Here is a 144179-nt window from a genome sequence, read left to right on the forward strand (position 1 = left end):
GGCACGATACGCAATATTATACCAGATCTTTTTTGAAGGCGAATAACAATCGATGAGGCTGTTGCCCAAATTTATCAATAGCTAAGTTAGTAAAATCAGAGTTTCAGTCACTTTCCTTCCGTGTGCCCTTAGGATGGTACAGTTCACATTACCTGTTTGAACTTATCATAGTTTACAATCACAGTTATACTCTTCCTGGAGTTCTGAAGGATCTTTGCATTGTGCGTGTAGCAGCAGGCACAGTACCAGCAATTAATACAACCTTTTCGATAGTATACAGAAACTTTGTATGTTCATCAAAAATATCATACCACAGCGTTGCTTCAGGTAAGAAGTTATCAATATTATAGTATTTTTTAATCGCTTTGGCTCATAAACACTATACTTATTTATTTATTTCTAAATGGCACGTATGACAAGAGACATCGCCATGCTATTAGATCGAAGAGGGTGCTGTCAGTTGCAAACAAAATGCAGTAAACATCGATCATAACTTCGGAACGAAGGTCAACTTATCTTGGTTGTACTGTAGATCTCTGAGGTTGCCGCCAGACGTAAACAAAAGACAGTCGACAGGAAGGTTATTCAGGGAGATTCTACAATTAGACAAAACTAGGCGGCCTGCTACGGTTGCAAAATTTTACGGGCTGTAAAGGATGGAAAAAGTTAATTACAAATCGAACAGCTAAAAAATTGAGCAAATGAGGAGAAAACATGGAAAAAGAAAAAATTAAAATTCCGAATTGTTTTCGAAAGCATACGGAACAGTTACAGAATACGTCTTTACTTACTTTGACGAAAGTAAGCAAACCCATTATCTCCACCTACCTCAAAACTAAAGGAGTCGATACTCTTAATTTAATATGAAAACAAAGCATAATTTATTTATTCAATTGCAAGAACGTGAATACTGAAATATGTGAGAGTTATTCCTCATCCTAAAAATATTTCAATTAAAACAGATATAGCACCACCATTATCCAGACGTCCTTGTCTGATGCTTAGGCATGTCTCTCATCAGTAGAGCACAATTTCTAAATTCAAGGAAAAATTCATTCTCCCCAGAAAATAGTTTGACACCGTCATTAGGCCATTTTCTTGAAATTGAGTAAAATAAGTAATTGATGCCAAATTTGGTTGCATTGGTATATTCAATTAAGTTCTACTTTAAAATGTCCAGCACATTCTTCTTATTTCAATTATTTTGGGTAATTTTAAAAACTGAGTGCAAAAAGGAAGAAACTGACAATATTCGTTGTCCTCAGTTTTAAAAGAATTCCTCAGTTCGTGTAAACTGAGGACTGTCCCCAGAAAATGAGGACGCCTGGTCATCTTACTTAAATGATTAAAATTATAATATGAGGCCGATGATAGTAAAAAGGAGGAGGGCCTTGTTTTTCAGTTCTCCCCTAGATAGGTTGCCATACCTAGATAGGACCTATTCCGGACACACTTGAGATGGGGATGTAGAAATGAAGTTAAAAAAAACTGTTTAATATAATTACTTTTTGTTTGGAACACAATTACATGGAACTTTTTGCGTAAGAAGTAGTTGGTACACCATATTTTTCGGAAGATTTCGTCTTTTTCAGCAGGTCTTTTTTCCCTTTGACGTATTAATAAAACTCAATGCAACGCGATCTGCGAGACGACCTTGTCAAAACAAACTGGTTGGCATCAATAAAAATAAATGAGACTGTATGTATTTGTTGAGCTAACAGATGGCATTACTTCAGTAGTTTAGCCAAGCTGGTAAAAGTATTTTGCAAAATCGGGACAAAATTGGGTCTTGTTGGAATGTCGGGCAAGAAGTCTATAACTGTGACGGCCCTAATATATCGGGACGGATGGTAAACCTACGCCTGGGGCGGCTAAAGACCTAGCAACGGCCCTGAGGTTATCGATAGGTAACGATTACAACTTCTGGCGGCAAATTATTGTTACGTTGCACTTTAATACACTTGTACTAGTTTAAACCTCCGGTGCCGACTTGTTCAAGTGATTTCAAATAAAATCCCCTGGTAGATGCCGGAACGGCGTTCCGGTCGAAATTAAGGCCTGGTAATGAAACATAGAGTGACCTGAAGTTGGATACAGCGTTACGCAAGAAGCTAGAGCTAATAGCTTACTGCTGGAGGGGAAGGTGCGTGTGCCTGATAGTGAGAGAGGGAGAGTGGTGGCGAGCGAGTTGAGGAGGGGAAGAAGGCGCGTCCGTTATAAATAAGATGTTAAGTTGCTCAGATTGTTTACAGTCTGTCATCTTATGTAGGTAGCCAGCAGTGGAGTGAAGAGGAGCAATTTGTGAACATCATGTCGAAAAAAGTAGACGTCAAGTACACGCAGGTTAGTGCTCGCTAAACAGTGTAAGATCATAAGCTGCCCGCAACAGCCCTTTCTTTTAAAGAAGAAAATACCATATGAATGAACTACGTAGGAACTGATAGATATCTGTACGGAATTGTATTAGTAATCTCTAATTGTGTATGCATGTACTCTGAGGTGACAAAAGTCATCGGATACGTCCTAATACAGTGGCGGACCTCCGTTTGCCGGCGTAGTTTAGCAATTCGACGTGGTGTGGACTAAACAAGGCGTTGGAAGTCCCCTGCAGAAATATGGAGCCATGCTGCCTCTATAGCCGTCGATAAATGCGAAAGTATTGCCGGTCCAGGATTTTGTGCACGAACCGATCTCTCGATTACTTGCCACAAATATTCGATGGGATTCAAGTCGGGCGACCTGGATGGCAAAATCATTTGCTCGAATTGTCCAGAATGTTCTTCAGCCCAATCGCGAACAACTGCAGTCAGGTGACATAGCGCATTGTCATCAATAAAAATTCCATCGTTGTTTCGGCACATGAAGTCCATGAATTGCTGTAGATTCCAAGTAGCCGAACATAACTAGTTCCAGTCAATGATCGGTTAAGTTGGACCAGAGAACCCAGTCCACACCTTGTAAACACAGCCCACACCATTATGGAGCCACCACTAGCTTGCACAGTGGCTCGTCGATAACTTTTGGCCCTACTGCTTTGTGAGGTCTGCGGCTCACTCGAACCCTATCATCAGCTCTTACCGACTGAAATTGGGACTTATCTTACCAGGCCACAGTCTTCCAGTCGTCTAGGGTCCAGCTGACATGCTTGCGAGCCCAGGAGAGGCGCTAAACAGAATCAACAAAAATTCCTAGAAAAATCCCTGTACATATATTAAAATTTGGGTCCACGTAGGAAGCATAACTGAATTTTGAAATACGTTAAAATATGTTAAAATTGCGCATCCCTGATACATGGCATGCAACAAGATATTCTCTTCAATCCTAGGCCTGCCAGAAAGTCTCTCGCAGTGCACGAGCTACATAAAACGAGAAAGGTCGCCAATTAAATGAGCCGAAAGCACCATTGAATCAAATACAAAGTATTAAGGACCAACATCCCAAATCCTCATTACATAACTTACAACGGTCTTGACTTAAAGGCGTACCGCACGTGGATCCGCATGAAGATATATAGGCGATCTTTCGAACACTGAAACGTCCAAAACTGGGGGTTATCTAAACTGTGCACCTGCAGTAATGTACGGAAACACAATTTTACCCCCCCCCCCCCCCTCGAGTAAAATTTGCGACACTCCAGTGCTCCATATACACCCATCAGCTTTTTTAATTGGGGCTCTTTGTCTTTTTCTGTTGGCACTATTTTAAAATACACACATCAAAAAAAGTTTTGCATCACCCCGTTTCGCAGAACTCCTGAAGATAGATGTTGACCGCGGATATTGTATCACAGAAACAGTCCCTTTGACTGTTCATATATGTCACTAAACCCGCCCAAAGATGTAAACAAAGATGCAAGAGCAGCGCCTATTAGTCGGAGGGGGTCCGACAGACGATCAGTTCCAGTCATTCCACCAGGAAGGAGGTACAAGGAATGTGTCCAGGCATCTCGGAGTGAACCAAAGCGATGTTGTTCGGAAATGGAGGAGATACAGAGAGACAAGAACTGTCGATGACATGCCTCGCTCAGGCCGCCCAAGAGCTACTACTGCAGTGGATGACCGCTACCTACGGATTATGGCTCGGAGGAACCCTTACAGCAACGCCACAATGTTAAATAATGCTTTTCGTGGAGCCACAGGACGTCGTGTTACGACTCAAACTGTGCGCAATAGACTGCCTGGTGCGCTACTTCACTCCTGACGTCCATGGCGAGGTCCATCTTTGCAACTACGACACCATGCAGCGCGGTATAGATGGGCCCAACAACATGCCGACTGGACCGCTGAAGATTGGCATCACGTTCTGTTTACCGATGAGTGTCGCATATGCCTTCAACCGCACAATCCGCGGGGACGTCTTTGGAGGCAACCCGTTCAGGCTGAACGCCTTAGACACGCTGTACAGCGAATGCAGCAAGATAGAGGTAAGGGATCTACGCTCAATCGCCGTTGAGGAGTGGAATAATCTGGACCAACAGCGCCTTGATGAACTTGTAGATAATATGCCATGACGAATACATTCATGCATCAATGCAAGAGGATGTGCTACTGGGTATTAGAGGCACCGGTGTGTACAGCCGTCAGGACCAACACCTCTGAAGGTCTCGCTTTATCGTGGTACAACATGCAATGTGCGGTTTTCATGAGCAATAAAAAGGGCGGAAATGATGTTTATGTTGATCTCTATTCCACTTTTCTGTACAAGTTCCGGAACTCTCGGAGCCGAGGTGATGCAAAACTTTTTTTGATGTGTGTATTTTAAACTCAGTTATGCATCCTACATGGACTCACATTTTAATTTACACACGTGGTTTTTTATAAGACTTTCTGTTTTCTTTTCTTGTGTTAACAACGTGGATAAATATTATTATTGATTTATAACTTATAAGATACACCTGAAGATGGGACACAGCCTCTGCTTTCCTTTTTAAAAATAAATAATTTTTACAACTGTAGGGCATTGTGTCATTTATGACGAATATCAAGAGTTCTGGCAACGCCTGTCTCTGAATTCCTCTGATGTCTGTTTTATAGCTTCAAGAGAGTAGTAGGCCCTTTGGAAAGAGGCATTTCAAGAAGATGTGGAAAAACTAAGGCTAGGGGGTAGAGAGAGTGCTGCTTATGATGAAATTCACATCATCTGCAAAAATATCGAGTGAAACTGAGACAGTGTAGTATACCACTACACATAGGGAAAGACAGATTTTGAACCATTCCCGTAGTCCAACTAATAAGTCATGGTGTATATTCCTGCAATTGGACGGATGAAGTAAACGTAACCACAACTTTTCACCAATCTGGATGTTTCCCATATTCATGCATCTTGAAGGTGTTGCAATGTGTGGTAGGTGTGAAGTATGATACTTGTCATGCCAGTTTTAGTCTGCCACATTTTTAATAGATGAGAAGTATTACTACTACCTAAATGACAATGCACTTTCATGTATTTCTGAGTTGTATATCATTCAGTTCAGACTATTCTAAGCACATGTAGAAAATATCAGCTCACCAGCAAAATGGATTTGGTATGTGTACTTGTTCGGTGGAAAACTGTTTTCTTGGATTAAGTTATAATATTTTTAGTAGAGTTACCAAACCTAGACTGATGAATACGCAAATAACAAAACACTAACATGCTTTTTACAATGCAAAAGTAAATATATAAACAACTTCACAAATTGTTATTACTTTTAATTTTATTAGTTTGTGATTTTTTCTATATTTTTATCTTAATGAAATGTAATACAGTTGGCATAATGATTTTGTTTCAGATTTTCATCAACAATGAATTTGTTGATTCCGTTTCCGGGAAGAAATTTCCTGTTTACAACCCTACAAATGGAGAAAAAATTGCTGATGTGTCAGAGGCTGACAAGGTAACAAATTCCATTTTTCTCATTTCTATGGAAATGTGTTTATTGTGAATGAAAACATGCACAATACTGCAGTAATGTTGTATAATATTGTAGAATATTACAGCAGTAGTGTGTGTATTTTCATTTGTATTTTCATCACAAATATACCGCATAAAATATGCTACCAAGAACCAGAGGAACAGTCAATCAGTGAAATGTGTTTACTCAACTCACATATGCAATTTTCTTTGATTGTTGATGAAACTGAATGTTACAGGCTGATGTAGACAAAGCAGTTGCTGCAGCTAAAACAGCATTCAAGAGGGGCTCAGAATGGAGGACAATGGATGCTTCAAAGAGAGCAACACTGATGTACAAGGTAAATATTACAATTCAGAAATGTCGACTTTTTCTACCACTTGTCTCCAAATATTCGGGTTTGACCGTATAGCTGACTTCTCGAGGAATTAAGAAGCTATATTATACTGCATAGTCCATAGACACGTTAGACTGACTCACAACACAATAAAAACAACTGTTCTATAAACAATGCAATTGAGTACATTTATTTCCGTCAGTTTTGCACTGACGTGTCATTATTGTATTGAAAAATAAAAGAAATCTAGCATGGCCACCCTTGCATCAACCAGATGCCGAAGAAAAGTCACTCATGGGACATTAGTGACATGAAGAATACTAGAAACATAAATTTATAGTATCTACTAGCATATGTGAGCATAATCAGTTATGAAGTGCAGGTAGAGAAAAAATACGTAATACCTAATGTGAGTAGTAACATATGCATCTAAAAACAGCGAAAGACAAGCAGTGAATGGATGGAATAAAATAACAGAAATTCTGATCCATCAATTCTTCCCCCTTCTTCTCCCCAGTGCAACACTCAGTTTATGTGATAGGGCAATTTCATTTTAGTTGGTTCCTCACTATAGGGGAAGATAATTTTGGTGACTGGTAATGACTAAGATGTAGCCACTGTATTACTGATACTAATATTACTACTAATAATAACAACAGTTAGAGGTATAGACTATGTCACATACAGTACACAGTAGAATACAACTGATAACTCAAAACAGTTCACTAGTTGTTAATATAAGAGCACTGTATTACAATGGATAAATTCCTCCTCAGAGTGGCAAGGGTGGGCAACTGATTAGTCATGCAGTCTTTGGTTGAATGGTTGTTCTTGATCAATTCTAGTCTTAATGATAAGTAACTTTTTGGTGATGTTTAAAGATGAACACTTTCATATAACTTATTCACATACAACAAGCTTGGACAAGAAACAACTGGCTGACTTAGTAAAGAGTAATTGCTACAGCATTACTACAAAGATTACATGGAACACACACACACACACACACACACACACACACACACACACACACATATATATATATATATATATATATATATATATATATATATATATATATATATATATATACTCCTGGAAATTGAAATAAGAACACCGTGAATTCATTGTCCCAGGAAGGGGAAACTTTATTGACACATTCCTGGGGTCAGATACATCACATGATCACACTGACAGAACCACAGGCACATAGACACAGGCAACAGAGCATGCACAATGTCGGCACTCGTACAGTGTATATCCACCTTTCCCAGCAATGCAGGCTGCTATTCTCCCATGGAGACGATCGTAGAGATGCTGGATGTAGTCCTGTGGAACGGCTTGCCATGCCATTTGCACCTGGCGCCTCAGTTGGACCAGCGTTCGTGCTGGACGTGCAGACCGCGTGGTTGGTTGGGTGTGGGATTGAAGGGACCAGACTGCTAAGGTCATCGATCCCTTGTTCCACGATAAAATCACACGAAATAAAAACTGTCAGTCGTTAAAAACGGAGAACTGAGAGAAGGGACGACACAATACAAGAAAGGCAGACAAAGACCAGACAAACGGAACTAAAATCGCACCGAGTGTGAAGGTGGTTGGCCGACCATGAAAATAAGGAAAAGCCAACCACCAAATGACATTAAAACCCACAGTTTAAAACCACAGGCCAAAGGCCCAAGTCAATACAGGAAATAAAAGGACAAACACTCAAATCATACGATAAAAACCCCCTGCCCGAATAAAACTCAACACGAGGTCCGCCATAGCATCGTCATCACATAAAAGGGCAGGGAGGGTATCAGGCAGCGCAAACGTCTGCCTGAGTCCTGTTAAAAGCGGGCAGTCCACCAAAATGTGGACCACCGTCAGAGCTGCCCCGCAGCGACATAGCGGTGGGTCCTCCCGGCGCAACAAATGGCCGTGCGTCAGCCACGTGTGGCCAACGCGCAGCCGGCAGAGGACGACAGAGTCCTTCCGAGAGGCCCGCATGGAGGAGCGCCACACACGGGTCGTCTCCTTCACCGCCCGAAGTTTTTTGGGCGTGGGCAGGGTGCGCCACTCGTCACCCCAGGCACCAAGCACTTTCTGGCGCAAAAGCGACAGGAGATCACACTCCATAAGGCCGAGTTCCAGAGCCGGTGAACTCACTGCCTGTTTAGCCAGCGTGTCAACCCGCTCATTGCCCGGGATGCCGACATGACCTGGGGTCCAAACAAAGACCACGGAGCGGCCGCAACGGGCAAGAGCATGGAGCGACTCGTGGATGGCCATCACCAGACGGGAACGAGGAAAGCACTGGTCAAGAGCTCGTAAACCACTCAGGGAGTCACTACAGATGACAAAGGACTCACCTGAGCGGGAGCGGATATACTCTAGGGCGCGATAGATGGCAACCAACTCGGCAGTGTATACACTGTTCCCGGGTGCCAGCGACCGTTGCTCACAATGATCCTCTAGAGTAAGAGCGTAACCAGTGCGACCAGAGACCATCGAACCGTCGGTATAGGTCACGGCAGATCCGGGAAACTCGGCAAGGAGAGCAACAAAGCGGCGGCGGAGGGCCGGAGGAGGGACCGAGTCTTTCGGACCCTGTGCCAAATCCAGCCGAATGCATGGTCGGCGCACACACCAAGGGGGCAGACGGAGATTGGCCCGGAAAACAGGCGGGAGAGGAAAAAACTCAATCCCACACAGTAGAGCCCGGATGCGAACCGCGATCGTACACCCTGACCGGGGCCGCCTGTCTGGAAGATGGACGATCGAGTGCGGGAACAGGAGACGGTAGTTGGGATGCCCTGGCAAGCTACAAACGTGGGCAGCATAAGCGGCCAGAAGTCGGTCGCGCCGGATCCGCAACGGAGGAACACCAGCCTCCACAAGTAAGCTGTCAACAGGGCTTGTCCGAAATGCTCCTGTGGCGAGTCGGATCCCGCAGTGATGGATGGGATCCAGCAATTGCAACGCTGATGGCGACGCCGAACCATAAGCCACACACCCATAATCAAGGCGGGACTGGATCAGCGCTTGATACAGCCGGAGAAGGGTGGACCGATCGGCACCCCATCCGGTGTGGCTAAGGCAACAGAGAGCGTTTAAATGCCGCCAGCATGTTTGTTTAAGCTGCCTAATATGAGGCAGCCAAGTCAGCCGGGCATCAAATACCAGTCCCAAGAACCGATGCGTCTCTACCAAGGCAAGAGGTGCACCGTCAAGGTAAAGGCGTGGCTCAGGGTGAACCGTGCGACGCCGGCAGAAATGCACAACGCTGGTCTTAGCGGCCGAAAACTGGAAGCCGTGCGCTACAGCCCACGACTGTGCCTTGCGGATAGCGCCCTGCAGCTGGCGCTCAGCAACTGCAATGCCAGCGGAGCTGTAGTAGAGGCAGAAATCGTCTGCATACAACGAAGCTGCGACGGACGATCCCACCGCCTCAGCGAGCCCATTGATCGCAATTAAAAACAGGGAGACACTGAGGACAGACCCCTGTGGGACCCCGTTCTCCTGGACCCGGGAGGAACTATGGGACGCAGCAACTTGCACGCGGAAGGAACGAGACGACAGAAAATTCTGAATAAAAATCGGGAGCGGGCCCCTAAGACCCGACCCATGAAGTGTGGCCAGGATGTGATATCGCCAAGTCGTATCGTACGCCTTCCGCATGTCGAAGAAGACGGCAACCAGATGTTGGCGGCGTGCAAAGGCTGTACGGACGGCAGACTCTAGGGAGACCAGATTATCGACGGCAGAGCGGCCTTTGCGGAACCCACCCTGAGACGGAGCCAGAAGGCCTCGAGACTCGAGGAGCCAACTCAACCTCCGGCTCACCATACGTTCTAGCAACTTGCAAAGAACGTTGGTGAGGCTTATGGGGCGGTAGCTGTCCACCTCCAGCGGGTTGTTGCCAGGTTTCAACACGGGGAGGACGATGCTTTCTCGCCATTGAGACGGGAACACACCCTCAACCCAGATGCGGTTGAAAACATCTAGGAGGCGTCGCTTGCAATTCACAGAGAGGTGTTTCAGCATCTGGCTGTGGATGCGGTCTGGCCCAGGAGCCGTATCAGGGCGAGCAGATAGGGCACTCTGGAATTCCCAGTCGCTGAAAGGAGCATTGTACGACTCCGCGTGGCGCGTGTGAAAGGAAAGCCTCCAACTTTCCAACCGCTCTTTCCGGGAGCGGAAGGCCAGTGGGTAATTCGTAGATGCGGAACACTGAGCAAAATGCGCTGCTAACCGGTCCGCAATCGTGTCGGAGTCAGTACACACCACTCCATTCAGCGAAAGCCCAGGGACAGAGACAGGCGGCCGATAGCCATGGAGTCGCCTAATCTTAGCCCAAACCTGCGATGCAGAGGTACGGACGCCAATGGTGGAAACATACCGTTCCCAGCACTCCTGCTTCCGTTGGCGAATAAGGCGTCGGGCACGGGCACGGAGCAGTTTAAAAACGATGAGGTTCTCCAAGGACGGGTGCCGCTTATGGCGTTGAAGAGCCCGCCGGCGATCTCTAATCGCCTCTGCGATCTCGGGCGCCCACCAAGGCACAGTCCTCCTCCGAGGGGACCCGGATGAACAGGGAATCGCAGATGCCGCCGCAGAAACGATGCCGGTGGTGACCGACTGAACCACCGCATCAATGGTGTCAGGGGAAGGAGGTGCGATAGTGGCGAGAGAGGAGAACAAGCCCCAATCAGCCTTATTCAGAGCCCATCTGGAGGGGCGTTCAGAAGAGTGACGCTGTGGTAGTGACAGAAAGATGGGGAAATGGTCACTACCACATAAGTCGTCATGGACACTCCAGTGGATGGATGGTGAAAGTCCGGGGCTGCAGATAGAAAGGTCGATGGCCGAAAATGTGCCCTGGACGACGCTGAAATGTGTCGGCTCTCCCGTGTTTAAGAGGCAGAGGTCAAGCTGCGAGAGAAGAGTCTCGACATCTCTACCCCGGCCAGTAATCGCGGCGCTACCCCACAGGGGGTTATGGGCGTTAAAGTCGCCCAGTAACACAAAAGGAGGAGGCAGTTGTGCTATCAATGCAGCCAACACATGACGCGAGACATCACCATCTGGCGGAAGATACAAACTGCAGACAGTAATAGGCTGAGGCGTCCACATCCTTACAGCGACAGCCTCTAAAGGTGTGTGAAGAGGTACACATTCGCTGTAGACAGAGTTAAGGATGTAGACGCAGACTCCACCAGATACCCTCTCATAAGCTGCCCGGTTCTTGTAATAACCCCGATACCCACGTAGGGCAGGGGTCCGCATTGCCGGAAACCAAGTTTCCTGTAGGGCAATGCAGAGGAAAGGGTGACTGCTGATGAGTTGGCGAAGCTCAGCAAGGTGGTGGAAAAAAGCGCTGCAGTTCCACTGGAGTATTGCTTTGTCCATGTCCGAAAAAGGCGTGAAGGGGCCGAGGAGGCAGATCACGCCACTGGGTCACCTGCTGCCACCGATGGAGGACCAGTACAATCTGCTTCCATGGCGTCTGAGGGTCCGGCGAGATTCAGGCCCTCAGCGGACGCCCGGATCTCCACCTTATCCCCGGACGCAGAGCCTGTAGGGAGCAGTGGGGTGGATACCACCGCGTGGTCCTTGGCCTTAGAGGTCTTCTTCTTCGTCTTGTCTCTCTGGTCCTTGGGTTTCATTGGCTGGGAGGGCTCCAGCGAGTCAGTCTCCGGGACGGAGGAGGAGCGGGAAGCCCTGCGATCAGCCGCTGGTCTGCTTTTCTTCCATTGGCTGACGTCACCCTTCCCAGAGGCGGAAACCTGGGAAGGAAGGGACCCAAGGGACCCTTTCCGTGCTATTCGAGCAGGGGAAGTTTGAGGCTTCCCCAGCTTAGAAGTGGGGACTGATGTCCCCGATGGTTGGGGGGTTGCTGCTCCTGAGGCAGGTAGTGCAGGAGCAGCAGGGAGTGAAGTGCCCCCCACCATCAAGGGGGCAGGTGTAGCATTCCGGCTCTGAGAGGTGGCAGTCTGAGGGAGAGCTAATGGGGCCATAACAGTAGTAGCCACGGCGTAAGAGGCAGGCATTCGAACAGGATGGAGGCGTTCGAACTTCTGCCTGGCCTCAGTGTATGTCAGGCGGTCCAGGGTCTTATACTCCATGATTTTGCGCTCTTTCTGGTAGATCCTGCAGTCCGGCGAGCAAGGTGAGTGGTGCTCTCCGCAGTTTACACAGATGGGAGGCGGAGCACATGGAGTATCGGGATGTGATGGGCGTCCACAATCTCGACATGTGAGGCCGGAAGTACAGCGGGAAGACATATGCCCGAACTTCCAGCACTTAAAGCACCGCATCGGGGGAGGGATATATGGCTTGACGTCACAACGATAGACCATCACCTTGACCTTCTCAGGTAAAGTATCACCCTCGAAGGCCAAGATGAAGGCACCGGTGGCAACCTGCTTATCCCTTGGACCACGATGTACGCGCCGGACGAAGTGGACACCTCGCCGCTCTAAATTGGCGCGAAGCTCGTCATCGGACTGCAATAGAAGGTCCCGATGGAATATTATGCCCTGGACCATATTAAGACTCTTATGGGGCGTGATTGTAACCGGAACATCCCCCAGCTTGTAACAATCGAGTAACCGGCGGGACTGGGCGGAGGACGCCGATTTGATCAAAACCGAGCCCGAGCGCATTTTGGACAAGCCCTCCACCTCCCCGAACTTGTCCTCTAAGTGCTCGACGAAGAACTGAGGCTTCATGGATGTAAAGGATTCACCATCAGCTCTCGTACACACCAGGTAGCGGGGCGAGTATGGTTCGCTGGCATCCTTAGTCTTTCGTTCCTCCCATGGTGTAGCCAGGGAGGGGAACGATTTGGGGTCATATGTAGTTGCGTTGTATTGAGCCCTGGAACGCTTAGAGACTGCTGGCGGCTGGCCACCAGCAAGAGATGATGTACCACGCTTCATTGCGGGTCATTCGCCCTGATGCCACCTACTCCGACCAAGGGCCCTCCCCACGGGCGCCACCCAGCCTCAGCAACGACCACCTGGCAGGATGGCCATTGCCGGGAGTCCCAATGCCCCAAGGAGATAGGCATCTACTCCTTGGCATACGTGGGGAGTTAACGGCGCTGGCATCAGCAGAGCGATCCCTGTGTAGTCAGGGGGCTACAACCAACAAGGTACATGGCGGCCCCACCACAACGGACTGGCTACCGTGCTGGATTTCAGGTGATGTAGTCCAATATCGTCATTGGCGCATAAAGCGGCACAGCATAGCAGACTGCAAGAAACCGCACCCAAGAACAAATCCACGCCCAAGAGATGGTAGGTGAGCGGGACTGCTAAGCGATGACGACAAACCTGGCTAGAGATGGTAATGCTTGATGGATACATCGCTCCTTGTAAGGCGCCCTTCCCCAATCGGCTCGCTCTTCGGAAAATTTAGAAGGATGGAGGTCAAACCCGTTAGGGGACCATCTCACAAGGCCAAAACGTTTGAGACTCCTTTTAGTCGCCTCTTACGACAGGCAGGAATACCGTGGGCCTATTCTTACCCCCGAACCCACAGGGGGGGCAGACCGCGTGAGACGACGCTTCATCCAGTCCCAAACATGCTCAATGGGGGACAGATCCGGAGATCTTGCTGGCCAGGGTAGTTGACTTACACCTTATAAAGCACGTTGGGTGGCACGGGATACATGCGGACGTGCATTGTCCTGTTGGAACAGCAAGTTCCCTTGCCGGTCTAGGAATGGTAGAACGATGGGTTCGATGACGGTTTGGATGTACCGTGCACTATTCAGTGTCCCCTCGACGATCACCAGAGGTGTACGGCCAGTGTAGGAGATTGCTCCCCACACCATGATGCCGGGTGTTGGCCCTGTGTGCCTCGGTCGTATGCAGACCTGTTTGTGGCGCTCACCTGCACGGCGCCAAACACGCATACAACCATCATTGGCACCAAGGCAGAAGCGACTCTCATCGCTGAAGACGACACGTCTCCATTCGACCCTCCATTCACGCCTGTCGCGACACCACTGGAGGCGGGCTGCACGATGTTGGGGCGTGAGCGGAAGACGGCCTAACGGTGTGCGGGACCGTAGCCCAGCTTCATGGAGACGGTTGCGAATGGTCCTCGCCGATACCCCAGGAGCAACAGTGTCCCTAATTTGCTGGGAAGTGGCGGTGCGGTCCCCTACGGCACTGCGTAGGATCCTACGGTCTTGGCGTGCATCCGTGCGTCGCTGCGGTCCGGTCCCAGGTCGACGGGCACGTGCACCTTCCGCCGACCACTGGCGACAACATCGATGTACTGTGGAGACCTCACGCCCCACGTGTTGAGCAATTCGGCGGTACGTCCACCCGGCCTCCCGCATGCCCACTATACGCCCTCGCTCCAAGTCCGTCAACTGCACATACGGTTCACGTCCACGCTATCGCGGCATGCTACCAGTGTTAAAGACTGCAATGGAGCTCCGTATGCTACGGCAAACTGGCTGACACTGACGGCGGCGGTGCACAAATGCTGCCCAGCTAGCGCCATTCGACGGCCAACACCGCGGTTCCTGGTGTGTCCGCTGTGCCGTGCGTGTGATCATTGCTTGTACAGCCCTCTCGCAGTGTCCGGAGCAAGTATGGTGGGTCTGACACACCGGTGTCAATGTGTTCTTTTTTCCATTTCCAAGAGTATATATATATATATATATATATATATATATATATATATATATATATATATATATATATATATACACCTTGCGTTACGTATAACAACAAGACATAGAAAAATAATTGTATCTCAACACTTCTCCATAGTTATTTTTCTTCTTAATTCTACAAACACTTCACAAGTCTGTGGTTTAGTCAATATTTCAGCAAGTTGACTTGAACATTCCGCATGTTTCAGTTCGATAGTCGTTTCAATTTGATAGTGGTTCCAATATGTTGTTAACTGAACTTTCGTGGGATCTCAATATATTTCTTTCCCCTTGCTGTTTTTTCGTCATAGGTATTCTTCAACATATACAAGTATGTATGTCATCTTCATTCTCAACACATAGTTCTGTCTGTTGACTGAAACCTGAAATTCCAAGTTCTTTTCCAAGGCGTCTTACCCAACACATGCCATTGGCCGAAGGGCTGTTGAAGTTGCCGCAAGACGTTCTTTCGATTGTTTCAAACAATGGGTCCTCATTGCATTATAAGAATTCCACTGGTGCCACATCTAACTGATATCTCATCTCCATAATCAGACGCAGCATAGACAAACAGTGTTGAGCCTCTATCAAAGAATATACCTCACTTCACAGTCGTTTTATGTACCAGTACAGTGACTAACCATTGGTTTATTACTAAATCAGCTCGAGTAATGTTTATTACTAAATCAGCTTGAGTAATTAATGGCAAAACTAATGTCTGGACGAGATATTGTTGCAAAGTACAGTAGACTCCCTATAATCTATTGATAGGCTTCAGTCCTTTCCAATCGCTCGTCATTGACATTCTTCATTTGCCGGCATTCCAAGCTCCGTGATATTGCTACTGGATACAAATTATCGAAATTAAACTGTCTTAAGATTTTATTTGTATTCAAAAACTGATTAACAAAAATTTCATGTGAACTTATTTTAATTTCCATTCTGGGATATGACGTTTTATTTCGAAATACTGGGTGAAATGTTATTTGAAACTTCTGTTCCAGCTCGTTCAGTTTAATTTCCTGTCCAGGTGCTACTGAACATGATCCTCTGACGAAAGTCCAACTTTATTGTTGTTTAATAGACTCAATCGATAACAGATAAAAATCTTCTGTCTGCGGAGTTGAAGAATGAAACTGACTCCCTTGCCTGTACCGACAGTAATTTGCTAGTTGACGCTGTTTCGGATTATCTACTGATATGCAATGGGTCACTGACCTGTTTTAGTGTTTCTTAGTCGTGTAGCGTGGATTTCTGCTGCCCGGTGCGAACCATAAATTTGCGGTCCCTGCCTCCCACCCACACATATTTTCGCAATCAAGCAACAGGTAATACAGACCTTGGACAATGGAGAGTAATATTTAGTTAACGGTTATTGAAAGAAGATACCATGCAGCGACTTTCAATTATAAACGTACTCTCCTGTACGGCAATTACGTAATGTGTAACGAATACAGGTTGTGACATAGGAACGAAATACGGAAGTTTCGACCTGACCGTCAGTCGTGTGAGGATAGTCACATCGATTAAGGGGACCAGAACGTCCTATACACCCAATGTTAAATGTAAGGAACATTTTCTTATGAACTATTAACACCAGGATGATGAAACTTTTACAGTATAATATTACATACATTTAATACCATGTACCATGTGGATTTTAATTTATTGGTGTTTTTTGGGAAGATATTAATTATTTTGTTACTGAAATAATTGACACTTTTTTGGCATAGTATCTTTGAAATAAAATCTGTTATCAATTATGTATCACAAAAAGGCTATGATACAAGGTGTATATTGGCACTGTTTACATTTGTTGAAAATTTTAAGCCTTTATCTCTATTAGTTTAGCAGAAAATGTTCCTTATATGGCGAAAAAGTGAATTTGTGGAAAACGAGTTTCAAAGTTTCACTAACATTTTAGTGGAGTCCAGCACCATAAGAGGGGTTTTCACTGTCGCTAGACATCTCCCCATCTAGCCTTCTTTTCACACCTTTCATTCTTTGTCTGGCTTGCCTCTCACACTCCTTTTCTTTCCTTTCAGCATCCCGTTTCCTCTCATTGTCTATCGACATCATTGCACTCACCATGTACTTTCCGGGCATCACATCCAACTTCTACAGCACATTGCACTTTATAATGTTACCTTTGTTGTACGTAGCAATGGCATCATATACTCCAAAAAGTATGAATTTCCACAAACACGTCTTTTGGGATTCTGGTCCAAATTACATTATTCACACTCTCATTTTGATTTTGTGTACGTCCATGCAGACATTTCTTCAAAAGTTCAGCTGCACAAAGATATCTGAAAACTGGTTTTATAGCCTTCATGACAGTTTCTGGTAGATTGCGATGATGCTTGTATACACGTTCAGATCGCTGATATTTGTTGTTCTTGCACCAGGAATTGGGTCTCTGTGGGCATAGTCCATGAGTGGTTCCTCGTCAGTCGATAAGGTGTGGTAGTAAAGTGCCATTACAGCCTTTTCCACTGCATCAACACTGTGAGTATTTTGTCTTATTGCCAGGCCATAGTCTCTCTGCAATCTGTTGGTTACCTCGTCTGTCAATCTTTTAGCTCCACCCAAAGGTTTTCCATCACTGAGCACGTGTCCTTTCATTTTGGTCTTCAGTCGACGCAACCTTGTTCCCATACGTTTCTGAACGTGACCAATGCACTACTGTTTAGAAATTGTAACATAATTTCCATAAGGTTTCAGCTCAGATACAGCAGCAAAAGACTTCGAATCAGCATCACCCAGGAACTGTAGGTATCTGACCTTGTACCACGGAAGAGAACGACTGAAAATGTCTTTCACACCGGAAACTTCCGTGGCCCCACTAGACCCACTGTAATTCTTTCGACAGTTTTCTGCATGCTCATCCTTGACTCTTTTAGGACACCTACAGTGCTTGGATGTAATTACAACATCTATAACTTTTGTAGTATCAGCACTTGTTGCCGTTATTGCCCCATTGTGTGAAGTGTTCCCGCGCTTCTGCCACGTACCATCTAGTGCGACAGTCAGGTCTCGAGGATTCTGAACATCTGGAATTTCTTCATTCACCGCCAGAGCCTTCTCCACAGCTTCTTTCATGGATTCTTGGGCAATATCTTCAATACAGGATCTAACAACCGAGTTACATTTTGAGAATTTCGTTGATGGTGGTGGTGGTAGATTCATTACACCACAAAACATTTGAGCAGCAGGGTATCCCTTACCGATTGACCTTAGAACATAAACACATCTAATATTTACACCATAGTACTTGCTTTTCTCACTATCAGATTCACCTTGGCCTATTTCGAAATATTCTGGGTTCCAAAATGAAACACAGTAATGACAACTACTACAATGTATACAGGTTTCTGCTGCAAGTCCTAAGTGTCGCTTGACATTTACTGGCATACTCAATTTGCAACATTACGTACACAGTACTGAACTCTCTATCACCTTTTAGAGCAGTGAAATGTTAATTATTTCGTTCACATTATCCTCACTACACTTCTCCAATAAAGTGCAGTATTTTTCAGTTGATCAATGCAACTTCTTGCTTGTGCTAGAGACAGGAGTAGATTTCACTTTATGAATAACCTCACTATTTTCAGAATCATTTCCCAAGGTCGGAGAAATTATCACAGTTCCACTAGCGTACCTCGGAGGAGGCTTCTTCCTCTTGTAAACTCTGTTACTAAATCGAGGCATATTTGATAAGTTCCAGTTACGCAATGCCTGCATGTTCCAAGGAACATCGTCCTTCTCAAAAACGCAACCACTGCACTATCGTAGTTAAGTTTGGGCAGTATTTTTACGTATAATAACAAACAATAAATAGACCCATCCTCAAGGATACGAGCGTAGGGGAGCAGATGGAGGAACCTTGCAGTGCCGCTAATGGCGAGATCCTAGTGGTGGGCGGTCTGCCGTTACCTTCCTCCGACTTTTTATTAAGTGTTATGTGTGTAGCTGTGTCGTGTGGACTACTGTGATAATTTTTTTACAATGTAATGTTGAGTTTGTGATGTTATAAATGAAAGGAATGGGGAGGGTGAAACTCGGTGCGGGTACATAGCCTAGTCCCCGCGAATAGCACCAATGGGGCCGCAGAGCTTAACGTCCCCAGTCGACGAACGGATCGCCAACATTTGCGTCGCATGCCCTCACTTCATGACACGCTGCTTAGGAGTTTGGAATTTAATCGAGGACATTGGTGCAAAAACTGGTGATCAGGAACTTTACAGTACCATTTCTCCACCTGTTATCGACGAAACAGTCGCACTGAAAATTTCATCCACCAAGTCGAGCGCCACCACAGAAGAGTGCGCTAGTGACCTTGGCTATGGAGGCTGGTACTCTAAGTATATTGTTGTTGTTGTGGTCTTCAGTCCTGATACTGATTTGATGCAGCTCTCCATGCTACTCCATCCTGTGCAAGCTTCTTCACCTCCCAGTACCTACTGCAACCTACATCCTTCTGAATCTGCTTAGTGCATTCATTTCTTGGTGTCCCTCTACGATTTTTACCCTCCACGCTGCCCTCCAATACTAAATTCGTGACCCCTTTGTGCCTCAGAACATTCCCTACCAACCGATCCCTTCTTCTAGTCAAGTTGTGCCACAAGCTCCTCTTCTCACCAATTCTTTTCAATACCTCCTTATTCCCCCCCACCCATGAACCATGGACCTTGCCGTTGGTGGGGAGGCTTGCGTGCATCAGCGATACAGATAGCCGTACCGTAGGTACAACCACAACGGAGGGGTATCTGTTGAGAGGCCAGACAAACTTGTGGTTCCTGAAGAGGGGCAGCAGCATTTTCAGTGATTGCAAGGGCAACAGTCTGGATGATTGACTGATCTGGCCTTGTAACAATAACCAAAACGGCCTTGCTGTGCTGGTACTGCGAACGGCTGAAATCAAGGGGAAACTACAGCCGTAATTTTTCCCGAGGGCATGCAGCTTTACTGTATGATTAAATGATGATGGCGTCCTCTTGGGTAAAATATTCCGGAGGTAAAATAGTCCCCCAATCGGATCTCCGGGCGGGGACTACTCAAGAGGATGTCGTTATCAGGAGAAAGAAAACTGGCGTTCTACGGATCGGAGCGTGGAATGTCAGATCCCTTAATCGGGCAGGTAGGTTAGAAAATTTAAAAAGGGAAATGGATAGGTTAAAGTTAGATATAGTGGGAATTAGTGAAGTTCGGTGGCAGGAGGAACAAGACTTCTGGTCAGGTGACTACAGGGTTATAAACACAAAATCAAATAGGGGTAATGCAGGAGTAGGTTTAATAATGAATAGGAAAATAGGAATGCGGGTAAGCTACTACAAACAGCATAGTGAACGCATTATTGTGGCCAAGATAGATACGAAGCCCACACCTACTACAGTAGTACAAGTTTATATGCCAACTAGCTCTGCAGATGACGAAGAAATTGAAGAAATGTATTATGAAATAAAAGAAATTATTCAGATCGTGAAGGGAGACGAAAATTTAATAGTCATGTGTGACTGGAATTCGAGTGTAGGAAAAGGGAGAGGAGGAGACATAGTAGATGAATATGGATTGGGGCTAAGAAATGAAAGAGGAAGCCGCCTGGTAGAATTTTGCACAGAGCACAACTTAATCATAGCTAACACTTGGTTCAAGAATCATGAAAGAAGGTTGTATACATGGAAGAACCCTGGAAATACTAATCTGACCACAATCTATTGGTTATGATCTGTAGATTAAAACTGAAGAAACTGCAAAAAGGTGGGAAATTAAGGAGATGGGACCTGGATAAACTGAAAGAACCAGAGGTTGTACAGAGTTTCAGGGAGAGCATAAGGGAACAATTGACAGGAATAGGGGAAAGAAATATAGTAGAAGAAGAATGGATAGCTTTGAGGGATGAAGTGGTGAAGGCAGCAGAGGATCAAGTAGGTAAAAAGACGAGGGCTGGTAGAAATCCTTGGGTAACAGAAGAAATATTGAATTTAATTGATGAAAGGAGAAAATATAAAAATGCAGTAAATGAAGCAGGCAAAAAGGAATACAAACGGCTCAAAAATGAGATCGACAGGAAGTGCAAAATGGCTAAGCAGGGATGGATAGAGGACAAATCTAAGGATGTAAGGGCTTATCTCACTAGGGGTGAGATAGATACTGCCAACAGGAAATTTAAGAGACCTTTGGAGATAAGAGAACCACTTGTACGAACATCATGAGCTCAGATGGAAACCCAGTTCTAAGCAAAGAAGGGAAAGCAGAAAAAAATGGCTCTGAGCACTATGGGACTTAACATCTGTGGTCATCAGTCCCCTAGAACTTAGAACTACTTAAACCTAACTAACCTAAGGACATCACACACATCCATGCCCGAGGCAGGATTCGAACCTGCGACCGTAGCAGTCCCACGGTTCCGGAGTGAGCGCCTAGAACAGCGAGACCACCGCGGCCGGCGGAAAGCAGAAAGGTGGAAGGAGTATATAGAGGGTCTATACAAGGGCGATGTACTTGAGGACAATATTATGGAAATGGAAGAGGATGTAGATGAAGATGAAATGGGAGATTCGACACTGCGTGAAGAGTTTGACAGAGCACTGAGAGGCCTGAGTCGAAACAAGGCGCGTGGAGTAGACAACACTCCATTGGAACTACTGACGGCCTTGGGAGAGACAGTCATGACAAAACTCTACCATCTGGTGAGCAAGATGTATGAGACAGGCGAAATACCCTCAGACCTCAAGAAGAATATGATAATTCCAATCCCAAAGAAAGCAGGTGTTGACAGATGTGAAAATTACCGAACAATCAGTTTAATAAGCCACAGCTGCAAAATACTAACACGAATTCTTTACAGACGAATGGAAAAACTAGTAGAAGCCGACCTCGGGGAAGATCAGTTTGGATTCCGTAGAAACACTGGAACATTTGAGGCAATACTGACCTTACGACTTATCTTAGAAGAAAGATTAAGGAAAGGCAAACCTACGTTTCTAGCATTTGTAGACTTAGAGAAAGCTTTTGACAATGTTGACTGGAATATTCTCTTTCAAATTCTAAAGATGGCAGGGGTATAATACAGAGAGCGAAAGGCTATTTACAATTTGTACAGACACCAGATGGCAGTTATAAGAGTCGACGGACATGAAAGGGAACAGCTACACTCCATACAAATACTTTCAGAAATGACTTCCTGACACTTAAATCTATACTCGATGTTAACAAATTTTTCTTCTTGAGAATCGCTTTCCTTGCCATTGCCAGTCTACATTTTATATCCTCTCTTCTTCGACCATCTTCAGTTATTTTGCTCCCCGAATAGCAAAACTCCTTTACTACTCTAAGTGTCTCATTTCCTAACCTAATTCCCTCAGCAGAACCCGACTTAATTCGACTACATTCCATTATCCTTGTTTTGCTTTTGTTGATGTTCATCTTATACCCTCCTTTCAAGACACTGTCGATTCCGCTCAACTGCTCTTCCAAGTCCTTTGCTGTCTCTGACAGAATTACAATGTCATCGGCGAACCTCAAAGTTTTTATTTCTTCTCCGTGGATTTTAATACTTACTCCGAACTTTTCTTTTGTTTCCTTTACTGTTTGCTAAATATACAGATTGAATAACATCGGGGAGAGGCTACAACCCTGTCTCACTCCCTTCCCAACCACTGCTTCCCTTCCATGTCTCTCGACATATATTGAGTCTATAATAATTCTTTTTCAATAGGAGGTAAGTAGGCATTTATACTGCTTTTTAGTCGAGGTGCATCAAGTCTGCTGTGGACGGGTACGCTCTACTTCGTCGGCTTACCGTTAGCTGATGGGCTGGATTCGGTTGAACCTGGCTTTGCTATTTTCAGGAGATTCCACCTCTCACAAGGGCTTTAGGACATAAGAATGAATATAATAGTCACGAGAAGTCATACCAGAAAACAACAAAGGGGAAGTTCTAGTAGCAGGAAGGGAAGTACTATAGTCTGTTTAAAATTACTTGGCAGGTGACGTCTGTCACTTGCCGTTACAATGTTGTTCCATCGGCTGCCGGCTCCCTCTTGGTTATAGGCGACACACGCAGAGTAATGTCGGAAGTGGCCGCTACGACGTATGTCGGAAATGCGAGTTGCTCTGTTGGCAGCTGATTTTAAATGATCAACGACGAACTGCGGCAGACGACGCGTTTTGTAGCCCTGAGTGTAAAATCATGTCCTAAGCTAACAACAGCCTCAATATATTATGCTATGTATCCGGGAATACGGCGGTCAAGAATCCGCGGCAGGACTGAAAACAATGTCACTTCGTTCACGGCGATTAAAGCTAACCACTGCGAGCGAACTCAAAACAGAAAAAATTTCGCGCTTCAGCGCTAAATGTAAACCGCAATTTCTCGCTCATTGCTTACCTCTAATTATTACTACACTGGCTACACGAGCTGCCGCCTTACCAACAGCTGAGCAGTGCTCGTAGGAATTTCGTTACAGATTACAGGCGACACAGGCAGATTGCACAAGAAAAAAGAGTGATAGGAAGAAAAATAAGAGCAAATAAAAGAGTCACTACGATGACGAAAATGAAGTGGCAAAGAAAGGGAAATAAAAAATTGCATTTAAATGAATTAATGGAATAAAAATGATAATCAAAGTCTTTTGGTAATATTTAGAAAGAAAAAAATCACTGCCTTTAACAAAATTCGAACCGACCACCTTCAACACTGCAGGCTACTACACTACCCATTGCACTCTGCTACAACAGTGAAGTGAGATCTTACATGTCTGACTGTAAGTCGCCTAGCCTCAACGATTAACTGCAACCTTCAGAAATTCGGCTTCACGCAGTTTCCTGCGAAGCTTATCTAATGTAAGCCGATGTTGGTAATAATGCTAATAGTAAAGTGACGCTGAAGCGCGTATTGTGTGGAACTATCGACTAGTGTTTAGTTAGTTCTGTGTATGAAAAGTGTGTATTTCATTCGCATCGTTGTATATGTGTGTGTGTGTGTGTTTTGTCATTTGATACGAAACAAAAGTGCCAGACCAGTAATTCGGGATCCAAATACGCCAAGAAAGAATGCCGGACAAGGAATTCGAAGTGAACTGACAAATTGTTGTCGCTGTTTGGCAACGGCGAACGGCTGACGTGACGTTGATTGCTCTGGCTGGAGGGAATCAGCTCCAACGCGTAAAGTGTCAACTATCAAGCAATTTTAATCAGACTGTAGCAGCAGAAGATGAAATCGAGCCAATGGGAGTGCTTATTCTGGGACGGAAGCCAGTCAGTCTGTAACCACACCACTTAGGGCTGAAACACAGCCGTGACTTATATCTAATAGCAATACCATGGAGCTTGGAACGGTGACGGATGAAGAAATGGACCGTTAGAAAGGACTGAACCCTATCGAAATGTTCTCCAAACTAGAGATTTGGAGAGTCTCATAAGAAATCCTTGCAGAGTCTAGAGCACAGATAGATATCCTGCGGGGTACGGGAAATAGGTGGTTTTCTTTTTTTGCCTCTGATTTTCGAGGGCGAGTAATTACTTAGGCATGGCATTATTTTTCGGTGGCAGCCCTGTGTTAGACGGCTCAGGTAAAGTTAGTTGCAGAAGGCTTTTGACAGAAAGAGGACTTTCCTCTAGCTAGGGCTAAAATCACTGGCATAGTAGTTGTGAAGGAATATTTTGTCCACTTATTTAAAGCGAATATTTAAGTATTTCTAGAACCGTCGATAAAAATGTACTTAAGATTTACTTTACTGATCCTGATATAGTTAAGATTACTTTGCATAATGAAACAGATTGCGTCCCACGTCAGCTGGAGAACAGGGACGAAGACATCGGACGTTCTCACGGATGTCGCAAAGGCATGAAAAGGAACGTCACAACTTCATTACATTTCGCATTCATGTGCCCTATTACGTCCTAGATGTCATTTTAAACAAAGAACTATGAAATCAAATACAGTTGTGTTGTACTATTGTTTTATAAGACCTAATGGTGTTTCATTATTTGTAACATCCTTCTGCTTTACAGAAACAATCTATTTCTAGTTGAGTTGTCTTCCTGCCTTCCATGCTAGTAGAAACGTCCTTTGAAACCTTCTCAGGGATTATCTTGTGGCGTAACAGTTTAATTTATGGCCGACGGAACACGTGCACGCCGCCGTAATTCAATGGGAATTTGAGGGACAGCAGATCTGTACTGAATTGGAGGTTTCATCATTTCCTAGGACAACCTCTGCAGAAAATCCTTTCTTTTCAATGATTTAGGTGTTGTAGAATTTGCTCGGTACATGCACAGTGCGTTCATGGCAGAAACATTAAGTAAATTATAGAAAATAACCATAGGCCACCTACGAGTGTTTCGTGATAGACCATTTTTTTTTAATTAGCTGATCAAGTAAATCAACTCCAATCTCTGTCATTATGTGACAATTTCTGGTTTCAGTGAATCTCTTGTATCTTTATCAATGGTATCATCATGATGTAATGTAGATACCAAGAGAACAGCTTGATTAACTTCAGGTCAATGTGAAACTAGCGTACAATTCTCTTGGGAGCCAAACAAAGAAGAATAGTGAGGTCTTTGCTTATGAGGTAAAAACTCTTTGGGGATTTCATTCTTGTTTTCCCGGAGCGTTAAAACGTATGTCAGTCTCTTGTCTTCTAGTTGCTTCTTAGACAGTGCTATACTACTGAACCAGTTATTACACGTAATGTTATGGTGAGTCCCGCTGACAGGTTCCACTAATCTCATTACTACATCTGTAGGAGAATTACTATGTAAGAAAGGACCCTCTGGCTGAATGACAGCATAAGTTTCTAAGTTCAAAGTATAGGCACTTTTAGCATCTACCAAAGCAAATATCTTAATGCCGTATTTGGCGGGATTTTTTTAGGAAGATACTGTCTCAATTGGCATTGTCCTCGAAAAGAAAGTAACTGCTCGTCGACAGTCTAATACTCACTTGGAACAAAGTTTTTGAAAAATTATGAACAACAGTCTCAAAAATGTCTCTAATTGGGGCAAATTTATCAATTTCTTTTCGAAGGTTACTGTCCCTTACGTCATCAGAACGTAAACATCTCGGAAGACATTTAAATCTTTTTTCACTCTTAGTTACGTAACAGGATACTAAATCGTTGTTTCTAGAGTTTTCACAGAGCAAGCTCAGAACTTCTTAGGGTTTCTATTAGGTAGAGTATGCCGAAAAGTGCTCTTATTTCAGTCCCATCAGTGTGTCTAGCAGCTCTATGTCTCTGAAATTTGCTTTTCAAATTTCTTACATAAGTATTTGTGCAATTAACTATAATTTTGTAAACACTGATGTCTAAGAAAAGATCTAATAACTTATCTTCAAAAAGTATTCCTGATCCTTATATCTTGGGGCCATGTAGATGAATTATTATATTCTCTGAACTTCTTCTCACGTTTCTTTTAGGAAGACTTAGACCATTTTGTTTTACTGTCCTTCCCAAGATAATAGGAAATACTAGACTCGCTGTTCTTACTATCGTATTCATCTGCAGATTGCTCAGTTTCAGTATCATGACCGCTTTCCATTAGTTGATCATCATTATTTGAATCAGATTCTTCATTCACTGCATCTTCGTTGAACCACTTCATCCACACTTCAGGGTCGGAAGACACATCCACTCTTCTTTTTTTCGGATCTGACATCACTAAAATAAAAACATGTTCCTCAGTCTCAGATTATGTAAATTATAGTACATGTTAAAGACTGCATGAGGAGTCACTTTAGTTAACATAGTTATTTTATTCAGATTAATAAAAAATTTTAATATTGTACTTATAACGAATTAAGTATGAAAAATGTTAAAACAAGAAAACGCCTACCTCAAGAAGCTGTTAAGCACACAGGCGCGTGGTGGACAGTTGTACCATAACTCACTTCAACGTCCTGCTGCTCTCTGTTTAGCTGCCCAACTGACGTTAGCTGTAAACGGATCTTCAACAATGTACCCGTTTGAAAGGTACTGAGCGTGGGAATGCTGCAAATTTTGTACACAGTGGAAATAATCACAATGTAAAATAGCTGGATGACAGCTGTACCCAAAGCGACCACTCCAGGGTTAAATACGCTGGAGTCAGTGTTTCCCAGCGCCCTAATGGTCAGATTTTACGCTGCTTCCGCACGTGCGTTTTTCTTTCTTGCTAGCATTTAAGGAATGAATTATCGAACCATAAATATACTTGGGCTTGAAAGGCAAACATGAAAAAAATGAAGCAAAATCTTAAAAATTATGTCGTCCTTGAAAAATTAAATACCGTGCACTACATGTATGACCGATAAAACGCAAAATAAAATTCCAATTTCTATAACCAGAATGTTCTGGATCTTGGTAATTGTGAACAAGGAGTCACTCATGAGAACAGAAAGAGTACATGTGAATAAATTATGGGCGTTACTGATAATCTATAAAAAAAATGAAACGAAGCTGCCGATTGACTGACAATGAGTGATGAAGCTACTACACTTGTGGTTCCATTAAGATGGATATCCATAGCGAGACTTCTGTCTCGGAAATGCAGCCTTCCTAGGGAAACCTCTAACGGCTAAGGGCGTAATAAAACAGTTGCGCAACAAAACACACTAGACACAAACTTACTCTTTCAAAATTCAAATAAGGATTAACAATTGTCAGTCTGTAATGCAAAGTTGCACATTGTGCTATATTTCTTTTCATTTAGACTGATGGGGTGTTCATTTTTACTGTGTCGCTGCTGATTGGTACCAGTCGTTAGAAGTAGAAAGTCATCGTCACTGCCACCACTGACAACCTATGTAGTCTAACAGCGAGTAGCGCTCAGTGAAGCGCTGAGATACGACAGCATTCATTTAACTGATTTCATAATCACTACCGCAAATAAACGCCATATTTGAGCATGAACTTCTCTATAATGTGCTCTAACAAAATAAAAAAAAGGAAGGAAGATTAGGGTTTAACGTCCCATCGACATTACAGACGGAGCGCAAGGTCAGATTGTTTCATGGATGCGGAACAAAATCTGTGGAGCCCTTGCCAAAGACCATTGTGGCATTTTACTGGATCGTTGGAGAGAAATCACGGTAAACCTAGATCTGGATGGCCGGAAAGGGGATTTGAACCGTCGTCCTCCCGAATACGATCCTAGTGTGCTAACCTCTGCGCCACCTCGGTCGGGTCGCGAAATCCATTTGATTGATACGGAGTGGAAGTATTGTCGGCAGTGAATGAAGTTACCCCTCAATTGTTCCATAATCAACAATGAGCTGTAAGCGAGCAATGATGCATTATAAGGTGTACAAATGTAGTGGATGGAGCGAAAAACGTTCGATATTCGTCAACTACCTCATAAACGAATGAAAACCGAAAATTAAGGTGAGATAATCGAAAAATATACTACCTGCGATAAAACATAAAAGGAAGGTAAATCACTTTCAGATGTCTCCATTAAATATCTCAGCAAATGTACTGGTGGAGGAAATAGAACTAGCGTGTACCTCTGCTGGCTTCAACTGGTTTGACGAAAGGGACAGTAGTTTCCTAACTGGTATTCCAAAGTTAGAAAAATGGAGAGTGACGATTAACTAAAGTATAAGTTTTTACTGTCTCCGTGGCAACCGTATAAAAATCATAATTTCAAGAATGACGTAAGTAGCATTTAGAGAACATTTCTATTAGACTGACTGTCATGATATCCAAGTGTGGTTTCTTTAAAAACAGTTAAAAGTGTTCTTTGTAAGTTATCATGCACATTCAAGTTATCATGTTTCACTAATCTGCAAAAATGCATATGAATTCCCGATGGCATTAAGATGTGGTCGAAGAGTCAAATGATTCAGTTAATGTTACGACAAACAAAACTAAGAGTGTGTAAGAATTTGTCAATGACAGTCTTGCGAAATTAGTACAAACTAATTGCGCTAAGTTGAAATCAGTTATTTCTTGCGTAAGGTTTTGTGCGTCAAGTGACTTCTTTTTAAGACGAAAAAGAAATTCAGATTGTGTTTTCGATGATTTATTGCTTTACGATGCAGTCAGGTAATGAAATATTGAGGAAACATTTTGAAGGTGCCCCTAAAAGTGCCACCTATATTTCTCATAGACCCCAAAATAATTTATTTGAAGGATGCTCCAAAGTACTCAGCCTCCCACTTAGAAAGTGGCCCTTGTTCCTCCACTCCGTCTAATTTTTACGTTACTGCCCAATGAACAAGTGCCGTTGTCTTTCCTCGATCCTCAGAACTCGTGTCAACAAATTCTGAGTCTCGTTGCCTTAAAATCGTCGGTTAAATTCCAGTGCGGTCCCATCTTTTCGTATGTTTGTGCTCCCACGCAACTCCGAAGATCTTGTCTGAAAATCAGACCTCCGGGACACGGTTATTGTGTGGCCAGCACACTCACCGTAAGTCACTTGGAATAACATGAACGCGACTTTAGAAATGCTGAGGCAACCTGCAGTTCCTGCCGTTTCTTTTACGCTACACAAGCTATCCACACGGATCCGCAACGTTCGCTATACGCCTGTCCCTATTCTGCAAAAAAGACGTCTTGCCCCCAGATCCAGGCACCCGGCTCACAGAAGCGGCCTGAACAGGCAGGGAGAGCGGACTACCGGGGCTTAGCGGCCAGCCTGCAAGCTTGTGGTTCAACTCTCTCAAGTCCAGGTAAGGCGTAACCGTACCCCCGGAAATCTTTGGCCCTCTGGTTATCAGTAAATGCTTCACTGACATACATACATACATACATTAATCCTTGTTCCATAGTTCATGAATACGACATTTCGTAATGATGCGGAACGTGTGATTTTAACATAAGTTTTCTTTACACAAAATAATTAATTTTTTTTTAGTGACTACTTCATATTTAAGAATTCATCTATGAGTAGAAGGAATTGTCATTCAGAAATTCTTTTAATCTACTTTTAAATGTTGGTTTTCTATCTGTCAGACTTTTAATACTATTTGGCAAATGACAAATAAAATTGTGGCAGCATACTTCACCCCTTTCTGTGCTAAAGTGAGATTTAATCCAGAATAGTGGATATCATCCTTTCTTCTAGTGTCGTAGCTATGCACTTCGCTGTTATTTTGGGACAGGCTATTACTGACAAATTTCATAAGTGAATATATGTATTGCGAAGGTACTGTGGATATACCGAGTTCCTTAAATAAATGTCTGCAAGGTGATCTTGGGTGGACTCCAGCTATTATTCTGATTACACGCTTTTGTGCAATTAATACTTTCTCTCTTAATGACGAACTGCCCCAAAATATGATGCCAAATGAAAGCAGCGGAAGAAAATAGCCATAGTAGGCTAATTTACTGATATGTTTATCACCAAAATTTCCAATAACCCTAATAGCACAAGTAGCTGAACCTAATCGCTTCAGCAGATCATCGATGTGTTTCTTCCAATTCTATTTCTCATGAATGGACACACCCAGAAATTTTGAGTACTCTACCTTAGGAACAGACTTCCGTTCATAATCTATATTTATCAATGATGTTATGCCATTTACTGTGCAGAATTGTATAAACTGTGTTTCCTCAAAATTTAGTGAGAGATCGAAACTGCGCCACGTGCATACCTAATGTACAAATTAACAAAAATTATTTAATTAGAGGGATGTTATAACCTCTTAAACCATCATCAGTGTCCCGTTTGCATATGAAAACTAATCATTACTAAAGTAAGAAAAAAACTTTGCCGATCCCTTGTTTGAATAATTATTAAATGCAATTAAAACTGTACGTAGGACTGGATACGGCCTGACTCATTTCATAACAAACAGAAGCAATTACTGCTGCTTTAAGTAATATTCGTGATTTTAAATTTGAGGAACTTTGGCTTAGAAGGGAGCAAGCTGTTGTTGATTTTGATCTTGACGAACCCAACCTTCCGCTTCGACACACAGCACAAAAAGTTTCGATCAAGGTCAAGAACAGGGTACATCAAATTCTAAGTACTTCAAGAATTTTTCAGAAAATCGTATTCCGACTTTTTCAACCAGTTGATTGCGTCACTCAAGAGTAGAATCGACACTGATTCTGGAAAATCTTCTAAATTACTGGAAAAATGTACTCTTGGACATCTTTCAGGCGTCTATAAACTTGTAAACTTTTACAAAAATTATGTTGATGGAGAGAGATTGATAAGCAGTAGAGACATGTTTTCTTGTAACTTCTGAAGAGACGAAATGAAAAGGAAAAGAAATTGAGGAAAGTTATGGAGTTCTTAACAAATATAAATGCACAAGAAGATTAAATCCAGAGTTTGTGCACTTTGTTCGCTTGCTTATCACAATTTCTGGACCATCCTGTTCTAATGAATGAAGTTTTTCTTTGCTTATGTTCACTGACAATGATGTTGCAAGATGTTTCGCTATTTTGCACATTTACTCGGATATTACCAACAAACGAGATTCAGATGATTTGTTAATAGTTGTTTAGCGGGACACAAAGCACATCATAGTTTTTACATTATGCATTTGACTTTTTGTACTGCATAATGATACTGCATTAATAAAATAAATAGTAAAAATCATTCTGAATTATATTTACAAGAGAATGATTCCTATTTGATAACTATTCACCCACACAAAACATGAACTGCCAGGCTTGATATACTGTAGTTCAAAATGACTAAATAGATCTTTCTTCACAAGTTTTGGAGATTTCACTTTTCCAACAAAGCTTCCCATTTGTAGAGCTAAATGTCCTTCAATACTGGGCATTTCCGAGGGTGGGCTTTATGCATTCGATCAGAACACACTCAACTTCTATTCGGTAATCATTCGAAAACCCGTGAACAAACTACATTTTACAAACAGCAGTCTAATTTTACAGACGAATGTATTTTATAGGCAATTTGAGCCTGCAATAATACCGCGTTTAGAAGTTAGATATCTGATTAGAGTCCCTTGAGCCCAAATCAAATGACAGAAACAATGGTCTTAAGTAGCCTACTTTTGTGTGTTAAGTTGACAAATAAAAGGTATGAAATTTGAAAAAAAAAAAAGAAGAAGACTACACGTACCAACAATCCGCAAACTTTGATGGCTAGGGTATATACGGAAGTTGAGGAGTGAACAAATCAACAATTTTTCACTGTGACAAACTGGCCATAGCAAAGCATCTGGCGGCCAGTATATGAACTAACAAATTTATTCATACCGAGGCCCACGCAAGAGACGACTGCAGCGCGTATGCAACAGCACTTGACAATTCAGGTGTTGCGAGTCGCAGCAGCCGTCTCTGGCGGGGAGCGAGTAACTATTTCAGATGAGATTGACAATTCTTAACTGTGCGTTTAAATGCATGCAAGCACTCGGTAGCACATGACAAAATTAAGGTCTTTAGTGGGTTTCTTTCCATTGCTATAACGTATTGGTTTCTGTGGGCCCTCCATGGAGCCGAGCGTTAGTGAAGTATGGTGGTCATGTCACTAGTGTGACGTCACAAGTTCGTTGCGGGCCTCGTGTTTGTCGTGGACTCCGATCCATACTAAGGACACTGCTACCAATTGGAAAATCATAGTTGTAACACACTTTGTACAAGGGATGCTCTCCATCGCAACCCCCTCAGATTTAGTGGCAGGAGGGCCCAGGGGACAGCCCGTCAAAACCTGAACACAGATGAAGCACGAAAATAAAAAGATGTACTAAACGGTAAAAAAAAATCAAAACAATTTTTTCTCCAGTGTTCTCTGTATTCAAGTTTATGTCTGTGTCCTGGTGTAACGTCTGTTTGCAACAGCAGGGTGTAAGGCAGGGACATATAAAGACAATTGATTCTGCAGCACAACTACTCTATTAGCAGCCGAAAGGAAGTGGTTTTTGAATGGGAACCGCAAACATTTCATGAAAAGGCGACAAGTCAACCAAATTCTCCACAGGGAAACACGTTTGGTGTGCCACACACGCCATTAGTGGCAGTACTTGTGTGATATGGTAGGAATCTCATACGAACACACCTAATTTGTATGTCTGGCAAGTGAATGAGAAATGCCTCCTTGGCTGATTTAGATGTTCATATGAATGTGAATTTGATCACACCCAAGGAAATGATGAAAACATGATACTTTGTCACATAACCTGCAACAAATGGACGCAACAGTTTCACAGTCACACAGTTTCTCTGTGCTCTGTCAAAACATATGTTTTTAACGTTTTTGAAGCTGCATTCCAGTATGGAAATTCTGACTCTTGAATTCCTTGGTTGTAACATATGGGTAGTTCACACCTGTTCATTTGTTGTTTTTATTTCTGTGAGACGTCTATGTGGTATCTCACCTGCCGTTGCTATTCATCACATGTACTTGCGATGGTACCACATGACTCATATTCTGTAACCAAAGTATAGTGTGACAAGTGCCAAGACTGCAGAAAGAAAACAAACATTTCAATGACCAGACGGACAGTTCATATTGTGAAAAAAAGAAAAGAAAATAAAGGGCGTGAGGGAGTTTTGAACTAAGGCTCGTCCAGTTTACGGTCTTAAGCCATAACTACTTAATCACAGCGCCACAATATCGCACTTGTTAAGCTTAGACCGTCACTCTTTTTATTTTGCTTTTTTTTTACAGTTCACTACGGTTTCTCCTGTTTTCATGTCTGATCTGTGTTCATGTTTTGACAGTCTATCCATTGGGCCATCTCATCACTAATCTGAGGGGGGCGCGATGGGAAGTTTCCCGTGTTAGTGACTGTTGCCTCTGACAACAGACCAAAGCTTTTTTTCCTTTTTGGTTTGAAGATAACCCTGAGGGCTCAAGTAGCCTAGTTTACAGTATAGCCCGTTTGTTTAGGTCAAATCTTACTACTCTATTTTTAATCACTTCTACTGGTCCAACAGCCTGCAATTGACGTGAAGTTCTGCATAAATACCTATGTAATCCCGGTGACAACACTGTTACCTGATCTAATGATCACACAGACAGTAACGACACTGATAATCCTTAATAAAAACTGATGAATATGTGGGGTTTCTGTTGGTTTGTAACCCAAGGAAACACACTCATTTCTGTAAGACTCGGTGTATTTCACCACAGATATGCACATTACAAAAAGTTATACAGCAAGATGGCGTGGGCCATTAGACTATAGAATCAAAGAACTTGTGATGGCGAAATATGTCGTTCGTAACCTGGAGATCTGTGTACAGTTTTGATAACCGCACCGACCACAGGGTTTTGTCCATCTGCTCGCTGACCAGGAGGCATAGCCAGCGCCAAAGGTGGGACGGTGTGTGGTTGCCTTCCTCATATAGTATTTGCAGAATAACCTCTTGTGGGGAACGTGGATCAGGTATGTGTTCCTGTGCAGTTGAGTCATGATGCACAGGAATTTTGAGTTGTCATTGGTGATGCGGTACATTTCAAACAAGTTGTCCACCAGTGCAAACCACGTTGCTGGGTTGTCCTCAGATAGCAGGGGCACAGTCGGTAAGCAACCTGGTAGTGGCGACAAAGGTGCAGCTAGTCCTGTATCTGAGTCTCTTGTATTGCTCATATGATGTGGATGCTGGATTGGCACAGTCGTCATAGATGGCACTGCGTATGGTGTGAGCAAGGAGTCTTTTAGAGCAGATGAGAACTGCATAAAAGCACTAGGAAATAATGCTGTATAACTATGCGTATGTATAACTATGTATAACAATGCAAAGTTTGTGGTGCAGAAGTCTGACATGGAAGATATGCCCGGCGCCATTTGAAAAGCGAGTGGGTGAAGAGCTGAAGCCGAAACCCCCTGCAAGGTTACTTGTGGTGGCGGTGGTTGGAAGATGGCTGGCACTGAGCACTATGGGACTTAACATCTGAGGTCATCAGTCCCCTAGAGCTTAGAACTACTTAAACCTATCTAACCTAAGGACATCACACACATCCATGCCTGAGGCAGGATTCGAACCTGCGACCGTAGCGGTCACGTGGTTCCAGGCAGAAGTGCCTAGAACCGTTCGGCCACACCGGCCGGCGGGTTGGAAGAGTGGACGTTTGCGGAGCAGCACAGCAAAATGTTCCAATCGGGCTGTCAACATGACGAGCCAGGGCTTATTTGGAGGGGCAGAAACCACAGTTAGTATCACTATGCGGAACATTGTTCACGTCAGGTGGGGGCCTGTAAAGTGCACTGGGGGGCCGATCGGTCATTGGGGCGAAAATGGCCTGGAAATGTTCATGATACACACTGGGCATTGTCCACTTTGTAAACCAATGAAACAGTAATGCACTCGTCTGCTGCAGGAGCATGATCAGTACATGTGGTCTGTCCTAGAAAAGGCAAGGTTGCAAGGTTGCACACGGCACTGTCGTAATGGTCGCCTGGGCAGCTGGTGTGTAATACACAGTCTGTGCATGAAATGCAGAATCCATATCAGCATGATGAAATGCAGGGACTTTGGTCTCCTCGTTATCATTTTCGAAATGCACATGTTGATGCACTCTCGCTGGAGAGGCAAAGCTTGAGTCTGCAGTCATATATTACACTGGTGAGTGGCAAAAGTGTTGAGGCGACTAAACTGCAGTAAACATGTTGTAGAATCCAGGTGGTGGTGTAGCGACGAAATGTCCCGTTGCAGGGGACCTTCCATATCCATGTGCTGTGTGGCAGGATGCATGGCCAAGTGGAACAAATGAAGGCGCAAACAAATCCGGTGCAGTAGATGTGAAAATACTTGCACTATGTGGAAATGGTGCACAAATTCTTACTCGGGGGTCACCACTGTGGGATTTCTGTTGAATTGTACTCCAAGGAATCAGACTGATTTCTGTCAGACTCGGTATATATTTCATCACACACATCCACATTACAAGTCGTAGAGTGAAATGAACAAGCAAGATGGCATGAGCCATTAAGTTACAGAGTCAAAGAACTTGTGATGGTGGAGATACGTCATTTGTATTTGTCGACGCCACAAATAGTTACATATTTGGTGATGTTCAAGGAAATACGCGTTAATGTAACTTATTCATAGACAACATGCTTGGACAAGAAACAACTGACTGACTGAGCAAAGAGTAATTACTACAAGTGTTATTAAGAAAAACACATGAAACAAACAAACACCTTACACAACAAATAACAACAAGACAAAGAAAAATAATTAACTCTCAACACTTTCTGAGATAAATGATGTAAAGTTTGTGACAGCTTATTAAATAATTTGTACCCCATGAATTCATAACTGTTAACTGATTTTGACATGCTGTGGTTTGGAGTATGAACACATCGATTGCTTCTTCTGTTGTAACAATGTAAGTTTTCCCTGCATTTTGCTTCTGGTTACTCCTTTTTTGCAGAAATTGAAATATACAGAGGGGTCCAGGAAAATTTAGACACTCTTTGATAGTTAATATCTGTGGAACAAAATGACATATCATTGCAATTTTGTGCACTAGCGTAGTCCATTGTTTTCTCAACAGATCTTGGTGTGAGTTTTCCAGCAGATGAAAGTGCACCAATGAACAAAGTAATATTGTCATTTGAGCAGTGCAAGGCCATACTGATGATCAAAAAACATGATGGAGGTGCAATGGCATGATGTGCACAGAATCCAGTCACCAACACACAACAATTTATCATACAGTATTTTGGATAAATTTGAAGCTAATGGTACTGTTCAGGGAGTGCGTAAGGAAATGTCTTGTGGACCCAAAACATCAACAAATCCAGCTTTCAGTGCTGCTGTGTTGCAACATGATACTAGGTCACCTGAAAAATCTATGAAGCAGTGAGCACATAAAAGTGGGGTAAGCCGATCAAGAATATGACAAATTCTGAAGGCTGCAAAGGGGAAAGTTTACATTTGAAGATTGCAAGGATGATCCATATCAAAGGATGGAGTACTGCGAGTTGTTTGAAAGCATGCTTGGTGAGAATGAATGATTTGCTGGGACTGTTATCTCATCTGATGAGCCACAATCCAAACTGAATGGTACTGTAAACTGTCACAACTCCATGTTTTGGGCTCCTGAAAATCCTCATATATATTAATCCACTGGTTGTTAATGTGTAGTGTGGTCTGTCACTGCATGGTTTATTTGGCTCTGTCTGCTTTGAAGTTACTGTTAGTGGTGAGGTGTATCCTCATATGCTGCAGACATTGATTTTATCTGGTCTCCAAGAGGTGTTTGGAAATGAAAGATTTTATCTACAACAAGCATCACTACCTCAGAGATCTCAGAGCCTTCTTGGATGAAAATCTACCTGGACAATGGATAGGTCAAAGAGTACCCACTACAGTCTCCAGACCTTACACCTCTTGACTCCTACTTATGGGGACATTGAAAAATGAAGTTTATTGGCAGAAGACAGTGACACTGAGCAAGCTATGAGAAAACATTAAGGCTTCCTATGCAGCTATCACATTGGCAATGCTGATTGCTGCAGTTCAATCAACAGTTCAACTGCATTGATGTTTGCTGCTGATCGGGGTCTCTTTGCACATATAAAGTAACCTTCCTCTCATGCAAGAATTGTAATGGTGAGTCATTTTGTTCCATTAATTTTGACTATCAAAGAGTGTCTACATTTTTCTGGGGCCCTCTGTGTATGTGTAAATAATTTATTACAGCCATGACTCCTTTTTTTAAAAAAAAGGTTAGCAGTGTGCTGTATATGAAGTATTCCTTTAATAATTTTCTTCTGCAGTATTAATATTCCATGCGCCCAAATTGTTTCCTCACAAAATAATGCCATATGATCTGGAAAACTGAAGAAAAAAGGGCGTTATCATATAGGTACATTTCAGGTACACAATCCACAAGCCACCTTAAAAGATACATTACTCTAGACAACTTGCCGCCTACATATTTTACATGTTGATCCCAGGATATTTTATTTTCTAAACGTACCCTCAAAAACTTAACATAGTGTGGAGAATCTGATGGAAGCCTGCCTTTTAGAGTAAAAACCACTGGGTTTGGTTTTCATTCAGCAAGAACCCATCAGCTTTAAACAAGTATGATACTTGAGTGAAGGTCTTTTCAAAACAAATTTTCAGACTATTGAGATTGTTACTAGTGTGAAGAAAAGCTGTATCATCTGCTTGTAGAGCTGCACTGTATGTAATATATGATGATAGGTCACTGGTAAATAAAGCATCCAGCACAGATCCCTGTGGAACACATGTTTTAATTTATTCTATATTGGATAGTCCTTTCCAACAATGACAGCCTGGTTACAGTTCTCTAGAGAGAATTTCAAAAGATTTAAGGCTGTTATCTCAAATGCCAGAGAAGGCCATTCTTTCTAGAAGCCATGGTAAAAGGCCTCGCTTAGGTCACAAAAAATTACTTCATCAAAGCCTTTGTCCTCAAACACTCAAAGGAGATATTGGACTACAGAGACAATGGTGTTGACAGTTGACAAGTTTTTCTTAATATATGGTACATAAATTATTCATAAGTTTCCAAAATAAACAGGGAACTTCTGGAAAATTATATACTCCACTAATTTAGAAGAAAACTGGGGCTTTGGAAAATGGTGTGAAACTTGTAGAAGTTTTATCTCCCTTTTTTAATGTGGAGCTAGCCTAGACAGTTTAAAGTTTTTCAACGAAAATATCTCTCTGCTACACTCCTGTTTAAGGCTCAGACTATGATAATCAGCCTAAAACTTGTAGAGGTTTTGTCTCTCTTTTTATATTTTGGAGTTACCCTAGATAGTTTGAAGGTCATCAGGAAAAAATCCCTTGGATACATACTTGTTTTTACAATACATTACAAGGTACACAATATGATATGTTTATTGGTCTTATTTTTCTTGTTTTGATGAATACTGCCATCTTTTGAAGTATTCAACACTTTTTTAGCACCATTTATAACCATTCTGTACAATGATTCGAACTATTCTCAAGATGATACCAGGTGAAATCTTGGAGAGAGTGAACATACTTTGTATTTGTTGATCTATAAACATTTTTGAAAGTAACTCTGGTAAAATGATATCAGATTTTCTAGTGCTACTTCCTACTACTTTATCAGATTTAGTATTAAAAAAAAAGATGGAATATCTGGGGTTGTTGTTGTGGTCTTCAGTCCAGAGACTGGTTTGATGGAGCTCTCCTCCATGCTACTCTATCCTGTTCAAGCTTCTTCATCTCCCAGTACCTACAGTAACCTATGTCCTTCTGAATCTGTTTAGTGTATTCATCTCTTGGTCTCTCTCTATTATTTTTACCAGATATTCTGAGCAAACAGAATATCTGGGGAGAGATATTAATTTTGTTATTTCTATCATGTCTGGGAACATTGCTTATTAGTTTCTGTACATATTTGTACTTATTGGTGGATATCTCAATTCTGTGTGCCTTTCTGCCTTCCACAATGGCTTTCGGGTAATTGTTCCTAAATTTAACTCAAGAAAATATGGTGTGGTGTCTCCAGACTATTATACACTACTGGCCATTAAAACTGCTACACCGAGAAGAAATGCAGATGATAAATGGGTATTCATTGCACAAATAAATTATACTAGAACTGACATGTGATTACATTTTCATGCAGTTTGGGTGCACAGATCCTGAGAAATCAGTACCCCGAACAATCACCTCTGGCCATAATAACGGCCATGATAGACCTGCGAATTGAGTCAAACAGAGCTTGGATGGTGTGTACAGGTACAGCTGCCCATGCAGCTTCAACACGATATCACAGTTCATCAAGGGTAAAACTGGCATATTGTGACAAGCCAGTTGCTCGGCCACCATTGACCAGATGTTTTCAATTGGTGAGAGACCTGGGGAATGTGCTGGCCAGGGCAACAGTCAAACATTTTCTGTATCCAGAAAAGCCCGTAAAGGACCTGCAACATACGGTCGTGCATTATCCTGCTGAAGTGTAGCGTTTCGCAGGGATTGAATAAAGGGTAGAGCCACGGGTCGTAACACATCTGAAATGTAACATCCACTGTTAAAAGTGCTCTCAATGCAAACAAGAGGTGACCGAGACGTGTAACCAATGGCACCCCATACCATCACGCCGGGTGATACGCCCATATGGCGATGATGAATACACGCTTCCAGTGTGCGTTCACCATTATGTCACCAAACATGGATGTGACCATCATGATGCTGTAAACAGAACTTGGATTCATCTAGAGAAGTGACGTTTTGCCATTCGTGCACCCAGATTCGTTGTTGAGTACACCATCGCAGGCGCTCGTGTCTGTGATGCAGCGTCAAGGGTAACTGCAGCCATGGTCTCCGAGCTGATAGTCCATGCTGCTGCAAATGTCATTGAACTGTTCGTGCAGATGGTTGTTGTCTTTCGAACATCCCCATCTGTTGACTCAGGGATTGAGACATGGCTGCACGATCCATTACAGCCATGCAGATAAGATGCCTGTCATCTAGACTGATAGTGATACGAGGCCATTGGGATCCAGCACGGTGTTTCATATTTCCATCCTGAACCCACTGATTCCATATTCTGCTAACAGTCATTGGATCTCGACCAACGTGAGCAACAATCTTGTGATACGGTGAACTGTAATTGCGATAGGCTACAATCCGACCTTTATCAAAATCTGAAACATGATGGTACGCATTTCTCCTCCTTACATGAGGCATCACAACAACGTTTCACTAGCCAACACTGGTCAACTGCTGTTTGTGTATGAGAAATCGGTTGGGAACTTTCCTCATGTCAACATGTTGAAGGTGTCGCCACTGGCACCAACCTTGTGTGAATGCTCTGAAAAGCTAATCATTTTCATATCACAGCATCTTCTTGCTGTCGGCTAAATTTCACATCTGTAGCGCGTCATCTTCATGGTGTAGCTAGTACTGTCTATATAGGGCACAAAATCATGTAAAGCCAGTAACAGTCGATCTTTGTTCACAATGAACTATTTTTGGAGTTGCCTGTTTGCAGTTAGTGCACCCTATAGTTTTGAATTGAGCAGACATACTTCCTCATTGTGAGCCATTTGTGCAGAATAAGGATTTTACTCTGTACCATACCGCATTGTATGTACTTTGAGCCTTACCCTACTGTGCTGGTCTACAGTGGTGGCTCATGACAACAGCATATTATGCCAAATACATATTGAACCAGATACTATGCATCAACAATGCAGCCACTGTGTAAACATTGTGCATCCCAGTTCACAAATTCCACAAATGAGTGCAGTGCTGGTGTAAACAGTGGCTCACAGGTGACTCTCCAGCAACACGTGTTCTTCAAAAGTGACAGTGACACTTGACAAATGCCAATAATTCCTCACAACAGCCCTTTATGACTGACTTATTGTGAGACTTCATCACCACCTCTGGTTCGCATGCGGAGCATAGTGAACCACTAGTACTGACTAATTGTATATATGATCTCCCACTTTGAATGATGTCTCATCCATGCTGCATGAACTAATTTCTGATCTAGTGCTGATACACACACAAATTCAGATGCACAATCTGCTCATGCTACCAACCACGTCATGCGTAAATGAACAATCATCTACATTACCACTACCAATTGTTCCATGGCAGCTGGCATAACCATCTTTCAGAGAGTTTACAATATGAAAGGGTGGTTCCAAAATGTGGACATTGACCTGATGGGGGACCCCTCCCTGTATCTGAGGGTCTCTGATACATCCTTTCAGTCATCAACCCGTAACACAGCAGGTAGAAGCCATCCCTCTCCAAGACTTGTCAGAAGAGTCAACAGCTAGAGCCATCCCAGTACGCATGCCTGGTGTTCATAATCACCAGCCAGGCTAATAGTTTGAATCTGATTTGTCCAGTGAATCATGTAACCTCTGTGGCACTCATTATTATTGAAGTACCGCCTGTCACCCTCAAAGCAACAGGCTTGACGACCACTAAAAACTACCCTTATGTGCCATGGCAGTCTCTGGACAGAAGCTTTACTGTGGGCATTATTAGGCATAAGCACTGCCCACAAAGATGACCTTGGTGACTCCTTCGCTGAAGTTCTGTATGATGAACCACTTGCCATTCCCGTCAACTTTGTGCTACAGGTACTGCCAGTGGAAACCATCTAACTTCCCACTCTCTTTGTCATGGTAAAATAACACATTGCAGGGCTCAAGATAATGCCTCTGCAATCTCACAGGACCCCTAAAGTTTTCATCCATAAGACACTCACACAACACAACCATGTCATGCTTTAGGATGGCATGATTTGGATTGTTTCACAGCCTCCTTATACAGACCTGTGCAAGGTTCTAAAACATGGCACACATACGTTCGAAATACTACTGAATGGAACACTCAGCACAGTATCTATCAACTGTCTAAAACCAACATGGACACTTCACAAAAACCCATCCACCCACAACACATCAATCCCCACCACCCAACATGGCAACTTGACAGAATACACCATGTTCATCAATGGTTTCATTGTACAACTCGACAGCAAAGACTTGTGACTGAACAACCTTAGTGTCAAACTGCTTGAAAAGATCCCGGTGATTGAAGATCAACATCCTGAATGTGATGTTGGGAACATCAGCCAGCATTTCACACATTCCTATGAACTAACCAGTGATGTGGACAGAGCAGCTGCCACATAACAGCTGACCCTGGATTGTATTCTCACAGTCACTGCCTGCGAAAATATCACATCCTTCCACCACCAAATCGAGGACCATGAAAACAACTCCATGGAAGCTGATGTCTTCAGAATGTCCCTGACAAATGACATTCTACAACAGTACTGCTATGGACATATTTGGTCTACACATGCATACCTGCAAGATTGTCACCCTCATGCTGTGCAATGGGAGCCAGACCAATTCTGCTCCAACAAATCTAGTGGGGACATTGTCCTGCTTGAGCCTGCAACATATTGTCTACCATGACACCATTACACGAATGCAATCTTTTTGCACATTTATAAGCCCAATGCAATCATGCACTATAGAAGGCAGATGGGGAGGAGGCAGTGTTCTGTGGGACACCATGACATGTAACCCTGCTGACAGTTGATCTTGCTTCAGAATGGGCTATCTTTGGAGTTTACAGTGTGTAGCTAGTGCACTCTATGATTTTGGATTGAGCAGACGTACTTGTTCATTGTGTAACATTTGTGCAAACTAAACTTTTATTCCATCCTTATCATGTGGTATGTATTTTGCATCATACCCTACCATACTGATCTATATGTATGTATTGTACTACTTAACTTGGTTCTTGTGTTAGTCAGTTGTTTAGTATAAAATGTATTTTGTCTGTTTGGAACTTTATTTTTGAAGCATTTGTCAGTTACTTTGCTTTTCTCTGTGGGAACACTAGCATTAAATTGTGTAAAAAAATTCTTTAAGAATGTGTCAAATATTATCATTGTTGGAAGTATTATGTGTGTCACTGTAACAGTGACCAGACAAGTCTTTGCCAGCAGGAGCTAACAACCTTGTTCCCTTAGTTCAATAATCATGGTGATACTTATACAAAGATAATTAAGTTTCAACATTACTGTCAGCATCGTCTAACATAAAAATGTATATTACTTTATGTAGGAAAACAGAATTGTAGATAGGCTGATCCTAAGTTGTTTATAACAGTAATTAATGGCCAATAAAATATACTCACCTTGATTTCTCTTAGAAAAATTGGATCACCTCATTTTCCTACAATATTCAGAGTATGATTTCTTTGGAGGCCCTGGTCTTGACACTTTTACGAAAAGAAAATGAACCTTTTAATACTGGATGATTAAAGTATAGTCTTGACTTTATCCTGGACAATAATATGGTTATCTCCATTTATGTCATAAATGACACTAGTTAAAATAAATGACACTAGCCCTGCAAAAACTTGAGCAATATGCACAATGCCACCTCAAAAAGCTCTCCATCCTGCTCACTTCCTACTCCTACCTTGGAGTACCACTGTCCACCACCTCTACAACAACCACCAAACCTCCCCCACATCCCCTCATAGCTGACAAACCCTGTCTCGCAGACCTACTACACTTACCCCACCCTTCAAAACTACCTCCCACCACACACAGAATCTAGTTAAAAATGATTACTTTTTAATTAAACACTCCCTTAAGTTTCACTAGTTTTATACTTTCTGCTATTACTGTTGTAATATTAACATTTCTATTCCTGACACAGTCCAATTTTACTGTAGACATGTCACAATAAAGAACTTCACATTACTTAACCTGGAAGCCGACCACAGATTTGGCTTCCAATATCTGTCCTCCTCCAACCCAAAACAGTGACTCCTCTCAAAATAATTATAATACAGAAAAACAAAGATATTACATCTCATTGGTCCAAAGAGTTTGTATGGTAAAATTATAGCTACTCTGAGTTGACAATTGTAAGGAAAGTACTAAGCAGTACACAAACATATTTTACAGAGGAAAGCATATTTTTCTAAGCGTTACTTTGGTAATGGAACTCTGAACTGGAATAATTTTAATATATTGTTATTGTCATGTTACTGATGAAAGAAACTAATCCAATTTCACAGGATAATTAACATCTTCAAAAGTGACATGAAAAAGAAAGATATGAATTTTCAAAATATAAAGAAAAAAATACAAGAAGGCAAATGAAATTTCAAGTGATGGTCACCAAACAACATAATGATCCTGAAAACTCCCACAACAAAAATAAGATGTACAGTTTTCTAAGAAACATAAAAGTATGAATGGTATTAAACTATTCATTAAGCAGAAAAATATATCATAAACTACTGTTGATCTGTTGACAAGATGACACAAATCTGTTTCAAAGCAAATTACAAAACCTGACTACGACATCACCAGTGACAAGTCAGGAGATCACAACTTTTGGGACAGACCTAGTTATATAACGCTTATCAAGACAGAGCCAGTTTTAAATGTACAAACATCTAGTCTGGAAATGCTTAACTTCTTCTTCTTTCTTCTCCTTTCACTTGCGCCTTTTTCTTGCAGTTTTTGCAGAAGTGGCATGTTTACAACAGATTTGGAATGGTTAATTTAAAGGGGTGGCCAGATGCCCTTCCTATCACCACCCCATACCCCTCAGGATGGAATCAGTGTACCCTAGCTGTCTGTGTCTAGTGTAAACCATGAAATAGTGCAAACATGTTACGAATGTCTGCGAGTCATGGAACTGAGGTGGGACGTGGCGACCAGCCCAGTATTCACCTAGTGGGGTTTGGAAAAGTGCCTGAAAACCACATCGAGGCTGGCTGGCACACTGGCTTATGTCGTTAATCTGCTGGGTGTCTACCTGAGTCTAGGAAGCTGCGCATTAGTGTTCTCAGCTAACCTGCCGGGTTCTGGAAATGCTTAATCTCAAGAGCAAATTGCACTCTCTTTTGTTTTCCAGTTCAGTGACACCACATTTGTGTCTTGTTACTTCGCAATCTGCATTAAAATATACAACTATTAAAATATCATAATTTATCCTTATCTATTTTAATACACTTAACAGCATATCCATTTTCTCTGTATGTACATTGATGATATAAGGATATTACTACTATCTATAAACTGTCAAAAACTGTTCTTCACACAAAAAAATCTAGATGCAGTCTAATAACCAAGCAATTTGGTGACTGGTTAATGTAGACTGCCACACCACTCTTACACAAAACATTAAGCCTTTAGAGCTTGCACAGGATAACTTGGCCAGTGTGCAGAAACCCACTATCATTCTCAGTCCTGGGAGAGTTAACCCCAGTCTTCTGAAGGGGTGGCCACCTAAGTAGCCTTTCACTTACACACCTGTGAGCTTTGTCTCTTACGAAGAAAACATTCTCTGTCTGCCTCGGCTAAAGTGTGAGAATGGAGGTGTGTGGATGCCAGGTGTACTGCAACTTCTCTCAAATGATTTTAAAGATTTAAAGAAACTATTTAGTAAAAAAAAAAGGAAAAGAAAAAGGGGTTATCATGCATCTCATAGACTCATGCACCATCTTCATGATGAACTGCTTTTCATTTATTAATGGTCATAGTTGTGTGATATTTCTAAGCCTAGTAATATACTGTGCTAAAATTGAATACTTTGCGATGAAAAATAGGGGTCACTATGAGTTTGTATTTGGTGCATGTTAGTCCATTTATTGCTGCATACAAAATGGAGCTAACACATTGAATTTTTCTTTAAACTTGAGATGAGGTCTACATCTATCACCAGTCTCAAGAAAATGGATTATATGTAGTGAACCCAATCATCTGCACAAATGAGAGCAGAAGTGAAATATTAATTTCGTCCTTCAGGTCTCATAAACAGTTTGAGATACTGAAATGGGTTTTTAGCAAATGATAACATGCAAATCAGAGAGTATTATGCCACATAGCTAACATGCAAAACTTTATCTGTTGTGATATGCAAGTGACTACAGATTCTGCATTGGGCTATAAATAGCTGGTGAAATGAGAATTAGTATGAATTTTGTAACACCATAAATGAAGCACACTATTGTTTTTCGTAAGTTTCTGACTTTCACTTGTCCTCAGTTACTTAATTAATAGTAGACTGTTTCTGGATTCTGTTGTAATTGCAGCTGGATTAGCATGTTAGAGAGGTGAAAATATGTAACACTGCTGTGTTTTGGGGGAAAAAACTGATTTTAACATGGCAAAAAGAGACAGAAAGAAAGGTGTAAAAATAGGCAGAAATAAATCACTCTCTCTGATCCAATTGCAGTGGAATTTGTGTTTTTAATAATAAACTGTTGACTTGTACTGGCATAACCTCTTAATGTGGTTGTTTACAGACTTACTAGCTGACCCATACAAGTTTTGTGAGATATGCATTTGGGCAAAGGATTACAAAGTAAATGTACACCTCACCTACTGTGCTGTCCCATCTGCAATGGAGCCCCTCTGCTACCGTTGTTCCCTCCTCTACCATGCCTTCTGTGCAGCTAGTGGCTAAGTAATACCTTAAGGACTTCTTTATCTTTCTGCCTTAGACTAAACTATCATTTAGGCAGAGAGTAGGTACTGTTTTCTGTCAGCCCACAATGCCTGGCGCTTATTCTTCTGCAGCTATCTTCCCTCCTTTTGATGGTTCTGTTGGTGCTGCTGCTACTGTTGTTGATGAAACTTCTGTTACAGATTGTGAAGGTACTGCTACAGCTGCTGTTGTTGGTAATGGTTCTCCTACTGTTGTTTGTGCTGCACGTGTTGTTGGTGTTGTTGCTAAAGCTGGTGCAGGTGCTGCTAGCTTGATTGTTCCTGCACTTTCTGTTGTTGCTGATGGTGATGCTGTAGCCATTGATCATACTATTGTTGCCACATTTGTTGTTGCTGCTGCTGTTATTCTTGCCTTTTCTGGTGCTTCTGAAAGTCTTCCCACTACTGCTGACATTAGTGCTGTTATTTTAATTGATACTACCACTGCTTTTTTCACGTTTGCTGTTGGAAATGGTGTCAGATTCTCCAAAATAGGAGTCACTTTTGCTCCTTTTTCCATATCATCTCTTAGTGCAGTATTTGCACCAGTGGCCAATACCCGTCTTGATCTGTGCTTATTAGATTCTGTGGCTAATTGTTCTGGCAACTGGGAAATAGGTTCAGCTGTTTTACTACTTACTGATATAGTTTCCAGAAGATTCAAGAGCTTGTGCCCCATGTATGAGGTGTGACTGTCGACTGGCAAAACTTGCAGTGTAGACCCTCTGTTAATGTATGACACTATGTATTAAGCTATGTATAAGTATTGGTTAACAGCCACATTCTGTCAGTGATACAACAAAAAACTGTTCTTTGTTGTGAAGTGATGTCCAGAGACTATATCATTCATAATAAGTATGATTCCGGTGTGGCAAATTTGCTGCCCAAAAACAATCACTTGAACTTTGCTCTAACTTTTATATCTCCTAACCCAGAGAGTAACAAGCAGCAACTGCCCTCAAACATGCCACAATTTGTCCTTAAGTAAATTCTCTCCATGCCAAGCTCCAATGTAACTACAAAAATTTAAGAAAATCAACAACTATTTAAATTTAAGATAACTTAAACCTACAGTTAACATGTGGAGAGAAGTGCCTCTCTTTGCAGTATGTTTTCAGACTTCACAAGCTGTTCTACATCTATTGGTTCATTATCAAACAATAGAAATACATATTACATACACACAAGCTTCTCATTTAAAATAAAAAACCATGAATAAATTCACAAATAGCCAGTATGTTTACACTATGGTGTCATCAGAATTCATTATATTTAAGTGGCTTGCATCATTATTAATATCAGGGATAGGACATCAGGTCTGACAGTGTACTGGCCTCTGACAGAAAGTGTTTTAAACTTCATCTGGCAGTCAGAGAGGTAACCAATAAGACTCAAGCAGAAAATAATTGCAATTGATGACTTAAACAATGGTTTTGTCTTGAGTAGTTCTGATCAAGAGCTCTTAGGGTTATAGTCTTATGGAGGACCAGTTTTGGTTCACCCCTCACAATAAATTCCCAATAAAAAAGTAGGACATTGTGCACCAGTGACTCATAATATATTTGTAAATCCAACTGACATTTTTGAGGACCTCTGATTCTATAGATTATAACACTTCACTACAGTAGGGAAAATAATATGCTAACAAGACTGTAGTGACAAGTTATACCACAGCAATGAAAATGTGTTCAGAGTGGGGAAATGTTAAATATTGAGCCCTGCAAGGTTAATTATTTGGCCACAACTGTTCTTGAGCTACATAAACTATTTACCAAAAACCTGCAAAACCCTTCTAAAACTGTGATGTTTGCTGCTGATGTATGTAGACTGATAAAGGGCTCAAACACATGCAGGACAAAATTGGAATAATTTAACAGCCACTTAATCTTGCAAAAACCAGTATTATGCAATTACAAAGAAATAAAAGGTACAAAATATCAATGGTGTAATCTCCCTCTCCCTCCTACTACTGTCAATGGTAAAGTTAAAAAAAAATGAGAGGAGTAAGATTTATAATAAACTTTTTACTTCTCTTCTTTTCTTGTAATTGGCTCCAGTTCTTCATGTCTAGAGGTCTGGTTCTTGAAACAGAAATTTTCAAATTTTAAGTTCTCTTGTTTCAGTTGATGTAAGTAAATTTGATGAATGCCTTTGCAGATTTTTTGTTTTATTTGATGTTTATTTGCTTCACATTTTAGTATATCCCAGTGTCTTTAGACGAATATCCTGAGAAACATAACAGAATTATATACTCATATGAATCTGCAGACATAGTATTTATTCTCTTCCAGCCTAGGGATCATTATGCATCCATGTTCAAAGGTCTTGTCTTCTATACTAAAAGTTAACAGTACCTGAGATTTCACCAATTTGGTTTGCTTACCAGTAGCTCCTCTTATCTTTACATGTACTATGGACATTTCCACAAGGTTTGTTAAGGCGTGTTAATTTTTTAAATTGGTTCTTAAAAACTCTTTCAAAGTACTGTTCCTATTCCTATAATGAGGACCATTTAAAAATTCTCTTTTGATTCTCCCATGTTCAGCTTCTAACCAAAATTTATTTAAAAAAAACTTTTCTCAAAACTTTGATATGTTTCCCACTGACTTAAATTTAAATTTACCCATGACAGAGCTTTGCCTTCAAGACACCTTTTAAAAAAAATTATTTTTTGTTTGTCATTCATGCCTGACACAAAACTACCTCTACAGTGGTGCAGAAAATCCACTGGATGTAAATTGTCTGATGGAAAACTTTTGATAGGAGTATTGAACCACACAATACCATTGTTTGCACACAGATTTTTGTAAATGCAGTTTTCCTGAACTTCTGAAATTTTTTGATCTAAAACAGTTACATTAGTTTGCATACTGTTTTCAACATTTAATTTTTTTTTTTTTTTGTGTGTGTAAACTGGCAATGTTTTGTTCCATTCTTTTCTGCTACGGCCTTCTGTTCAACTCTGTCATCATCAACATTCTTCAACTGTCTTGCTGACTCAACTGTCAACTCATTTTTCATTTCTACTTTGTAACCCACTTTTTAACCCCTCTGACAACCCATTTTTTGGCTCTGAAACTTGATTAGTAAGTTGGTACATTTGATCTTGTGCTTGCCTAATTTACAATAGTTATCTGTCTTCATTTTCTCTGTTTTTACCAAAATTAACTGCAAAAAATTAGTTTTTACTGTTTTGTTGCTGACTATGATTTCACTCAGCTCAGACATGTCCTTTCTGGATTCTACAGCTTTCACTTCTACCTCACTCCTACCGTTGTCTCTATTCATTTTGTTAACATGCCCATGAGTCCATAAACAAATTAACCTCATGAACAGTTTGTACTTATTTTTCCTTTTTGATATCCCTGATTGTTGTTGTAAATTCCTCTTTCATTCGATCCAGGCCATCATTGTTGGTAGTGTATTATTATGGTTGATATGATTTGCTCTTTTGGACAGCCCTCGGTCTTCTTTCCTTGGTCATTGGAAATTCATTCATACATAAATTGTAAATGCACTAAAGTTCTATGTTCTTTTCTGTAGCAGACAGAACTTCATTATTAGTCAACTGATTCCAGACAAGCCCCCACTTGTAATCTACCCCTTCTTCATTTGTTATTGTCACTACTACTGTCGATGATAAAGTGTTTTCAAAAATTATGAGAGGAGTAAGATTTACAATAAGCTTTTTATGTATCATCTTTTCTTGTAGTTGGCTTTAGTTTTTCATATCTATGAGTTTGATTCTTGAAGATGAAATTTTCAAATTTTAGGTTCTCTTGTTCCAGTTGATCTAAATAAATTAGATGAATGCCTGTGCAAATTTTCTTATGTTTATTTGCTTCACATTTTCCTATATCCCACTGTGTTTTGAATTTTCATGTTAACAAAGCCAATACTACATTGTTCTTCTAAAATACAAAAACACATCCAACCACATCAGAAGCATGCCCAGTACTACTTCCTCGCTATGTGGTAATAACAGTATTGCAAAGGGCTTAGAAATTTTCTCGACAAGTGAATTTCTATTAATTTATAAATGAACCCAGAAATAACCATAATAAACAGTACCAGATTATGTGATTAATAATAGAAATATTAATTGTGCCAAATATCTCGTAATTTAATAGAAAGAAACTTCCACATAGGAAAAATATATTAAAAACAAAGATTCCAAGACTTACCAAGCGGGAAAGTGCCAGCAGACAGGCACAATGAACAAAACACACAAACACACACACAGAATTACTAGCTTTCGCAACCGATGGTTGCTTCTTCAGGAAGGAGAGGGAAAGACGAAAGGATGTGGGTTTTAAAGGAGAGGGTAAGGAGTCATTCCAATCCCGGGAGCGGAAAGACTTCCCTTAGGGGGAAAAAAAGGACAGGTGTACACTCGCGCACACACACACACACACACACACATATCCATCCGCACATACACAGCCACAAGCAGACATATTTAAAGGCAAAGAGTAAGGGCAGAGATGTCAGTCGAGGTGGAAGTACAGAGGCAAAGAAGTTGTTGAAAGACAGGTGAGGTATGAGCGGCGGCAACTTGAAATTAGCGGAGGTTGAGGTCTGGCAGATATCGAGAAGAGAGGATATACTGAAGGGCGAGTTCCTATCTCAGGAGTTCGGATAGGTTGGTGTTGGTGGGAAGTATCCAGATAACTCGGACGGTGTAACACTGTGCCAAGATGTGCTGGCCGTGCACCAAGGCATGTTTAGCCACAGGGTGATCCTCATTATCAACAAACACTGTCTGCCTGTGTCCATTCATGCGAATGGACAGTTTGTTGCTGGTCATTCCCACATAGAAAGCGTCATAGTGCAGGCAGGTCAGTTGGTAAATCACGTGGGTGCTTTCACACGTGGTTCTCACTTTGATCGTGTACACCTTCCGGGTTACAGGACTGGAGTAGGTGGTGGTGGGAGGGTGCATAGGACAGGTTTTACACCGGGGGCGGTTGCAAGGGTAGGAGCCAGAGGGTAGGGAAGGTGGTTTGGGGATTTCATAGGGATGAACCAAGAGGTTACGAAGGTTAGGTGGATGGCGGAAAGACATTCTTGGTGGAGTGGGGAGGATTTCATGAAGGATGGATCTCATTTCGGGGCAGGATTTTAGGAAGTCGTATCCCTGCTGGAGTGCCACATTCAAGATCTGATCCAGTCCTGGGAAGTATTCTGTCACAAGTGGGGCACTTTTGGGGTTCTGGGTTTGAGGGGATGAGGAAGTGGCTCTGGTTATCTGCTTCTGTACCAGGTCGGGAGGGTAGTTGCGGGATGTGAAAGCTGTTTTCAGGTTGTTGGTGTAATGGTCGAGGGATTCAGGACTGGAGCAGATTCGTTTGCCACGAAGGCCTAGGCTGTAGGGAAGGGACCGTTTGATATGGAATGGGTGGCGGCTGTCATAATGGAGGTACTGTTGCTTGTTGGTGAGTTTGATGTGGACGGATGTGTGAAGCTGGCCATTGGACAGATGGAGGTCAACATTTAGGAAAGTGACATGGGATTTGGAGTAGGACCAGGTGAATCTGATGGAACCAAAGGAGTTGAGGTTGGAGAGGAAATTCTAGAGTTGTTCTTCACTGTGAGTCCTGATCATGAAGATGTCATCAATAAATCTGTACCAAACTTTGGGTTGGCAGGCTTGGGTAACCAAGAAGGCTTCCTCTAAGCAACTCATAAATAGGTTGGCATACGAGGGGGCCATCCTGGTACCCATGGCTGTTCTATTTAATTGTTGGTATGTCTGGCCTTCAAAAGTGAAGAAGTTGTGGGTCAGGATGAAGCTGGCTAAGGTGACGAGGAAAAAGGTTTTAGGTAGGGTGGCAGGTGATCGACGTGAAAGGAAGTGCTCCATTGCAGAGAGGCCCTGGACGTGTGGGATATTCGTGTATAGGGAAGTGGCATCAATGGTTACAAGGATGGTTTCCGGGGGTAACAGACTGGGTACGGATTCCAGGCGTTCGAGAAAGTGGTTGGTGTCTTTGATGAAGGATGGGAGACTGCATGTAATGGGTTGAAGGTGTTGATCCACGTAGGCAGAGATACGTTCTGTGGGGGCTTGGTAACCAGCTACAATGGGGCGGCCAGGATGTTTGGGTTTGTGAATTTTAGGAAGTAGGTAGAAGGTAGGAGTGCGAGGTGTTGGTGGGGTCAGGAGTTTGATGGAGTCAGGTGAAAGGTTTTGTAGGGGGCCTAAGGTTCTGAGGATTCCTTGAAGCTCCGCCTGGACATCAGGAATGGGATTACCTTGGCAAACTTTGTATGTAGAGTTGTCTGAAAGCTGACGCAGTCCCTCAGCCACATACTCCCGACGATCAAGTACCACGGTCGTGGAACCCTTGTCAGCCGGAAGAATGATATATATAATTTTAACTGTACATACGGAGCTAGTGCATATTGATTGTAACAATGAAAATAAAGTAATTCAATTTCACTGTTTTTAGCTAGAAATATAACATATTGTGCATAACATTAAATGAAATTTTTCAAAAAGGCAGTTGAGATAATATCAAACTGTCCAAAATTCTAAAATTAGTTTTGGTATCGACTATTTCTGTTGAGGAAAAGTAATACTAGAGGAGGGTGTCCCTTTACGAAAGACCTATATTAGATGAATCTCTATGTGTCAAGTTCTCAGGCATTGAGTTGGAGAATAAACTGAGTTGACACCAGCATATGGAAAAGTTAACACTTATAAATCTGTCTTACTGTGTCAAACTCCATAAGAGATTGCCTAGCATATTTTTGCTTGAAACTGTGCTATAGAAAAATCTTCTGGAGTAAAGCCAATTAAGTTCAATATTTATTTTATAGAACTATGCAGTAAGAATATTGTGTGAAGCTGATAATCAAACCTCATGCAGAACTAACTTCAGGGACCATTGTCATACCAATACTTCTTAACTTTGTTTATGTTTAACACAAATAGGGAATTCAGGATGAACTGTGAAAGTCAAAACAAAATATTAGAGAAGCAATAATTTTCATGTAACAGTAAGTTATCAAATTATGGAAATGTAGTATAGTATCACTTACACATTAAAATGTATTTAACCACCAGTTTCAGATGTCACACATCTATTCCCAAGCAACCATTAGCAGTGATGTCACCACTTTGTTACAGTCTAGGAGCATCACAAGCACTCAGAAATGGGAGAAAGTGGTCACTTTACTGCTAATTCTAGTTTTAAAATCTACATCAGTCAACGTTTGTCATCTGAAACTAATCATTAAATAAACTTTCCTAAACAGGTAAGACTGTGTGCTGCATTATTGTTCACATAGAGATTTTGTGACCCTGACTGCTATTCAGATGTGAGTTTCATTTTTGCTGTAAAAGTTTATTAAACTGCTGGTAGATGTCAGGCAAGAGAGTGGACATCTTCAGGTATTTGAAAATAAAGTGAAAGTGTACATTATTAAAGACTCTTATAATTTATTAACACATTTTATTCATGTCTAGCAAGTGGTAAGTTTATCAGTGACATTACTATTTTTTTTTCTAGTACACCATACACACAAATCCTCATTTATAGTTCATTAAATTACATTGATATAGGAGTAGCTATGTGAGTAGATTAGCACTAGTTGCAATTGATTTTTGCACTCTACCAAATGATGTAGTACATGGGAGGATTACCAATAGTATTGGTAGGAAAAGAAACAGAAATGAATATGTAAGAGAAAAAATGGGAGCAGATGACTTCCCTTGTTTTTTTTGTTTTTTTTTTTTTTTTTTTTTTTGTTTGTTTGCTTTGCACATAACTAGAACTGTTCATAATCCAGTATTAGTCTATTGTGTATTTTATATCCTTACAGAATATACATTGCATTTTATAAGTAAAAATAATTAATTGATCACATAACTTTGTGATTTTATGTAACCAAAACAGTTACTTTTGATGTAAGTACAGTTAACACCCACCCATCCACCCACCCACCCACACACACACCCACCCACCCACCCACCCACCCACCCACCCTCCCACCCACCCACCCACCCACCCACCCACACACACACACACACACACATACACACACACACACAATATTTTTAATATTTTACCTTATTGTTGAGGAAATTTCATTTTCTAGCCTTGTATCATAAATGTTTATTGTTTTCTTTATTTTTACGACAACATCCTTCTGTTTCACTTTACAAATCAACACTTTTGAATAAAACCTGAATTAAACATTGAGAGTTTCAGATTTTTATAAACAGTGTTAATTTTTAAGTAACAGATAGGATATGAATGTTTCAGTTGGACCACTTTTTTCACTTTGTGATAGATGGCACTGTAATAGTCACAAACATATGGCTCACAGTCTTAGATGAACAGTTGGTAACAGGTAGGTTTTTTAAATTAAAATACAGAACGTAGGTATGTTTGAACATTTCATTTCGTTTGTTCCAATGTGATACATGTACCTTTCTGAACTTATCATTTCTGAGAATGCACTCTGTTACAGTGTGATTACCTGTAAATACAACATTAATGCAATAAATGCTCAAAATACATCTGTCAACCTCAATGCATTTGGCAATACATGTAACGACATTCCACTCAACAGCAAGTAGTTCGACTTCCGTAATGTTCACACATGCATTGACAATGCGCTGATGCATGTTGTCAGAAGTTGTCGGTGGATCACGATAGCAAATATCCTTCAACTTTCCCTACAGAAAGAAATCCAGGGACGTCAGATCCAGTGAACATGCCGGCCATGGTATGGTGCATCAACGACCAACCCACCTGTCATGAAATATGCTATTCAGTGCCGCTTCAACAACATGCGAGCTATGTGCTAGACGACATCCATCATGTTGGAAGAACATCACCATTCTGTCATGCAGTGAAACATCTTGTAGTAACCTCGGTAGAACATTACATAGGCAATCAGCATACATTGCACCATTTGGATTGCCATCAATAAAATGGGGGCCAATTATCCTTCCTCCCATAATGCCACACCATACATTAACCTGCCAAGGTTGCTGATGTTCCACTTGTCACAGCCATGGTGGATTTTCTGGTGGCCAATAGTGCATATTATGCTGGTTTACGTTACCGCTGTTGGTGAATGACACTTCATCTTTAAATAGAACACGTACAAAAAATCTGTCATCATTCCCTAATTTCTCTTGTGACCAGTGGCAGAACTGTACATGAAGTTCAAAGTCAACGCCATGCAATTCCTGGTGCTTAGAAATATGGTACAAGTGCAATCGGTGTTGATGTAGCATTCTCAGCACCAATGTTTTTGAGATTCCCGATTCTCGCGCAATTTGTCTGCTACTGATGTGCGGGTTAGTTGCGACAGCAGCTAAAACTCCTACTTGGACATCAGCATTTGTTGCAGGTCGTGGTTAATGTTTCGCATATGGCTGAATAGTTCATGTTTCCTTAAATAATGTAACTATCTGGTGAAGTTGTCAGGAGACGTGGATGATGTCGTCCAGGATACCAAGCAGCATACATAGCACATGCCCGTTGGGCATTTTGATCACAATAGCCATACATCAACACGATATTGACTTTTTCCGCAGTTGGTAAATGGTCCATTTTAACACAGGTAATGTATCACGAAGCAAATACAGTCCGCACTGGCGGAATATTACTTGATATCACTTACTTATGCATTTGTGACTATTACAGCACCATCTATCCCAAAGCGAAAAAAGTGGTCCACTAAAACATTCATATTTCTTTACATACTACTCGAATATGTAACAAAAAATGGGGGTTCCTGTTTTAAAAAATGCAGTTGATATCCATTTGACCTATGGCAGCACCATCTAGCGGGCCAACCACAGCGCCATCTAGTTTCCCCCTTCAAGCTGGACGCATTTCGTTCTTTGTAGTTTTTTCATTTGATGCTTATTTTGTGAAATATTTGGCCCGGTTACTATCAATGGACCACCCTGTATATTGTCACTCAGTTTCCACATGGTTCACTGCTTCTGGCTTTTAGGGTAATCTAGTAAGACACTGATAGCAGATGCAAAGAAAGTGATTGTTCTGAGGTAATGTATGATAGCTATGCAATACACCCTAAGTACAGGTAATGTGAGTACAATCATAACTGACCAAAGCCAATAGGGAAACTGCTGGTGCCTACACTTATTTAAGGCTGCCTATGATAGTTTCACAACTCTCTTCTTTTACAACTACACCCATACTCTGCAAGCCACCATGAAGAGCATAGCATAGAATTTTGTACCAATTGTTAGGTTCCTTCCTATTCCATTAATGTATGGAGTATGGTAAGAATGATTGAATGCCTCTGTGCATGTTTTAATTAATCTAATCTTATCCTTATGATCCCTATGTGGGGAATACATAGGTAGCTGTAGTATATTCCTAAAGTTATCATTTAAAGCCGGTTCTTGAAATTTTGTTAGTAGACTTTGTCATGATAATTTATGTCTATCTTGAAGAGCCTGCCAGTTCAGTTTCTTCAGTTCCTCTGTGATACTCTCTTGTTGATCAAACAAACCTGTGACCATTCATGCTGCCCTTCTCTGTCTATGTTCAATATTCTCTGTTAGTCCTGTTTAGTATGGGTCCCACACACCTGAGTAATATTTTAGAACCAGTTGCATGAGTGATCTCATTTATAAACTGATTGCACTTCCCCTGTATTCTACCAGTAAACTGAAGTCTACCACCTGCTTTCTACTGAGCCTCTGTGATTATTCCATTTCATATCCTTACAAAGTGTTTCAACCACGTACATGTATAAGTTGAGCGACTCCAACAGTGACTCATTGATGGTATAGGCATAGCATGCTATACTTTTTATTTTGTTAAGTGTGCAATTTTACAGTTTTGAACATTTAAAGCAATCTTTGCACCACTTAAAAATATTATCAGTATCTGACTGAACATTTATGCAGCTTCTTTCCTTATCGATAAATGGATCATATACAAAAAGTCTGAGGTTACTTTTAATATTGTCTGCAATGTCTTAATATACTATACAAAATTAGCCTTCAACGGGTGCTTCTGCCTGTGACGTTATAACTCGAATCATTCCGCATTCCAAAAGGCTCACAATGATGGGATTTGCAGAGCATGATGTGTGAATTAATTACTGAACGAATAAAACTGCATCATTTCACTTACACAACTTCACTTACATATTACTCCTTTCACTCATTCCAACTTTCCTTTTCATAGCCTACTTATGCACTAGAAGGTAACTGAAACTAAAAAAATGGGCAACAGAAACACTCTTATATAAAATCTATTGTTTGTCAGCATACATTTGCCTGCAAATGCACTTTATTAGAGAATGATCTTTTTTGGAAAATTATCTCTCATTGTTAGTTTCTATGATTTTTGCTGTATGTAGCGGTTTGTCTCATAGAATGTGTCTATCATTTTTTTATTCTTATTTTTAATTTCATTTCAAGATTATAATGATGCTTAATTTAGGTATGTATCTTCTTGACAAAGAGCTTCTTGCAAGTCTCTATTTTGAAAGTTGGCAGCTCTCTCACTCACATATTGCATATACCAGGAACTTGTAAATCTGTTACAATTAATTTAAAAGATAGAAATAAAATTTTAATATCCATGAGCGTGATAAAAAGCTAAAAGAAAAGTTTCATGACTAAGCAGTAAGGACACTAGATTCTAAAATTTGAACTACAAAAAATGTGATAGAAATTTACAATATTGTCCACACATGACAAAAATTATTTTATCATTCTCAATTTTTTTTAAACTTCTGAGGTCATTTTTATAAGATTACTGCTTTTATTCAGTAACTAAATTTATAGAGCATGTGAAATAAGAGACTTGAAAGAAGATGTTGCAAAATCTACTACTGCAAATAGTGCAAACTCTGTTATGAACAAAGCACATATCCATACATAAGATTCGTATTGTATTCCACAATATGGAAAGAGAGTTTGAATGAATAAACTGATAAATCTTAACTATGTAGATCTGCCACTATTGAACAAAACTGTGCAATTATTCTTAAAGATGTAGTGAGGATGTAGTCAATATACATAGCTATTTGAGTTTTGTGTTTATGGGATTGTCATGGGTCAATATTTTATGATACATTGGTAGCCTTCTGTAACTTTATTAACCTTTCAATCATTATACAGGCTGAATTTCTTATTTTATGGTGCAAGAAGTTAAATGTAGGTTGATCAGACTGAAGCACATTTTTAAAAACACATTTACTATTCCAGAGACCTTCTTCATTAAGAATATGCTGGTACTTATCAGTTGTAACACCCAATACTTTATTCTTTCCAGTTTCTTTTAAAACTGGGACTTCAAGCTTAGAAAGATTTTGGTTCACTGTATGTACTGGTATCTCCTTTTCCTTTGCATGTGTGAATGAATTATTCTCAATAAATATCTATTTCCCCCCATGAACCATGGACCTTGCCGTTGGTGGGGAGGCTTGCGTGCCTCAGCGATACAGATGGCCGTACCGTAGGTGCAACCACAACGGAGGGGTATCTGTTGAGAGGCCAGACAAACGTGTGGTTCCTGAAGAGGGGCAGCAGCCTTTTCAGTAGTTGCAGGGGCAACAGTCTGGATGATTGACTGATCTGGCCTTGCAACATTAACCAAAACGGCCTTGCTGTGCTGGTACTGCGAACGGCTGAAAGCAAGGGGAAACTACAGCCGTAATTTTTCCCGAGGACATGCAGCTTTACTGTATGATTAAATGATGATGGCATCCTCTTGGGTAAAATATTCCGGAGGTAAAATAGTCCCCCATTCGGATCTCCGGGCGGGGACTACTCAGGAGGATGTCGTTATCAGGAGAAAGAAAACTGGCGTTCTACGGATCGGAGTGTGGAATGTCAGATCCCTTAATCGAGCAGGTAGGTTAGAAAATTTAAAAAGGGAAATGGATAGGTTAAAGTTAGATATAGTGGGAATTAGTGAAGTTCGGTGGCAGGAGGAACAAGACTTCTGGTCAGGTGACTACAGGGTTATAAACACAAAATCAAATAGGGGTAATGCAGGAGTAGGTTTAATAATGAATAGGAAAATAGGAATGCGGGTAAGCTACTACAAACAGCATAGTGAACGCATTATTGTGGCCAAGATAGATACGAAGCCCACACCTACTACAGTAGTACAAGTTTATATGCCAACTAGCTCTGCAGATGATGAAGAAATTGAAGAAATGTACGATGAAATAAAAGAAATTATTCAGATAGTGAAGGGAGACGAAAATTTAATAGTAATGGGTGACTGGAATTCGAGTGTAGGAAAAGGGAGAGAAGGAAACATAGTAGGTGAATATGGATTGGGGCTAAGAAATGAAAGAGGAAGCCGCCTAGTAGAATTTTGCACAGAGCACAACTTAATCATAGCTAACACTTGGTTTAAGAATCATGAAAGAAGGTTGTATACGTGGAAGAACCCTGGAGATACTAAAAGGTATCAGATAGATTATATAATGGTAAGACAGAGATTTAGGAACCAGGTTTTAAGTTGTAAGACATTTCCAGGGGCAGATGTGGACTCTGACCACAATCTATTGGTTATGACCTGTAGATTAAAACTGAAGAAACTGGAAAAATTTGGGAAATTAAGGAGATGGGACCTGGATAAACTGACTAAACCAGAGGTTGTACAGAGTTTCAGGGAGAGCATGAGGGAACAATTGACAGGAATAGGGGAAAGAAATACAGTAGAAGAAGAATGGGTAGCTCTGAGGGATGAAGTAGTGAAGGCAGCAGAGGATAAAGTAGGTACAAAGACGAGGGCTGCTAGAAATCCTTGGGTAACAGAAGAAATATTGAATTTAATTGATGAAAGGAAAAATATAAAAATGCAGTAAATGAAGCAGGCAAAAAGGAATACAAACGTCTCAAAAATGAGATCGACAGGAAGTGCAAAATGGCTAAACAGGGATGGCTAGAGGACAAATGTAAGGATGTAGAAGCTTATCTCACTAGGGGTAAGATAGATACTGCCTACAGGAAAATTAAAGAGACCTTTGGAGAGAAGAGAACCACGTGTATGAATATCAAGAGCTCAGATGGCAGCCCAGTTCTAAGCAAAGAAGGGAAGGCAGAAAGGTGGAAGGAGTATATAGAAGGTTTATACAAGGGCGATGTACTTGAGGACAATATTATGGAAATAGAAGAGGATGTAGATGAAGACGAAATGGGAGATACGATACTGCGTGAAGTTTGACAGAGCACTGAAAGACCTGAGTCGAAACAAGGCCCCCGGAGTAGACAACATTCCATTAGAACTACTGACGGCCTTGGGAGAGCCAGTCATGACAAAACTCTACCAGCTGGTGAGCAAGATGTATGAGACAAGCGAAATACCCTCAGACTTCAAGAAGAATATAATAATTCCAATCCCAAAGAAAGCAGGTGCTGACAGGTGTGAAAATTACCGAACTATCAGTTTAATAAGCCACGGCTGCAAAATACTAACGCGAATTCTTTACAGACGAATGGAAAAACTGGTAGATGCAGACCTCGGGGAGGATCAGTTTGGATTCCGTCGAAATGTTGGAACACGTGAGGCAATACTGACCTTACGACTTATCTTAGAAGAAAGATTAAGAAAAGGCAAACCTACGTTTCTAGCATTTGTAGACTTAGAGAAAGCTTTTGACAATGTTGACTGGAATACTCTTTTTCAAATTCTAAAGGTGGCAGGGGTAAAATACAGGGAGCGAAAGGCTATTTATAATTTGTACAGAAACCAGATGGCAGTAATAAGAGTCGAGGGGCATGAAAGGGAAGCAGTGGTTGGGAAAGGAGTGAGACAGGGTTGTAGCCTCTCCCCGATGTTATTCAATCTGTATATTGAGCAAGCAGCAAAGGAAACAAAAGAAAAATTTGGAGTAGGTATTAAAATTCATGGAGACGAAGTAAAAACTTTGAGGTTCGCCGATGACATTGTAATTCTGTCAGAGACGGCAAAGGACTTGGAAGAGCAGTTGAACGGAATGGACAGTGTCTTGAAAGGAGGATAAAGATGAACATTAACAAAAGCAAAACGAGGATAATGGAATGTAGTCAAATTAAATCGGGTGATGCTGAGGGAATTAGATTAGGAAATGAGACACTTAAAGTAGTAAAGGAGTTTTGCTATTTAGGAAGTAAAATAACTGATGATGGTCGAAGTAGAGAGGATATAAAATGTAGACTGGCAATGGCAAGGAAAGCGTTTCTGAAGAAGAGAAATTTGTTAACATCGAATATAGATTTATGTATCAGGAAGTCGTTTCTGAAAGTATTTGTTTGGAGTGTAGTCATGTATGGAAGTGAAACATGGACGATAACTGGTTTGGACAAGAAGAGAATAGAAGCTTTCGAAATGTGGTGCTACAGAAGAATGCTGAAGATAAGGTGGATAGATCACGTAACTAATGAGGAGGTATTGAATAGGATTGGGGAGAAGAGAAGTTTGTGGCACAACTTGACTAGAAGAAGGGATCGGTTGGTAGGACATGTTTTGAGGCATCAAGGGATCACAAATTTAGCATTGGAGGGCAGCGTGGAGGGTAAAGATCGTAGAGGGAGACCGAGAGATGAGTACACTAAGCAGATTCAGAAGGATGTAGGTTGCAGTAGGTACTGGGAGATGAAGCAGCTTGCACAGGATAGAGTAGCATGGAGAGCTGCATCAAACCAGTCTCAGGACTGAAGACAACAACAACAACAACAACAATAACAACAAATATCTATTTGTCTCTAATAATGAAAGATTCTATCCTTGTTATAAGTGTAAAGCCTTGTTTATCCAGTGCTCTGTGTTACAATTTGGTGGGTTTATCAGTTTACATAGATTCAAAACTTATAAACAGTTGTATAGATGTTCACCTTTATATAGCTGGCAAATTGATATGTTAAATTTGATTAAAAAGAAAAGAAAAGGCGTGTGACTAAGGTCTCTCATCAGCTAGACTGTTCGCTAGGTGCAAGTCTTTCGATTTGATGCCACTTTGGTGACTTGTGCGTCAATGGGATGAAATGATGATTAGGACAACACAACACCCAGTCCCTGAGTGGAGAAAATCTCCGACCCAGCCGGGAATCAAACACAGGCCCTTAGGATTGACATTCTGTCGTACTGACCACTCAGCTACCAGGGGCCTACTTAAATTTGATGAAATAGTGTAAATTTAATGGAATTTTGTTACTTTTGATATAATGACTGAGAAAAATAATTATTAATAATTTAGTGGTAAATGAAATTTTCTTTCCTGATTATAAAAAAGGGGAATATGGTACTTAAAAATTAAGTGAAATTTGTGATGTCGTTGATAGTGCACACACACACACACACACACACACACACACACACACACACACACACCACAGGTGAACATATATTTTCTATTTTCCAGTAGAAAAGAAGAAAAGGGGGGAGAGAGAGAGAGAGAGAGAGAGAGAGAGAGAGAGAGAGAGCGAGAGAGAGTGAGTAGAAATGAATTTGTGATATGTCGCAGTCTTACTTGTCCTGTTGCTTTATCAGATTTTGTATGAAACACCTCTTCATATTAAGCTGTCAAGCTGTCATGCATCTATAGTGGAATACAATCTCTGATATCACCAAGGAACTGAAGACAGTGTGTTTACCATTGTTGTGAAAAACAAAAATCAATGCATTTTTTATTTTACTTCAGATTTCTATGTTTCCTTAATTTGGACATGGAATCACACAAATTTATGGTAAGCATTTAATGTAGATTTTTATGTTTTTTATTCTGTTTCTAGCTAGCAGACTTATTAGAAAGAGATATTCACTATTTGGCTGTACTGCAGAGCATTGAAGGAGGGAAGATATTCCCAGCTTCATATGGTGAAATCAAATTTTCTGCCAACTGTTTGCGTTACCTTGCTGGCTGGGCTGACAAAATCCATGGTTACACCATTCCTGCAGGTACTATGTTTCAGATCTTAACCACAGTAGCAAATGATAGCAGCATACCAGCTTAATAGCCCACAAGCATAAGTAAATGGCTATGTTTTGACTGTAATAAATAATGAAATTTTGTGGAGGATTTATTTGTTGCAATTAAAGCTCTGTGTGTGTGTGTGTGTGTGTGTGTGTGTGTGTGTGTGTGTGTGTGTGTGTGAGAGAGAGAGAGAGAGAGAGAGAGAGAGAGAGAGAGAGAGAGAGAGAGATACTCCAATCGAACCACACTGTGGTCATCCCAGAAATGTCTCAGCATCACCTCCCCTGAAGATGGTATGGTCTTTGCCTTCTTTGGTGGGAGTGAACCAACAAGTTCCCACTGCTTGCTTTGCTTCTTTTCCTTGGGGTCACAGTGAAACATTTAGCAATTATACATGGTGGTTAGGTGGCAAAAGAAGTTATCTGGCTTGATCTGACACAACTGGAACATTTCTGCTTTTGCCATGGTTTACTGGGCTCTTTGAATGGGAATGAGCTATCACAGAACAAAGTGGACAGTGACCATTGTCATGTTCGTAATCTCACGTGAAATGCTGACATCTAATCCATGAGTTGTTTTCACTTTTTCCCCTATTGCCTCAATTGTTATATGCTTGTTTTTGAGCACCTTGGCTTCTGCTTATTCTGTGATTCCCAGCTCTTCTTTACCTTTCAAACTTCTTTGGTCTCACTGAAGTGTCTGTGCCATCTAATCATTATGGTGGAGTGTAGCTGTACCCTTCCACCAACTCAGCACTGATGATTGCAGCATTGTTCTGTTTCAGTTGCAAAAGAAATTACCACATGATACGGTACTTTAATACCATGCTATGGTACTGGAACATGTGGATCTGGATGTGTACCATGACTGCAGACATGTAATCTTATTGTATGCTGTGATAATTAGATCTCTGACTACTTGTCATGTGATGGAAGAAGAAAAACTAGCTCTGTACCTGGAAAAAGGAGAGTTACATGAAAGAAAAGAGTTGGAAGTAAGAATGGCTATTGTTGCTGACTTTAAAACGTTCCTGAGCTTTACTGTTGCTGTTTCTATCAAAGCTTTATGTGTTGTGCAGTCCTTTTGATCCAGGGATTAGAGAATCTTGGCTGCTAGTTGTCTTTTTGTTTTTCCTCTTCCCTCTTTCTTATCTATGCTTCTTTCTAAAATATGACTAGCACTGTCAAAGAATCTCCCACAACTGCTGGTGGTGGAACAGACTGTGAACCTTCGACAATGCTAGCCACTTGTGATGGTGAAACAACAGAAACCACTAAATAACCATCAGTTGAGATCCCAGGATGAATGCTGACATGCAACACACCAAGATGTGGCCATAAAAGCCTCACCAATTAATGTTTATCATCTGACCAGACACTGATAATAGTTGTAATGATGTTACTCATATCAGCTGGTTCTGCATTTGAATTAACTTAAAGGACATAGATAAAATGAAATAAGACAGCTAAAGTCTTTTAAATTTCAGATGGCCCTTACTTCACCTACACAAAGAAAGAGCCTGTTGGAGTGGTTGGGCAGATAATACCATGGAATGCTCCTGTCGTGTCAGCTGTTCAGAAATTAGCTCCAGCTTTTGCTACTGGATGCACTGCAGTACTGAAGCCTGCTGAAGATACACCTCTCAATGCCTTATATATTGCAGCTCTGTGCAAAGAAGTAAGTGTGGTTTCTTCTGTAAGCCTTTTTTGAGACTTGAACAGAATGACAGAAAATATCTACAATGACTGCAAGTATCTACACACTATCATAGATTGGAGAAATTTGTAAAGATTATGGTGTCACTCACAGAGTAAAACTCCCAGTATTATCTACAGCCTCATTGAAGCAGTAGACTTGCAACATGAGGACATGCAGTTAGATTAGGAGACTGTTTGCCACAGAGGAAGTATGTCAGTTAAGGTATTTAAGCTTCACTAAACACAACCAGTTGAAATATTTCTGATGTCATAGCAGAGAGATATTGTGATAGAATAACTCCAACTCCAAAAACAACCAGCTCATCCCAATATTTTAATATAGAGTGAGAATGAAGAATTGAAACTGACTAATATGTACAATGATTAAGCACTGGACGTGCATTCAGGAAATCTGAAGTTCAAATATGAAGGTAGCTATCCTTATTTTTATTTTCTGTAATTTCCTTAAATCACTTAGTGGCTGCAGAAACAATTCCTTTCGCAAAACAGTGGCTACTGGTAGCATTAGTAATTTCTTCATACAAGAATATTTTTACAATGAAACAGGATTTTCCTGCTTAATGCAAACAAAAAACATTAGTCATAAACACACACATATGAATCTATACATATGTGTTTAATGAGAAGAGGTCAGGAGGTCAGCCATGATCTTGTTGAAGTAACCATCTTGGTATTTCTCTGAAGTGATATAGGAATTCCATGGGAAACCTATCTTAGAATTGCTGGACAGAGCATGATCCTCAATCCTTTTGAATCTGAGGCCACTACCTTAACAAATGCATTGCTTCATTCAGTTGTATCTAGCATACAATGGTAGTGTTTGTACAGGCCTAGAACACATTAGCTTCCTAACTGAAAAGAAGTTGTAGGCTGTTAATTTAGTCACTCAACCTTTATCATCAGCACACACTACACAACCCTGCAATTGACTTGAGGACTATTCCCATGCTGCTATTTCTCTGTTACATCTTCATGTCTTCCCAACTGCTGTCTGAAAAAATAAGCAGTATTCCTTCATGATGAGTGAGAAATTGAGCTTAGAAGAATGGTAAGACATTAGTATTGATAGTAGTAGTAGTTTTATTTATCTGTTATTCTCTTTTACAAGGATACTGGACCTGTCTTGGAATTTTGTGCCATCTTGGGTGTATGAATTTCCTGTAAAAAGCATTACGTTGTGTTTGTATAATATTGTCTCAGAGAAATTATTTAGCTGTTATTATTTTTCATGAACTCATACTCTGTTCTCTAACTAATCTTAATTTGTGTAGAATGGATTACAGCCTACACTCGACTGTCGTTTTAAATAGTTGTGTTATAGTTATCACTTTCATCTCCTGGAGCAACACCAGACAGAAAATGCTGTTTCAAATTACTTGATAATTGGTTCTTGTTCCATGACCAATGGTAGAACCATTTGTGACATACTTGCTAATGCTTTCTTCCATATATAAACAAGAAACTGGTAGATGAACTCACATTGCATAGTTAGGATATAATTTTTTTTAAAAATATTTCTTTACAGTCAGCTCGACTACTACTTTCTCATTATTCATTTAGCCCATTTCAGCAGTTTGAAAATTGTGCCCATATTTAGTGCACTTGATCCCCAGTAAAAAATCTCATAGCTAAGAATTGGGTCTACTTATGAACAGTATTTCATCACAAGACACTGACTATCACACAGTGACAGTAAGAGCCTAAGGACATAACATGCTGATGGTGTTTTATTTCCAGTACCTTCATGTGTTCATTCCATGACAGCTGACAGTCATTACCCATCCATAAGAAACTGTGTTTGCTATATAATCTGTAGATGTATGTTTAATGTGATAGAGTTGTTCAATGTTTAATGTGATACAGCTGAAACTTCATGGCAGATGAAAAACATATGGCAGACCAAGACTCAAACTTGGAACCTTCAACTTCCACGGACAATTGCTCCACCGACCAGGCTATCCAAGTACAACTCATGACCCATCCTCACAGCTTTACTTTCAACAGTACCTTATCACCTATCTTCCAAACTTCACAGCATTTCTTCTGCAAAACTTGCAGGACTAACACTCATGGAAGAAAGAATATTGTGGAGATGTGGCTTAGCCACAGCCTGGTGAATGTTTCCAGAACAGAAATTTTCATTCTGTGCACTGGTAGATTAAAACTGTGTGTCAGACCAAAACTTGGAACTCTGGGACTTCGCTTTTCATCGGCAAGTGCTCTACCAGCTGAGCTATCCAAGCATGGCTTATAACCTTTCCTCTCAGCTTTACTTCCACCATTACCTCATTTCCTACTTTCGAAACTTCGAATCAGCACAACTTCACCGCAGAGCAAAAATTTCACTATGGAAAAATTTACCACGCTGTGGCTAAGCTGTGTCTTCACAATATCCTTTCTTCCAAGAGTGCTAGTCCTGCAAGTGTCATAGGAGAACTTCTGTAATGTCCACTGAGTACTAGATGGCCTATCTTAGTGCACTGATCCTAGAAAAGTGCAAATAAAAATGTATGGGGCGTTAAAATGTTGTAGGCACTAACTTACAGACAAAATTAATGCAGGAAAATGACTTTATCATCTGTATAATGGGACTGAATGATGTGACAAAAAATGAGGCAGAGGTTTGTATGAAAACTCAGCAGTATTCCCTAGAAGCTAACAAATGCAAAAATGCAGTAGTTCATGTGTAAACAAAGAAATTCAGAAAACAGACTTGAAAATAAGGAAACTGTTTTCACAATATACCAAGTGTGATGCACTGGATATAAGCAAGCTGCATCAAAATCTGCACACAAAGCATGGAATGCATTTAAACCATGAAGGGAAAAGGTTTGTTTATGATCTTGTCAGTGAAATAATTAATCAAAGACTTTTAAGGAACAAAACAATCCATCAGCTTTCTGCATGTCCTAGTGGCAACACTGAGGAAAGTAAAATGAACAAGAAAGAAGAATGAAAAGCAACACAACTCACATCCTAATTTAAACTAAAGGTGTGTGATGCTGCAAATATGACTCCTAACTACTAAATCATGAATGCACCTGATCCAAAATTTTATCACCATAATGTGCAATCCCTGCTTAATAAGATCAACAAAATTAATGTACTGTTACCTCATGAACTAAAAGATATCTCATTGTTATGCATTTCTGAACATGGCTTAACCCAGAATTAATTCAGAATGTCAAAATAAATAAATTCATTTTCTCTTCCTACTTCTGCAGCAAAAACAATGAGCAGGGTGAGCTCACAATTTACATAAAGGAAAATATAAATTTTACTACCTCACCTGACTTCACTATAACAAATGTTGAAAAGGGTTATGAAAATGCAGCTATAAAAATTACTCAATTCAACCAGTTTACCGATTAACTTCTGGAAGTTTTGAACTTTTTTTTTTAACAAAATGGAGTCCCTGCTGAATAAAAGTAAATAAAGTGGATTGTGAGATGATAATATGTGCCGACTTCAATATTGATTTCCTCATGAATAGTAGAAACAGAGAGGCCTTTGAACCTTGCAACACCCTGTAATTGAATGGCTGAAGTAAAAGCTGATATCTGAGTAACAGAAATTTGTGAAATAGATTTAGATCAATTTCTAGTGAAGGAAAGTTTACATAACACTTCACTAAAGGTTTTCAATGCAGGTTTTATTGACTATCTTGCTCAAATAATAAACTTAGAAATGAAAGGCAGTATTATTAGCATGTCTTTTAAGAATCATATGCAGAAGGTATAATCAGGATCATGTAAGCTACTTGAACAGTTTACTACAGAAACAAAAATGGTCACTGGTTTAAAAAATTAATGTTATAAATGAAAAATTCAACACTTTCATTGATACATTGACCAATTTCTTTCAGACTACATTCTCACCAAAAATTGTAACAATAAAGGAGGAATTCTATAACAAATAAATCGCTCACAAGGGGAATAAGGGTTTTATGCCAGAAGATTCTACTTCATGAAATATGTAAATCAAAAAATTCCTCACTTGAAATACATGTATACTATAAAAATACTCCAGAATACTAAGGAAGGTAATAAGAGCAACAATAATAATGCATAATGCTGAATAAATTTATAATTCACTAATAAAGCAAATATTATATGGAGTGTTAGAAAAAGAGAATCTGGTGAACACAGTCCATCCTTCAAAAATATAACACTATAACAAAAATTAAAAAAAAGAAACCTTAAAAGTAGTCAACATATTCAATAATTTTTAACAGGTGCTACTGATAACATGAATATAAAATAAGTGCTTATAGAGAGCTAGTGCTTATAGAGGGCACGATGAAGTAGCTAATGCAATAAAAGGACAAAAAAATTCCAACTCTGGAGGCATTGATAGTGTGCCCACAACAATCTTAAAGGAAAACGCATCAAACATAACTGAAATTTTTACACACCTATTTGACTGCCCACTTCAGGCATGCACTTTCTCTGACATATTGAAAACACCTAAAGCCATTCCAGTATATAAAAAAGGTGAGAAAGATAATGTAAATAACTACAGACCCATCACAGTTTCCTCCTGCATTTCAAAAGTATTAGGGAAAGTTATGTATGACAAACTTATGAAATTTGTAAATAAAAACAATATCCCTTGCAATGAAAAACATGGATTCAGAAATAAGAGGTTAATGACAAATGAGTGCATCAATTCCATATTAAGCCTGTTGAACAAGAAACAAGAATCAATAGGAGTATTTATTGACTGGTCAAAAGCAAGGTGGACTGTAAGATTCTTCTGTTAAAAGTTTGAAAGACTTGTATTTGATGTCTTTGCAACAACTGGATCAGTTCCTTCCTGAGCAATCGTAAGCAGGCAGTGTGCATCAAGCACAGAAATATCACCCAATAAATTGTCTATGAACACATGCCAGACTATAAACAAATTAAATACGGTGCATCCCAAGGATCAGTAATGGGCCCCTTCTGTACCTACTGTGCATAAATGAACTCAACTTAAATGTGGATGCACATAAAACAATCATATTTGCGGAAGTCACAACATTCCTACTAAAAGGAGACAACAATGAAGATTAGATTAGATTAGTACTTGTTCCATAGATCATGAATACGACACTTCGTAAAGATGTGGAAGGTGTCAGGTTAATAAAAGGTGCCTATACAAGATATTACATTAAACAAAATATTACATGACACTCAACATTATTAATTTTTTGTGGGGGTTGGGAAATTACCCACTTACTATATCCAAAAAGGAGTTGCCATTAAGAAATTCTTTTAATTTCCTTTTAAATGCTATATGGCTATCTGTCAGACTTTTGATGCTATTAGGTAAGTGACCAAAGAATTTTGTAGCAGCATAATTTACCCCCTTCAGAGCCAAAGTTAGACTTAACCTTGCATAGTGAAGATCATCCTTTCTCCTAGAGTCATAGCCATGTACACTGCTATTACTTTTGAATTCATTCAGATTGTTAATAACAAATTTCATAAGTGAATATATATATATTGAGGCTACAGTGAAGATTTCTAGCTCTTTAAATAAGTGTCTGCAGGATGATCTTGGATGAGCTCCAGCAATTATTCTGATTACACGCTTTTGTGCAATGAACACTCTTTTACTCAATGATGAGTTACCCCAGAATGTGATGCCATACGAAAGCAGAGAATGAAAATAGGCATGGTAAGCTAATTTACTCAGATGTGTATCGCCAAAATTTGCAATGACCCTAATTGCATAAGTAGCTGAACTCAAAAGTTTCAGCAGATCCTCAGTGTGTTTTTTCCAGTTTAACCCCTCATCAATGCATACACCTAAAAATTTTGAATATTCTACCTTAGCTACCGATTTCTGATCAAAGTCTATATTTATTAATGGTGTCATTCCATTTACTGTGTGGAACTGAATATACTGTGTTTTGTCAAAGTTTAATGAGAGCCTATTTGCAGAGAACCACTTAATGATTTTCTGAAAAACATCATTTACAATTTCACCAGTTAATTCTTGTCTGTCGGGTGTGATAGCTATACTTGTATCATTGGCAAAAAGTACCAGCTTTGCATCTCCGTGAATATAGAATGGCAAGTCATTAATACATATTAAGAACAGCGGAGGACCAAGACCGAACCTTGCGGCACCCCATTCTTGATTATTCCCCAGTTTGAGAAATCACCAGTTTTTTGCATTTAATATTTCATTAGTGAAAGTATATATAGCATTTTCTGTTGAAAAACCCTTCTGGAAACCAAACTGACATTTTGTTAAAACTTTGTTTTTACAAAGGTGTGAAGCTACTCTACAATACATTACTTTTTCAAGAATTTTGGATAAGGCAGTCAGAAGAGAGATTGGGTGGTAGTTGTTGACATCAGACATATCCCCTTCTTTATGCAGTGGTTTAACAATGGCATACTTCAGTCTGTCTCGGAAAATACCCTGCTTCAGAGAGCTATTACATATCTGGCTAAGAATCCCACTTATTTCTCGGGAACAAGCTTTTATTATCCTGCTGAAAATGCCATCAATTCCATGTGAGCTTTTATTCTTGAGAGAGTTTATTAACTTCCTAATTTCAGAGGGAGAGGTGGGTGGAATTTCAATTGTATCAAATGGCGTGGGTAAGGCCTCTTCCATTAACTACCTTGCTTCTTCTAACGAGCATTTAGATCCTATTTTCTCAATAACATTTAAAAAATGATTATTCAAAATGTTTTCGAATTCCAGCTAGTTGTTTATCAAGTTTCCATTCTCTCTGATGGTGATGCCATCATCCTGTACTCTTGGTTGCCCTGTCTTCCTTGTAATAATATTCCAAATTGTTTTGATTTTGTTATCAGAGGTATTAATCTCAGACATAATGCACATGCTTCTGGACTTTTTAATAACCTTTCTTAATGTAGAACAGTAGTTTTCATAATATTTGGCTGTTTCTGGGTCATTACTCTTTCTTGTTGCTAGATACAGTTCCATTTTGTGGTTACAAGATATTTTTATTCCTTTAGTAAGCCAAGGCTTTTTGCATGGTTTCTTATAATTAGATTTAACTACTTTCTTGGGGAAACAGTTTTCAAATTCTCTTACAAGTGTATCATGAAATAAGTTATATTTTAAATTAGCATCAGGTTCCTTGTACACCTCATCCCAGTCTAACTGCTGAAGATTTTCTCTGAAATTTCTAATCATTGAGTCATTAATTGAATGCACAACTTCGGAGGTTAGTTTTGAATTACTGAATGGAGCTATGTCATATACTGTAACTAGCTGAGCATCATGATCAGAAAGCCCATTCTCAACAGGACAAGAATTTATGTTATTAAACCTATCTTGGTCTATAAAAGTGTTATCTATCCATGTGCTGCTGTCCTTTACCACCCAAGTAGGAAAATTAATGACAGATGTCAAATTGAAAGAACCGAGCAAGACTTCCAGGTCATTCTTCCTATTACACTCTTTCAGTGAATCAACATTGAAGTCCCCACAAATAATAATTTGCTTTCCCCTATCTGACAGATAGCACAACAAGGCATCCAAGCTTTCCAGGAATAAATGAGAGTTTCCTGAAGGGGACCTATATACTGATACAATTATAAAAAAGCCCTCCTTCAGTTTAAGTTGACAGGCACATGCTTCTATATGTTGCTCCAAGACAAAACTTTTTTGTATCTAAGCTTTCTACACAGTGATAACTTTTGACATATATGGCAACTCCTACTCCCACCTTATTCTCTCTACTCATATGTGCAGCTAGTTTATAACCACTGATATTTACCTGTTCCATATCAGACACAATGTGATGCTCAGACAGGCATAGTATATCTATTACATTATCAGATTCAATGTCATCTAAACAAACCAGGAGCTCATTTACTTTATTCTTCAATCCCGGAATATTTTAGTGAAAAATGGTAAAATTATTTTTTATTTTACTTTTGTGAGAATCTACTTTTTTCTTTAATCCACCAATATTTTGGTTAAATATGGTAACATTATTATTTACTTTCCTGTTGTGAGAACTTTGTGAGCATTGGACCTCTTTAGCACCTGCCTGTCTGAACTTCTCATTGGACCCTGATATTAGTCTAAAAAAGAGGTACATCCATGAGTACTAGTGTCCCCCCTTATGGATTTCGCTAACAACCCTGCCAGTTTACCCTTCCCTTTCTTATTGAGATGTAGGCCATGCCTTGTGAAATCCCCCCTATCAATAGCCTCAACAGGAACCAATCCAATGTCTGACAGAGTGGCCGCCCTACGCAACTGATCCAACTCCTTTTTACCCTCCTGACAGAGCGGTCCAACTGGGGCTCATCATGCTGCACGAAAGCAGGCACCAGTCCAACATTGGTATGGGTTGTTGCTGAGGCTATTTCCACCAGGTTACACTCAATGCTGTAGCCCTAATCCCTATCAGTACTGTTTCCCACTCCACCCACTATCATTACATGATCCTGCTTTGTGAATCCCTTGCACAAGGAAGCTATATCCTCTACCACCTGGCTAAGACTTGCACTTGGCTTGAAAAAGTTTGTGACCTGGTACCTGTCACCTAATTTTTCCTGTAAAATCTGGCCCACCCCTCTTCCATGGCTGCTACCTAGCAACAGAACTTTCCTCTTACTTTCTACTTTTTTTTGAAACAGTTGGTTTCCTAGTGAGATTCTGTTGCATCTTAACTACATCTTCTGCTACTGGAGCCTCTTCCATACTTAACTGTGGTAGCAAGGCAAATCTATTGGGTGTGCCAATTGGGAAACTGTCAGACACTGTCCTCTTTCTGTGGGCCCTGTTCCCAGCTACCACAATTACAGGAGTCAGTAAACACTGTGACAAAACAGCTTAGTTGCTGGGCACTGAATAATCAGCTTATATATATAAATAAGTTAAAAAAACAGAAAGAAACTTCCACATGGGAAAAATATATTAAAAACAAAGATTCCAAGACTTACCAAGCGGGAAAGCGCCGGCAGACAGGCACATGAACAAAACACACAAACACACACACAGAATTCGAGCTTTCGCAACTGGCAGTTGCTTCGTCAGGAAGGAAGGAAGGAGAGGGAAAAATGAAAGGGTGTGGGTTTTAAGGGAGAGGGTAAGGAGTCATTCCAATCCCGGGAGCGGAAAGACTTCCCTTAGGGGAAAAAAAGGACAGGTGTACACTCGCACACACACACACACATATCCATCCGCACATACACAGACACAAGCAGACATATTTAAAGGCAAAGAGTTAAGGGCAGAGATGTCAGTCGAGGCGGAAGTACAGAGGCAAAGAAGTTGTTGAAAGACAGGTGAGGTATGAGCGGCGGCAACTTGAAATTAGTGGAGGTTGAGGCCTGGCGGATATCGAGAAGAGAGGATATACTGAAGGGCGAGTTCCCATCTCCGGAGTTCAGATAGGTTGGTGTTGGTGGGAAGTATCCAGATAACTCGGACGGTGTAACACTGTGCCAAGATGTGCTGGCCGTGCATCAAGGCATGTTTAGCCACAGGGTGATCCTCATTACCAACAAACACTGTCTGCCTGTGTCCATTCATGCGAATGGACAGTTTGTTGCTGGTCATTCCCACATAGAAAGCATCACAGTGCAGGCAGGTCAGTTGGTAAATCACGTGGGTGCTTTCACATGTGGCTCTCCCTTTGATTGTGTACACCTTCCGGGTTACAGGACTGGAGTAGGTGGTGGTGGGAGGGTGCATAGGACAGGTTTTACACCGGGGGCGGTTGCAAGGGTAGGAGCCAGAGGGTAGGGGAGGTGGTTTGGGGATTTCATAGGGATGAACCAAGAGGTTACGAAGGTTAGGTGGACGGCGGAAAGACACTCTTGGTGGAGTGGGGAGGATTTCATGAAGGATGGATCTCATTTCGGGGCCGAAATGAGATCCATCCTTCATGAAATCCTCCCCACTCCACCAAGAGTGTCTTTCCGCCGTCCACCTAACCTTCGTAACCTCTTGGTTCATCCCTATGAAATCCCCAAACCACCTCCCCTACCCTCTGGCTCCTACCCTTGCAACCGCCCCCGGTGTAAAACCTGTCCTATGCACCCTCCCACCACCACCTACTCCAGTCCTGTAACCCGGAAGGTGTACACAATCAAAGGGAGAGCCACATGTGAAAGCACCCACGTGATTTACCAACTGACCTGCCTGCACTGTGATGCTTTCTATGTGGGAATGACCAGCAACAAACTGTCCATTCGCATGAATGGACACAGGCAGACAGTGTTTGTTGGTAATGAGGATCACCCTGTGGCTAAACATGCCTTGATGCACGGCCAGCACATCTTGGCACAGTGTTACACCGTCCGAGTTATCTGGATACTTCCCACCAACACCAACCTATCTGAACTCCGGAGATGGGAACTCGCCCTTCAGTATATCCTCTCTTCTCGATATCCGCCAGGCCTCAACCTCCACTAATTTCAAGTTGCCGCCGCTCATACCTCACCTGTCTTTCAACAACTTCTTTGCCTCTGTACTTCCGCCTCGACTGACATCTCTGCCCTTAACTCTTTGCCTTTAAATATGTCTGCTTGTGTCTGTGTATGTGCGGATGGATATGTGTGTGTGTGTGTGCGAGTGTACACCTGTCCTTTTTTTCCCCTAAGGGAAGTCTTTCCGCTCCCGGGATTGGAATGACTCCTTACCCTCTCCCTTAAAACCCACACCCTTTCATTTTTCCCTCTCCTTCCTTCCTTCCTGACGAAGCAACTGCCAGTTGCGAAAGCTCGAATTCTGTGTGTGTGTTTGTGTGTTTTGTTCATGTGCCTGTCTGCCGGCGCTTTCCCGCTTGGTAAGTCTTGGAATCTTTGTTTTTAATATAAATAAGTTAAAATATATAAATAAGTTATGTATAAAAATAAGTTATATATAAATAAGTTATATAAATAAGTTAAATAAGTAAATAAGTTACAGACAAATGTCTGCTTGTGTCTGTGTATGTGTGGATGGATATGTGTGTGTGTGTGTGTGTGTGCGAGCGAGTGTATACCTGTCCTTTTTTCCCCCTAAGGTAAGTCTTTCCGCTCCCAGGATTGGAATGACTCCTTACCCTCTCCCTTAAAACCCACATCCTTTTCGTCTTTCCCTCTCCTTCCCTCTTTCCGTTGGTTGCGAAAGCTTGAATTTTGTGTGTGTTTGTGTGTCTATTGACATGCCAGTGCTTTTGTTTGGTAAGTCACATCATCTTTGTTTTTAGATATATTTTTCCCACGTGGAATGTTTCCCCAATGTTATATTCATATCATTAATTTGAACCCAACAATTACTTTTGTTATTGTCATTGTTGCATTTTGAAATCTCTTCTGTCATCTTACTTTCTCTTTCTGTTTTTGCAGGTAGTTTCACTTTGTATTCGCCTTCTCCTTTTTACCGTAATCTACAATACAATTTTATCCTGCCTATATATACTCAGTAATAAGTAACCCACTTTCAAACTATAACCAAAAAATTTTTTTTCCACTTTCAAAAACTACCGCCGCTATAAAATCCACCGTTTCCAGTTCACAAACAGTTCCTTTCACCTATTAAACAACCATTTTGGCTAGTTCTAATAACTTTCGCTTTATTTCCATTTCTGTTTTTCCCACATCACTGATCATTTTTAGCCGCTTCCCACAGGTTTTAACATAATTATTTCTTCGTCAGACAATTGTTAGCCTCATTTTCATAATCTGCCACCACAAAACCACTCCTTTAATACATTTACATGCAGTTTTTTCGAAATTTTCCCAAATTTCTCCACCCTTTAACGTATTTAGGCGGCAACACAACCACCTAACCTTTGTGCACATTGTTGTTTACCAACCCAAGTTAGATAAATGTCTGCTTGTGTCTGTGTATGTGTGGATGGATGTGTGTGTATATGTGTGTGTGGGAGCGATTGTATACCTGTCCTTTTTTCCCCCTAAGGTAAGTCTCTCTGCTCCCGGAATTGGAATGACTCCTTACCCTCTCCCTTAAAACCCACATCCTTTCGTCTTTCCCTCTCCTTCCTTCTTTCCTGACGAAGCAACCATTGGTTGCGAAAGCTTGTATTTTGTATGTATGTTTGTGTTTGTTTGAGTGTCTATCGACATGCCAGCGCTTTGTTTTGGTAAGTCACATCATCTTTGTTTTTAGGTATATTTTTCCAAGCGGAATGTTTACCTCTGTTATATATAGGCCTGTGGAAAATATCTAAAGTCGTATTTACAGCATGATTGCTTTTGCTCTACTGAAGAACACTTAAATTTATGAAGTGTGTAATACAAATACTTAATGTATAGAGTGTATTTTTGCAAGCTTGATTCAGTATGCCTAGAGATCACTTTCAGAGGTATACTTATAACCTGGCTTGTACAAAATCTTATGCAAAAGGTGCTTTAGCAGACAACAGGTTGGCGGGTTTGTTTGGAGAGAAAGGGACTAAACTACAGGATCATCAGTCCGATAGATCACATGGCCAATAAATACAATACAATCATTTTACAAGTAATAGTTCATTTATGAAGACTAGTATGGTTGCAACAGTAGAGACTTTCATAAAGCCAAGTGGCTCCAGAGACTATTACACAGTTTCAACATACCTGATTGTAAAATCTGGAAATTCTCTTTTATCATTTGAGAAAATAGATAACTTTTGCAACCAGTCAATGAAAATTGGGATATTTCTGGATAGAATTTAACATGTGGTAGCGATAGTAATCCACAAAAATAGAGAGAAGCATGTAATATCCAAATATCAGCCAATCTTTCTGCTGTGTCTTGTTAAAGCTACTTGAGAGAACAATGTGTGATAGGATTTATAGCCACTCTGCAAAAAATAGCTTAATTACACCTACACACTTTGGCTTCTATAAGGAATTCTCCACAGGGAGAACTATATTTAGTGTAACAGAAGTAACTGCAGGTGAATTAAATTTCAGATGGTATCCAATGGGGATCTTCTGTTACCTTGCTAAGGCAGTAGACTGTGTAGATAATAGCACTACTTAAAAAGTTTCCACACAATGGTAGGCATCAAAGGGGAACCTCTGACTTGGATAGAATCTTACTTACACAACAGGAAACAGAGTTTGATTAATGGAGGCAGGTGTAACAATAAACTCAGACTAGAGAGATGTAAAATACAGATTTCTCCCATGCTCAATTCTTGGGCCATTGATTTTCTTGATCTGTGTTAATGTCCTATTAATTTCAGTTAATAACAGAGCAAAAATTGTGATTTCTGCTGACAAAAATATTCTGCTCAAAGGCCCAACTTCACAATGAAGGATACATCCCAGAAAGTCACTAACCAAGTATACAAATGGACCACAGCAAATAGCCTGACACAATTTTTTTTCGGTTTTCATTATACAGTTTGAGACAGCACATAACAAAAGTTCAAGTTTCTAAAATGAATATTAACAAGCAGGAAATTAATGAAACTACCCATACAAAATTTCTGGGCATCCAGGCGGACAGTCAGTTAAGATGAAATGAACAAATTTATCAGCTCCTCAAGAAATTTGTCTTAGCATGCCTTGCTCTGAGAGCCATTTCTCACTTTGCTGACAGAGAAATAGTGCTGTTGCCATATTTTGCATTTTTCCATTCTGTAATCACCTGTGGTCTAATTTTCTGTAGAAACGCTGCAGGAGTTGAAAAAGTTTTCAAATTACAAAAATGAGCAGTGAGATATTGGGTCTCTAGCAGAATATCCTGCAGAGGTCTCTTCATGTTCCTCATGATATTTACAATTATCGGGTAATAGATTTAATAACTAATGTTTGTTGTCAACAACAGGGAATTCTTGAAATTGTGACATCCACAGCCATGAAAAGGACAGGGAAAAAATTTCCACTAAAGCTCTGCAACTCTCAGGAATGTATATCAGGGACTTGAGAATAAGGCATAAATGTGTACAATAAGCTTCCCATCAATATAAAAACGAAATTAATGATGTACAGGTATTCAAAATTTACAAGGCACCCCTTGGAGTAAAAACAGAGGAAACCACTTAGGTAAGAACACACTCTTAAAGGGAAAGAGTTATACATTTACTTACATCAAGAATATAACAGATTTTAATTTAACTTATGATTCTAAACATGTTATTTATTTATCTTGTTGGGATAAAAGCTATACTTGCATTTCTTCTCCTTTTTAGCAGTCACTTAAACTTTGACAGTAAACTACAGGTTGTAATATTGGATGCACTCCGCTGTTCTTTAAAAATAGGTAAAATAATGCACATACAATATGTAAAATCCTGATTGAATACTATATTGTTTCACTTTATTCATTCTATAGCACCTCTATACTACTTTTAAAACATGTACTCAGCAGGACCAAATAAAAAACCAAATCAAATCAGCATTTGTCAACCAGAATTTCTTTTGTAGGCTGGTTTTCCTGCTGGAGTTGTCAATGTTGTCCCAGGGTATGGGCCAACTGCAGGAGCTGCTGTTGCATCACACCCTGATATTTCAAAAGTGTCATTCACGGGCTCTGTTCCGGTAAGAATTTTTAATGCTATAATAAGTTTGTTCTCGAAGTTTAAAAAATCGTAAGAACATTGACAGTCTGTTACTGGAAACATGCAGATTTTTGTGCATTTGGTCATTTAGAAACACCTTATTTGTAATATGTAGTTAATTTGAAGTAGGTCTAGTAATGTAAAATGCATATCTGTACCTTTACATGAATGTTTTTGGCATGTTATACAGTGCTAGTCATTTTAATTGTTACTAAATCAAACAAAAACAAATACACTATATCAGAAAACAAATTTTAATATGGAGGTTTTTTCCCCCATGAACGTTGGACCTCACCAAGGTAGGGTAACTTGTGTGCTCCAACAATACAGATACACATACTTTAGATGCAACTACAACTGAGGGGTATCTGTGGAAAGGTCAGACCAATCTGTGGTTCCTAAAGAGGGGTAGCAGTCATTTTAGTAGTTGCAGGGGCAACAGTGTGGATCAGAGGTTGTCAACTGGGCACCCATTTACCCAAGGCCATGCAGCCAGGCAGGCCTGATATAAATGCAGTCAGTGTACCAGCAAGCATATGTCATTATGTAGAAAGGCAAAGTGAGAGAGCGTAACTGGGCAGGCATTATGAGTAGTGTTTAATAACTGGACATGATAGGAATTCAGAGGTGGCAGATTAAATCTAATACTGTGTTATTATTTACAATTTATTTACATTACACAGAAAAAGGGAGATATAGTTATTTTTCATTTATGTATAATATGATGTACATTTGCCATGTTTTCCTGTAAGTGAGAGAATGTCTGGTCAAATACTATTAATGGATTTCAGTTGAAGAACACCCCTCAGATGGCAATCTGTAATTTGATCCTGATGTTTCTATTTGCAAAGCTTTAAGGCTTAAAAAAATTGTTCACATATATATGTAGAACCAAACATTACACATTATAGTTTTGGATGTATTTGAGAAAATCTATCCTGTGGAAGGCAGGAATAAAACTGAATGATGTCATTCACCATTATAAACTTCTCCTTAATAAAGCATGCACATTGCAGATCTATTAATTTTAATAGTCCCTTTGCAGACACTAGTCAGATGTCAGCCATACATTTTGACATGAAAATATCAATACCTGGCTCAAGTGCTCTCAAACCCTTGAATCTTTTTGTCAATGGTACATCTAAATTATTGAGAGACTGAAGGAAATGACTCATAAGGTCATTATTAATATTAGCTCTGAATTTCTTCACATTCAGAAAATGCATGAAACTACAGGCCTGGAATTGATTTCTCTGTATCTTCAGTTTTATTTGAAGTGTACTAATTTTAGAAAACAGAGATACAATTAATTCACCTTGTACTTTTAAAGAAGCACTGAGAGTATTCAAATGACTCATTATGTCAGTAGTATTCAAATAAGTTATTATGTCAGTATGAGGGTCAGAAAGCTCAGGAACAAACCTTCCTTTCATATTTGTAAAACGATTTACCTGCTCAAGCAAAAGGAGGAAATATTCGAGGGTTTTACCTCTACTTAGCCATCTTATCAGTCAGTAACAGGGTTTCGTATTGAAATCAGATTCCAGTAAATCCATTAACTCTTGAAACTGTCTGCAATTCAATTTTGCAGATCACATGAAATTTACAATCTTAACAATGACATTCATAACAAAGTCAAAGTGCTTCTTCAACAATTACATAATGCACTGAGTGAAACTTCTGTTCTTGCTTCAACTTAGTTTTTAGAAGTTCCACAAATCCCACATTATAGCCAGCCATATTTTGGGTAACATCAGTGGTGACAGAAACCAGCTATTCGAGGGCAGATTGATATTCTCAAGACCGTGTTCAATAGCATGAAATATATTTGCACCGGTACATGTATCTCTTATGGCCATTAAATCTAAATGTTTTGTGATATTCAGATTTATATCCCTTCCTCAGATAATAATACCCAATTGTGCTATATCAGTAATGTTGTACTCTCATCAAGGCAGATAGAATATGCAATGAATTCTTGCCCCCTCGACATTAGTGACATTCAACATCTGCACTAAGGTCTCCTATAAATCATGCAATTTTACAATGAGGCAGATGAATTGCATTAAAATGTAGTTTACTAAGAGGTCATGTGGATTCACTGGTATTGTCAAGGTATTCTATTACAAATGGCCCTATGGAGAATGGTTGAAACTCCTAAGCAATTAAGTAAGCAATTTTAAACCTCACCCAGACTGCACCTCGACTGCAGCTTCAGATTCCTAGAAATAAAATTGCCAAGTAAATAAAATTGTAATATATTTCTAATAATATTAGTAGTCAGTGTCAATTTAATTGAAGTAAGAGAGGTTAAGTCATCACTGACAGAGTCTTTTAACAATGCAGTTAGTTGAAAATGCTTTTCTCCTGAACACTGTTATATATGTCACTGCAATTTACTCTGTATGTCCGTCAATGTTATATTTTTTTGCTATAACAGAATGTCCACATGCTAAACATCATCAAGTTCTCTAATTTGAACAAAAAGCCACTGCCCTTTCCATTCGGAGCCTTGTTGCAAGCTGTTTGCACTACAACATAGCCTCTTTTCAGCTGAATCCATATTCACAGTACCAGCTGTCACTGCAGTGATCCAATAGGCTATTTTATGCAGCCAAGATGGCCTACTCCACCTGCTCACTGTCTGTGTACTGAGCAGGTAGTCACTAGATGAAATGTCTAGTTTGAGCAGGCCTGATCTGGATGATTAACTGATTTGGCCTTGTGTCATTAGACAACATGGCCTTGCTGTGTTGGCACTGTGAATGGCTGAAAGCAAGGGAGAACTACACTCATGATTTTCTCCCCAAAGGCATGATAGCTGATAGTTACAGAATTGCCAAAATATCTCTGCAGCAGCTGCTTCACTGGCTGTGCAATGTGTGGAGGAGTGCCATTATTAGAATAGAAGAGAATGTAGTTTTTGTTCCAATTCATCCATGACGACGAGATCCTCTGAGAAGAGGAACATACCAGAAAACAAGAACACACATACCTACTTACAAAATAAAAACAGATATGCTAATGTAACTTCCATAGATCCCAAATGAAATTGTCCAGGTGGATGTGGAGTAGGTAAAAAGAAAAGACAAAAAATCATTTACAATGATCACAATGCTGCACAAAATTTGTGCAGAAGTTAGATTGTACACAGCATTCACATTATGTGTTATTATTAATAACTTCATTCATCAGTCAGTTCTGCTAAGAAATTCATCAGTGGAGTAGCAGGAGTTGACCACCAATAAATCCTTTAGATTCTTCTCAAACTGAACTTTTTTATTAGTTAAACTTTTGATGACTGCTGGTATTTTACTGAAGATGTATATTGCTGAATAGTGGACACCTTTTGGAAGCAAAATAAGTGACTTTAAATCTTTGTGGAAGTTATTCTTATTTCTAGTGTTGATTCCATGAACTGAGCTGTTGTCTTGAAAAGCTTTTCTTTAAGAAATAAATATATTGGGAAGCAGTAGGTAGAATCCCCAGTTCCTTAAACAGCCCTACGCAGGATGTTCTTGAGTTCACATCACAAATAATTCATATTGCATGTTTTGGGGCTCAGGAAACTTTAGCTTGGCTTGATGAGTTTTCCCTGAAAATAATTTGTATGACATACTGAATTAAAGTAAGCATGGTACATCAGCTTTTTATTTTTATATCACCTATATCTAACAACATGCACATAGCAAATAGAGATTTATGTAGGCACTTCAGCATAACTGCTGTATGCTCCTCCCAGTTAAATTTATCAAGCTGTAATGCCAAGAATTTAACACTGTCAACTTCTTCTATCTGCTTGTCTTCATATTTTAGGTATGTATTGGCAGGAAACATTTTACAAAGTTCTGAATTGCATATAGTATGTTTTTTCTAAGTCAAAACATGACCCTGGGAGTAGACAACATCCCATTAGAACTAATGCCAGCCTTGGGAGAACCAGGCCTAACAAAACTCTACCATTTAGTGAGCAAGGTGTATGAAACAGGCAAAATACTCTCAGACTTCAAGAAAAATGTAATAATTTCAATCCCAAAGAAAGCAGGTGTATAGAAAGTGAATTCTATAGGCACAAACAGAATAATGGGATGAAACATATAGAGGCACGATCCAGTGGATGAAGCAGTGGCAACATTGTTATGTTTTTTTCATGAATGGGAAGCTTAGACAATGAATGCTACCCAGGCTTAATCTGAATGTGAAGAGAGGAAAGAATATAGTGCTATGTTGTGGCTACCATCGTCGGTGAGTGCAGAGGGAGACTGCATCATTGTGGAGCTTCTTGAGTGTACAAGCTACAGTGTATGCTCACCTGTGTCACGTCTCACCTCCCCTCCCCCTTCCCCCATGCCTGGTGCTATTGCAGTAGGCAATATTCTCTGCCATCAGTGCCACCATAGCTGCTGTTGCTGCCTGCATTACATTGTAATGTTGCAACATGGTAGCTGGTACACTATACCAGCATCACTCATCGAGTTCGAGCAATTAGCTTAAGTCAAAAATACTTAAAGCTGAGATTAATTACTTCTAACCAGTTGTGAAAGGTGGAGTTTACTGAAAAGGTCAAAGTGAAATTTTAAACTAGGACCATTGTCTGGTGATGATTGTGTAGAAATAAAAATTAAAAATAAGTGTTTTTCTGAAGTAAAGAAGAGAACTAGTGGAAACACAGACAGTGAAACTGAATTTGATGATTCTGCTATTCAAATGAATCAGGTAATGCTATAGACTCCTTTGAAACCACTCAAAATGCAATTTGCAAAGATTGATATAGTTATTCTTTTCCAAAATTGAAGGAATAAATCTTAAAATGGAATCAAGTAATAGAAAATGAAAGAGCAGATTAAACCTTAAAACTGACTCTAGCAACAAAGAACTGCAAAATAAAATGGCTTCCATTTTAAAGTTGGAGTCCAGTAATAATACACTGAGGAATGAAATGAAATTGAATGTAGACAATTTTAATTATAATATTGGCTTCAGTCATCATGATTTGAAGATCAAACTATGATAACAGTTGTCCAAAATTATAAAAGATGTTTAGATCTGAAATAAGTCAAGTTATCAATGAATTCAAAACAGAGAATAAGCTGTTAGAAGACAAGTTAATAGAGAGAATAAGCAAGGAATCTGAACTTCGCTCTAATTGGGCTGAAAATGTAAATTCTAAAGTATGTATTTGTCAACCAGAAAAAAAGTGAAAACAATTTTTGTAAAACTATGTGGACAAATCACGAAATAGATTTCAGAAAAAGTAGAAACAACAGAATGCCATATAAAGGATTTAAATTGTAGCATTGCTAAGACAGAAAGTAGAGGAACCTTCATTCATTTGTGTACTACTATCATACAGTATGTTGCTTCTGTTGACACTACTTTTATTGGATGTCAGAAATTTTGTTTTTTTGATCCAGATGAGCTATCTCACTCATAAACCTCTGGAATGATTTTGAAGGTGTGTTGCTGAAAGGGTGGTCTGCGCATGAGGAAACTTCTTTTACTCAAACTCATTTGCCAAGAGATGCTTTGCACTGGTCATTTGATGTTATGCTACATTTTCAAACACTCTCTCAGTTTAAATCTACTTTCATAAGTGAATACTCCTCCCCCCTATGAACCATGGACCTTGCGTGCCTCAGCGATACAGGTAGCTGTACCGTAGGTTCAACCACAACGGAGGGGTATCTGTTGAGAGGCCAGACAAACTTGTGGTTCCTGAAGAGGGGCAGCAGCCTTTTCAGTAATTGCAGGGGCAACAGTCTGGATGATTGACTGATATGGCCTTGTAACAATAACCAAAACGGCCTTGCTGTGCTGGTACTGCGAATGGCTGAAAGCAAGGGGAAACTACGGCCGTAATTTTTCCCGAGGGCATGCAGCTTTACTGTATGATTAAATGATGATGGCGTCCTCTTGGGTAAAATATTCTGGAGGTAAAATAGTCCCCCATTCGGATCTCCGGGTGGGGACTACTCAAGAGTATGTCGTTATCAGGAGAAAGAAAACTGGCATTCTACGGATCGGAGTGTGGAATGTCAGATCCCTTAATCGGGCATGTAGGTTAGAAAATTTAAAAAGGGAAATGGATAGGTTAAAGTTAGATATAGTGGGAATTAGTGAAGTTCGGTGGCAGGAGGAACAAGACTTCTGGTCAAGTGACTACAGGGTTATAAACACAAAATCAAATAGGGGTAATGCAGGAGTAGGTTTAATAATGAATAGGAAAATAGGAATGCGGGTAAGCTACTACAAACAGCATAGTGAACGCATTATTGTGTCCAAGATAGATACGAAGCCCACACCTACTACAGTAGTACAAGTTTATATGCCAACTAGCTCTGCAGATGACGAAGAAATTGATGAAATATATGATCAAATCAAAGAAATTATTCAGATAGTGAAGGGAGACGAAAATTCAATAGTAAGGGGTAACTGGAATTCAGTAGTAGGAAAAGGGAGAGAAGGAAACATAGTAGGTTAATATGGACTGGGGCAAAGAAATGAAAGAGGAAGCCGCCTGGTAGAATTTTGCACAGAGCACAACTTAATCATAGGTAACACTTGGTTCAAGAATCATGAAAGAAGGCTGTATACATGGAAGAAGCCGGGAGATACTGACAGGTTTCAGATAGATTATATAATGGTAAGACAGAGATTTAGGAACCAGGTTTTAAATTGTAAGACATTTCCAGGGGCAGATGTGGACTCTGACCACAATCTATTGGTTATGACCTGTAGATTAAAACTGAAGAAACTGCAAAAAGGTGGAAATTTAAGGGGATGGGACCTGGATAAACTGAAAGAACCAGAGGTTGTACAGAGTTTCAGGGAGAGCATAAGGGAGTAATTGACAGGAATGGGGGAAAGAAACACAGTAGAAGAAGAGTGGGTATCTTTGAGGGATGAAGTAGTGAAGGCAGTAGAGGATCAAGTAGGTAAAAAGACGAGGGCTAGTAGAAATCCTTGGGTAACACAAGAAATATTGAATTTAATTGATGAAAGGAGAAAATATAAAAATGCAGTAAATGAAGCAGGCAAGAAGGAATACAGACGTCTCAAAAATGAGATCGACAGAAAGTGCAAAATGGCTAAGCAGGGATGGCTAGAGGACAAATGTAAGGATGTAGAGGCTTATCTCACTAGGGGTAAGATAGATACTGCCTACAGGAAAATTAAAGAGACCTTTGGAGATAAGAGAACCACTTGTATGAACATCAAGAGGTCAGATGGAAACCCAGTTCTAAGCAAAGAAGGGAAAGCAGAAAGGTGGACGGAGCATATAGAGGGTCTATACAAGGGCAATGTACTTCAGGACAATATTATGGAAATGGAAGAGGATGTAGATGAAGATGAAATGGGAGATACGATACTGAGTGAAGAGTTTGACAGAGCACTGAAAGACCTGAGTCAAAAGAAGGCCCCCGGAGTAGACAACATTCTATTGCAACTAGTGACAGCCTTGGGAGAGCCAGTCCTGACAAAACTCTACTATCTGGTGAGCAAGATGTATGAGACAGGTGAAATACCCTCAGACTTCAAGAAGAATATAATAATTCCAATCCCAAAGAAAGCAGGTGTAGACAGATGTGAAAATTACCGAACTATCAGTTTAATAGGTCACAGCTGCAAAATATTAACGCGAATTCTTTACAGACGAATAGAAAAACTGGTAGAATCCGACCTCGGGGAAGATCAGTTTGGATTCCATAGAAATATTGGAACATGTGAGGCAATACTGACCCTACGACTTATCTTAGAAGCTAGATTAAGGAAGGGCAAACCTACGTTTCTAGCATTTGTAGACTTAGAGAAAGCTTTTGACAATGTTGACTGGAATACTCTCTTGCAAATTCTGAAGGCAGCAGGGGTAAAATACAGGGAGCGAATGGCTATTTACAACTTGTACAGAAACCAGATGGCGGTTATAAGAGTCAAGGGACATGAAAGGGAAGCAGTGGTTGGGAAGGGAATGAGACAGGGTTGTAGCCTCTCCCCGATGTTATTCAATCTGTATATTGAGCAAGCAGTGAAAGAAACAAAAGAAAAGTTCGGAGTAGGTATTAAAATCCGTGGAGAAGAAATGAAAACTTTGAGGTTCGCCGATGACATTGTAATTCTGTCAGAGACAGCAAAGGACTTGGAAGAGCAGTTGAACGGAATGTATTGTGTCTTGAAAGGAGGATATAATACGAACATCAACAAAAGGAAAACGAGGATAATGGAATGTAGTCGAATTAAGTCGGGTGATGTTGAGGGTATTAGATTAGGAAATGAGACACTTAAAGTAGTAAAGGAGTTTTGCTATTTGGGGAGCAAAATAACTGATGATGGTCGAAGTAGAGAGGATATAAAAGGTAGACTGGCAATGGCAAGGAAAGTGTTTCTGAAGAAGAGAAATTTGTTAACATCGAGTATAGATTTACGTGTGAGGAAGAAATTTCTGAAAGTATTTGTATGGAGTGTAGCCATGTATGGAAGTGAAAAGTGGACGATAAATAGTTTGGACAAGAAGAGAATAGAAGCTTTTGAAATGTGGTGCTACAGAAGAATGCTGAAGATTAGATGGGTATATCACATAACTAATGAGGAAGTATTGAACAGGATTGGGGAGAAGAGAAGTTTGTGGCACAAGTTGACCAGAAGAAGGGATCGGTTGGTAGGACATGTTCAGAGGCATCAAGGGATCACCAATTTAGTATTGGAGGGCAGCGTGGAGGGTAAAAATCGTAGAGGGAGACCAAGAGATGACTGCACTACGCAGATTCAGAAGGATGTAGGTTGCAGTGGGTACTGGGAGATGAAGAGGCTTGCACAGGATAGAGTAGCATGGAGAGCTGCATCAAACCAGTCTCAGGACTGAAGACCACAACAACAACAACAACAAGTGAATACTGGTCTCATGCTATACAAAACAATGTATTAATGGAATTTTGGAGTGGTAAACAATACAGTACAGGTCGCCAGTCAATCAAAGAATTTTCTAGGAAATGAGTTTCATTCCTGTTACATTTGACAAAAGATGAAACTAGAAATTATGATATAGAGTTAGAAGGTAAACTGCCTTGGTATTAGCAAAAAATTAAATCATTTCTTTACCTAGGGATAATGTGAATAGATTAATTGAATTTCTAGAAAGGGTAGAGAGGGTGACTACCAATGAGGAGCTAGTGCAAAATAATAATAGACTCTATAACAATAGAAAATCCAGGATGGAATAACAACAATTTTATGAAAAGAATATATTGATAATCACCATAGTGGAGATGCTGAGTCACATATAGGCACAATGTAAAGACTGTCAAAAAGTAAGCTTTTGGCCAAAAAGGCCTTCATTGGAATTAGACAAAACACAAACACACACACAGACACACACACACACACACACACACACACACACACACACACACACACACACATGCAAATGCAACTCACGCACACACACATGACCACAGTCATATGTGTGTATGTTATCTCATTTCGATGAAGGCCTTTTTGGTGAGAAGCATATCTGTTTGGCAGCCTTTCTGTTGTGGCTGTCTGCAACTCAGCATCTCTGCTATATGGTGAGTACAAAGTACAATAAGGCTGAGGAACCTAAGAGCTGTGCTAGCTTGTCAAAAGAAGTAGATTATTTCTATAGCAATGATGTGAATCATGCCACTGCTCAAAAAGTTTAGATGATGTGCAGCAAATAAAACTAAAAGAAGTTGTCAAATGGTTTGATTTGAAATTGGTGGACAGTGTAGGATAGGCAGTAAAAAATGTGAATACTGGTAAATCTGCAAATATACATATGTGCAAATGTAATTTCAACTGAAGGGGACTATTTTACCTCTAAGCAGACTGAGAAAGATTTGCTAGATGAATCTAAATAAGCCCCTATAAAAGTAAAATAAGCCACCCTGTTGTAGAGTTAAATATTTCAGGTGTAATAGAGCACTGTCTTCTTGATATTAGGAGTGAAGCAAGTGTATTGTCCCAAGCATTCTTTGATTCTCTTCCCACCAGGAACAAGCTAGGCCTCACCTTCTCGGGTCATAACAAGACCAACCTGAAAATTATCTTCTGTCTACAAAAAGAAGTATTGGAATAATTATCAAAAGTTCAAAGCCAATACCTTCCAGACATTTATTTCAGTATCTAAATATTCTACTCTTACTATGTCACTATATATAAATAACTGTTATCAATATAAAAAGGTAATCTGACAATTTCAAAATTGACTCAGGTCTTCACTCTTGTAATACAAGAATGTGCAATGACACCCATATAGAAACAGTATACAAGGCTTTAGCACAAAAACACAAAAACATTCATGGTACTAGATTGAGCAATAAAGTTTCAGTACAGATAAAAGAAATAAAAAAACGGTGTTCATTTAAGGAACCAGTATCCAATTTCTACTGACACACTGCTATTATAGTGTAAAAAAAGTACTTGCAATAACTTTGTAATAAATAATTACATTCATGTGCTATGTATCAATAATAGTTTTAATCAAGTGCTTACGATGATATGAATTAATATTTTGAACAAAAGTGTTAGAACTATTATGTGTTTGTATGTAAATGCCAACTACAGATTACATTACAACTACTACTTATTTCTGACAGATTTAGCATCCAAGAGAATTGTGAGATCAGTGAAAGAGATAGGTGTGTGTGTGTGTGTGTGTGTGTGTGTGTGTGTGTGTGTGTGTGTGTGTGTGTGTGTGTGACGAGTGTTTGACTGCTCTTCATACTGGAACATAAAACTGATTTTGCTTTTACACTTAAACATAGTGTAGTAATAATTGAGGACTGAAAGGTGTCAAAATTGCGCCTAGGTTGGGAAAGCAGTTATGGCAGCAGCTGCACAGTCAAACTTGAAGAAAGTATCATTGGAACTGGGTGGAAAGAGTCCTCTGATAATACTTCCTGATGCTGACAGTAAGTAAACTGTTTCAAATAGAAATATTAAGGTAAATATGATACAAGGTGTTTTGAGACATGTTTTGAGCATTGCTTGACTGAAATTTAATGTGGCTTAAGAAAAAAGGAGGAGGAAGATTATGCTTTCATGTACAGAGTGTGGCAGAGGAAATATGATTTTTCAAATAACTTGTTAGATTTCTCTCTTATCACAGCCAGAAAGTGTAGAGAAGCAAAACATATAGATAAATTGGAACACTAGTTTACATACATACACACTATATCTTTCAAGCAAACAAAGTTTTGTGTTTGAAAAGTATATATTCCTACTACCTCACCCAACAGTACAGAAATGATTTTGCCTGTAAAATGTTGTGCAGCTGTCCATTACTGTAAAATATGAAACCATAACAGGTAAAAGTAACTCTGGGATGTATGCAACATTTGTATATGAAGTGTAGAGTATATGCTTAAGATCAATGAACAGTGAGATGATATGAAGTGATACAGACTGTTACTATATCATTTGCAACTTTTAAGTGTGCCTATTCCAACACAATTTAATATTTTGACAACCAGTAAGTTTGATTATGGAAGAAATTGCCTCCTAATTTTGGTAAAGCTAATTATTTGCCTAACTCAGTTGTTATTCCAATTATCTCTTCTCTAATGTGACTGCTGACATACCAATGCATCTCTCATGTTGTTCTGTATTGACAAAACTTTGATATGTGATGTAAAAAAAAACAAAAACTGTCATAGCAGCAGTAATAATAACACAATCATCATGTGTTTCAGTTGATGAAGCAGTACAGATAGCACATGATGCACTATTCATCAACCAGGGACAAGTCTGCTGTGGAGGAACAAGAACTTTTGTGCATGAGGATATATATGATGAATTTGTTAAGAAAGCAAAAGCAAAAGCTGAAGCAAGGAAAGTTGGTGATCCTCTGGCAGATGGCATTATTCAAGGTCCTCAGGTAATAAATCAATCTATTGAATAAATCATTCTATTGCACAGAAAACTGTATACATCAAATATAGCATTAAATTTCAGAGATCCCTGTGGATTTCATGAATTTTTTCCACAATTAATGCATATTTCTGCAACTGAGGAACAGTAATTTCCAATACATAATGAGACGAAATTGCAAGGACAATGAATGGCAGACTAATACTTACCTTCCATGCAACTTAACAATTTCATCAGTAAATTCTCCATTTGACACAAATAATAAAATAATACAGTTTGAAATTAATCAGTCTTTAGAAGGAAAATGTTAAGGGTAATCACATGCATCCACACTCACACTTTGCAAAGCATTATCAAGTGCATGGTAGAAGGTATTGCCCATTGTTCCAATTATTAGGGCTTCTTCTCAATCTGTTCACATATGGAGTGTGGCAAAAATGATTACTTCATGCATTTGTGTATGCTGTAATTAATTGAAGCTTGTCTTTGCAAGCTCTATGAGAATGATTCATAGGGGATTGACACATATTTTTAAATTCATCACATGAAATTGGTTCTTGAAACTTTCTAAGCTGGTTCTCGTGGGATGGATTGCATATCTTAGCATTTGCCAGTTCACTTTTTTCTTCATCTCTGTGACACTCTCCCATAGACAAACAGACTTGTGACCATTAATGCTCAGTATCCCTGTTACAGTGGTGGATTTAGCCTGTCCAAGGTCTGAGGTGGCAGAGCTAAATCAGGCCCCCAATCTACTAAGAAATTGATGTATTTGTAATGGGTACATTTAGCAACAAATAAATAATATAGATGTAATTGTTGATAGACAAAAAAATAAGTGCTCCAGTAATTGTAACACATGTAATTTAAATTTTAGGTGAGAAATTTAGAATACGAATCTGCATTTAGTGCAGCAACCATCAGGTAGAGTACAAAGAAATAAAAAAGAACATAAAGGAACATTACCTTTTATTTTATATGATTGGAAACAAAGCTTGTACATTTACAATCTCAGTTAGCTTTGTAGCTTTAGTAAAAGATAGTAGTTTTTATTCATCTTATTATAGTACATGTTTTTGTGTCTTTATTTCACAAAAATTCTCAAAAATGTCACAGAAATCTATTTCCTTTGAAACTTTTCTTTGAACTGCTAAAATTGACAGATTGGCTAGACATTCTGAATTCACTGTAGAATCACTGGTTGCTTCAAGCAGAAAATTTGTTTTACACTTTGGAAAATTTTGATTTCTGTATAAATTGGTCTATACATTTAAAGACTGATACATGAACTGCTTCTTGAGTTGACAATCCAGCATCATGAAATAGGTCACCCAATATTGTTTTATTTACCCTCCTCCTTCCTAGTCAATCACTGTTAATGTCTGAATAAATGTATTTTTTGATGTTAAAAGTATCAGCCTTCTCTGTAATTACAGTTCATTCCTTCACTAAAAACTCATTCAGGGATTTTAATTTGGCAAATCTTTTATCCGAGTCTTTTTTTAGAGACTGTAGATATTGTTGGAGTAAATTTAGTACCTGCAGTATTGTGTGCCACAAGTTGATGTAGAATATTTTGTTGTATTTCTTCATGTACACCTGAGATTGATATGGGCATGTCATAATCTTGAACACTGCACATCGCAGTATCCAGTTGAGCTTTTTGCACTTGCTGTTGAAAGTCTTTGACATATCCTATGCAGTTTTTGCTAACATAGAAAAACCCCATGAAAGATTCTCAAACTTTCACCACGTTGTCTTCTATTGGGACAGATCTAATTATTTGACTCATTTGGTCAGTTTTGTTGTCACCAGGAATACTATCAAAATTATTACATAATAGTGAGCCTTTTTTGAGTCTGCAGTAACTTTTTCTATAATATGTTCACACAAAATAAAAATATATTCATTTTATATCCGTTTGGACAAATATGAAGGTACCCTCTTGGAGCTACCAGTGAACTCTTCAAGTTTTAAATAATGCTCTTTCAATACTAGATCATATTTCACCATCAACTGTGCCAATTCTAAGAAATTTTTTTGTTTTCTTATGGAGTGTCTTCAAAATGACTATGGAAAGTGAGGTTTTGCTGGGCTAACAATAGTGTAATATCTAATGGTGATGTAAAAATTTTCCTCATTCCTTGGCCTCATCATCAACAATATTTCTGATTGTTCTTGTCAATGGTTTTATTAAGTTTCAAGCCCATAGAGAGGAATTCCATTTTTCTAAATTTGATTGGTGTGCATGCAGTGATTCATGCTTTATTTATTTGATATCATTGGATTCAATTTCCACTTGTGACAGAAGCCAGATATATATTTATTTTTGTTGGTATCATCCTTAAAGACAAATAATCAACAGTAAAAACAGTACAGTTTCTTTGTTCATGGTGAGTGTAGCATCCATTTCCTTAAATATTTAGTCTTGTTCATATGTGAGTCAAACCACAATTAAGTAAAGCATTGATGTGTTCCTTTAGTGTGTTTATCAGGTGTTTCTGCAGATTCAAAAGGTTCCTCATTTGTTTGATATATTTCACTATCCTTTTCAGTAATCACAGTTGCAATATGCTCTGGAAGAGGTATTTGCCAGTATGCAGTTCATTGGATGAAAAGGAGTTGAAGTTAAACACATCATAAATATGTTTATGGAGTGATTTCTTTATCAGTCCTATATTTTTCATCTTTTTTCAGTTTCGTTTATGTCAATGTCTTTGTTAAAATCATGCAGTAATCATTCCACCTGCTTATGGAGTCTCAACGTCAATTTACTGCAGCCAGTTTCAACAGATTGATTACCATTTTGTTCACCATTTTTATTTTCTCAATGAGCAAATAGGTATTTGGATAAAGATAGCTGCTGGTAAACCTTTCGGGATGTGAAGTCATGGTCCAAGGAATTCTTTGATCATCTAAATAAAAGTAATCCAAAAATCCAGTTCACCATGGAAATGGCAAATGCTAACAGAATATCTTTCTTGGATGTTTTAGGTATGAGATGGTCTGATGTAAGTTTGGAACATAAAGTTTTTCAGAAAATAACACATACAGACAGATATTTGTATAAAAATTCCAATCACCATCCACAACAAAAGAGAGGTGTCATTAAAAGTTTGTTGATAGAGCTGAACAGATATGCACATTGGCACACCTGGATGCTGAAATAAAACATCTGAAGTAGGCCTTCAAGAAAAATGGCTACTCAGGTAAAGAGAATTTTTACCAAGGAACAGAAGGCCAAAGGACAAGGACAAACCGCAATGCTGGAAAAATACAGTTTCTCTCCTTTTTATTAAAAAAAGTAGCAGATCAGATTGGTAAGATTTTACAGACACATGACATCAGACCAGTCTTTAGACGAATACAGAAAATAAATCAAGCACTCCAATCTGTGAAGGATAAAGGCCCTCCTCTGTCGACATGTGGTGTATACAAAATTTCGTGTATATGTGCAAAGTTTGTATTGGAACTACCAAGAGGAGCTCAAATACACTGCTAAAAGAGCACAAAAGTCTTTGCTTATTAGGAAAACTAGAAAAATCAGTTGTAGCAGAGCATGCTCTTTAGACAGGAAACCACAAAGTGAAGTTTCATGAAACAGAAATTTTCTCTACAACATCAAATTTTTATCCATGACTATGTAGAGAAGCCACTGAAATTCTTAAGCATCAGGATCATTTTAATAGGAAAGAGGAGGCAATGAAACTTAGTGACATATGGGTAGTCGCTCTGCAGAATCACTAGAAAATTTTATTTTTGACAAGACAACAAGCAATAGTTAAGTTTTATCTTTGACAAGGATCATCTCTACTCATCATATGTTACTTTGACCACACCCACTTTCCTACAGTATACAGGGTGTTACAAAAAGGTACGGCCAAACTTTCAGGAAACATGCCTCACACACAAAGAAAGAAAATACGTTATGTCAACATGTGTCCGGAAAAGCTTATTTTCCATGTCAGAACTCATTTTATTACTTCTCTTCAAATTACATTAATCATGGAATGGAAACACACAGCAACAGAATGTACCAGCGTGACTTCAAACACTTTGTTACAGGAAATGTTCAAGATGTTCTCCGTTAGCGAAGATACATGCATCCACCCTCCGTCGCATGGAATCCCTGATGCGCTGATGCAGCCCTGGAGAATGGCGTATTGTATCATAGCCATACACAATACGAGCACGAAGAGTCTCTACATTTGGTACCAGGGTTGTGTAGACAAGAGCTTTCAAATGCCCCCTTAAATGAAAGTCAAGAGGGTTGAGGTCAGGAGAGCGTGGAGGCCATGGAATTGATCCGCCTCTACCAGTCCATTGGTCACCGAATCTGTTGTTGAGAATCGTACATACACTTCGACTGAAATGTGCAGGAGCTCCATCGTGCATGAACCACATGTTGTGTCACACTTGTAAAGGCACATGTTCTAGCAGCACAGTTAGAGTATCCTGTATGAAATCACGACAGCGTGCTCCATTGAGCGTAGGTGGAAGTACATGGGGTCCAATCAAGACATCACCAACAATGCCTGCCCAAACGTCCACAGAAAATCTGTGTTGATGACATGATTGCACAATTGCGTGCTAATTCTCGTCAGCCCACACATGTTGATTGTCAAAATTTACAATTTGATCATCAGAATCAAGGAAGTACAGTACATTCTGATGAAACTAAAATGAGCTCCAACATGGAAATTAAGCGTTTGTGGACACATATCCACATAACATATTTTCTTTATTTGTGTGTGAGGAATGTTTCCTGAAAGTTTCGCCGGACCTTTTTGTAACACCCTGTATATGTCACTACCGGATGTCCAACCAGTCAGTCGGCAAGACTCAGCAGAGGAGTGCCTCTTAGAATGTCCAGCGCAGTCCTGGATGAAACGTCAGGAACAGAAGAGTTTCTTGGGTCACAGCCTCTCATCTTGAAAGGTTTACCAGCAGTTATGTCATCCGGCAATGAAAGCCTTCATTCTATGATTTGGATAAAGATCCAGCTAATGATTTAACCTCTTCAGTTTTTACTTTCCTGAGTTTGTTTTCTGAGAGCCAGATGGGTGAATCCATTTCACTAAAAAAAAAATTCACAAGACTTTTTCAGTGACACATCATGACCTACACATTCAAAAAAAGTAATTTTTTTCTCTTCATGTAGTCTACATGCTTGCGGTAGATAGTACAAATGAATGTTGTGTGTGGTGTTTATACTGTGACACAATAAAATTGATTTTGTCAGAGTATTTTTATTTTACTGTTTGATAAACCATTATTTGTTTGTTAAACATTATGATTCTGCAGTTTGTAACACATTTTGATATTACAACAAATAGTTATTTGCTGCAAAACATTGTAAAGAAAGAGTCTATGTTTTGCAAAGGATTATAGAACTTTAGGTGTCCATGCATTTCTGATCCCGATTGCATGTACTAGAATATTTTGAGGTAATAATAAGTTAATTAGAATTGTAGGTACTTATTTTTTGGACTTTCCTTAGACACATGACTATACATTCACTTTTTAAACTCACTTAACCAAATAAACAATTAAATTAATTACATAGTATTTGTAACTGAGCTATATGAAGAATGAAATGGAATGAAGTTAACACTAAAATCTACATATTCATGCATGAGCATGTACTCTTGACAGGTACTCTGACTGACAGTTTCCACTGCAAGTCAAAGAGAAGTCCTGCAACAGCTTCTGTCATCCAACATTTTGTCCCCTAACAAGTTACAAGTTATAACATAACTGATGAGGGCTGACATATCGCCGTGAAGGTAACATCAATCCAATGCTACGAAATTTTGTAAGCCACAACACTGATCGCAAATATTCATTTGTTCAGTTACTGGTTTCAATTATTTTGTGATTAATGTAAATACAGAAATGTGCACATGTTAAAAAAGTGTACATAATGGTAAGTTAACAACTGTAATAAGCAGTGTTGTAATATACATAGACTGCCTGTATTGAACACAAAGCCTGTTTTCCACTATATGAAAAGCTTTCATATGCATTATTTCCTGACAGATCTCTGGTCCTCCCCCTGTTGCTCACATTTTTCTTGCTTTGGCTATTGTGCCCACAGCCTTTTTATCATGGTTTGATATGCTGATTTTTTTCAATTTGCTTATTTGTGTATTGTACATGTCACAGACTACCTCTAGGCACTAGCTTTTGTAATCTTAATAATAGGACATTACCATATTTTTGTTTAGCCTTTGAGCTTTAATTAATTTTATTCCACATTCTCTTCATTTTCATTATCTCTTGGCCCCCTGTTGCGAGTTGTTTCTCAGATCTGTTTTTGATAAGCCCACTGTGTCTGTGACTTATTTCATCATTTGACAAGCTGCTGTTAGTTAACTTTATTGTTCTGCATATGGCATATACACATACTTGCAGCTACCCTTCAGAATTTGAAGTAATATTTCCACTGTGACTCATATTATAATTCTAGCTCCCTTTTAACTGCATTTTATATATTGAATTTAGTTATATGCAGATGAAGTCTACTAACTTTGTATTACACCACTGCAAACTGTACTTGGCCAACAACATCTAGTAGCCACACCACCCTCAGCTGTTTGCAACAGTGTTGTAAGCACAGTTTGCAAGCAACAACCTGACATTACAGGACATGTGTGGTTATTACACGCATTAAGAAAAAGTTTTGCATCACTCTGGATCCCGAAACTCCTGAAGACAGACGTTGACTGTGGATATTGTATCATAGACACAGTGCCTTTGACTTTTCAGAGATGTCACTAAACCCTCCCATAGATGTAAACAACCATACACGAGCAGCACCTATTAGATGGAGGGCATCCAACAGTCAATCAGTTCCAGTCATTCCACCAGGAAGGAGGTACATGGCTTGTGTTGTCTGTAGTTCAACCTGACTTTATGTCAGGAAGGGCTCTCAACAAGGGAAGTGTCCAGGCATCTTGGAGTGAACCAAAGCGATGTTGTCTGGACATAGAGGAGATACAGACAGACAGGAACTGCCGATGGCATGCCTTGCTCAGGCCACCCAAGGGTTACTACTGCAGTGGATAACCGCTACCTATGGATTATGGCTTGGAGGAACACTGACAGCAATGCCACTGTGTTGAATAATTCTTTTTGAGCAGCCACAACACGTCGTATTATGACTCAGACTGCATGATGCACAACTTCACACCCAATGTCCATGGCGAGATCCATCTTCGCAACCATCACACCATGCAGCACGGTACAGATGGGCCCAACAGTAAGCTGAATGGATCGCTCAGAATTGGCATCACATTCTCTTCCCCGATGAGTGTCACATATGCCTTCAACATGACAGTTGTTGGAGTTGTGTTTTGAGGCAACCGAGTCAGGCTGAACACCTTAGACACACTGTCCAGTCAGTGCAGCAGGGTGGAATTATGTGGGGCTGACTTACACTGCTCGTGGTCATGGAAGGCACAATAACCTGAAGGTCATCCTCCAACTGATAGTGCAACCATATCAGCAGCATATTGGCAAGGAATTCGTCTTCATGGATGACAGTTCGCACCCATATCGTGCACATCTTGTGAATGACTTCCTTCAGCTTAACAACATCGCTCAGCTAGAGTGCCCAGCATGTTCTTCAGATATGAACCCTATTGAACATGCCTGGGATAGACTGAAAAGGGCTGTTTATGGATGATGTGACCCACCAACCACTCTGAGGAATCTACACCAAATCACTATTGAGGAGTGGGACAATCTGGACCAACAGTTCCTTGATGAACTTGTGCATAGTATGCCACAATGAATATGGGCATGCATCAATGCAAGATGACATGCTACTGGGTATAAGAGGTACCGGTGTGTGCAGCAATCAGTACCACCACCTCTGAAGGTCTTGCTGTATGGTGGTACAACATGCAACTTGTGGTTTTCATGACCAATAAAAAGGGCAGAAATGATGTATGTGTTGATCTCTATTTCAATTTTCTGTACAGGTTCCGGAGTTCTCAGAGCTGAGATGATTGCAAAACTGTTTTTGATGTGTGTATTTTATTGTGATTTTACTCTATGTGACAATGCCACTTAAGGCTACATAATTTAATTATTTTCTCTGTTAACATCAGGAAGAGAGGTATGTTTGCTAAGCTTCCAGTCTATGTATATTATGACACTGCTTATTAAATTTGTAGTTTACCATTATGAACATTTTTATAACATATGCACATTTCTGTATTTAGATTAATCTCAAGATAATTGATACGATCAAAACCAGTAAATGAATATTTGTGATCAATATTGTGGCTTACAAAAAAGTTCAAACTGATTGCCCTCATTTCTGTTCTTTAATAGGTATATAGTCCCTACTACAAATGAAATTATCACATGATTTCCCTCTTGTTTAGATCTATTGTTTATTTTTCACATCAAAGCCACTATCGAGAATGTGCTGATTATTATTTATTTAGTCCATCGAATCCTGCATGTACAAGAAATACAAGGGTACTGGACAAACTTGAAATTTTTAGAACAAAACTTCACTTTATGATATGTGATACAATTTTTAAGCCATAAAATATACAACATTGCTGAACAGATTAGTTTATGTGTGATAATACACTAATTACTGAGCACAGCACAGCTCATCAGACCATATCACAGTTAAGAAACTTAGTCAGCTGCACATAAACAATAGCAAAATTAAAAAATAATACACAGAAACATAACAGCAGAATTCACATCAGTTATATACAATAAACTTATACATACTACAGTACAGCCACTCTGTAGACTAAGAGTACCAGAATTTTTTACGTCAAATACAATTGTAGATATTCATCAACAGAATAAAAAGAATGCTTAAGTAAGATTTTTTACCTTATTCCTAAATGCATTTATATTATTTTTAATTGATGGCAGTATCTTATTGTAAAGCACACTGCCCATATTTCTGTCACCAAGCAAACTTTTGGCCATCTTTGACTATTTAGGTGAATGCCTGCACTAGTACAAGTATTATGATCATGTATAGACTTATTAGTCCAAAACAAATGCAAAGTTTGTAATACATACAGTTTGTAGTACATAAATGCAGGGAACAGGCAGTATTTTCAGTTCTCTGAAAATCAGCTTAGAGGAGGTATCTGGAGACACCAGTTTCGTTATCTTCATGTTTTTTTATTTATTTTTTTATTATTATTTTTTCATTAGAAAAATTTTCCGAACACTGACCCCCACAACTGGATATCATATGAGAGAACAGAGTGTACTAATGTAAAATAAACTGGTTTTAGGGTGGAGATATCACAGGACTGACTAAGAATCTGAAAACCATAGCACAGACTACTCAGTTTGTTTATTAGCTTTCCTCTGTGAATATTCCACTGTAAGTTATTGTGCAGCCACACACCAAGAATTTTGATCTCATTGATTTGCTCTATTGTTTCATTGTCAAGTAGTATGAGTTGCATGTAGGTTGGGTGATTTTAGGAGGCACTGTAAAGCATGTGAGCAGTTTTGCTTTTATTTAATAGTAGCTTGTTTTTTGTACCCAAAAAATTAGGCTGTTCATAGAATCTGTTATTAGTCCCTTAACAACCTGGAGAGACAGATTATGAAAATGGAGATTTGTGTCATCTGCAAACAATACAGGTAAGGCATTAGGCAGATTCGAAGGCAGGAAAAGTAAAGGCCCTAGGACTGAACCTTGAGGGAAACCACACCTGATCATAGTTTTGTTGGATAGAATTCTAATGCTCTCTTTGTTTGAAAATTCAACCACCTGCCTTCTGTTATTGAGTCATGACTGAAACCACATATTGCAAGTGCCTGTGTTGACATGACATTCTAGTTTCCCAATAAGTGGAGAGTGATTGACTATGTTAAAGGCATTAGTCACATCTATAAAAAGACAAGAGACAGAATGTTTGTCATTGAAAGCACTTAGGACTTGATCTGCAAAAGAAAATAAAGTTTCATTAATTGACCTATTACTATGAAAACCAAACTGATATTCTATGAGTTGGCAATATTTTTCAAAGAATGAAATATTATGGGAATATATTACTTTTTCTAGGACCTTTGATATTGCAGAAAGAATAGAGTTTGGTTGATTATTGTTGACATCATTTACGTATCCCTTTCTAAACAGAGGAATAACTTTAGCAGTTTTGAAGACATCTGGTAAACAGCCTGTCATTATGGAACTGTTAAATAAATCACAAAGTGGAATTATAATATCTAGAGTAAAATTTTTTAACAAATTATCAGACTTGGCACCAGTCTACATGAAAATGAGCTGCTACTTATGTTGATAATATTCAGCATTTGATCTTGAGTTACTGGTGTTAGAAACAATAATGTGCCTGATTTTATAAACTCAGTGAGAAAAGACAGTGCAGGTGAAATACTCGGTGATACAAGATTAGACACAATACTTAGGAAATGTTTGTTAAATGTTTTACTTATCTCCTTTGCATCTGATATTTTAGTTGCATTGTGTATTAAATTATCTGGACCTTCTTTAATACTTCTTGTTCCAAGGGTTCTTCTAAAGACATTCAGTGTTGCCTTTCTTATTTTCTTATAATTTTTTTATATAATGATTATTTGCTGTTTCATTTTAACCTACTTATAATGTTCCTAAGTTGTTGTTGTTGTGGTCTTCAGTCCTGAGACTGGTTTGATGCAGCTCTCCATGCTACTCCATCCTGTGCAAGCCTCTTCATCTCCCAGTACCCACTGCAACCTACATCCTTCTGAATCTGCATAGAGTAGTCATCTCTTGGTCTCCCTCTCTACGATTTTTACCCTCCACGCTGCCCTCCAATACTAAATTGGTGATCCCTTGATGCCTCAGAACATGTCCTACCAACCGATCCCTTCTTCTGGTCAACTTGTGCCATAAACTTCTCTTCTCCCCAATCCTATTCAATACATCCTCATTAGTTATGTGATATACCCATCTAATCTTCAGCATTCTTCTGTAGCACCACATTTCAAAAGCCTCTATTCTCTTCTTGTCCAAACTATTTATCGTCCACTTTTCACTTCCATTCATGGCTACACTCCATACAAATATTTTCAGAAATTTCTTCCTCACACGTAAATCTGTACTTGATGTTAACAAATTTCTCTTCTTCAGAAACGCTTTCCTTGCCATTGCCAGTCTACCTTTTATATCCTCTCTACTTCGACCATCATCAGTTATTTTGCTCCCCAAATAGCAAAACTCCTTTACTACTTTAAGTGTCTCATTTCCTAATCTAATACCCTCAACATCACCCAACTTAATTCGACTACATTCCAGTATCCTCATTTTGCTTTTGTTGATGTTCATCTTATTCGCTCCTCCCATATAGCAGAGATGCTGAGTTGCAGACAGCCACAACAGAAAGGCTGCCAAACAGATATGCTTCTCACCAAAAAGGCCTTCATCGAAATGAGATAACATACACACATATGACTGTGGTCATGTGTGTGTGCGTGAGTTGCATTTGCATGTGTGTGTGTGTGTGTGTGTGTGTGTGTGTGTGTGTGTGTGTGTGTCTGTGTGTGTGTTTGTGTTTTGTCTAATTCCAATGAAGGCCTTTTTGGCCAAAAGCTTACTTTTTGACAGTCTTTACATTGTGCCTATATGTGACTCAGCATCTCCACTATGGTGATTATCAATATATTCTTTTCATAAAATTGTTGTTATTCCATCCTGGATTTTCTATTGTTATAGAGTCTATTATTATTTTGCACTAGCTCCTCATTGGTAGTCACCCTCTCTACCCTTTCTAGAAATTCAATTAATCTATTCACATTATCCCTAGGTAAAGAAATGATTTAATTTTTTGCTAATACCAAGGCAGTTTACCTTCTAACTCTATATCATAATTTCTAGTTTCATCTTTTGTCAAATGTAACAGGAATGAAACTCATTTCCTAGAAAATTCTTTGATAGACTGGCGACCTGTACTGTATTGTTTACCACTCCAAAATTCCATTAATACATTGTTTTGTATAGCATGAGAACAGTATTCACTTGTTGTTGTTGTTGTTGTGGTCTTCAGTCCTGAGACTGGTTTGATGCAGCTCTCCATGCTATTCTATCCTGTGCAAGCCTCTTCATCTCCCAGTACCCACTGCAACCTACATCCTTCTGAATCTGCGTAGTGTAGTCATCTCTTGGTCTCCCTCTACGATTTTTACCCTCCACGCTGCCCTCCAATACTAAATTGGTGATCCCTTGATGCCTCTGAACATGTCCTACCAACCGATCCCTTCTTCTGGTCAACTTGTGCCACAAACTTCTCTTCTCCCCAATCCTGTTCAATACTTCCTCATTAGTTATGTGATATACCCATCTAATCTTCAGCATTCTTCTGTAGCACCACATTTCAAAAGCTTCTATTCTCTTCTTGTCCAAACTATTTATCGTCCACTTTTCACTTCCATACATGGCTACACTCCATACAAATACTTTCAGAAATTTCTTCCTCACACGTAAATCTATACTCGATGTTAACAAATTTCTCTTCTTCAGAAACACTTTCCTTGCCATTGCCAGTCTACCTTTTATATCCTCTCTACTTCGACCATCATCAGTTATTTTGCTCCCCAAATAGCAAAACTCCTTTACTACTTTAAGTGTCTCATTTCCTAATCTAATACCCTCAACATCACCCGACTTAATTCGACTACATTCCATTATCCTCGTTTTCCTTTTGTTGATGTTCGTATTATATCCTCCTTTCAAGACACAATACATTCCGTTCAACTGCTCTTCCAAGTCCTTTGCTGTCTCTGACAGAATTACAATGTCATCGGCGAACTTCAAAGTTTTTATTTCTTCTCCATGGATTTTAATACCTACTCCAAATTTTTCTTTTGTTTCTTTCACTGCTTGCTCAATATACAGATTGAATAACATTGGGGAGAGGCTACAACCCTGTCTCATTCCCTTCCCAACCACTGCTTCCCTTTCATGTCCCTTGACTCTTATAACTGCCATCTGGTTTCTGTACAAATTGTAAATAGCCATTCGCTCCCTGTATTTTACCCCTGCCGCCTTCAGAATTTGCAAGAGAGTATTCCAGTCAACATTGTCAAAAGCTTTCTCTAAGTCTACAAATGCTAGAAACGTAGGTTTGCCCTTCCTTAATCTAGCTTCTAAGATAAGTCGTAGGGTCAGTATTGCCTCACATGTTCCAACATTTCTACGGAATCCAAACTAATCTTCCCCAAGGTCGGATTCTACCAGTTTTTCTATTCGTCTGTAAAGAATTCGCGTTAATATTTTGCAGCTGTGTCCTATTAAACTGATAGGTCGGTAATTTTCACATCTGTCTACACCTGATTTCTTTGGGATTGGAATTATTATATTCTTTGAAGTCTGAGGATATTTCACCTGTCTCATACATCTTGCTCACTAGATGGTAGAGTTTTGTCAGGACTGGCTCTCCCAAGGCCATCAGTAGTTCCAATGGAATGTTGTCTACCACGGGGGCCTTGTTTCGACTCAGGTCTTTCAGTGCTCTGTCAAACTCTTCACTCAGTATCGTATCTCCCATTTCATCTTCATCTACATCCTCTTCCATTTCCATAATATTGTCCTCAAGTGCATCGCCCTTGTATATACCCTCTATATACTCCTTCCACCTTTCTGCTTTCCCTTCTTTGCTTAGAACTGGGTTTCCATCTGAGCTCTTGATATTCATACATGTGGTTCTCTTTCCTCCAAAGGTCTCTTTAATTTTCCTGTAGGCAGTATCTATCTTACCCCTAGTGAGATAAGCCTCTACATCCTTACATTTGTCCTCTAGCCATCCCTGCTTAGCCATTTTGCACTTCCTGACGATCTCATTTTTGAGACGTCTGTATTCCTTCTTGCCTGCTTCATTTACTGCAATTTTATATTTTCTCCTTTCATCAATTAAATTCAATATTTCTTCTGTTACCCAAGGATTTCTACTAGCCCTCGTCTTTTTACCTACTTGATCCTCTACTGCCTTCACTACTTCATCCCTCAAAGCTATCCATTCTTCTTCTACTGTATTTCTTTCACCCATTCCTGTCAATTACTCCCTTATGCTCTCCCTGAAGCTCTGTACCACCTCTGGTTCTTTCAGTTTATCCAGGTCCCATCTCCTTAAATTTCCACCTTTTTGCAGTTTCTTCAGTTTTAATCTACAGGTCATAACCAATAGATTGTGGTCAGAGTCCACATCTGCCCCTGGAAATGTCCTACAATTTAAAACCTGGTTCCTAAATCTCTGTCTTACCATTATATAAGCTATCTGAAACCTGTCAGTATCTCCAGGCTTTTTCCATGTATACAGCCTTCTTTTATGATTCTTGAACCAAGTGTTACCTATGATTAAGTTGTGCTCTGTGCAAAATTCTACCAGGCGGCTTCCTCTTTCATTTCTTTGCCCCAGTCCATATTCACTTACTATGTTTCCTTCTCTCCCTTTTCCTACTACTGAATTCCAGTCACCCATGACTATTAAATGTTCGCCTCCCTTCACTAACTGAATAATTTCTTTGATTTGATCATACATTTCATCAATTTCTTCATCATCTGCAGAGCTAGTTGGCATATAAACTTGTACTACTGTAGTAGGTGTGGGCTTCGTATCTATCTTGGCCACAATAATGCGTTCACTATGCTGTTTGTAGTAGCTTACCTGCATTCCTATTTTCCTATTCATTATTAAACGTACTCCTGCATTACCCCTATTTGATTTTGTGTTTATAACCCTGTAGTCACTTGACCAGAAGTCTTGTTCCTCCTGCCACCGAACTTCACTAATTCCCACTATATCTAACTTTAACCTATCCATTTCCCTTTTTAAATTTTCTAACCTACCTGCCCGATTAAGGGATCTGACATTCCACGCTCCGATTCGTAGAATGCCAGTTTTCTTTCTCCTGATAACGACATACTCTTGAGTAGTCCCCGCCCGGAGATCTGAATGGGGGTCTATTCTACGTCCAGTACATTTTACCCAAGAGGACGCCATCATCATTTAATCATACAGTAAAGCTGCATGCCCTCGGGAAAAATTACGGCCGTAGTTTCCCCTTGCTTTCAGCCATTCGCAGTACCAGCAGAGCAAGGCCGTTTTGGTTATTGTTACAAGGCCAGATCAGTCAATCCTCCAGACTGTTGCCCCTGCGACTACTGAAAAGGCTGCTGCCCCTCTTCAGGAACCACAAGTTTGTCTGGCCTCTCAACAGATACCCCTCCGTTGTGGTTGAATCTACGGTACGGCTACCTGTATTGCTGAGGCACGCAAGCCTCCCCACCAATGGGAAGGTCCATGGTTCGTGGGGGGAGGGGTTCCTAAGTATCTTTTTGTATTTTTTATTAAAGAATGAAAACTGGGATCATCTGTTCCTTTGCTTTTCACATACTGTTTCCTTTTTGAAGAACAGGAGCTGATTATTCCCTTTGTAATCTATGCCCTATAAACTATATTAAAAACAAAGATTCCAAGACTTACATATGTGTATGTGCGGATGGATATGTGTGTGTGTGTGCGAGTGTACACCTGTTCTTTTTTTCCCCTAAGGGAAGTCTTTTCACTCCCGGGATTGGAATGACTCCTTACCCTCTCCCTTAAAACCCACATCCTTTCATTTTTCCCTCTCCTTCCCTCTTTCCTGACGAAGCAACTGCCAGTTGCGAAAGCTCGTAATTCTGTGTGTGTGTTTGTGTGTTTTGTTCATGTGCCTGTCTGCCGGCGCTTTCCCGCTTGGTAAGTCTTGGAATCTTTGTTTTTAATATATTTTTCCCATGTGGAAGTTTCTTTCTGTTTTATTTACATGCCCTATAAACTGATTTATTTGAATTATGAGTTACTAGTCTTTTAAGGGGAAAGGCAATTTTAAAGTAATGGACCACTGTGTCAAGAAATGTTTTTGCTTTAATACTTGTACATCCTCACTTCGCTTAACACATCCTTCCAGTATTCACGATACAACTATAACTAGATAACCATTTATGCGATATCAGGTGTGTTCAGCAGACAAAAATGTTTCAAAACACTTTTCTGTGGTTGGTTCTGGCATATGAGGTCTAGATGACTGTAGTTTTGATCTTGATGTCCACAGCTCATAAAACCATTGCTTAAATCTAGATGACTCCACTCTAGTTCTTCTAATTTATTTACCATATTGATAAAATAAACTCTATAATAATTATAGATAACCTTTGAGAAGGTTAAGAAATTAATAAATCACTGGTAAGCTCTTCACAGCACTTACACATATTTTTAAACTGCACTTGTAGTACACCTCTGAAGATCAGGCAAAGGTGGCAAGAAACATCTCATGTAGAATAATTGCAGTTAGCAGACAAGTGGTTATCATTCTACAGTTTTAAGTTTCATGCAGCATTTTACAAAAACTCTGAACATGTCCACTGGCAATTGCCATGCTCTGATAGTAGGTACCTATGTTCAAATTTTGCATATGTATGGGGCCATGAACTCAAAACTGCATCTGGCCTTGTTTGGGATTTGATTAATACAGTGTGGTTGTGGGGGGGGGGGGGGGGGGGGGGAGGGGAGACGTGGCTCTTAATCTCGAGGCACTCAAGAATTGAAGGTCCCCGCCCCTGCAGGACAAGGCCCAATGAGAAGGAGAGGGAGGGGGGGGGGGGCTGTCCACTCTGCCCCTCCCCTTAGTTCAGTACTACCCTGTCCTGTTACTCCTAAATGGTACAAGTCGCACACACTTGAGCAGTGTTCTAGAATAGGTCGCACAAGTGTTTTGTATGCAATCTCTGTTGTTGACTTTGACTGCATTTACCCAAGTATTCTAGCACGGAGCTGAAGGCTACCACCTGCTTTACCTACATCTGAGCCGTTGTGATCGTTACATTCCATATCCACACAGATTGTTACACTCCAGTATTTGTATGAGCTGAGACACTTAAACTAATTAATACTATAGGCACTAGTTTTTTTTAAAAAAAATTGTGAAGGGCACAATTTCACAGTTCTGAATATTTGAGGTGAGTTGCTTGTATTTGCACAACATTGAAATTGTGTCAAGATCTGACTGAATATCTTTGTAGCTTCTTTATACGTAACTTGTATCATTGTCAAGTGTAATACTTGTAGGTATGTTTCAATAAAATGTGGTGTATTTTGAAAAACTCCAGAAGAATTATCATTAATAGTAACATGGAACCTAAAAACAAAATGCAGGTGTAATGAACTTTTTAGCAGAGTAGGTGCTATATTATGTATCTAAAAAAGAAAATTATTTTCAGATTAATGAAAAGATGATGAATAAGGTTCTGGACTACATTAAGGCAGGAAAGGAACAAGGAGCCCGTCTTGAATGTGGTGGAGAACGTATAGGTAGAACTGGCTACTTTATCAAGCCAACAGTTTTCTCAAATGTTACTGATAACATGAAAATTGCAAAAGAGGAGGTAAGAACATTATAACATTACCCTTTTTAGTAGCTGAAACTTGCCTATCTGTGGACTACTCAGAAAGGTTAAGTTTTTCATGTAGAAGTCTCTATGATTACCAAATTTTCCTGTTTCTGTGTAAATAATCTATAGGTTTTGATAAATGGTGGTAACACATGAATGGTTACAACACTACAGAAAGTTTAACAACAAATAATAAATGTCTTAGGTCTGATTTTCATATATTTCTCTTATTTTCTAGATAATGTTATACATATGTTCATATCTGTTTGTGAAAAACTTACTCAAATGTAAAAAAATTGCAATACTCTTTTAAAATTTTAAAATATGGTTTAAATACAACACAAAAAAACATTTCAGATATTCGGACCAGTACAAAGTATTATAAAATTCAAAACTCTGGAAGAAGCCATTGAAAGAGCTAACAATACTACTTATGGGCTAGCATCTGGAATTGTGACTAAAAATATTAATAATGCTCTGATGTATGCTAATGCTCTGGAAGCTGGCAATGTCTGGTAAGTCTTACTCTTGCCAGCATTAGCTGCTAAAGATATAAATCAATGCTATTGTTGTCAACAATAATGATGTTGATTTGGTGAGTTAGTTTTGTGTGACTCTTAGTTGTCCCACTGTGCTAAAAAAAGTCATTATGATACTGTAATGAGATCTTCCTAACGATCTCTATTTTTTAAATTTTTTGGGTGGTTATGAATCACACCAGCTGACAGTGGTGATAGTAACAGTCCTCTATTTTAGTGTTAAATCTGGGGACAGCCGAATTTAGCCAAAACTACTATAATCAGTTAATAAAACGTGATCTAGGCTGTTTTGTTCATTAAATAATGAAACAGATAACTGACTAATCCTATGACAAAATTATGCACTTCTGCTGTATTTTCTTTATTATTTTCACTGGTAGCTCAAATAAAAACATATAATCCAAACACACAGATTGGTCCAAATTCCACTGTGGCTCACATCAGTGTTAATGCAGCAAAATTATTTTAAATGGAAATGATATTGCAGCTTGGGCAGCACAATGTTTGGTAGTCTCTCCTTCATGTTGTCTCCCACTCACTGCTCACCTTCAGCTGAGGCATTTGCCTTTGAAATGATGGCTTGTGACATAATTATTATGGTTGCAATTGAGCTACATAGTGGCAACATGTCTTTAATTCAATTGGTATTTTATACAATTCAAAACTGAGCTGAAGGCCAATTTATATAGAATCAGTGCATCACAATAAAAATGGGAGTCTATTGTAGTGCGAGTTTGTTTGCATGAAAGTCATATATACAAGATGTTCATTGAATGAGATTGGCATGAGGATAGAATGGCTAAAACCATGTAAAACATTCACTAAAACTTTCTAAATAAAAATGGAATGCAATGTTATAATATATATCTTTGTCACATGTTAGCAAAAAATATAGATGAAAACCTGAGAAAATTCTGGTCCTACATAAAATCTCCAAGCAGGTCAAAGGCTTCTATGCAGTCACTCATTGACCAGTTTGGTGTGGCAATAGAGACAGAAAAAGGAAAGCTGAAGTTTTGAATTTCACATTTAAGATGTCTGCAGAAGGATCATATTGAGATTTTCACTCCGCAGTGGGGTGTGCACTGATATGAAACTTCCTGGCAGATAGAAAACTGTGCACTGGACCAATACTCAAACTCGGGACCTTTGCCTTTCACGGACGAGTGCTCTACCATCTGCACCATCCAAGCATGACTCACACCCTGTCCTCGCAGCTTCACTTCTGCCAGTACCTTGTCTATTACCTTCCATACCTTACAGAAGCTCTCCTGGGAATCTGAAGGATAGCTTTTTTTTAAAAAAAAAAAAAAAAGTTTAAAAGAGCCGGCTGTGGTAGTCTTAAAGAGATGATTTACTAACATGTTTCCATCTTTGCTTAAAACTGAACTCCACAAACTATTCTAAAGTCACTGATTAATGTTAGAGATATTACTTCCTTGAGATATCATTACTGCTCACTCAGAGTAGTGTATAAAAACAATAAGAACTTTATCAGCAAAGTAATATGTGTTATACTACACTACATATTTTCATTACTTGACAATGTAGTTAATTTAGCTTCAATAAGTGATGGTTTATTTTTTAAGGATCAATTGCTACAATGCCTTTTCACCACAAGCACCGTTTGGTGGCTACAAGCAGTCAGGAATTGGCAAGGAACTGTAAGTAAATATAAGGGTTAACAACTAAAATGAAGTACTTAGTATAACTACTTTTTATTAATGTCACTAATGTTTTTCAGGGGAGAAGAAACACTGCATGAATATCTAGAGGTAAAGACAGTGTTTGTGAAACTTCCAAAAAAATCATAAGATGTTACAGCAATCAAATAAGAATTTTATAATGAGCAATGTGGAAGTAAAAACTATTTTATCAAAGTACGTCATCTTCTTCTTATTTAACCCCTTTATGCACCTTTTGACCGTAAAACTATAACTAGCATCCAACGTTTGTAGTTCAGTTTATACAAATGATGGCAACTGTATATATGCACAGGAGACACTGACAAGTCTGGTGAAGAACAAAGATGACCTAGTAAAAATTAACAATGAAAAAGACTGTGGTATATGTTCGCCCATTGAAATTGTAGTAAATAATGCAAGATATGTTATCACTTAGTTAATTTCATGTTCCATGGATCATTTGCACAGTAAATTATAATTATTTGGAATGAGTTATTTTACTTTCATGTCACAAATTAATTTACAAAAACAGCTACGTACTGATAATTTATTAAGTAATTTATTATTATTATTATTATTATTATTATTATTATTATTATTATCATTATTATTATTATTAAATATACAGATGCAACTGAGTAATATCCACCACCTTTTACACTTTACAATAATAGAAATCCTTTCATGTAGTGGGATGGATTGTAAAGTAGCAACTTTTTCAGTTTGTTTTCAAATTTTAGTTTGCTGTCTGTCAAATGTCATATAGCACTGAGTAAGCTACTGAAAATTTTAGTTGTGGTATTGTGTACCCCTTTTTACGTTAAAGACAATCTAAATGTAGAGTAATGAATGTTATTTTTCCTTCTGGCATTTTAGATATGTGCGTAATTGTTTCTTATGAACTGGAGTGGATTATTTACAACAAACTAATGAAGGAATAACTATTCTGTGAAGCAGTAATTAGAAAACCCAACTCCTTAAATAGATGTCTGCAAGATGATGGTGGGTGAGCACCACATATTATCCTTACAGTATATTTTCGAGCAATAACCATTTTATTTCTTAAATATGAGTTACTCCAGAACATTATTCCATAAACAATTATTGAATGAAAATGTATAAAATCACTGACCTGTCTCTCCCCATTATTTGCAATGATTCTGAACACAAATGTGGCTGACCTAAGTTGTTCTAGGTGTTCCACAGATGCTTTTTCTAGTTTAAGCTTTTATCATTATGGAAATCTAAGAATTTTGAAGTTTCTACCCTATTTATTACTTTCTCACTATGTTTAACACTTATCGTTGATATAGTACTCCTAGGTGCATAGAACTGAATATGTCATGCATTTTTAAAATTGAGGATGAGACTATTCACAGAAAACAAGTCAATGATACTTTTAAGAACGTAGTTTACCATTTCTTCTACTGTTGTATGTATGCTTGGATTGTTTATAATACTAATATCATATGAAAAAAGAACTAATTCTGTTCATTGTCTATTAGACAGAAGATCATTTACATATATGAGGAACAACAGAGGACCTAAGACTGAGTCTTGCTGATCCCCATATGTGATTTTTTTTGCCAGTTTACATATATGAGGGACAATAGTGGACCTAAGAGTGAGTGTAGGGGATTTCTCCCCAGACAGAACAATATCCTCTGTCTATAGTGGTTGAATTACTAAGTACAACTTTCTGCATTATTTTAGGTAAATAAGACATTATCCAGGCTATACCATCAATCCCGTAAAAGTTCAGTTCATCTAGGAGGATATTATGATTCACCCAGTCGAATGCCTTAGATAAGTCATGGAAAATACTAACTGGTACTATCATCTTATTTAATACTTGTAAAATTTGATGAGTGAACATTTAAATTCCATTATCAGTAGTGAAACTCTTATGTAATCTGAACTGAAATTTGTTGCTCAAGTGAGATGGTATTCTAGAACGCATCACATTCTCAAAGATTTTGGAAAATGATATCAGCACTGAAACAAGTCAGTATTATTGACAATACTCTCCTATTATCTTTCTTAAAGGCAGTTTTAACAATGGCATATTTCAGCTTCTTGGCAAAGATGAGTTAGTGAAGGATTACATATTTCAGGTAAGAAACAGCTTATTATATGGGAACAAGTCTTTAGTACTGTGTTGGAAACACCATCATAACCAGATGAGCTTTTTTTCACAGAACCTATCATTTTCTTAATTTCAGAAGGAGAATTTGGTGATACATTCATGTGAATGAATTTTATGAGATTTGATTTTTCATTGTACTGCTGGGATTTTTTCTTGAACTATTTGTCCTAATACTTCCTACTATGTTTAATAAAATGAATATTAAATCTGTTTGTTACCTGTGACTCATCATTTATAGCCCTTCCACACAGTTCAGTAGTGATGTTATCCTGTTCTGTGGCTATTGTCCTGTCTTTCATTTCACTACATTTCATGCAGCCTTTTAAGTCTGTTGTTGGAATTATTGATTTCTGACATTATGTGCATGTTCTTTGAGTTTTTAGTAACTTTCCTTAGTAATTTTGAGTAGCTTTCTAGTGTGCAACTACTGCTGGCTTTCTGCTTGTTCTTGCCAACAAACATATTTCCCTTTTTCTCACACAAGATCCTTTAATTCCCCTCGAGTGATTCATGGTTTTTTGTGTGACTGTTTAATGTCCATTCTGATTAACTTACACAGAAAATTATTTTCAAATAATGATAGGAATTTATCATGGAACAGATTAAATTTTATGATAGCATTTGATTCATAATAAATTTCACTCCATTCATCTTGTGTAAATTACTCTTAAAAACATTTGTCTTGCAGCTAATTAATCTAAGCCACTGCCTTATTTTTCCTGACTAATGGTGCAGTATGATGAGAGAGAGTATTTCTTCCTGGGTAAATGGTTATTTTCTTGCTTTGAACTTCACCAAAGAAAATGTTATAAATTAGAGTACTACTGTCTTTATCCACCCATGTTGGAAAGTTAATTACTGAGATCAAATTGTAGGATCCAAATAAGATTTCCAGATCATTTTTCCTATCAAAATTCTTAAGAAAATCTACACTGAAGTCATCACAGACTGCTTGCTGCTGTCTGCCAGATAGCGTAGATAGAAATCCAGATTCCTCATAAACGGTTCACAATTTGTTAGTGGGGATGTATATATGGTTACAGTTAAAAGTGAATTATTTTTCAATATTAATTCACAAGCACTCACTTCTATGGGCTGATTGTTGCAAAATCGACTTCTCTCAATGTTTTATGTAACAACTCCTGCTTTTCCCAACAATAGTTCTGGAGGATGAATAAGATGATAAGAGTTTAATGTTTTATATGTATCTGGTCATGTGGTGCTCTGATAGACACTAGGTGTCTATTTTTCAGCACTCCATACATTTTCCAAACAGAGAAGAAGCCCTTGTACCTTATTACTCATTAGGCTAGACAATAGTTTGAGATGCTCTGATGAACATTTGCAGGTCAACATGCAGCAAGGGAAGTCAGAGGGCATTCAAAATAAAGAAACTTTGACAGTGAAAATTTTATCAGGAAATTGTCAAAGTATTCATAATAAAATTGCTGAATATACTGCCCTCCAGGAAAGTTCTTGCACTTAAATTATTCTTGGGTCTGAGACCTGGCTGCCTTTCACTCAAATTATTCGTGGATCTGAGATCTGGATGAAATCTGAGGTGGAAAGTCCTGAGATATTTAGTGAGTCATGGAACATATAGAGAAAAGATGGATTAGAGGCCATAGTAGGGGGAGTGTTCATTGTAGCTGACAAAAATATTGTCTCCACTGAGGTCAAAGTTGAGTGTAACACTGAAGTTTTCTGGTTGCATATGGCAGGTGTAGGTGAAACCAAGTTAATTGTTGGGTGCTTTTGCTCACCACCAGATTCCTCTGTGACAGCTCTAGAGTCATTCAAAGAAAGTCGATTGTCAGTAGCATGCAAATACCCGTATAATACAAAACTAGCTGAAGGTGACTTTAATCTATTGAGTATAGACTGGGATGTTTATGGGTTCATTGGAAATTTGTGGCAAGGTCTTATGTGATCAAACTGCTGAGGTCATCGGTCCCTAAGCTTGCACACTATTTAATCTAACTTAAACTAACTTATGCTAAGGATGACACACACACCTATGCCCAAGGGAGGACTCTCGAACCTGCAACAGGGTTGGGGGGGGGGGGGGGGTAGCTGCCGCGCAGACTGTGACAAGACGCCTTTGACAACACAGATACACTGCCTGGCTATACTGCAGGAGGTAGAGACAGACAGACAGACAGTGAAATACTTTTGAACATGTTTTCTGAAAACTCTCTGAGGCAGCTAGCCCAGCAGCCCAGTCACAATGGAAATATCTTAGACCCTATAGTTACAAGTAGGCTGGACTTTATCGACAATTTCAGTATAAAATAGGGATTAGTGATCATGATATCATTACAGCAACTATGGTTACAAAAGTTAATAAATCAGTCAAGAAGGCTAGGAGAGTGTTTCTGCTAGATAGAGCAAATAAGCAGTTGTCAGCATCTCACTTAGAAAGTGAACTGAAATCACTTAGTTTCAGTAAGATGGATGTAGAAGATTTATGGGCAAAGTTTATGCAAACTGAAAATTGGTGTCTGGAGAGTTATGTGCCTAGTAAGTGGAAAAAGGATGGAAAAGATCCCTCACAGTTTAATAACAAAATTTGGAGAATGCTGAGGAAGCAGAGGCCGTTTGCACTCTCAGTTCAAAGAGGTTGCACAGATGACGACAAGCAAAGGTTAATACAGATTTGTGCTTCTGAGAAAAGATCCATGTGCAAAGTATACAACAACTACCAAACAGACCTTAGCAAAACATCTGGCAAAGAAACTGTGAAGATTCTGGTCCTAAGTAAAATTGCTAAGCTGGTCTAAGGCTTCCATTCAGTCACTCGTTGACCTGTTTGGGGGGGTAGGTGAAGACAGCAAAACGAAAGCTCAAGTTTTAAATTTTGCATTCAAGAAATCATTCACACAGGAGAATCATTCAAACATCTCATCATTTGACCATTGGACAGACTCCCACATGGATGACAGTAATAAGCAACCCTGGCATAGAGAACAACTGAAAGATTTTAAAGCAAGGGAATCACCAGGTCCGGATGGAGTCCCAATTTGGTTTTGCAAAGAGTACTCAGTAGCATTGGTCCTTTACCTATCCTGCATTTATCATGAATCTCTCACTCAGAGCAAAGTTCCAAGTGACTGGAAAAAGTGCAAGTGTCTCCACCATATAAGAAAGTTGAAATTACAAAATTATAGACTAATATCCCTACTTTTGGTTTGTTGCCTAATCCTTGAACATATTGTCAATTCAAATACATTAAACTTTCTTGAGACTGAGAAGCTTATATTCAAGAATGAGCATGGTTTTAGAAAGCATCGCTCATGAAAACTCAGCTTGCCCTTTTCTCACAGGATATATTGTGAACTATGGATGAAGGGCAACAGGCTGATGCCATATTTCTAGATTTCTGGAAAGCATGGTGCACTATTGCAGGCTGTTAACAAAGGTACAAGCATATGGAATAAGTTCACAGAAAAGTGTGTGGCTCAAAGATTTCTTCAGTAATAGAACCCAGTATGTTGTCCTTTACGGTGAATGTTCATCAGAGACAAGGGTACTATCATGAGTGCTGCAGGCCAGTGTGACAGGACTGTTGTTGTTCTCTATATACATAAATGATTTATCAGACAGTGTAGTCAGCAATTTGTGGCTGCTTTGTGGTGATGCTGTGGTTTATGGTAAGGTGTCAAAGTTGAGTGACTGTAGGAAGATATAAGACAATTTACATAAAATTTTTAGTTGGTGTGATGAATGGCAGTTAGCCCTAAAGGTGGAAAAATGTAAGTTAATTCAGATGATTAGGAATAACAAACCTGTGATGTTTGGTTACAGTATTACTAATGTCCTGCTAGATGTAGTCAAGTTGTTTAAATATCTGGACATAACATTGCAAAATGATATGAAATGGAATGAGCATGTGAGGACTGTAGTAGGGAAGGTGAATGGTTGACTTTGATTTATTGCTAGAATTTTAGGAAAGAGTGATTCACCTGTAAAAGAGACAGCATATAGGCCACTGGTGCAACCTATTCTTGAGTACTGCTTGAGTGTTTGAGATCAGTACCAGGTTGGATTGAAGGAAGACATTGAAGCAAGTCAGAGGCAGGCCTTTAGATTTGTTACTGGTAGGTTTGAAGGGTTACAGAGATGCTTCAGGAACTCAAATGGGAATCCCTGGAGGTAAGGTGATGTTTTTTTTGAGAAACACTGTTGAGAAAATTTGGAGGACCAGCATTTGGAGGTGACTGCCAGATGATTCTGCTGCCGCCAACATACATCACACGTAAGAACCATGAAAATAAGATATGGGAAATTAAGGCTCTTACAGTGACATATAGACAGTTGTTCTTCCCTTGCTCTATTTGTGAATGGAACAGGAAAGGAAATGATAAGTAGTGGTACAGGGTACCCTTCACTACACACAGTATGGTGGTTTCTGGAGTATCTATGTAAATGTAGATATAGATGAAAGATCTTCACAAACTGAGCTAGTCAATAATGCACAGTTCCATGTCTGGCCATTATGCAAGCAGTTATTTGGATTGGCATTGATTGATAGAGTTGTTGTATGTGCTCCTGAGGGGTATCATGCTCAGTTGTGTCCAACTGGTGTATCAGATCATCAAAATCATAAGCTGTTGGAGGGACTGCCTACAATGCTCCAAACGTTCTCAACTGGGGAGAGATATGGCAACATTGCTGGCCAAGGCAGACTTTGGCAAGCATGAAGACAAGTGGTAGAAACTCTCACTGTATGTGGAAACCCATTATCGTGGTTAAATGTAAGGCCAGGATGGCTGGCCATGATGGGCAACAAAACAGTGCACGGGGTAACATTGATGTACCACTGTGCTGTAAGGGTGCTGTGGATGACAACCAAAGGGGTCCCGCTATGAAATGAAATGATGCCCCAGTCCATTACTCAAGGTTGTTGGGCCATATGGTGGACAACAATCAGTTTGGCATCCCACTGCTATTTGGGCATCTCTAGACACATCTTCATCCTCGATTCTCATTGACTAGAGTAGAATTATCTTCAATGATGAGTCCCACCTTGAACTGAATCCCAATGACAAGCAAAGATGTGTCTGAAGTCATCACAAACAGTCTTTTTGATAATTTGTGTGTCAATGAGGGTGAAATGACGATGAAGACAACACAACCCTTAGTCTCTGAGTGCAGAAAATCTTCGACCTGGCGTTGAAGTGAATTCAGGACCCTAGCATGGTGTTCTACCATGCTGACCATTCAGCTATGGAGGAACACCTCTGTGACACAAGTAACCAAACGGATCTTGTTCAGATTCCTGAAGGAATAATACTCATCTATTCACTCATTCATGCCACATTTTGCAGTTCATTAGAAAGGAGAGGAAGTTTTGGTCTGAATATACATCTGTTTTACATACTGCCAACAGACATTGGAATCTTTTCAACCCCAAAACTTCTCAGTAACAGCATAATTTAGTCTGTATTTCCCCAAAACTGGGCTGGCAATTTCAGTACTTTGGTGGTCCCTTCATCATTCTCAAAATCACTTAAAAGATTTTGCAAGCACTATCACAGAGTGAGCATCTCAAGAAATTTTATAGAATTCATCCATTTTAGGATGATTAATAAGTTGGCATTCATCAGTTCCCTTTTTATGTTGTCAAAAATTCACTCTCCCCTTTATCCCACTGCCACTTAGCCTTTTGCTTTAATAAGTGTAATGTATCAGTATTAACTGTGCTGAATCCAAGAAGGCATCACCTATCAATTCCCACCATACTAAAAAATTACTTTAATTGATTCTTACCCTGTGGAGATGGACATTTTGCAGTGGCCACTATTTTACTTGGGTCAGGTCTTACACCTTCAGCATTTGCAATAGGCCCCAATCACTTAACCACCTGAACATTGAAAGAAGATCTACTCAACTTTACTGTGATACCTTTCTCTAAAAAATGTGTAATACTGCCTTTAGTAACTCCTTACGCTCAGACAACATTTGTGAGATAATTAGGACATTGTCCCCATATAGTAATATCTTCTGCAACCATCTGGAACCTAATGATTGGTTCAGTGTCCTCATGAACATGATTACTGATATATTACTGATATATGGATGTAAAGAGCCAGATGCACATCTCCACAAGGTTGCTTGACTATGAGGAAAGGGTTGTTATATAGACTTGATGATCTCTCACTAACATATAGGTTAAGCATTTTCCTAATCTCTGGCTTGGCCAACTCCTTTAAATAACAGTCACAAGATAAAGTTTAATGAAGAAATGTTTATGCTTCTTAATTTTATCTTGCATTCAGAACTTTGTCTAGTTCCCTGTTAATTTCAAAATACCTTCTTGTGATGTACTAGAATACTCAGTAATTCCTCCTCCTCATTGCCTCTTACTCTCTTACTAGCTTGGACTTCTTCCAAAATGTGATTTTTGATCTCCCTGTCTTCTACTATTTTGTCCTCATTAATGCTGTTCTTACCTGAAAAACCTATTTTATTAGCACTGGCACAAATAATTAATTGGTTTGTTGTGATTCTTTGTTCTGACCATTTTTGGTAAACGAGGTCTCAATTACTTGGTTTTGGTAAGGCAGAACTATTACTGGGTTTAGGTAAGACAGAACTAACATTTTATTGTCAAAATCTACTAACACTTGATGTATTTCCAACCACTCTAATCCCAGCAGTATAGAAAGATTTAAATTATACATTTCCAATTTAAAATGTTATCAAACCCCCTTTTTTTATAGGCTTTCCCCTACAACCAGTTTTGCCAACAATATGTACATCATCACAGAAAATGTGGGGTATTTTCCAACTTGCCCAACAAACTCCATGCTCAACACACTGATTCACTACCCCAATCTACAACGAAGTTCACAATTTGATTCCCCATCTTTCCTACCACTACCAGCTTCATATATTCACCTTCCTGTGGAAATTCCTTTTAGTATAATGGTTCTTCCTAAAACCTTCTTTCTTTGACTAATGTTTTTATTACTTTTCTTTTGGGTCTACTGCTACTCCTTATTGGTCCCTCTGTCTGTCCAATCCAGTGGGACCACGTTTTGATAATCACTGTTCCTGTGTGATGTTGACTGAAAAGAGAGCGTCAGTGATAGTGTACTTGATGACTATAGTTATTTTGGTTGCAATTCCCATGACTGTCGAATTTTGTCATAGTTGTTTCATCTCTGCTTCCGTTCTAGATTCCCATTTCCATTTTGGCATCTTATCTATTTCTGGTGGCTCTCTCACTCTATTTTTCTTTATCTAATCTGCTCAACTGTTTGAGACAGGTTAATATCTCCACTGGTTTTCTGAATTCTTTCTCTAACATATTTTCCCTCACTTGAACATCTCATCAGTGGGTCTATCTAGTAGTTTAACTTTATTCATATGCCATTTGAAGTACTTCATATATCCTCCTCATGTTTTTCCATATGGATTCGGATATGTTAACTCCATGAACAGTTTCTGCTGCTCCACTGTAGGCAATGTTTTACTTTAAATACCGGTACTCTACAAAATTCCTGTCAGCTAATAAACTTGCACTGGTGCAACACTAGCTGTTCCAAGACTTCTCCCCCTAAAAACGGTATAACAAATTGAACATTTCTAGTTTTATCCCAGCAGGATGGAAAAGCAGCCTCAAATTTTCATAAAGTACAATTGGGTGTAGCCCAGTCCCACATTTGAAAGTTTGGAAATTTTTTATCACAACATTACTGGACTCAAAGCATTGCTCGTCAAAAGGAACTTTGCATTGTAATTCGGACTAAGAGAGGCACTGCAATATCATATCATACAAAGATTAGTTTGATTTACTTCTCTAGAAGTCATAGGATTACTATACCCACCTATTTGCTTTGGGACACATACAGAGTTTTACGCTGCACTTCTTGTATTATCAAGATGCATCTGCTCACTATCTCTCTGTACTTTTACGTTTTATACTTGAACTTTGAGTGCTCTACTGTTTCGTTTTTAAATTCCTCTTCATATATTTTGACACTATCAAACCTTAATTTTTCTAAAGAATCAGTTAAATCTCCCCTTACTATTTCAACATTCTGTTCGAGAATTTCACTAGACATAACTTTAAAATTACTAAGCTCTTCAGCTAATTTATCTGTCTTTTGATTCATAAACTGTTTTTCTAATTTAGACTCCTAAATGTGTACATTCAACCCTGTTGTGTTATTGTTTATTTTTTCCGAGAGCTATCAAGTACATTTCTCTATTTGTGCTCTGATGGTTCGTTTTCTAACCAGGATTCCTTAATATGAATGTCTAATTATTCAGTTACCGTACCTTAGTTATTTCCTCCTTCATTTCAGTTATCTTTGAGTCTACTATTGGCTAAACTGTATTTCTTCTCTGTTTTTTATTTCACTGTTACTGGCTAAATCTCGCTTCATATTATCATTGTGCCTTCTTGCTATTTCTTCTGTCCTGCCTATTTTCCATTTTACCTAAAATATCTGTTCTTATTTCGGTGCTGGTTGCTATTATTAAACTATCATAACTTCTTTCATTGCTTTTTCTTTGCTATCACCTTCTTCTGACAATTCTTTGATATCACAGTAAATATCAGACGATAATTTTACATAATTATAATTTTCTAAAAATATTGACGGGCCCACATCAACTTAAATTCCTATCAATTTGCCAAACACTATTCCTAATAGGAAATCTCCTTTAGCTTTTCAGATTATGTAAGTCAAAAATAACTACTTCAATAAGTAATAATATTTACTTTACTGTCGTTAAATGTTTAGCCAAGGGTCCTCCAATCTGACTCACCATTTCACTTATAATCTAATGATTTCAGACGAACTGCGAGTGAGGTTGTTGTAGCAGGAACGCGTCAGCGAAATGTGACAGCTTTCACTTTGTGACGTGCAGGTCGAACTTAAGTTTAGCATTGTGCGGCAACAGACTCGAATCATTGATGGCGGCTGGAAATCTCGGAAGCTCGCCAAATATTAGTAGTATCGCCTGTTGTACAAAGAAATTACCGTCCCCTCAATCCGACTTTCCTTCTTCTCTTGCTTCTTCGTATTTAACTTGATCTACTTCTTACTTGCGTGTTGGTTCTTGTAAGCGATACTTCTCTCTTCCAACCATATCATTGTTCGGTTATTTGGGAATGAAACAAGTTTTTCGTAGAAGGAAAAACCACGCTGGTTTATTAGACGTCTACAGAATAACGCTAAAACAACGATCATCATAAATTTCCAATGCGGCAAAGAACGCAAAACAGTCCGCGTCTGGCGAGACAGAGTTACTCGTATTCAAATGTCAGTGAAGTTACTAAATAAAACTGTTCACAACGCAAAACTTTAAACTGTCCCTTATTTAATAACTTACCCATACTCCTATTTTTGCACAACTGTCTTAGTCGGGCGAATAATGGTTTTATTAATAAAGCCGCAATATTATTTCCTGTATCTGCTCTTGAATTCATAATTTCATCAGCTGTAACTAATTCTCGAACAAAGAAGGGTGTGAGACGAATTTGTTTTGTCCATCGGTGAACTTCAAGATTTTGTACGAGTCGAACAGCAGCTTCATTGTCCACTGGTAGGCAAGGTTACGAATCCTTCAGCTGGCAAAGTTCAGTTAAAAGTCTTTTCATCCAGACTATTTCTCGTGCTAGCCACTATAACTTCAGCGTCTGTAGTAGAGATAACAAATGAAGTTTTTCGCTGACTCATCCAACCGACAGGTGCACCAAAGTACAGACAGAGAAAACCTGAGATAGATCGTCCAGTTCCTAAATCACCTCCATGATCATAAATAAGCCCATAGTCATATGAGCCTCTAAAACAGCGAAAAATCTTTTTGCCCTTATTACATTACGCTCTGTTGGCTTTTGAAGGCCTTTAGATGCTACTCCAACAGTATTTGCTAAGTCTGTTCTTCAAAACAATTTGTGTAAAATCTTATGGGACTTAACTGCTGAGGTCATCAGTCCCTAATCTTACACACTACTTAACCTAAATTATCTTAAGGACAAACACACACACACATACCTGAGGGAGGACTCGAACCTCCGCCGGGATCAGCCGCACAGTCCATGTCTGCATCGCCTCTGACCACTCGGCTACTCCCGCGCGGCTATGTCTGTTCTTGTACCACGCATCAGGTACATCAAGGATCCAGCTGCTTGTCTCTAAGGATATTCAGTATTGACAGGGCTGTCTTCTGTACCGTCGTCCTTGGGAAAACTGGAGTTGTTACAGCTCTAGAATCACACATGTCAAAGTGCTCCAAAACTTTCTTGGTGTAGTGAGTCTGACTGACTTGAATGTACCCATCTTCTATTCTGTCAATTTCCATGCCTAAGAAATTTGATGATTACTTTAATTTTATTTTAATTGTCTTTCAAGATCTTCAATAAATTCTTTAAGTTCTCTTTCATTGTTTGCAGCAACGAAACAGAGTATGAAGAAAATCTTGTAAGAACCTTTCAATCTGATAAAGAGTCAAGGATCAACTTATTTTAAATCCTGATTGCATCACATAATTATGGAGTCTCTCATTACAGCAGCGAGGTGCCTGTTTCAGGTCATATAAACGTTTTATTAACCGACATACTTTCCTAAAACCATCATTATAGCCTTCAGGTTTTATCGTTTCCTTCAGTTCATAGTAAAGAAAGACAATAGTCATATTTACACTCCTGGAAATTGAAATAAGAACACCGTGAATTCATTGTCCCAGGAAGGGGAAACTTTATTGACACATTCCTGGGGTCAGATACATCACATGATCACACTGACAGAACCACAGGCGCATAGACACAGGCAACAGAGCATGCACAATGTCGGCACTAGTACAGTGTATATCCACCTTTCGCAGCAATGCAGGCTGCTATTCTCCCATGGAGACGATCGTAGAGATGCTGGATGTAGTCCTGTGGAACGGCTTACCATGCCATTTGCACCTGGCGCCTCAGGTGGACCAGCGTTCGTGCTGGACGTGCAGACCGCGTGAGACGACGCTTCATCCAGTCCCAAACATGCTCAATGGGGGACAGATCCGGAGATCTTGCTGGCCAGGGTAGTTGACTTACACCTTCTAGAGCACGTTAGGTGGCACGGGATACATGCGGACGTGCATTGTCCTGTTGGAACAGCAAGTTCCCTTGCCGGTCTAGGAATGGTAGAACGATGGGTTCGATGACGGTTTGGATGTACCGTGCACTATTCAGTGTCCCCTCGACGATCACCAGAGGTGTACGGCCAGTGTAGGAGATCGCTCCCCACACCATGATGCCGGGTGTTGGCTCTGTGTGCCTCGGTCGTATGCAGTCCTGATTGTGGCGCTCACCTGCACGGCGCAAAACACGCATACACCAATCATTGGCACCAAGGCAGAAGCGACTCTCATCGCTGAAGACGACACGTCTCCATTCGTCCCTCCATTCACGCCTGTCGCGACACCACTGGAGGAGGGCTGCACGATATTGAGGCGTGAGCGGAAGACGGCCTAACGGTGTGCGGGACCGTAGCCCAGCTTCATGGAGACGGTTGCGAATGGTCCTCGCCGATACCCCAGGAGCAACAGTGTCTCTAATTTGCTGGGAAGTGGCGCTGCGGTCCCCTACGGCACTGCGTAGGATCCTACGGTCTTGGCGTGCATCCGTGCGTCGCTGCTGTACGGTCCCAGGTCGACGGGCACGTGCACCTTCCGCCGACCACTGGCGACAACATCGATGTACTGTGGAGACCTCACGCCCCACGTGTTGAGCAATTCGGCGGTACGTCCACCCGGCCTCCCGCATGCCCACTATACGCCCTCGCTCAAAGTCCGTCAACTGCACATCCGGTTCACGTCCACGCTGTCGCGGCATGCTACCAGTGTTAAAGACTGCGATGGAGCTCCGTATGCCACGGCAAACTGGCTGACACTGACGGCGGCGGTGCACAAATGCTGCGCAGCTAGCGCCATTCGACGGCCAACACCGCGGTTCCTGGTGTGTCCGCTGTGCCGTGCGTGTGATCATTGCTTGTACAGCCCTCTCGCAGTGTCCGGAGCAAGTATGGTGGGTCTGACACACCGGTGTCAATGTGTTCTTTTTTCCATTTCCAGGAGTGTATTTGTGCAATGCTCATCTTCTCTTTGACTGCGTCGCTGAGTAATGTTCGAATAGTCGACATCTTTGACACAGGGGTGAAAGTTTGTTCATAATTATTCATTTAGTTTGAAAAAAATCTTTTGATAAACGGTCTTGCTTTAATTCTGTCAACCGATCCACCAGCATTCGTCTTCAATTTATAGACCCACTTACAGTGAATTGCCCTCTTTCCAGCAGACAAATCCTCCAAAGTTCAAGTTCAATTTTCTTTATGTACAACCATTTATTGATCTGTTGCTGTTTTCCAGTAGTCTCGTTGAGTCGAATTTATGGCGTCGGAATAAGATCCTGGTTCTGTAAAGGTCACTGATGTCTTTTTGAACCGCCTTAGCATTGAACGTTCATGCAGTTGTGTCCTAATTCTTCCATCATCAGATTGTTCTAATCTCTCTTGAGTTTCATCCTGTAAATCATCATAATTATCGAACTCATTTTCTCTTGGAAAACTGAATTTCACTTTGCTCTTGAATTCGTCTGATGACTCTTCAGACTTCCGATGAGGGAGATCCAGATCCACAGGAAGCACTGGACTTTCCTTTTGCATAATTTTCTCTTCAAAACTAACTCGTGGGCTGAAGAATTTTTCCCCCCGTCTGATCCGATAACTATCGTCATGGTCATAGCCAATTACAATCCCCTTTTACTGCTTTTTGATCCATTTTGACCTTTAAATGTTTTGGAACGTGAACATAAATTTACACCCTATTATACGCAGGTGCTTCACGCCAGGCTTCTTTCGATACCGTATTTCATATGAAGACGTTCCTAAAATACTGGAAGGTCCCGTTAGATTCAGGATGTATGCTCTACAATTTATCATTTCAGTGCAAAATGACCGAAGAATGTTTCCATGAGCTTGCATCGTAGCCCTGGCTGTTTCAACAAGACCACGATTTCCTCTTTCACTGCATCCGTTTTACTGTGAAATGTAGGGCATAGTAAAACGTTGGATTATGCCCTCTGTCTGTAAAATCTCCGTTGTCTGTTTATTTTTGAACTCTCCTCCGTTAGCGCTTCTTAAGAGTTTTTTTAGTAGTATGTCCAGCAGTCTTTGTTTCAGTTATAAACTGTCTTAGTTTATTAGGAACTTCCGACTTTTCTTTGACGTAGAAACATAAAAGTATAGTAATTGTCTTTGAGTAACCTAAAGTAGCGATACCCAGAACTGAACTTTTCAAAAGGACTACAAACATGCATGTGAATCAGCTCTCGCGGTTCAGAAGCTGGGTGCCAAATTTAAGTCGATATGCTTTACCACAAATACAGCCTTCACAGAGATCAGAGATCAGTTCCACGTTTACGCAAAGATCTTGGAGATTAACATCTTAATACGTGGCTTAATTTGATGGCCCCATCTGTCATGGTGAAATTGTAGTACATTTTCTTGACTGACTTCATTTACTTCAGCAGGAGTGCTTCTCATCATTAATTTAAACAGTCCTCCATAACGATCACGATAGTCAACTAGTTTTGTGACTTCACCAATTTAAAAATAACATGTGTCTGTTGTGGATGAACATGTACGTTTTGAATGTTTGCCTTGTGGTGCTAAGACTGAAAACAGATTCTTTGTAATTTTTGGTACATACCATACATCACTCAAAGAGGATTTGTGCCACTTTCCATTCATTGCTGCTTCCGTTTCTATTGCGTTCTTGCCAGCAACCTCAACAGTATCACCATTTGCTAGTGTAAATGTGAACGTCGTAGAAAATGGCTCAAATGTATTGAGAAAATTGTCGGTATTGGTGATAATGACTTGTTGCACCGTTATCTACAAACCAGCTACCGTATCACTCTCAGATGACAACAACAGACGTTCCAGCGAAGAGAACCATGTTCATACACTCCTGGAAATGGAAAAAAGAACACATTGACACCTGTGTGTCAGACCCACCATACTTGCTCCGGACACTGCGAGAGGGCTGTACAAGCAATGATCACACGCACGGCACAGCGGACACACCAGGAACCGCGGTGTTGGCCGTCGAATGGCGCTAGCTGCGCAGCATTTGTGCACCGCCGCCGTCAGTGTCAGCCAGTTTGCCGTAGCATACGGAGCTCCATCGCAGTCTTTAACACTGGTAGCATGCCGCGACAGCGTGGACGTGAACCGTATGTGCAGTTGACGGACTTTGAGCGAGGGCGTATAGTGGGCATGCGGGAGGCCGGGTGGACGTACCGCCGAATTGCTCAACACGTGGGGCGTGAGGTCTCCACAGTACATCGATGTTGTCGCCAGTGGTTGGCGGAAGGTGCACGTGCCCGTCGACCTGGGACCGGACCGCAGCGACGCACGGATGCACGCCAAGACCGTAGGATCCTACGCAGTGCCGTAGGGGACCGCACCGCCACTTCCCAGCAAATTAGGGACACTGTTGCTCCTGGGGTATCGGCGAAGACCATTCGCAACCGTCTCCATGAAGCTGGGCTAAGGTCCCGCACACCGTTAGGCCGTCTTCCGCTCACGCCCCAACATCGTGCAGCCCGCCTCCAGTGGTGTCGCGACAGGCGTGAATGGAGGGACGAATGGAGACGTGTCGTCTTCAGCGATGAGAGTCGCTTCTGCCTTGGTGCCCATTATGGTCGTATGCGTGTTTTGCGCCGTGCAGGTGAGCGCCACAATCAGGACTGCATACGACCGAGGCACACAGGGCCATCACCCGGCATTATGGTGTGGGGAGCGATCTCCTACACTGGCCGTACACCTCTGGTGATCGTCGAGGGGACACTGAATAGTGCACGGTACATCCAAACCGTCATCGAACCCATCGTTCTACCATTCCTAGACCGGCAAGGGAACTTGCTGTTCCAACAGGACAATGCACGTCCGCATGTATCCCGTGCCACCTAACGTGCTCTAGAAGGTGTAAGTCAACTACCCTGGCCAGCAAGATCTCCGGATCTGTCCCCCATTGAGCATGTTTGGGACTGGATGAAGCGACGTCTCACGCGGTCTGCACGTCCAGCACGAACGCTGGTCCAACTGAGGCGCCAGGTGGAAATGGCATGGCAAGCTGTTCCACAGGACTACATCCAGCATCTCTACGATCATCTCCATGGGAGAATAGCAGCCTGCATTGCTGCGAAAGGTGGATATACACTGTACTAGTGCCGACATTGTGCATGCTCTGTTGCCTGTGTCTATGTGCCTGTGGTTCTGTCAGTGTGATCATGCGATGTATCTGACCCCAGGAATGTGTCAATAAAGTTTCCCCTTCCTGGGACAATGAATTCACGGTGTTCTTATTTCAATTTCCAGGAGTGTATTTGAAATTTCAGCATCTTCCGACACATCACTTTTCTGAGGCTTTTGTGGTCGACCAGCAGCAGTTCACTTTCGGTAGTTCTTGATCACATGGTTTGGCTTCTTACAGTAATGACAGGCAACTTTCTTTTTCCAATTTGGTTGTTTAGAAGACTGTTTCAGTGAGTTTCGTGTAAGAGCCTGGTAACTTGTTGAATCTCCTCCTTTACTCGTTAAATCTTTCTCATATGCACAAAGTTGAGTTGTCAAGTTGTTAACAGGCCTATCATTTTTTGACATGAGCATCCAACTTGATTTAAATTAAAAATACTCATCTGGTAGCGAGCATAAAATTTTACAGATTATAAAAAAAGAATCAGGTAATTATAGACTATTTTCTACACCTTTGGTCATTTCTTGCTTCAAATCATTCCACACATTTTTAACCTTTGATAAACGAGTTCTACGTCATCTCTAGATCCAAAAAATCGTAAACAAAGCTCATGAACTTTATCTTCAGAAGCAGTACCAAATAATTTACGCAATTTTGCTCATACTTCTCGAGATGTATTAAGACGCATTATGTTTTACAATGTTTTCTCTATCGCATTTGTAGTCAATACAGTTAAAGCATTACTGTTAGTCTTAAGATAATTATTTAGTGCGTTTTTATGTGTCTCTTTTACATGGACAGTAGCATCTTCCGTAGGTTTTACGGCTGTAACTAACCCACTTTCAATAACGTCAAGCGCTCCAGGAATACCACGTAGACAATTTACTTTGGAGTTCCGTGTATTCAAATTTGATTGCCCTTCCAGTAAATGAACGCTCATTACTTTTGTCGAATCCATAGTCGAAATTCACTCCAAGACTTACAGTGACGTACGAAAGTCGCAATACGCGAATTGCAAAATTTACACTTCACTTACGTACGAAACTTACAAGTTGTGTTTTTTCAGTTCCTTTATGTATATACGCAATAGCAAACCTGGGCCCACAACCTGCTTGGTTATTGTAGAACGATACAGGTTTTTCGTAGAAAAAAACACTGATTTTTTAGAAGACTACAGATAATGCCTAACAACGATAATGAATTCCCAATGCGGCAAAGAACGGAGAACAATCCGGATCTGGTAAGACAGAGAAGTTTAAATGTCGGTGAAGTTATTAAATAAAGCTATTCACAAGGCAAACCTTTAACAATCAACACTTGTCTGCTGTTTCTTCTTTTTCTGGTAATTTTTTATTATTTCGTAACTTGTGCTCACAGTTCACAACCTCTAAACGGTCACCATGCTGCAGTAGTGATGGTGTCCTGTTAAATTGGGAGCTACGTTGCAATGGTATGACCCTTTTGGTGTGATGGATAACAGCGTAAGCACTGTACACTATCGGACTTGATATCAGTACTATCCCTATACACTAAGGCGCCAAAGAAACTGGTGTAGACATGCATATTCTAATCCAGATATGTAAACAGGCTGAATACGGTGCTGCGGAGGGCAACGCCTCTATAATGCAACAATTGTCTGGCGCAGTTCTTAGATCGGTTACTACTACTGCAATGGCAGGTTATCAAGATTTAAGTGGTGGTGGTGGTTAGTGTTTAACGTCCCGTCGACAACGAGGTCATTAGAGACGGAGCGCAAGCTCGGGTTAGGGAAGGATTGGGAAGGAAACCGGCCGTGCCCTATCAAAGGAACCATCCCGGCATTTGCCTGGAACGATTTAGGGAAATCACGGAATACCTAAATCAGGATGGCCGGAGACGGGATTGAACCGTCGTCCTCCCGAATGCGAGTCCAGTGTGCTAACCACTGCGCCACCTCGCTCGGTTCAAGATTTTAAGTGAGTTTGAACGTCGTGTTATAGTTGGCGCACGAGCGATGGGACACACCATCTCCCAGGTAGCGATGAAGTGGGGATTTTCCCGTACTACCATTTCACGAGTGTACCGTGAATATCAGGGATCCGATAAAACACCAAATCTCCGACATCACTGCGGCCAAAAAAAGATCCTGCAAGAACGGGACCAACGACAACAGAAGACAATCCTTCAACGTGACAGAAATGCAACCCTTCCACAAATTGGTGTAGATTTCAATGCTGGGTCTTCAACAAGTGTCAGCGTGTGATCCATTCAACGAAACATGTCGATATGGGATTTCGGAGCCGTAGGTCCACTCGTGCACTCTCGATAACTGCACGACACAAAGCTTTACGCCTCGCCAGGACCCGTCAGCACCGACTTTGGACTGTTGATGACTGGAAACATGTTGCTTGGTTGGAAGAGTCTCGTTTTATATTGTAACGAGTGGATGGACCCTCCATATCAACAGGGGACTGTTCAAGCTGGTGGAGGCTCGGTAGTGATGTGGGACGTGTGCAGTTGCAGTGATATGGGACTCCTGTTACGTCTAGATACGACTCTGACAGGTGATAAGTACGTAAGCATCCTCTCTGATCGCCTGCATCCATTCATGTCCATTGTGCATTCCGACGGAGTTGCGCAATTCATGCAGGACAATGCGACACGCCACACGTCCAGAATTGCTGCAGAGTGGCTCCAGGAACACACTTCTGAGTTTAAATACTTCCGCTGGCCAACGAACTCTCCATCCATGGATATTATTGAGCATATCGCGGATGCCTTACAACGTGCTTTTCAGAAGGGATCTTCACCCTCTCGAACTCTTACGGATTTATGGACAGCCGTGCAGGATTCACGGTGTCACTTCCCTCCAGCACTACTTCAGTTATTAGTCGAGTCCATGCCAATCATGTTGCGGCCCTTCTGCGTGCTCGCGGGAGTCCTAAACGATACCGGGCAGGTGTACCGGTTCCAGCACCTCCCAGGCAAATATTTTTGAACTCACTGGTACAGATCAGTAACAGAGATTTAAAAATAGGAAACGTGTATTAAATCGTGTTCAAATGTATTGCTTGTTTCTAGTAATGAACATAAACTTTGAAACGTCCCCTTTGAACAATTCTACAAGACTGTGCTTAAACTGACACACAATATTTTTAGCGCAACGCAATCTGACTTTCAAAAATCTCTACTAAAAAAATGGCCCTGTCTAACATTAACCTATACGTTTCACAAATCGCTTACCTCACAAAAATCTTGGTTACTCGAACTACTGCAATACAGCGAGCGCCACTACTGCCAGCTAAATAAAAGATTCAAACTATTGAAGGCACTAACTACTGACAGGCATAGTTAGCAAATGAAAGATTTTGATAGAGAACAAACAATGTATTTACCTTAATAGTCGTAATATATATAGCAGTTCATGACATCCAGTCTTACAAATTACAAAACTCCGCCATCTCTCTCCCCACATCCACCACTGCTGGCGGCTCACCTCCAACTGCGCAACGCTACGCGCTGTTAGCATCCAGCGGCCGCTGCCCAACACTACAGTGGCGAGTATTACAACAATGCCAACCAGCCACTGACTGCACACAGCACAGCCAGTGATTTTTCATACAGGGCGCTACGTGGTGTTACCAATATAAAAACCTAAACAGCCTACTTACAACTTAAATCAGTGTAATTGTAGTATGACTCTAGGAGCAGAAAACAAACAACACTTAAAAGCATTTACTAAACATCTGACTCTGTGTCTTATGTCCCATCGTGTTTTGTTTTTCCTAACTCCGTGGGCAGTCGGAATTGTACGTGACCCAGATTGGCTGGGAATATCTTCATCGTCATTCATAGCTAAATGCTTTATCAGTGAGTACTGGACACACGTTCACCGAGTAGCTACAATGCAGCTGTCTGAATGCTGAGACTGGCAGCACTTGAAAACGTGATTCCATAGTCACGAAGATATCTTTTTGTGCAGGTGTGCATCGAGTAGAACTAGGAAGCAAAGTGACACTGCCACGAGGTCAGACGGTAGCACCTGTTCTTTATATTACATCATGAAGTTTTATTGTTTTATTTATAATAAATTGTTTTAAAAATCTGAATTTTAGGAGAGCATTTTGTTAAAAATGATTTCCCATTGGAGGTTTTTATCACACGGTGAACAACCTGATATCGGTTCCTGAATTTCCAGAGAACAGCACAATACAGCTGAGAGTTTATCGTTGCACCTTGAGGAAGAACATCTAAAAGAATAACCCCTTCAGGATTCCAGAAGACCGTCACCATGATTTAACCGGCGGAGGATGTGCCTTTGAACATTTTCTTCGAAGTAGAGGTGGCGTGGCGCCGCTCCATCGATTGCCGTTTTGTTTCCGGTTCGAAATGATATCGCCTGTGACGATATTTGACAAAAATTGTCACCGTCAGTCTCATAACGCGCGAGAAACTCCGCACAGATGGTTCTTCATTGCTGTTTATTGTCTTCTGCTAGGCGCCATGGAACCTAGCACACACGTGTCATTGATTGCCCCGACTGGTGAGCGATGACCACTACCAACAGAGACGTCCAGTTGTGCACCGAGTTGTTTGTGATCCGTCTATCACCTCGATTGTGTGTCCGCACGTTATAATATTGTAGGAATCACAGCTGTGCGCGGTCGGCTAGCACACGGGAGGTCTGACAGATTTGCTCAACCTTGTTGCGATGATGACGGAGGCTTCGGCCAACGACTCACCGTGCTATTGTTCACAGCCAGCTCTCTGCTTCTAAAGCATCCCAGTTACAGAACCCATTTTAAGGCTACGTATAGCGCCGCCACCTGAAACTATAGGGACTGAAACGGTAATATTCCACTATGTCCTACAACAAATTCGGCACATTTTCAACCGAGGTTGGCCGAAAAAAATGCATTACTTGTTGAATGCCCCTCACAATTTAATTATGAGATTCGGCTTCCTCCGATGTTATACTGTTCCAACATTTAAAGAAATGAGAGGTTCGGACCGTACCAACACCGACTCAATGGAAGGCCTCGGCGCTTGCTCGTGACGTCACGTCAACTAGGCACGGCGAACGCCAGGTCTGTTGCGGGCATACTCATAATGGTGGTGTCTCCCTCCCTGACACAGGAAAATGTGAAACTATTGGCGGTAGTTGACCAACACACTTTCGTCTGAGAGATTTCTGCAATCAATTAATTGTGCAGTTCATTACACTTCTTAACAAATAGTGTACTCCTGAACTTAAATTTCCACCTGTTTTAAGGATTGACATACAAAAACAACTTCATGGTCCAGCAGCAACAGAATTCGTGCTTCCTTACCTTATTTGTAAATCTGAGGAAGTTACGTTTGTACTGGGTTGCTTTTACAAGAAACAGTGAACCTATTGGTGCTCATCTTTAGGTACCTTGGTTGACTATGTGGTGAGGAGCACTGAATGTTAATGAAATATCTTGCGATTGTACACGTCTAGGCGCGCAGTCCGGAACCATGCGACTGCTACGGTCGCAGGTTCGAATCCTGCCTTGGGCATGGATGTGTGTGATGTCCTTAGGTTAGTTAGGTTTAACTAGTTTTAAGTTCTAGGGGACTGATGACCTGAAGATGTTAGGTCCCATAGTGCTCAGAGCCATTTGAAACATTTTTTTTTTGTAGCTTTACGATATTAAGAAAATCTTTCATCTAAATAAAACTGCAGAATCCAAAACAATACCAAACATTTTGTCCAAAAATAAGAGATTTATAGTGATAAGCACGCCCAGACGTTTCTGCCTGCAACAGACGTGGCGTTCGCCGTGCCTAGCTGACGTGACATCACCAACAAGCGCCGAGGCCTTCCTTTGAGTCGGTGTTGGCCGTACTGGATGTATGTTAAAGGCTTCAGGCAAAACACAGTCATTTATTGTCACGAAGTAAAGTGGTTCGTTAGCCGGACACTGAACTGGTATTCTGGACGACGACGGTACAAATCCCCATCTTGACATCCAGACTGAGATTTTCCGTGGCTTCCCGAAAATCGCTTAAGGCAAATGCGGAGATGGTTCTTTTGAGAAATCGCTGCTGACATCGTTCCCCAGCCATCCCCATGTTTCCCCAATCCGAACTTGCACACTGCCTGTCGTTGACGGGGCATTAAACCTTAATCTCTGTTTCCGCATTCCTTTAGTGTCAGGCCGAGAACGTTATTGCGTTACCTTTGGAATGTACTATGATGCCCTCCACGGTGACTACAGCATAAATCTAGCCTGTGTGAGTTATATCCGAATCGTCTGTACGTTCCAATAACTGCTCGACGAGGCTACTTGCGTGGGAGGCGAGACCGCGGTGCGGCGCCTGTATTGAAACGGCGTCACGTCCTGCTCGCGCTGTTAGCGTTTACGAGCGGCTCCCAACCGCTTGCCCACGCCCCAGATTGGATCTGATGGCTCGCGCATGCCGCGACTCTGAAGCGTCGATTCTCGCTGCGAGGGCTCCACTGCATGCTAAGCCCCTGTCTGCGTGACCATCTGAAATATTCCAGATGTTCCCATATAAATACGGTACACGAGTTGCTTTCGATTTTATTTGATTTAGTATATGAGTAATGTTCCATATGTGCAGCTATAGATTAAGTGAATAATAATTACAACGGCAAAAATTGACATTCCATCAAGCAACAGTTACTGACGTATTGCGAACTTTTTATTTCAGAGACAATCTCATCGTCAGGCACATTCATTCCGAGTTTAGGACTACATTGCCGTTGTTAGATATTGTTGGCCTGGGGAAGAATTTGGTGAACAAAACATCGTCACATGCTTTGTCAATGTAGTCCGAGACCGGTAATGATCGTTCATGTGTTTACTTCGGATAGAAACCATAGTCTTATACAAGAGATAATTAATCTCGGCCTACGATGACTATCTTCTGTACCTGAGTTTGTTATAAAAGCGTTTGTACTTATCCCTTGAAAATGGTCAACATAGACTGAAATTACACTACTGGCGATTAAAATTGCTACACCAAGAAGAAATGCAGACGATAAGCGGGTATTCATTGGACAAATCTATTATACTAAAAGTGACATGTGATTACATTTTCACGCAGTTTGGGTGTGTAGATCCTAAGAAATCAGTACTCAGAACAACCACCTCTGGCTGTAATAACGGCCTTGATACGCCTGGGCATTGACTCAAACAGAGCTTGGATGGCGTGTACAGGTACAGCTGACCATGCAGCTTCAACACGATACCACAGTTCATCACGAGTAGTGACTGGCGTATTGTGACGAGCCAGGCTCGGCCACCATTGACCAGACGTTTTCGATTGGTGAGAGATCTGGAGAATGTGCTGGCCAGGGCAGCAGTCGAACTTTTTCTGTATCCAGAAAGGCCCTTACAGGACCTGCAACATACGGTTGTGCATTATCCTACTGAAATGTAGGGTTTCACAGAGTATAATGAAGGGTAGAGCCACGGGTCGTAACACATCTGAAATGTCACATCCACTGTCCAAAGTACCGTCAATGCGAGGAAGATGTAACCGAGACGTGTAACCAATGGCACCCCATACCATCACGCCGGGTGATAGGCAAGTATGGCGATGACGAATACACGCTTCCGTAGTGCGTTCACTGCGATGTCGCCAAACACGGATGCGACCATCATAATGTTGTAAAAAAAACCTGGATTCATCCGAAAAAATGACGTTTTGCCATTCGCGCACCCAGGTTCGTCGTGAGCACACCATCGCAAGCGCTCCTGTCTGTGATGCACCGTCAAGGGTAACCGCAGCCATGGTCTTCGAGCTGATAGTACATGCTGCTGCAAACGTCGTCGAACTGTTCGTGCAGATGGTTGTTGTCTTGCAAATATCCCCATCTGTTGACTCAGGGATCGAGACGTGGCTGCACGATCCATTTCAGCCACGCGCATAAGATGTCTGTCATCTTGACTATTAGTGATACGAGGCCGTTGGGATCCAGCACGGCGTTCCGCATTACCCTCCTGAAAACACCGATTCCATATTCTGCTAACAATCACTGGATCTCGACGAACACGATCAGCAGTGTTGCGATACGATAAACTTCAATCGCAATAGGCTACAATCCGATCTTTATCAAAGCCGGAAACGTGATGGTACGCATTTCTCCTCCTTACACGAGGTATCACAACAACGTTTCACCAGGCAAAGCCGGTCAACTGCTGTTTGTGTTTGAGAAATCGGTTGGAAACTTTCCTCATGTCAGCAATTTTTAGGTGTCGCCACCGGTGCCAACCTTGTGTGAATGCTCTGAAAAGCTAATCATTTGTATATCACAGCATCTTCTTCCTGTCGGTTAAATTTCGCGTCTGTAGTCGTCATCTTTGTGGTGTAGCAACTTTAATGGCCAATAGAGTAACTGCCTATTGAATAATATTATGGTCTGTAAGTGTAATAAAGATATAAACAGCTTCCTGGATAACTGTGTGTTTTGTTGCAAATATGTCGCAGCCCATGTTAATGACTATGTCATCTTGTCTCCCAATGTGAAGTCGCTTTGTAGCGTCCATGTGCACGTGGAGGCCAATCTCAGGCAATGTTGTAAGGATTTTGGTCCGATCTTCACTAATAAATTCACTGACTCATGATTAAAGTTTCTCATTTATAATTTATAATACTTCGTTTAAACTGCCTGAATTATGATGAATGAAAGTCGTGAAAACGATACTATTGCCACCCAGTAAACAGCCCCTGTAACTCGAGAGAGCAGCAGTGACTCGACAGTGCAGAAAACGTGACCAAAGTCACATCTGGTTCGGTGATATGACGGTAGAGCATGAGGATGGACACCCAAGGGTTGTGAGATCGAATTCTGGCACGGTTACCTTTGTCATTCTGCATTTTAACCTCTAACGGTCACCTTTCAATGATAGGGAGGTTCACCGGAAACGAAACGTGGCTCGGATTTCACGTTACATTGCAGTTCCCTTTCGCTCATTAGATAACTGGTTAGGAAAACGCAAGACGCCTAAGAGACATCCAATTGATTGCCATCTTTTCAAAACAGCTACATTGAGAATCCAAAACGTATGGTTTTCAAATTTTATGCATAAAGTAGGATGTATGCCGAAAATTTACTTCAGCATGGGATGGAGCTTTGCTTCCTTTACGTAAGTAAAGTTTAACACATGATTTTTATTGTTTCTTTATTGTCATTAATTCTCATTGACTCATACAGGCGTGAGGGCTGTCAGAGGGTAGAAGTCGCCGCTATTCAGCTATCTGAGAACAAAAAGTTTAAAACATGGTTTGAAAACTGGACATGAAAGTTGACGAAATGAATGTTTCACATTATAAAAAGACAAAAGATTCAGTTACATAATTTAAAATATAAAAGGCAGATTAGTTGATTAATTAAAAGATTGACACAGATGAAATGGCAACAGAATGTTCACGAAAGACAGGAGACAGAGGCACAGTAGCATAAGTTAAAAGAAATAAAAAGCCAGTGTGCAGTAATGAGTGAGCCTAGATTGTCAGGAAAGATCATGGGGATGTAGTAGTTGGGGTAATACTTAAAAGAATGTCTATGCTGGTGCATGGAGGGAGGAGGAATTCTGGAGAGTGAAGTGGGATACCATTCTGGAACAAGGCTTAGGCTGTGAGTGGAGAGAAGTTGAGAGGAATGGAGCCGTGACTGGCGGAGGGGACGAGATGGAAGGGTTTCTTTTAAGACCTGGTAGGATGGATATATATCATGGTCAATTAAGGGAGGGCGATTAAAGTTACATTGTGAGAGAATGTGGAGTTGTAGTGGTGGGGAATGTGGTGGCAGAGGCGTGGTAGCGTACCAGGAGCAGTGAGCAGGATGGAAGCTAAGGGGCAGGTAGTGTCGAGTTTTTGGATAACGTAGGGTATTTGGGTATCTTCAAGATGGAATAGGAGAGAAGGAAGTTTTATAAGATGGTAGAGGATGCGTATGTGAAGGGATTCGAAAGGCTAGGTGGAGGGCATGGCGTTCAAGGATCTATAGGGTGTGCAAAAATGAGGGAGGAGTGGAAGTCCATGCCACATTTGCATAGCAGACGATGGGTGAGGTCAGGGATTTATAGGTGTGAAGTATTGTGGAAGGGTGGAATCCTAATGCTCAGCCGGTTGGTAGTTTTAGTAATTTCAATCCACTGTTGGCTTTCTGTTGAACGGTTGGGCTTCCACACTAGTTGGCAATCAATTGTTAGTCTGTGGTATTTTAGTGTGTTAGTTTACTGAACAGGACAGTCGTAAATGGTAACGTAAAAGTCATGGGAAAGGAAGCTGTGAGTGGTTTGGCCTATAATTATTGCCTGCCTTTTCGTAAGGTTGATATTGAGGAGCCACTGTTTGCACCTGGAGATGAGCTGATTGAGCTGGAGCTGGAGGGAACGTTGGGGTTGTTGGAGGGCAAGCAAGACAGTGTCATCGGCATATTGGAGGAGATGAGCAGGAGGAGGGGGGTTGGACATAATGGCAGTGTGGAGACAATAAAGGAGAGATGAGAGGACAGAACCTTTGGACATATCTGCCGTGGGATGGAAGACACGGTGTGGGGGGTTCACTTGTACATGGAGCCCGATTTTGTAATATAGTTCATGAAAAATGACCTGAAACGGTTGCCATATGTAGAAGAAGTTGTATCTTTGGCACCACTCAACCAGAGATATTGCCTAAGTGACAGAACTGATTGTAAGAAGAAGTGCGCGGAGTGCACTACCACTTGCTATTGCATTCTGTTATAGGTGGAATGTAAGACTTCAAGCTAGTGGATAGCTGTGAGAATTTAGTTGTTGGTCTGTGGACGCAGCTTAATACAGATTTTATAAAATGAAGTAATGAATGATATTGTTTGTGCTCACACAGAGCCAGTAATGACAAGTCATACTTATTTCTATAAAAGCGTAAGGCGTATATTATTAATTTGTGAGGCTATAAGATAATCAAGAATTGAAGTGATACTGATCGTTAATAAATATTGACCATCATCTATGTCAGTTATTTGAGAGTAACGAATTTATACTGTAACTCAAAGGGAAAGCAACTGCAACAAATTTGTGAGGTAATGAAATTTTGTATATTTGGTTTTAAATATGCAGCAATGCGATATGTGGATTTGGCGGAATTTTACGGTACTGACCTTTGAATGTAGGAACCAAGTATTTTCCATCACATTTAATGTATAGATTGATTAGGCGTATCCGTTTCGTAATATTTTGCGTGTTTTGTAATCCGGATGTAGAGAATTTAAATTTTGGACTCTGTTTTGTCAAGTGAAGTCAAATTTTTTTCTGAGTAACAATCCAAGTGCTTTTAATTACGACAGTAAGTGCGAATTGTAATGTAAAATGTTTCATATCAGATTTTGTGAAGGTGAAACTCTATTTTGAGTACAGTTTTCAAACTGAAGCATTTGGCCTTAGCATATCCCTCTATCAGTACCTCACCCTCGTTCCCTGTCATGTTTATTTAAATCCAATGAATATTTTTCTAAAAGAAATCATTTTTCAATCAGAATCAGAAAAATATTAATGTGCCAGAATCAGAAAAGTATTAACGTTTGCAACAGTTTCATAGCGGGCAGCATTGCAAAGCGCTGAGCTAATATGCAGTATTTTCACCGAACATTGTCAAGATTATTCATTTATCAGCCAACCTACTGACATTATTTGTATAAAGCTATTTAACGGCTGGCATTGCACTTTTCTGTGCCAAGATTGAATATTTTCTATGGCTACTGTGGAGAGAACAGAATACCAAGATTACATCCACTGCGACTCTAGAGGTAGGGAAAATTAATGTCATTGTTTATTTGCACAGGGAATTTTGTCAGGTTATTGTACAGAGCCATAGAACTCGTTGTTCACGAGACTAGATAAACTTCAGAGGGACTGATTTCATTATGGGCATTACGTACTGAATTCTTAGATTAAGTTGTTTTTTTCTTTTCTTTCTATTTTTTTTTTTGGATTTCTGTAAAACTGATTAAGCACACCATCTACTAAACAACACGTCATCCATTAAATTTGGCCGGCCGCGGTGGTTTAGCGTTTCTAGGAGTTCAGTCCGGAACCGCGCGACTGTTACGGTCGCAGGTTCGAATCCTGCCTCGGGCATGAATGTGTGTGATGTCCTTAGGTTAGTTAGGTTTAAGTAGTTCGAAGTTCTAGGGGACTGATGACCACATATGTTAAGTTCCATAGTGCTCAGAGCCACTTGCACCATTAAATTTGCATATCAAAAACATTACACAATTCATATTCATTGCCAAATAAACACCAAAATTTTTATAAAGAACATTACAACTGGAGCTGGTGTTGTTGATGGTGACGTAAGATGGGCATTTAGAGGAAAGGTGGCGATGAGGCGGGCATAATTTATAGGAAGGGCATAGGTCTTAAAGAGGAGCCTGGAATACCACGCACAACCATAAGCTTTCTCAAGATTTAGAGAGACAAAGATGGCGGATTCACGGTTGTTGATTTGGTGGGAGAGGAGGTGAGTAAGGTACAGGAATTGGTCATTAGAGGAAAAGTTGAGACAGAAGTCACATTGATGGATAGGAATGGATAAGTGTTGATGTAAGTGTTTATGGATACGTCAAGGTAGAATGGATTCAATGACCTTGGTAAACACGGAGATAAGGCTGATGGGACAGGAGAAGGAGATGCCAGTGGCAAGTGTATTATGCTTGAGGAAAAGGTTTCGAGAGGTTTCCCATGGCTCAGGATAGAAAACTGTGTGAAGGATTATTCACAAAGGGCGGCTAATATTTCCAATAAGGAGAGAGGGTCTTGTTGCAGGTGTCTGTAGGCGATGCAGTAGTGAAAGGGGGTCGTGGTGCATTTGTGACGGAGTATCTGTTGAATGTCTTTTGTTGTTATGGAGTACTAATTTTTATGTGTGGTATGTTGTTGAGGTACTGGATGCTAGGTGCGAGGGGTGGGAGGGAAGTATGGGTATGCTCGTGGACTGTCGGGAGTAAGGAATAACCGAAGAGGGGATCACCTGGGATGGCGAAGGTGTCAGAGAGGTAGTACACAAAGTGGTTGGCTTTGCTTAGGTTGTCGAGGAGAGGGTGACTATCATGCAGGAGGGATAGGAGGGAGCAGGGTTATTGCTAGTAAGGTGGTGAAATGTCTTCCAATACCTGGAAGAATTTATGGGTAATGTGGCATTGAGGTTTGTGGATGTTCGAAGCCAAACTCGATATTTCTTTGCAGTCAGCAAATTTCAGATGTATGACTGAGTTGTCGGTTATGTGTAAGTGTGTTTCAGTCATGAATCCGCAGAAAGGATCGGTAAATGTGACAGAATTCATGGAGGAGGAGGAGAAGAGTAGGGAAGTTTGAGTAGATGGGTTTCGTCAGAATGTGTTATGGCATTTGAGAAGTTTGTTGTAGGAAGGTGGCATGTGGATGTCATTTGGGTGGTGGAAGGATAAGGGATGGCTTTCAAGATTGATAGCAATGAATTCCCTCTCGGCATTCCACCTGGTGCAGGAGTAGTCCTGGATTTGTTTGGGAGGGGCAGAAGGAGTGGATGCCTGGGTAGGGTAAACAGTGTAGGGGATAGTGAAAAAGGCAGGCAGATAGTTACTACTGATGGGGTCGAGGACTGCTGCAGTAATGTATCCAAGGAGGTTACGTGAGGTGAGGATAAAATGAGGTGTGGAATTGTTTTCAGGGTGGGTTTGTAGTGGGAGAAGGACTGTATCACAGTGGAATGAGTCAGTTAGCCAATGGCACCACTGGATTTCAGAATGGCACCGGATATGGATGTTAAGGTTTGCGGCAATAATATAGGCTGAAAAGTTGTTGTCTACGTGAGCGAAGAAGCCATTGGAACGGATATAGATAGTGGCACAGGTAACAGTTATGGTTCTGAGGAAGAGAATGAGAATAAAGTGTTCAATAGGATTATTGTAGAGGCATTGTGGCTGAATGGGGAAATTTTTGTGGTGGCCAACAGGAACTTCACTTTGGGCCATGGGGAGCAGATGATCTGTTCAGTGGAAAATGTACGGCAAAGTGCTGATAGTATGATGAGGTTGGAGGAAGGTTTCATTCAGGATGAAGGCATCAATACCGTGTCAGGAGACGATATGCACGAAGAACTGTTTGTTGGCTGAAAAGGAGTGGAGATTGTGGAGTAGGATATTATACTACTATGACGCCATGAAGAGAACAGGAGGTGGGGATGGTTTCTCAGGTGGGTTTAAACCAGGCTGTAGAGACAGGTGAAAAGAAAGTCGATCTGGTTGTGAAAATGAGTGTCTTATTTGCTGAGGTGGAAGACAGAGTGAGCTGCAAGGGAAATTTGGTGTAGGGTGTGTGGCCTCTGAAAAGATGATGTCTACATATGTGTGTGTGTGGGGGGGGGGGGGGGGGGCGGTGGTCAGAGGGAGTTGTTGGGTGGAGGGGATTGTAAGCAGGTTTGATTGGATCTGCCAGTTCAGGTTTATAAGGTGGAATTGAGCCTTGAATTGAAAGAATAGGATGGGTGTGGCAGGTTACAGCTGTTACACGAGGGACAGGAAGCGAGGTTATGACATTGCTTGAGGAAATGGTGGGATTTACAAAGGGGGCAGGAGAGAGGGTTTTTGCAGTCAGTGGTTAGGTAGTCATTGTATATTAGGCGTCTTTGAGTCATTGTATATTAGGCGTCTTTGGCAGCTTAAGATTGAGGATGGGATTTGGATGGGTCAGCAGTGTGTGGTCGTTTGTTGATCAGGGCCCAATGGTGGAGAAGATGGTCAATTTTAGATAAGGATTCGGTGGAGATGCAGACTTCGAAGGTCATCAAAGATACAGAGCTGAGTCGATGGTGGATTGACGTATGATGGTGGCAGTTCCGGTGATGTTGCTGTTGTGGTGGTGGTTGAACAGTGCCGAGACAGCGGCGCGATGGAAACGGCGACAGAGACGATGAACAGGCACACACACAGAAGCAGTGTCGAAGGCAGAATAAGCTGACGATAAATGCACCCGCGCGAGCGCGCATACACACGCGCTTACACACACACACACACACACACACACACACACATGGAAGAAGTCTCGAAGGCACAATGAACTACATGGACAAACAAACTCAAAGTGTAGGGGAGTTGCCTCTACCAGTTCAGGGTATAAGAAGAGTGGCAGAAAGCGAACTGGTTGTGGTATTTACAGTAGCCGATTGACACTAGTTGAAGGATGGAGAACACATGATTCAACTTTCAGCTTTCTGCTTTCTTGAGTCAAACAGGTATGCAAACACAATTCTTTGTGTGTGAGGCGAAAGGTATTATTTGTTTTGACACTTTCAAATTGTGCAGAAGACTGGTAAATGTATCTCCACTGGCGAGAAAGATAGTCTTATTACATGACTCTAAAAATATTTTATTG

General features: G+C 40.2%; 1 protein-coding gene across 1 annotated transcript; it reads left to right on the plus strand.

The window, feature by feature from the left end:
- Window positions 1–2233: 2233 nt before the first annotated feature.
- LOC126365834 (aldehyde dehydrogenase 1A1-like) lies at window positions 2234–111599 on the plus strand. The gene is made up of 12 exons (XM_050008465.1): window positions 2234–2343; window positions 5771–5875; window positions 6132–6233; window positions 63491–63656; window positions 65159–65349; window positions 79739–79852; window positions 90698–90800; window positions 91581–91765; window positions 109013–109177; window positions 109541–109698; window positions 111312–111386; window positions 111467–111599. The coding sequence occupies exons 1-12, from the start codon at window positions 2311–2313 to the stop codon at window positions 111534–111536; spliced, it is 1467 nt and encodes a 488-aa protein (XP_049864422.1). The 5' UTR covers window positions 2234–2310; the 3' UTR covers window positions 111537–111599.
- The last annotated feature ends 32580 nt before the right edge of the window (window positions 111600–144179 follow it).

This window comes from Schistocerca gregaria, chromosome 4 (assembly GCF_023897955.1).
Source record: "Schistocerca gregaria isolate iqSchGreg1 chromosome 4, iqSchGreg1.2, whole genome shotgun sequence".
In the NCBI taxonomy this organism is placed as follows: domain Eukaryota; kingdom Metazoa; phylum Arthropoda; class Insecta; order Orthoptera; family Acrididae; genus Schistocerca; species Schistocerca gregaria.

Excerpts from the sequence above, each read along its gene's own strand:
- LOC126365834 (XM_050008465.1), top strand. The coding sequence starts at position 2,311 with ATGTCGAAAAAAGTAGACGTCAAGTACACGCAG. Across the intron at positions 5,876-6,131 it reads ATGTGTCAGAGGCTGACAAG|GCTGATGTAGACAAAGCAGT; the intron begins GTAACAAATTCC and ends TGAATGTTACAG. Across the intron at positions 65,350-79,738 it reads TTGCAGCTCTGTGCAAAGAA|GCTGGTTTTCCTGCTGGAGT; the intron begins GTAAGTGTGGTT and ends TTTCTTTTGTAG.